The 130301-nt window shown below is 42.3% G+C and overlaps 1 protein-coding gene across 1 annotated transcript; it reads left to right on the plus strand.

Annotated features, from left to right (window-relative positions):
- The first annotated feature begins 20284 nt into the window (after positions 1-20284).
- Positions 20285-121126, plus strand: LOC136642158 (guanine nucleotide-binding protein G(q) subunit alpha). Its single transcript, XM_066618428.1, has 7 exons — positions 20285-20683; positions 59849-60033; positions 100103-100257; positions 107105-107233; positions 109373-109502; positions 112414-112567; positions 114672-121126. The coding sequence occupies exons 1-7, from the start codon at positions 20548-20550 to the stop codon at positions 114860-114862; spliced, it is 1080 nt and encodes a 359-aa protein (XP_066474525.1). The 5' UTR covers positions 20285-20547; the 3' UTR covers positions 114863-121126.
- Positions 121127-130301: the final 9175 nt, after the last annotated feature.

The raw sequence follows: 130301 nt of genomic DNA on the forward strand, positions 1-130301 counted from the left end.
ACTGAGGTGAACTCTGGTCCTAGACAGAACAGACAGTTGGAGCTCATTTGCACTAAATCTTGGTGGATTTTCTCCAGGAAACACAAGTAAATAAAAGTGGGGTTTTAATGTGTCTTGCTACAGCTGTCAATGTTCAAATAAAGAAGCATCTGTTTGGGTTCTGAGTATATGGTAGTGTTGTCTGTCAAAATTTCAGCTAAAAGACTTTGGAGTGTCCCATTTCTAGTCTTCCAACCAAGGCAAGACAACCTGACAACAAAGTTAATGCAAGATCAGACAGCCAACTGCTGAGTAGCAGGGGACCTGTCCAGATCTAGGAAGCAGATAGTAGGTAGCAAAAGCTGTCTTATGTTGGCAGCCTGACTGCCCACCATTCCAGTGTACTAGAGGGGTAATGATTCTCATTCCTTGTCCAGGCTGAGGACCACAGTTGGATCCTCCACTAATTGGGATGTCTTATCTGATTCTGGCTCCTGAAGCTGTCAGATCTTGGCTTAGAGCAGTAGAGAATGTCATAGAGTACTATGGATCTATAACGTTCTATGGTGCTACACCAAAGCAATTCTCTGGTAGAGAGAATTGCTGGTAGAGGAAGGGGGGGGTATTCTTGTCCCTTTGGGAATGTCCCTACCCCTACCAGGAGTCAAGGTCAGTGATTCACAAGCTGTCACACAGAAGACATCCTGTCCCCAGACCAGCCAGGCCTCTGCTGGGAAGCAGTTGCCAGCTAGTTGAACTTCTCAGTTCAGCAGTCTTCTCTAGATTTTTCTGCCTCTCCCTGCTTATTTAAACCTGTTAGCTTGGGCATGGTCAGGGGAAGGGGGGAACATCCGGCAAAGGTTACCGGGCATGTGCCACATTGGTGGCTTTTGGAGTCTGCTTTCATGTGAAGGAGGCTACAGGCCTCAACATTACACCACAGTGCCTCACAGACTACCTACACGAAACAGCATCAGGCAAGCGTGGTCTGCTAACAATCGCACCAGCACTCGCCTGGTTTGGTTTCCCAATACCGGGAGACCCAGGATGGTCTGGGCTCACTGTGCCCCACATCAGTAGCTGTGAAGCTGGGAGCTTTCAGGCCTCACATCTAGCCAGCTCTAACTGGCTGCGTTGCCATAAGATGCCACTCAACCTGACCTGTCCCATCTGTGAAAAAGGGTGGGGAGAGGAGCTGTTGTTTGAAAGCGTTGGACGGGGCCATCAAGATAGATTGCATGATAGATTGTGAATTACTGTTGAAAAGTGGTATATAAATATTCTTAATAATAATAACTACAGAGGTGGGAATGAAAAAGAACTGTTACCCATCCACTGCCCAGTTAGCTCTCCTTACAATTAATGATGCCCAACTGGTAAAGTGAACTGGAAAGTAGATGGGTGAGAGTCCTCCCTTACTGCCATCACTATAACTGCATCAATCTGCTGTCTCGTTATCAAGCACCATGGGGAAGTAGCTGTCATGGGCATGCATTTCCAGAGCCTTAGGGGAACATGCCATTGGGTAGAGGGCTTTTTGCCCCAGAATGCCCCAAAGGCTGGAGCTGCCTCTGACTGGGGGGGACGGGACGATTCAATGGTGCATAGCTGTAAGGTGTAGCTTACAGCTACAGTCCAATCCTAACCTGTGCTGGAATAGGCAGACCAACTGACCTGCACCATATCCAGTACAGGTTAAGAGGTAACTGTCATGCAGCTTGGAGTAAGGGGATATATGTGATGTGGTATGAGCCTACATGGATCTGCACAAGCGATATCTCCAGCAGTGTAATGCCAGTCCGGCCAGGAGGAGGATTTGGATCTGGCCAGTCCCACCCCCCTCCCCCCCGGCCTGGTCTTGCACCAGCTGAGCACACAATCAGGATTGTGCTCCTAGCCAGTGACACTGGCCTTCTGATTGTAGAGTCTCAAAGTCATTGGAATACAGTTTGAAAAACACTGTTCTAAGCAGCTGTAATGTTTTAGGTTAAGGGATATTTATTTGTGGTACAGAGAAATCTAATAAGCACAATGCATAGGTTAATTTCTGCTGAACAAGCATCGTGGTCTGATACATCCCCCATATTATTGCAAAATAATATGCAAACTTAAAAATAAGTAAACTTATTGTAGTTAAGTAAGAAGAAAATTAACTACACAGGCAGTGGAGAGTTTGTTCTCTCATCGCCATCCACCACATTCCATTTCAACTGGTGACTAAAACAATAGTTATTGTGTCAGTTCCAATTACATGGAAAGGGCAAAGCTTTTCAGCTTTCACTATTCTGCTGGCTTTGGAAATACATTTTTCATCCAATAATACCATGTTCTGAACTCCTGTCATTATGCCCATTGAAAAATTCTCATAGAAAATTTGTATTTTCTACTTTTGTGTCTAAAAGTGACTGTGGAAGATAAGAGCTATTCTCCTGTTTTTCCTCAATTCACTTTGTACATTTGTTTTCTTGTAATTCTATTCCACTATATAGTCCCATATCATTTTGTTATTTGTGAACCTGCTCCTAACTGGGCAAAGTTCAAGGTGCCAAAGAGGCACTCTCATATTTAGCAGGGGAGAGCAACTGTCCATATTCACCCACATATAGCATCTTTTGTGGCTCTCTGCTGGTGTTACTTTTGCATCTTTTCAGATTATGAGCCTTTTGGGAATATTTCTTTAATATTTTGCTATGTGAATTGTTTTGTGAACTGCTTTGTTGAAAATCAGTGTATCAGTAGTAACAATAAACCTATTAAGGCCCAAATCCTAACCAGCTTTTCCACACTGACGCAGCTATGCCAATGGGACATGTGCTGCATCCTGCAGTTGGGTGACAGTCCCTGAGGCCTCCTCAAGGTAAGGGAATATTTGTTTCCTTACCTCGGAGCTGCATTGTCCTTACTTTGGTGCTGGAAAGTGAGTTAGGATTGTACCCTAAGTAATCTAAGAGTGTTTATTGGGATACATTCTGTTGGTACAGGAGTATGCAAGCTTCTGAACTGTGCACAGATCTTCGTCCTTTGTTGGTAGCCTTGTATATCTGTAAAGAAAACAACTGGTACAGATGTTGTATGTACCTGTCATTTATCTCATATGTGGCTAATAGCAAGTTCAGATGGGTGATTTAGATCAGGAATGGACAAGGAAAGAAAGGGTTAAACACTGTCTCATATAACATAGTTCTTATCTTGGGCTGCTAGTTATAAAAGAGAAATCTCAATTGTGGATTTCCTGTGTTGCCTCTAGTTTGGCCCTCCAAGTACGTTCTTTGGAAAAGTGAAAGTACAAGAATCATTACAATGATGTATGGAAGTTAGGTAAAGAAAGTTTAGTGGGGAAACATGGGCAGAAACCTACATCTTGGTCTTAATCTTGCCTTTGGGCATAATGCACCTGCAGAGATATCTGCCATGCAGTGCCACAGTCATGCAAGACACAACTTCAGTCTGGCACCACAAGGAAAAAACCCTCCACCTTTCAGTGTCCCTGCTCAGTATTGCTTTTATCTGAGGTGTGTGGGGGTACAGATCATTAGTGTTCTATGGGTTGCAAGTCAATGATGTGGTAGTTAATCGACTTCGAGCATCTGCCATAACTAGCATAGCCCAATGTTGTCATCGCTAAGAATTCATACTGGTTCCTGAGACAATGGGAACTCACCTAACTCCTGCTGCTTTTACCACACTGAAGATAGGATACTGCCTATTCAGTGGCAGACCTACCATTAAATGAACGGGACGAATGCGCCGGGCGTGGAGCCTCATGTGCCTCTAGGGCTATACGCCCCCATCACAGGGCTCAGCTACAAACTTTGTGCATTTTGTGGGGCTTTTGTGTCTCCCAAAGTAGACCATCATACTGTCACCACTTGACAAACCACCCTAAACTAAGGAACTTCTAAGCAGCTTCTGCTGGAATTTAAGGAGCTGCTCTGTATGTGTATGTGTGTTGAGGGGAAGAGTGAAATGACATTGTGTGTACCCAAAAAGGGTTCCCTGGATTTGGTTCTGAAGCTGTTTCATAAATCCATTGTTGTTTGTGCAAGCACTTAACTGCTTATTTGGGTTTTAGTACATGGCATATTCAAACCATGATGCCCTGACTCTGTACACAACCTCTCTTTAATGTTGTATGCGCACAAGAACAAAACCTGATTAAATAAAAAAAAAATACTTATTAAGGCCCATTGAAGCATAGCACCACAAGGATGAAATTTATCTAAATGTTCTTTAGTTAGGGTCTCTGCATTCAGGTGACGCTTACATGCATTAAACAATTTCAAAATTAACTCACCACACCCAGATTTGATTAAATCGCACATAATTCAAGCTAAAATTCATTGATGAGAAGTTACAAGAAGAGCAGTGAAGGAGAATGTATCAGGTCAGTATTAAGCAGATTTAAACTCATAGTCGTGCCTAGCACACACATCGCCTCATAGGACTGCAATCTGAATATATTGCTTTCAAGTTCAAAATTGCTCTTGGGTTAATTGAGGAGTCTCTAATAAAACCTTTATGAAGGTTTTCCTAATCAGCCTCATATTAGATTGTCATCTCAATCCTAAACAAACATACATCCTTGGAAGTAAGTCCCAGTGGAACATAATTCCAAGTGAGTTTGCATATGATCTGAGCCAGCATGAATCTGAGATTTCTGACCAGACCAAATTGAACACTCTGACCTAAGTATTAAAATCCTCAACCTGAATCCTGTAGTGGTGAATGAGTTTTATTTTGACATCAGCATCAGTGCTCTGAGATTAAGAGCCTAGCATGAATTAGTCAGAACTCCACTGAAGTCAATTGGGTTAGCTCAAATTTAAAATAGAAATGAGGTCAGAGAGTAAGGCCTATTATGCCTACGCAATAAAAGCCAGTCATTATTTCTGTGCTTAAAATGCAAAGAACATTGTGGTCTCAGAAATTGAACCCATGGACTTATTTATGTGAACATTTATGGCTGAATACAAGACTCTATTGTGAGTTGTCTCATTTACTACAATCAGATTACTCACTATAATAGGACTTGACTTAATGGAATTAGTCACATTTGCAAGTGTCCATTGGATACAAAATGTATGGAGGATTAAAGTACAAGGGGAGGGGAGAGGCCTGCTAAATAACATTCAAGATTGAAAGATGCCAGCGCACAGGTGGACATTCAAGAAAGTAAAATAAAGAAAAACAAAAATCTTAAGGTTAAGATTTACTGTGGCATAACGTTTTGTGAACTGTAGCCCACTTGATTACAGGCATTAAGAGTTTCTACTTAGTCAATGTGCGTATGGGATGAGGTGGCTGGGGGGGATGGAGAGACAGATATATAAAGTTTTAGAAAAAAGGGGAGTGAGGCTGCAATTGTATATGCATTCACATGGGAGTAAGTCCCATTGAACTCAAATGGGACTTAAATCTAAGCAGATATGTATAGGATTGTGCTTTAAGAGATGATACAGTTGAAGCTTATAAAGATGCATGGGGTGGAGAAAGTGAACAGAGAAACCTTTTTTGAGAGATGCTGGAGAAAGGAGGGGCTGAAGCAAGGGTGAGAGCTTGCACAGAGTACAGCCAGGGCTTTAAAACTTCAGATACTGCCAAGAATGAGGAAGGGCTGTGTACCTGCTTAGGCCTGGCTAGACATGGAGCAGAGTGTGGAACCCTCTCCAGGCCAGCCCAGGGAAGCTGCTTTGGTGCCTGGAGGAGGAGAATAAGAGTGCAGCGGAACTCATCCACATAGGAAATTATTCTTTTAAAGCTCTCTGGGGCAACCCCCTCCCCATTCTTCAGATGGGGAAGATTCCCCGAGGAATCTGCAACCTTCACAAATTCCAACTTCTTCATTACCTCCAACATCTCCTTGGCTCACTCACAAGGATCTGCCAGGCTCATGTACGACACAGAAGCAGTATTCCTAGATTGGTGGTGACTTCTGAGGGCTCTAGGTCTGTCCTGGAGGGCTGACATCCCTAGCAGACAGGTCCCAGATGCACCTGCATGGCCACTGTGAGAAACAGGATTCTGAACCTAATGGACTTTGGTCTGATCCAGCAGGACTCTTCTGATGGTCCTATGGTTACATATGGGGACAGAGGAAAAAACAGAAGCAGTAAAGCCCAAAGGTATTGAAATTCAAGGATATTTCTAATACAGAAACCAAAACAATACAAAATGAGAACAGAAGAATGCAGCTATCCTTCAAATATAATAGTTTTTGATACCTCACACGGGAAGGACTGTACAGGAAAGATGTTTTCACAAGGATGACATGCATCATGGATTCAGCTGTGCAACAACAAAAGGAAACACCAGAGAAAAGCTCTGTTATCCAGAAGATTCTATGGCTCTTTTGAGAAACATTCTAAAGGTTATGAGAAATACGAAAGCAAACCCAAGGGTAAGCTATTCAGAGGCAAGCAGTCAGTTTGTTTCACTGTGGGCTAAACACCAGACAGCCTATTAGCTCTTAGCTACAAAAAAGTGATTCATATCCTATCACTATTAAGGCCAATAAAAGACCCTTACGCCCCAATTCTAAATTCATTTACTCAGAATTTAAATCCCACTGTGCAACTTGCTTCCCACTAAATGGATTAGGACAGCAGCTTTAATCAGAGATTATTTGCTAAAAAGCAACCAGAAAGCTATTTCTTCTCAGTATGATCAACAAAATACTAACAAGCACAAATACACTAATGCTAGCTTGCTATGATTTTATATCTGATTATGGAGAACAACCAACCAAAGGTCATTAAAAAAACACACCAGCACAATGTACAAGCCAGTGATGGACAAGCAAAACTGAAGCAAGCCTGAATGGCAAACTTACATACAGAAGTTCTCTTTCAAGCATATATGGACCTAAATCTACAGCCAATGGTTAAACCAGAACAAGATACTGTATATGCACATGCATCCAGAAAGGAAGAGCCTGGATCCAGTATTCTGCCACTCAGCCGCCAGAAAAGAAAGTCATGCATACTCCCACATAGTCCTAATGTATTGTACCCTTCGTGTTTGATTTTAATTGCAAAATGCTTTGGGAGCCAATTTTGTCTGAAAAGTGGGATATAGATATAATAAAATTATAACTAATAAATGCATAGGCTCTACAAGTCTGCAAAGAAGAAAACAACTGAGAAGTAGAAGCAGAACAAAATACAGGAAGCATTACAACCACAGCAGAAATTATCCTTTAACATTGTTAACGTTGAATTAAAGTGGGAGGGAAAGGAGCGATCGCCCACTTTCCTCTCCATAGGTAGTTCCTTTCATGTTTCCAATAGGAGCAAGAGCTTTTTAGAAAGTATTGGAACATGATATAAAATTGGTGTACTGAGACTGAGGTTACATACAATGCAACCTTTATAAAATATAACTGTCTAAGAGTTCAATAAAAATTGTTAAAGAAAACAAAATTGAAACAGGCCATTTCTATTCTAGGGCTGAGAAAAAAGTTCTCTGGTGGAAACTTTGGGTCCCACCTTTGTAAGGGGTTGGGTGAAAGGGAGATAAAACTGTGCTTCACCCCCCCCCCCATTTAGTAAATTTTTTCCCTGCTGTCACCAGTGTCACCGAGATAGCAGCATTTGCATCCACCACTGAATGGTGTCTGCCATTTTGCTTCCAAGAATGGCAGTTTCAAGAAACACTATGTGAACTGCAAACAATTCAAGCCTCTGCAAGCTTATACACATTACTCAGAAGTACGTTCCACTGCATTCAGTGGCCTTCTTCTCAGGTAAGTGTGTACTATTGCAGGCTAAGTGACACTGCAGAGTTACAAGTAGTGAAAAGAAAAATGGCATTAGGGATATTGTCTATCTTGCAGTTTGATCCAGTGCAAATCAGTGGGTCTTCACAAGCCTAAGGCCCAAAGCCTAACCCACTTTCCAGCATTGGCATAGCTGTGTCAATGGGACATGTGTTGCATCCGGCACTCACTGCCTCCTCAAAGTAAGGAAATGTTTGTTTCCTTACCTAAGAGCTGCATTGCCCTTATGTTGTTGCTGGAAAGTGGGTTAGGATTGCGCCCTAAGTCTGCAAAGATCTGTGGCATGATTAGAGTATAATCAAGCAGGTTTCTTAAAGACACTTCTAAGCCCTTCAAGCACAAGCAAGGAGCTGCTGTTACTGTGCTAGTTTTTCCATTGTCAGCAGTCCACACCAGAGAGAGAGAGAGAGAGAGAGAGAGAGAGCATCTCAGAGCCAAGTGTGCAGTTCAAGTGACTTCCTATCCCTTAATTGTGGGAGACTTCCTGCATTGTCTCCATGCTTTCAGTTTCACATTACAGTGCTGAATTGATAGAGTAACATAGGACTGGAAAACTACTGATTAGGCTTCCTCTTTGAGCTGTAGCACTTTTTTTGAGCATTGCAATAAATTCCGTCACTCCTTGCAGCTTCCATAAGCCACTCATTCTCCATTTGAGGACCCCATTGCCTTGCCTGCTTGTAAGTCTCATTCTCACCATGACTTATCAGTGCAAAACCTCTCCATTCACTGATCTTCCTATCTGCAATTCTAACCCTAGCTGCTAGAAGCAGGGGCTTTCCAGCAGTAGCTCCAAGGTTTGGGGCTACTGTAGATTTGAGAAATTGTTCATCCATAATTGCATTTAGGAAACATTGTAAAACCTTCCTTTTTGTTTTGGTTCTCATCCAAGAACTGGAGTGTTTTTGTTTTGGTGGTGGTGGGGAAATTATTAATTATGATCTGTTTGTTTGGTTTCTTAAGATACCTTTATTGTTGCTTTTATTTTAGTATCTTTGTTTTGTTCTGAATGCTGTAAGTAAGCCACTTGTTTTGGAAAAAGCAGCACATAACTGTTTAAAATAGGTAGACAGAGCCGGAATCAGATCTCTTGCTTGAGCTCTGGCATTTGTAGTTTCTGTCAGCCAACTTATTGCCATTCTTCCACCCCCAACTTGTTGGACAATAAAGAACAAGTTACCAAGATCATTATCACTAAACAGCTTTCCTTCCTACTGTTAGACCCCAGGAGGATGAGCTCAACCAATGTCAGTACTGCTACTGGACACTTCCAAAGTGGGGTTTTCCAGCTCAGACCTGGGAATCTAGAGTGGCTAACATAAATGAATGCTTGTAGAAAAGCATCCTATCTGAAGAATCTGCTATTGGCAGGGTATCAAATTATGTACACAAATATAGTTCAACCAATTCTACAGTATAGTTAAAGTGATATATGCATGATGTATCTGTTCACATATCAAGAGTGAATTTTCATATACTATATATGGAGCATTACATACAATGCAGCTCCCTTGTGGTTTAATCCTGATCTCACAGAAGAGCTGGGGGCAAATATTAAGGTGGAATGTACCTTGAGAGAAAGCTGCCACAAAATTCTAAAGCTATAGATCCTAAGAAAAGGAAAGATTGCACATATTAAGTTTTATTTTGACGAAGTAGTGAATTTCAAATGATAGAATTGATAGATCAAGTCCAATGAAATATTCCAAATGGAAAAATGAAACTGGATTAAAGATGGATGATTAAAAAAAAAAGTTCTGCTGGATAAACCATACATGTGCAGAAAATGAATGGGAAAAATAAAAACTGAGATTACACTTGGCGATCCCTTTGACAATGTGGACATTCTCTCAGTCATACCAAACCTAATACAGTGGCCCATTGATGAAATGATCACTGCATGCATGGTTTCATTAACAGCTCATCTGATGACCCAATTCTGTTTGGATGCCACACCAACATGGATGCCAGTGTGATATCCATATCCTAAGCCTGTCCAGGCAACACCATGCCACTGCAGCTCTCCCAGATGCAGCCCTTCTCAGGAACACTATCAGCATTCATGGAAATTCCAACAAAGCCTGTCACCCATGGAGCAATTTCTTGGCACATGAAACTTGCTGTGAGCTCACTGCTTGCAGGCTAGGAGCCAGGCAAAGTAGATTTGAGCTCAGCTAAAGGACTTGTCCTACCAAGGTGCTCACATTTTGCATGATTGGCCAGAAACATCCATGAGATGGACAAAAAAAAAAGAAAAAAAGAAAAAGAGGGATTTAAAAGTATGAGTACTCAGTCCAGCTCCTCTACAAAATTGCCCTTGAAGCATGCAGCCATAGCAGGATACAGAAAATAGCACCTCATTCAACAAGGGGAAACACAAAAAGATTTGGGCTGTCAACCTATAAACACTTCCTGAGATTAAGCCCCATTGAACAACATGGGGCATCCATTGGATCCTTAAGATAGGATTGTCTCATTGATGACAGCCATCCCACCTAGATGGAAGGGGGGAGAGGAGAGGGAGGGGCAGCTAAGAGCAAAGGCAGAGGTGGGGGAAGGAAAGGTGTCAAAGCCCCCTCCTTGCTTTCTCTGCCTGTGGTGCCATCCTGGGAGTAAGCCCCATTGAACACAATGGGATTTATTTCTAAGTAGGCATATATAGAGTAATATAAACAGTTGGCAACCCTTCCCTCTCTTGAAGTGCTGTTAGCTTCCCCTTCAGATCCTAAGCATGATAGAGCAAAAGATCAATACTGCATTTGCTGCTTTTTCTCCTACTCGACACAAGCAAGAGGGAGAGACAGCTGCTCTTTAAAGTCAAAAGCAAGAAGAAGAGGAGCTGTGACATAGAAGGGCTCTGCCGGCAGCCAGTCCCTTACCTACCAAACTCACAGATATCAAGAACTACATGGGCTTTGCACATGGGCTTTGCAACATTCAAAAATTCACATGGAAGAATGCAAACACATCAATTAAGACGGTGACAAGTGGCAGAGAAATACTTGGATATTCTATGGCACAAAAGCCATGGGGATAAAGAAACCCACATGAGTTTTGCATTACCCACATGAGTAATGGAAAATGCCCATTACTACACAGATTTCTGCTTGTATAGTTTGGGCCTTAGTGTTTGTGAGAGAGAATGGTGCCACCAAAGCATTCATGCAGTTGTCCCCTGTTGGGGGAGAAGCCATAGTGGCTTAGAACAGGGGTGTCCAAAGTTTTTGGCAGGAGGGCCACATCATCTCTCTGACAGTGTGTCGGGGGCCAGGGGAAAAAAGACTTAATTTACATTTAAAATTTGAATAAATTTACATATGTTTACATAAGTGAATATATTAAAGATGAACTTATATGAATGAATGAAGGTCTTGTAATAGCTCGAGGCCTATACAAGGCCTTGCACAAAGCAAGGCTGACCTTTTCTTTGCTGCCGCTACTGCATCACAGACGTGAAAAAGCAAGCAGTGGAGGGAGCCCTCATCCCACAGCTCACGCGAGTGGTCAAACAGTCACCCTCACTCTGAGAGCAGTTGCATTGGGCCAGTGCGGGCTCCAACAAATCTCTGGAGGGCCAGAGTCTCATTGGAGACTGGGGGTTCCCTGAGGGCTGCATTGAGAGGCCTCGAGGGCTGCAAGTGGCCCCAGGACCGGGGTTTGGGCACCCCTGGCTTAGAACATTACCCTTCTCTCTCCTGGGGGGGCCTTGTCGTATACTTCAGGGGTTTGGGGTGCTCAGAGTTCTTGGTTCTCGAACCCTAGAGCCCTCAAGGAACCCTGTTCAGTAGTACTGCCACCACCCTGTATGTGCCAGTGTCTCAGTCCAGGCACACTGAGACCCTCTAGGCTTAATTCTATCCCTTGCAGGCACTGAGCACTTTCTTTAATTAAAGCCTCAGTCCTCAAGTTACTAGTCCTCAATGAGTATTTGGAGCTTGCTGAATGACTAGGCAGGATTCTGAACCTTTGTCCCCAACAGACAATGAAACAACTTGTAAAAGGATTTTTACTTTATTAAATACATAGGGTTACATAAGTTACAAAAGGCAGCAAATGCTAGAGGCATAAAACTTCTAGGCATAAAACATTAAAATAACAAAGCTAACTGACTATCTCTATTATTCCCTAACTCTCACCTGGGTCAGCTTTCTTTTGTAAATCTTTCAGCTCCAGGTTACCTATGAGGCCACATGGCCCTGGTGGACCAGGTTCTCAACCTGCAGGATGTTGCACCCACAACCTTTTCCACCAAAAGACTCAGACACACCCCTTGGGCTTTGCTCTTATACTTCTCGTGCTAACAAGATGGAGGTGATTCTGTACTTATTTAAACTGTCCAATTAGAAGCTCTTGGGGACAGAATCTTCCCGAAGTGGGGCTGGATGCTAGCCCTCTTAGTTCTCCCCTCCCCACTGGAGATCCACCTGCATTCCATCCTTGATGGGCACCTTTCTGTCTGCATAGGTGCTACATTATTACCTTCCATTGAGTTGTTAATTTTGTTGGCTGTTGTTACTCACATCCTTGCAGCTAGGAACTGCAAGCCACTTCTCTGTTACTGGATTAGTTTGGTTCAGGCTCTACATGCTACTAGGCCTAAACTGTACATATTCACGACAGGCCTGCAGTGGAACTCTGCAGAGGACCACTGGTCCACTCCCCTGTGGTAATGTTGCAGTCCTGAAAAACAAAAGGGATTCAGATGAGTGCATGGCCAGCAGTAGCACTTGTTGGTGCTTTCTGGCATTCACCAAAAGAGAGCATACACTCCCTGCTCTTAGCTAAAGCAATGGGTTGTCAGGCAACACAGTTGATAGCAAAGACACGTGTGATAATTCCGAAGGGTTAGAAGGTGGGGGATACAGGTATGAAACAAAGATAGAGCATTGATATGTGGTGGCATGAAATTCCTTCCCCCTTTTGCTTACCTGTGTGGGGTGCATTGTGCTTGCTTTCCCTGTTGGAGCATTGATGTATTGATCCATTTGGGTGTTTGTTGCATTTGTAGGGTGAAGAGACGTGACAATTCACGAAATTACACATGAGCATGTACCAGACAGACCAAGAGTCAAAATGTACTAGTTTATTAAAAGTCCAAAAGAAAAGGATTTAAACAAAATGGGAAAAAGAAAGGTGGGTCATAAAAGTACAGGCTGGCTGATGGAAAATGCCTAAGCTTGGCTGGAGAATACAAAGGAAATTGTTCACCAAATCCATGTAGTAACTAGTAATGGCCAGCAGATGGAGCTGGCATGCTACTCAAAACTCTTAGCCCATACATGCCCATTCCCATCCCAAGGCCTAGGCTGCATTAAACTCATAAGAACATGGATGAGGCCAAGGGCCCATCTAATCCAGCTTCCTGTATCTCACAGTGGCCCACCACATGCCCCAGGGAGCACACAAGACAACAGACACAACCTGCATCCTGGTGCCCTCCCATGCATCTGGCAATCAGAGGCAGCTTGCCTCTAAAACTAAGAGTTTACACATACCTACTATGACTTGTAACCCGTAATGAACTTTTCCTCCAGAAATTTGTCTAATCCCCTCTTAAAGGCATCCAGGCAAGATGCCATCACTACATCCTGTGGCAAGGAGTTCCACAAACTAATTACACACTGGGTAAATAAATATTTTCTTCTGTCTGTCCTAACTCTCCCAACACTCAACTTTCGTGGACATCCACTGGTTCTGGTGTTAAGTGAGAGGGAAAACTGCATCTCTCTATCCACTCTGTCCATCCCCTGCATGATTTTGTATGTTGCAATCATGTCCCCCCCCCCCCAGGCACCTCTTTTCTAGACTGGAGAGCCCCAATGTTGTAGCCTTTCCTCACAGGGAAGGTGCGCCAGCCTAGTAATCATTGTGGTTGCTCTCTTTTGCACTTTTTCCACTATATCCTTTTTGAGATGCAGCAACCAGAACTGGACACAATACTCCGGATATGGCCTTACCATTGATTTGTACAATGGCATTACAATATTAGCTGTCTTATTCTCAGTGCCTTTCCTAATGATCCCAAGCATGGAATTAACCCTCTTCACTGCCGCTGCACATTGGGTCAACACTTTTATCGAGCTGTCCACAAGCACCCCAAGATCTCTCTCCTGATCTGTCTCAGACAGCTCAGAGCCCATTAGCCTACCCTATATGTAAAGTTTTGATTCTTTGCCCCAATGTGCATGACTTTACACTTACTCACGTTGAAATGCATCTGTCATTTTGCTGCCCAGTCTCCCAGTTTGTAGAGATCCTTCTGGAGCTCTTCACAATCTCTTCTGTGATTGTGATCCACAATCTCTTCAGCAAACCTTCAAACTCAGAGGTTTGCGGGCTGGTTGGAGTCACTTAGCTGACAAAGCAACAAAAATTCCCTGATTACAATCTGGTTATGGTCCCTAACTTCAGCTATTTACATTGTTCTAGGAATTTCTAGACCTTGAACTCACACATGAGCAAATAGGTGCTCTTCTCTGAGCTCCCAATGAATGGGTCACTCAGGCAGCTGAGAGAAAACAACCAACACTTCCTGTGGGATGGGAAATATATACCTTTGCTTTGATAATTTTATTTTGTTAACCAATTAGAGGAGCGGAACCCACCTGTTCTCTCCATCCCAGTCCCATGACCTAGATGGACAAGTCTGGATGATCAGTTGCTAACCTGGTTGGGGGGTTGGCATTCCACATAAGAAGAGACAATGACTCCTCAAATAGCACATATTTAGGCAAAAATGGAGCTCCAAGCAAAGCAATAATGAAGTTGCAAGCAAAGTTTTTCAAGTAAAACTGCTTGCAAAAGATGCCCCAGTCACTTTTTGGAACATCCCTGAACCTGAATAGAAGCTTCTGGGGAGTTAAAACTGTTCAAAAAGACAGAAATAGGAAAAAGAGAGAAAACAGGGCATTCATCATAGTACCTCACACAGGTAAGCAACAGAGGGGAGGGAATCCCATTATGCAATGCTCTGACATTGCATAAGTGCCTCATATGATAGTTTAAGCCGCTTTGGCACCTGATGCTGGATCTACAGCAAAAAAGAAAAACAAAAAAACTTTTTTTTAGTGTATTCCTTCCCAAGCAATCCATTATAGTCAAAAACTATATTGGCATAAATGATGAGGTTGTTCCTCAATAACAAGCTATTGCATGATATTGGTGCCCTGAGCACTCCATTCATTCAGAGGGAAAAGTGGGATATAAATAATTTTAATGAATAAATAATAAATAAAAAGCAATCATTGTGTGAAAATACATCCATGCAGGAGCGTAAAGCTATTGGTAATTTTCTATCATTTTGATAACATATTATTTATAGAGCACTATCAACATCCATGGAGCCTAATAGGCAAGAATACAGAAATTCTTGCCTCCAAGGACCTTGCAAATCCAGAACAGGCAATGGGGATAAAGAGAGAGGAAAGAAGTGTGGGCTGTGCAGCTGTACAAACCTATACAAGTCTTAGGGCATAATCCTAACCAGGACAACTCAGAAGTCAGTCCTGTTTTATTCAATGGGGCTTATTCTCAGGAAAGTGTGGTTAGGATTGCAGCCTTAGTTACAGTTGAAAATTAAGACTAAGGGCCCAATCCTACCCAACTTTCCAGCGCCAGTGTAGTCACAATGCAGTCCCAAGGTAAGGAAACAAATGTTCCCTTACCTTGAGGAGGCCTCTGTGATTGCTTCCCCACCACAGGATGCAGCACACACCCCATTGGCACAGCAGCACCAGCACTGGAAAACTGGATAGGATTTGGCCCTAAGATGATAACCCAAAGATCACACAGAAAAGGTAGATCTTGAGGATGAAGGAAAGGGAAAAGTACCATCTCTTACATCTTTAGGGAGTTCTGTGATAGGGGACCACTTTGTATTAACCTCACCCAGAAACCTGCATGTAAACATAAATTCTTTTGTGGACAAAGATAAGCATGTATGTTCGTAGGTTTTCATGGTCAGCAATAATCCAACAACTTAACATATTCAGGTGAAAAGACCATGGTTGTGTAAAATCAGAAACCTTTATTGGCATCACAGACAACAAATAAAACATGCAAACAATAAAAAAACCAATAAAATAACCTAAAAATACCACACATTTTGATTCATACAAGGCTATCCAAGATGAAACCTCAGAATACAGTTTCTCAACAGTTATGGCTTTTATATATTGTAAATATTATGCAGGTGTTTGCGCCTACTAAAATTAGACATAGGTATTTAGCTGATCTAAATATTGTAGTCGCAAATCATCATATAAGCAGCAAGTAAATATCATATGCACAAGTGTCCCAACAGTGTGATTATCACAAGGACATGATCTTCCACTTATCTCCATCCCCGAAAATCTACCCCATAAGAGATTAGATGGAAAAATATTAAATCTTGCTATGGGGAAGGCTCAGCGTTCCTGGGGATTAGTCAAATAGTATACAGATAATTGCTGCTTGAGTGTGTAAAATTAGTGTTGTTAAAAAGTCCAACATTTCATTCTGTAACTTTTTCAGAACTTCATCAGGGAAACAAGCCAACTTTGTTAAAGAGAAAGCCAGAAACAGCTGTTAAAAACAACTACCTCCAGGTGCTTAACTGTAGAGTTCCATTTTATGGACTGCCTTCTTGAAGCAAACTCAACCTAATCACAATATCCGTCGCTGCTGGACATCTCTTCCTTGTCCTTTTTAGGACTGGAAGCCAGGTATTGCGAATATACAGAGTCTCTTCTGTTGATATTTTGGGGGTGTTTAAATATTCCTACTGCTTCTCTGTAAAGTCTTGGGAAACAAATTATTAGAAAGAACTTGTATTGTTTTGAAATTTATTTGATGACCCATTTCTTTTGCATACTGTGCTATTGCTGATTGATCTGGGTGCATTAAATGGCAATGCTTCCTATGTAGACATGATTACATCCACAGGATATCCTATACATGCCAGATGTATCTAACTTTTGGCTGCAGCAGATTAGTGGTTTGGAGACAATCTCACTTCCTCCCATTTCCGATCCACTCCCCCGGCTGCCCTCCCCCCACTCAGAAATGCCCCTGCCTCAATTTCTCCCTCCTGTTGCCTTCTTCCATCCCCTCTGCTGGTCTGCCCAGGCCACCACAAGCCTACTGCCTCTGGGCACGGGACTAGATCAATGAGGCCAGTGCACATTCGTGCACTGGTCTATTCTACTCCTACTTTACTATCCTACTTTAATGGCATGTTTGTGACAGCTGGAAGCTGGCACAAAGAACTTGGGCCAGGTGGGAGCGGGGGTGTTCAGATTGTGCTGTGAAAAGTTATTTACCTTTTATATTCATTGTGATCCAAAAAGGAGCTCAGCCAAAATATTACAGTGAATCGCACATTATATGTCAAAGATCCCTGATTTGACAACCCCTGGTTTATTGCATATGTGAGAAAAGAGCAAAACTAAGCAGTTTTATTTTATCAGGCAGCCCAATCCTAACCTGCGCTGGAACAGGCAGGCCACAGTGGCTTGTGCTGTATCCAGTAAAAGTTAGGAGAGAGCTGGAGGTAACTTTGGGGTAAAAGGATATTGTTTCCCTTGCCCATGTTGAGTCATAGCCATCCCTGTGGGGTTACCCTATAGGGCTACTATTTAGATGGCACAAAGCCAAGCAGCCTATGTAAGGTTGCCAGGGCCAGGAGTGGGTTTTAGGATTTGGCCTGCAGTGCCATGGCAGATCCCACCCCCCTCACAGACCTGATCCACCTTCTATTCCACCGTTCTGCCCAAAACCAAACTCCCCACCCCCCAGATGCATTTCTGCCATCCTCTCCCACCCCATGTGCTGGCTTGCCCTGGCTGATGTATACTTACCCTGCTCAGGTAGCACAGGGACAGGATCTGGCCCTCCCAGTGTGGATCTTGTGCTGACTCCAGAGTTGGTGCAAACATTTACATCACATTTGCAACACTTGGGAGCTGGCACAAAGGGTTGCGCCAGTTCAGAGTGCCTTCTGGATTGCACTCTTAATCCCATTTAGCACATATAGACTGAGGACTAGTGATAGATAAGATACGAGGAAAAGCCAAAACCTAAACAAGAATATTCTATTGAGGTTATGTAGATGGTACAGGAAATATTTCTTGCAATGACAAGGGCTAATAGTTCTACATCTTTGGTTGATGACATGCCCATGTTATGGCTACTAGTCTCACATGATCAAAGGTGCGACTCCTGACAGCCACTATCTAAACCTGTGATTGCCAACTCCCAAATGGCAGGTATTGTTTGTTCTTCAATCCTGCAGTTTTGTGCACTTACTTGAGTTGAAGCACCACTGAACTCATCAGAATTTGCTAGCAAACACACACACTGGACTGGCTTAAACAACATCTGTAGCTCTAGTAACAAGTAGTTTTGATCACCAACCTGTCAACTGGCCCCTGATCTAAAGTTACACCTTTAACAGCAGTTTGCTTGTGGAAATTGGCTAGTGATTGCCATCCCAATCCTGAGCTGTGTGGGGCTGAAGTGGTGCAAAAAATGGCTGCTGCCACATCCTGCATGCTCTGGGCAGCCAGTGGTGGCTCCTCAGGAGAAGGGTACAAAAGTCCCCTTCCCCCAGGTAAAGCTAGTAGCCCCGCAATGGGGTTACTTGCCTCTGTGTAGGGCACTGAGCCCAACACAGAGGCTCTGGATTCAGTGGACTTCTGCTCCACCGGTCCTGCCTCCCTCTCCACTCCCTCCCTCTGGCACGCCTCCTCCTGGCCCTCTCACCACCACCACCCCCCCAGGAAAAACTGCTCCCTGCCTCCTCCATGCCCCTTGCTTAGGTAGTGCATGCAACCACCAAGCGGCAGAGCTCTGGTGGCTGCCTGGCGGAAGGGCCCGCAAACATGCCTTATGGCACTGTTCAGGATTGAGCCCTGTGTTTTATGCATAGCAAGAAGAGACCTTGAAGAGAAACATGAAGAGTGTTGCAGGTCCATTTGGTGCTATAACATATAAGAGTAGGCTAAGCCATTTTTTTCTGACCAATCAGCAACCCTATTTTCACATCATCTTTTAGCAAGGCAGCTGTTCACTTTCTCCCCTGTCTCCTGTGACTTGGGTGCCTACGGCAGAGGGTGTGGAAGGAGAGCAGGAAGGCAGCCCTCCAAAGAGCTGCCTGTGCCAAACCCTCCAAGGCACCTACCTCACCTGGATTCTTGGCAATGCCAATTAACAAATAATAGTCTATATGACCCACGCCAAAGGTTGCAGTGGAGGAAGAGAGCCTGGCCCAGAGCCACTTTGGCTGAATCAAACTCTGCCATCTGTCAAGTGTTGGGAAACACAAAAATAAACTCCTGTTGGTTTTTCCTGGAAAAAGGCAGCTACTTCCAGTATAAAAGTGTGTTATTTGGTTAGTAGGCCCAGCAACAAAGGGAAGTCTCTTACAGCCCAATCCTATGAATGTCTACTCAGAAGTCAGTCCCATTGGAGTCCATGGGGCTTACTCCCAGGAAAGTGCCAAGAGGATTGGGCTGACAATTCCCACTGAGGGACTGGAGTGCTCTGCTTCATACACCCCCATCCCCAGACACAACATTTCTGAGGTAGTTTTTTCTTCCACACACCCTCTGCCTGGGCTTTATTCCTCCTTCCCCCTCAATAGTGCAATGGAATTTTTTTTTAAATAAAAGATTTGCAAAAAATAAAAAAAGGGCAAATAATGGAGCTGAAAGAGGAAGCAGAAAACTGCAGGGAGGAGGAAACCCCAAATAAAAGAGAAACCCCAGAGACAGCGCTTGCCTGCCCTGCAGCACTCAATTAAAAAAATCCTCTCTGGCAGCCATTGGGGGGGGGGGGAATGGCTTGTTCCTGCCTCTGTTTGTTGTTGCTGGTGCGTGGCAGTGTCAAGCCAGAGCAGCGGGTCTGAAGGGTTGATGATGCCTTTTTTTCTGGGATTTCATTTTCTGGGGGAGGGAAGAGAAAGCCAGAGGAAGGGCCGCCATATTCCTGCCTCACCACGCCCGCGCGCAGAGCTAAGCCACTGAAGGCAGGCAGGCAACACACATTGTCTGCATGCACCAGAGTCAGCCTCTCTCTCTCCCCCTCCCGCGGTATCCACCCCCGCTTGTTACAGTAAGGGAAAGGCGGAACCGAGAAAGGAAGAGCTCTCCCTGGCTACAGCCACCGCCTTCGAAGGCAAGCAAAACAAGGCGCTTTCCTCTTCAGCCTCCAAGGCGGGCAGGTTCATTTCCAAGAAGCTTTGCAGAGCCGAGCCAGAGGTGGGGGGGCGAGAGCAGAAGGCTGCCAACCAGCCACCCCCAGTCCGGGGTGGGAGGAGAAAAGGGAGTGGAGAGGATGCGTGCGGGGGGCTGCGCTTAGCTGCTGTTTCCCAAAGGGGGTGGGGAGCCTTTTCGCAGGAGGAAAGGGCGAGGGGGCTGCTGCTGCTGCTGCTTGGATGTTTCCATGTTGTTTGGTGCATGACTGAAGGGAGAAGAGGAGGAGGAGTGGGCAGGCGCGAGTGTCGGCAGGGGGAGGTGGGGGAGGCTGTGAGTGGCAGAGGTGCCTGGGTGTTGGGGGGACGCCTGTGCTGTGCCTGCGTGTGAGCAGCTAGGGCTCTCCCTGGGCTCGCCTCGCCTTGAGCTTTGCGATCCCCGGGAGTGGGGCGGGGGCCGGGAAGGCGGCACCCAGCGAGGAAGGAGCAGCAGCTGCTGCTGCAGGGCTCTCTGCTGCGTTCGTGGCTTCGTGGCTCGGGGTGTGCTTGCTGTGTGTGTGTGTGTGTGTGTGTGTGTGTGTCTTCGGGGTGGGGGTGGGGGTTGTGCTGGAACCACTTGGAAAGAATGACTCTGGAGTCCATCATGGCGTGCTGCCTGAGCGAGGAAGCCAAGGAAGCCCGGCGGATCAACGATGAGATCGAGAGGCAGCTCCGCCGGGACAAGAGGGACTCCCGCCGAGAGCTCAAGCTCCTGCTGCTGGGTAAGTCGACTCTTGGCCGGCGGCACCCTTCGCCCGCTTCCCCCCCTTCCCCTGGGTAGCTGCCAGAGAACGCCCCCTCCCCCGCTGCTGCTGCTGCTGCCGCCGCCGCCGCTTCTTCCCACACAAGAGCGCTCGGGGGAGGGGTGCAGATGTGTGCACGGATCTCCAATAGACGTGTGAAGCCCCATTGGGAAGGGGGTGGCTTTTTTGTGTGTGTCAGGATGGAAAGTCGCGCGTGTGTGGCGTTGGCTAGACCTCGATTGATTGCCTTAGGCTAAGCCCTGTTGACTAGAATGGGACTGACTTCTAAGTAGACATGCATAGGATTGGGCTGTGAGGTCGAAATCCTGTCCACACTTTCCTGGGAGTAAGCCCCATTGGCCAGAATGGGACTTACTTCTGAGTAGACATGCATAGGGTTGGGCAGTGAGGCTGCCATCCTAGCCACACTTTCCTGGGAGTAAGCCTCATTGACTATAATGGGTCTTGGTTCTGAGTGGACATGCATAGGATTGGGCTGTGAGGCCGAAATCCTGTCCACACTTTCCTGGGAGTAAGCCCCATTGACTAGAATGAGACTTACTTCTATGTAGACATGCATAGGGTTGGGGAGTGAGGCTGCCATCTTAGCCACACTTTCCTGGGAGTAATCCCCATTGACTAGGATGGAACTTGGTTCTGAGTGGACATGCATAGGATTGGGCTGTGAGGCTGCAATCCTGCCCACTCTTTCCTGGGAGTAAAGCCCTTTGACTCTAATGGGACTTCTGAGTAGTCATACATAGGGTTGGGCTCTTACACAGTTGTGTACATTGTGACCATACTAGCTTGTTACTGTTGCTGGAGCTGTAGGAAATCGGATCATGTTGGTGGGGAAGGTGTGCACGCTTTGGGGGGGAGGAGGAGACAATTCGAATCCGAGTCCCCTCCCCTTTCCTTCCCCGCTTTCTTCCTTCCTTCCTTCTCTTTCCAAGGGAGTCTTGCAAGCACCATTATGATGTTAGTGAGGATGGAGCGCCGGTGGCTCCCTTGCCTGGAGACAGCGCAGTGCAACATTGTATATGCCTGCGCGAAGAAGGTGGATGGAGCGAGCGAATGGCTCTTTCTGGTTTCTGTGGGCGGCTTCGTGTGGAGTGGACGCCTGCCGAAAATGGAGAGGAAGGGAAGGGGGCGGCTGAAAGAGAGAGAGATGTGGGGGAGAAGAGGAAGAAAGGAATGGAACCGGAGGTGGATGGATAGCAAATCCATTGGGGGGCGGGGATGGGAAGGCGGAGAGGGAGAGAGAAAACCACCAGGCTGCAGCGCAGTGAAGGCACGAGGAGTTGCCCTCGAAGATCGATGGTGACACAATGTAACGTCTGCATTGTTCTGAAGGCGCACACACACACCTCGGGAAGGCTTGAGTGCCCTGTGGGTTGGCTGTCTGTGGCCCTGATTTTCCTGTTAAAGAGAGACACTGGCCATGCTGGGAGCATACCTTGAAAACTAGCAGAAGAGACAAAAATGTGGAGATGTGTATACGCACACACCCTTCCCTGAACATCAGGGAGAATGAGCATGGCAGTCCTTTTTGGACCCTCCTACAAAATGTGCTCTACACAGAGTCCTTAAGGGTTGCCAGAGCAGAATGCCCCAAAGAAGGAAGCAGGCTTTAGATCAGGGGTGTCTCTAATAGGGGCATGGGCTAGGCTCTGTGGTAATGCGAAAATGCAGGCATTTCTATTCCATGGACCTGTCATATTGGAAGATAAGAGCTACTAAATCGGCCCAGTGACGGTGTGGTAAAACAAAGATGGAAAAATTGCATGGCTGCTGCTGTATTTGCTGCTGTTTAGACCCACTCCAAGAACAACCATCCTTATTCTTACAGTGTGCATGATTGAATCAAAGGGAGAGCTTGTGTCTAGGAATAGCAGGGCCTGAAAAGCATGGTGTTATAAAATTGACTAGCATGTGTGAATGGCTTGTTGCACTGAAGCCCTTCTTGGCTTTCTAGGTAGGGCACAACTTGCTTCATGATTAAAAAGGGCCCAGAATTGGAAGGACTATTCACTTGTCATTCAATGGTTGCATAGCAGTGTATTCATTTTTTATAATGTAATTTCTGATGACTGGGTGGGCTGTTGAGAGGATTGGGAGAAATGCATGGAATTGACAAAAAAAGGGGCTTTTGATTTTTGACCTATTTATTGCTTTGAGAGACATGAATTAGAAAATGGCCTTAAGAGTTTCTTTGATTAAAATATTAACTAACCATTTTTCTTTGTTTGTAGAGCCATAATAAAAATGTGCAGAACTTGTGTACATGTTATAAGGTTTGAGAAAGCAGTTAATTTTTTAATACATTGTTGCTATGTATGTTCCCTTTTTCTGCCTTACTGAAAATGCAGTGTGTATAGGTGTAAACTTACAGTAAAGGTGGATGCATAAAAATTAGATTTGGAAACTTGCATAGCATATTGATGTGCTCAACAATAAATGCTATTCCACTTCTTAGATTCAGATATTCACCTATACATATATACTGAATGTCGTTTTTAGAGGCTCAGATCTGCTGTGGACTTCCTTTAAGCAATTACTGAACACCAGGTGACTGGATACAGAACTAATGTTGCTGTATTTATACCATTTTTGGAGAACATTAGGAAATCTTGTTGGTTATAACACTATCCATGTGGTTGTTCTAGTTTGAAATGGTATAGCTTACTTGTGTATAGACCTTAACAAATGCATTGCAAGTCTGTAAGGCTGTAATCCTGTACACACTTACCTGGGAGTAAATTCTATTGAATTCAGTGAGAATTCTTACTTTGAATAGACATACAAAGTCCTACAGTGGTAGTGTTCTGCCAAAATCTTGGAACAGAGATCCCTTTTTTCCCTTCTCTCCCAAGATGTACTGAGCAAATGCAGTGCTCACAACCTACCACACTTCTGCAGAACATCCTTGATTAATTTCAGTTGTGTGTGCTCTGGACATTCTGCACATGCTTTCCTGAAATGAATTAATGAATGTTGCTTAGTTACAGGATTGGATAGATTAAAACTTTTGTCTGGAAATGGGTAGTTACACAAATGTAATTGAGAGTCATTAAGCTTTCTTACACTGAGCTACTCATTAAGTTACTCATTGAGTATCAGGGTCCTGATATTTTCTGTTACAACAGGTACGTAATATGTGGAATTTGGACTTGATATGAAGGGCTTCATTCTATATAAAGTGACTAGCAATTACTTACTAGATTAAGTAATTATCTCTGAGACCAAAGGTCCCAGAGCAATGGTCTGGGAGTGCCTGATTCTGCAGCATTGTTCTTAGCATTCAAGCTAAGAAGTGGGTGTGGACCTCAGCTTCTGGATGGAAGACTGCTGGCATCCACATAAGCTACTCTGAGGGAGAAATGCATATAATAATCTGCATGTTTCTACAAATTTCTACAGTAGGCTTGTAAGTGATAGCCATTTGCTTGGTGACCTCAGTAGTGGAGAGCTGGAAAGGGTACAGAAAAGGTTGTTTAGAAGGTGCTCTGAGAAAAGACAAAAGTGTGTGGAGCTCTTTATGGTAGTTTATAAAAGACAACCCCTAAATGAAAGTATGTGTAATATGGAGAGAGAAGCTTGTCTTTCTGTGCTGGAACTTGAAGTCATTGGGTGGACTAGCAAAGGGTTCTTCACTGATAGCTCAATTCTAACCAACTTTCCAGGACTGGTGGGGCTCTCACTGCATTCTGTGGTGGGGAGGCAGTCACAGAGGCCTCCTCAAGGTAAGGGAATGCTTGTTCCTTTACCTCTGGACTGTATTGCGTTTGCATCAGTGCTGGAAAGTTGGTAGGATTGGGCTGTTAGCCTGTGAAATTCGCTGCTACGAGATGTGGTGGTCACTAGCTTAGTTGATTTTAAAGGAGGTTAAACAAATTCATGGAGGATAGGTTTACCCTGCCATGATGGCTATATCACATGCTAAGAGGTAGTATGCCACTGAATGACAGCAACAGTACAGGGCAGATACCCTCAAGCTGTGCTCGTGGTTCCACCAGAGGTTGACCACGGAAGGGAATAGGGTGGTGGAGTAGATGGCCTTTTGGTTTAATTCAGTAGGGCTGTTCTTGTGTCATTCGTATGTTCCTGTCATGTACTCACAGCTACTGTCGTTAGTAAAACTTGCCTTCAGCTGACCACACAGGGACAATCTACCCCAAATGTTGGTTTTCTTCCTTTTAGGTTTCAAATGAGTGTATGTTCACAGACAGGATAGCAATGTTTGTGGCCTTATTTAACATAATAAAGGTATGTTCTTAGTTTAACACACTATTCTTAACAGAACTTTATTCAGAATGGCTCATGTAGTCTTTAAATTTTGAAAGAGGCCAGTGGGCATATAAAAGCCATCTGTGTAAACTACTTTTTTCTTATGCCATCAACAGAAACAAGTAGGAGCTAAGATGTCTGCAGTTTTAACTAAGGCAAGGTTTAGCTTGGGCAACTTTCTCTACACAACATTCCATCCCATTCTACTTCTCTTCGAATATTCATCAGTTGGGCAGTCTTATATGAATTCTAAATAAAGATGTCAGTGTAACAGCTAGATTTATTTCCTTTAGAATGTGTGAAAGCTGGCATGTTAAATCAGCAATGGGTCAGTTGTACAAAGCTTTTCCCCCTTGCTTTGGTACAATTTCTTATGTAACTTAAGTGTTGCACATCATAATTTTGCCTCTTGTTATCTATAGTTGGAATGAGTAGCTATGTCCTTTTAAGAGGAAAAGAGACAGAGAAATGTGCACAATAATTACGATAAAGGAAATACTGTATCATGGCTATTTTAAATAGTTGCCAATGAGTTTTTGGTAGTCTTAAGTACAAGTTAGAAACAAAAAACACAGTGCACTAGGAACCTTAAATAAAAAGTAGCTGGGAACAACCTATAGAGAGCATCTGCTGCCCAAGTACCATTTTAATGGACTGGGTTATTTGTGATAATTTGCCTGGCTCTAGGCATGTGATGGATGATAGGATATACTTGATTAATACTCCATGTTTCTTTTCATATAAGCAACTTCACTCTGCCTTTGTGCATTGCATTGCCTTATATGCAGATATACTTTATGTACCTTTATGGAATGTTATAGAAGAAGCATTGCTTGGCATTGCTTCCCCCACTTCTTTCTGACTGATGGATAAGATATGGTTTATATGAGTGAACAAAGTAATCAACAACAATATGAATTAACACACTTTTCTTGATGTTAACATCAGTTTCTTAAATCATTAAGAAAATACAGTTGACCTGCTTCTTATGCACAATTGGCTTGTGCAGATTCAAGTATATGAGCTGCCCCTACCACCACATGGGACAAATGCTAAAGAAGAAGAAGAGCTGCCCTCCCCGAGACAGAAAAGCAACTTAAATAGTGCAGGTGATTCTGCCTGCCCTGGAGTGAGCCTGAAATGAGAGAGTGAAACCGCTTTTCCCTCAGTTGTCTGTCATCCTCCTGTGTCTCATACTGTGCTTTTAATTCTTAAAGATACAGCATGTATTTGTTGGATTTAAGGAAGTTTCTAAAATACATGATTTTGGCTTTACATGCTGACCTCAGAATATAACTCTCATGTAAGACACAGGCTAGTTGTACTTCTTTAGTCTCTTCTGCCACCCAAAGGTCCCTTTGACTTAAAATTATGAACACCAGCTGTTCACACATTCTTCTCCCCTCCCCAGACCTTTCCAATATTTTAAGCTAATTTTAAAAGGTGGGGAATCTTCCTGCTGCTTCATGTGACTAGTCTGTACTTATTTAATTTGTCTCCCTTAACATTCATTCTTTTCTCATTAACATCACCATCCTATGGTTCTCCCTGCAGTAGCATGCAGCTGCACCAAAATGGGCTGTGCTATATGGGGCTGATCCGGAAGCTTGGGAGAAGTACAGTAAGGAAACATTTTTTTCCTTACCTCCCCTCTCTGTAAGCCTTCTGATCACCAACTGATACAGGACCAAGGAGACAGTGTTGACTGCCACCAGACGGGATAGCATCTAAAGCAACTTGCCCATACCATACAACACCCCCTCCCACCTTCTCCAGTTTTGTCCCATTCATCTCTCCCTTCTACTCCTTATTCCCCAACTCACCTTTGTTGGCAGGTGCTCTGTCTCCCACCATCAAAGGCTGGGCGACTGCGGCCACTCAGGCAGAGGTCTGAAAGCACATGATTATGTGTGCTTATGGATAGCTATGGATAGCTTTTGGATAGCCTTATGACACCCAGAAAGTGTGTTCTGCTGTTGGAACACTAGTTCAGGCTGTGGCCTGCATCAATAGAATTGGGCTGTAAGACTCAGAGGAGGTGATCAGCAGAACATTGGCTGCCATAAACTGGGTATAGCAATCTGAAGAGAAGTCAAAGCCTACCTAATCCATTGATTTTCATTTTATATAAGGAGCATTCACCCATAAGCTGACTGGAGTGCAACAGCATACAGTAATGGGCAAGAAGAGTGAGGATTCTTCACACCAGGAGCTGTAAGCTTGAAATTGAGGATAGGGAATAGCAGTCTGAATATGAAGCAATTCCAATAAGCTGTCTCCTTCAAACTAAGGGTACAGTATGCCTCCCATTCCCTTGTGTGGTGAAACATATGAATTCTACCTACATCTGGGAGCTTCTAGGTGTACTGGAATTTTTTTTTTCTCTGAAGGGAAAGAGGTGGTGGTCATTTGAATGTGGATGGTATCGTCAGTTTTGGCTTTGGTGTAGCTTTTCTCTAAATCTGTGAACAGCAGTATGAGAAACAAGCATGCCAGACCTCAACAAGTATCTTTGAATTGTATTTGCATAGTATTTGTATTATGGTTTTAAGGTGCTGTTACCTTATTCTGCAACACAAATGTTTAAAGTGTTACCGTGACTTAAAATGAATATTGAATTCCCAGGATGCCAATGATATTCTGTATGCTGCTCAGATCTTTCTCCAGTGCCATCCTGTACTACTGTATGGCCATAAATGTGGATTGGTTGTTGACTATATTAGGCTTGAGTAATCAGAACCAGAGAGAGAAGAAATCTATCTTCTATTCAGACCGACTCTGATTTTTAAAAAACTAGGCACAAAAGCTGCCTTATACTAAGAGGCTATGGTAATGAGCAAACATCACCTAATATTTTCTGCTTGGGTCCTTTCATTGTCATAAGCATTTTATTGTGCTCTTCGGATTTATTATGAGCAAGATTTTTTTAACTTTCTGTAACAAAGATCTTAAAATTATGAGTTGACCTTTAGCAAAATTATAGGATGTCCTCTAATTTATGCAATTTTTCTTAAGGCTGTTTTCCCCCTAGTATTCTTGCTATAAACCTGATGTATAGAAATATCATATGACTAAGTATAAATTATATGAGAGCCAGGATGTTGTAGTGGTAGTGGAAGATCCAGGTTCAAATCTCCGCTTAGCCTTGAAGCTTCCTGGGTGACGCTGGGCCAGTCACTATCTTTCAACCTCACCTACCTCAAGGGATTGTTGTGAGGACAAAAGGAGGAACTATGTGCACCACCCTGAGCTCCTTGGAGGAGGGGTGATATAAAAATAGGAAAAATAAATAAAACTACCTACCTAGCAGGAGATACTTAGATACTGAATTAATGTGCTTCCACCATTTAAGAGTACAGTCCTAAGCGCTCTCTGGGCTGGTGCAAGTCCCTTGGGCCGGCCAGTACTGTCATAAATGTGCCATGATTTGTACCTCCATTGGTGTTGGCTGAACCAGCACAAGATGCGCCTGGCGCACAGAGGCTGCATCCAGCCTCCACGCTTCTCCAGGAAAGTAAGGCTGCACAGGCCAAGGGTGGCAGGCATGGGGGGTGGGGAGGGCAAAACGAAGGCTTGCCAGGCCAGGCTGGGCCAGTGGGTAAACTGGCTTGGTGAGAGGGATGGGACCAGCCTGGCACCTAGGCCAGATCCTGGGCCGGGCCAACCCAGGCTACTTAGATTTGCGTCAGTGATTTCACTGGTACAAGTCCGAGTAGCCCCGTAGGGCTGGACGTGACACGCACAGGGTATGGGGAGTTCATTGCCTTTACTCTGACATGTGTGGCAGTCCGCCCCAGCCCTGGGTACGGGGCAGCCCGATTGGCCTGCCTGTTCGGTCTGTAAAAAAAAAAATAGAAAATGCCTATCAAGTATTGCTTAAGCTTCTGAATTCAGTGCCAGTGTTGTGATGGCCTTATAGTTCTTTTAGCCAATGTTAAGAAAATCCCAGACACTTGGTTAGGCACTTATAGTGCCATTGGAGAGGAATTTGGGTATTTTGTATTTGAGGTGGCTGTCAACTAGGGGTTTTTAAGACTTTTCCAGATCTGCACCTAGAGCTCTTTCCAGCCCCATGTTTTTCATTGTTATAATACAAATCATTGTTTGTTAATTCAGTGAATGTATGCCCTGCCCTCGCATATATGTCAATAATCCAGTTATACTTTTGTGCTGCTGCAGTTGGGTATACGTAGTAAATGAAGCTATAGTTCTTAAACATACTTCATTCTTAAAACACATTCATTAAATTTTTCCCCCTAGGAAGTGCTAATATATAGCTTTTAGTGGGAAACAATAACAAAAAAGCAGACAGAAATATTTGCAGTGAACCCCAAAATATGTCTTGTGTTATATAGCATTGCAAAATGAATGGGTGCCCAGTGGGACTTGTAATCAAAGTAAACTTGAGAGTGTTGTTACTTTGTGATCTCACTTTCTTGTGGAACTTGTAATTAAAGCTGCGGGTGTTGGGTGTGATCTTAAGGTTGCTCTTGGGTCACATATGCCTGTCTTTATAGTGCAGGAAATAAAGTGTTCTTTTTGGGTTGTCTGTCACTACTGTTCTAATATTGATGTGTTTTGATTTGTTCAGAATGTGTTTCCATAGAGTTGTATAAGAGTAGTGCAGTTAACAATGGCATAAATAATGTATTCTTAACATGATCATTCCTTAAGCCTAAGAAAATGTAGCAGGGTGCTACATATGATGTTTTGAGCTAATGGTTAGGTAACTGTTGCAGTGAAGACATACTGTAGTGTAGACAGTGAATGTACTGTCAAAGCTCCTGTAAGCAGGGTAGTTTCCTAAGGGCTCTATTTCTGTAGTTGTTTGTGTGAATGCTGTTCATGAACAAAATTTTGGAAAATTTATAGCTGCTACCTTTAAAAAAACTTTTGGTATGGTAGTGCAAAATCTTGAGGACATGCATTATCCCAGATAGCAGAAGACTTGTTAACGAGAGAACAGAGTCTGCAGAACAGTATGTGATGGATGGTACTGAACATCCTGTTTTGTGGCATGGTTTCTCCACTTTAGGAGTACAACCCCAATGGAGGCAATCAACCCTAAATGTGATAGGGTGTAACTTAGAGAGTTATTTTTGCACATTAGTCCTTTCACTGCCGTATAGCTAGAAGAACAATTCTAATAAAACATTAAAACTTTTGAATGACCTCCGAGCACCATAAGCTTTCAGCTACTTGGGAGGAGTGTGATAATTAATTGCCTTGCACTTTTTTTTTGTAATACTTATCAGTCAAAAAGCTTCTCAGGCCCAAATCCTAACCAACTTTCCAGCACTGGCATAGCTGTGCCAATGGGACATGTGCTGCATCCTGCAGTTGGGCGGCACTCATGGAGGCCTCCTCAAAGTAAGGGAATATTTGTTCCCTTACCTCAGAGCTGCATTGCCCTTATGTTGGTGCTGGAAAGTGGGTTAGGATTGTGCCCTAAGACTCCAGCAGTGCTGGTACTGTTTTTTAAATTAACATATCCCCCATTTTTCCCAAATTCACATTTTAAAGTGACGGACAACTGATAATTTAAAATCCTTTGCTTCTCTTAATATGGGGGGGGGAGGAGGAAATCCCTTAAGGTGGCATTTGTAGGAGATGTTCATTGGTAGTTCAGATTTTTCACAAGGTTTGAGAAGACATGCAGAACATTCAGTCATTGGTTTGGGGAAATGTCAATGATGTCTATAGGGCAGTCTTAGTGTGCTAATGCGAAACAAGTCTTGAGTGGGGCCTACTCTCAAGTGAATGTGTGAAGGGGTGACAATTATAGTGAATTTGAAAAATGAATTTTAAATAACAGGGATTAAATTAATTGAAGCTACACGACCTTCTCACGCAGACCTTAGAGCAGGAGTGTCAAACTCATTTCATATAGTCAGCGAAGTAGCATTCATGATAGGCAGGAAGTGACATCATTAAGGAGATGATGGTCAGAAATAAGCCCTTTTCCTCTAGTAGGAATTCATCAGCTGCAAATGACAGGAGAAAATATGCAAATCTTGATCAGATTTTCAAGGTATGGGAGAATCCAATTTTCTGATCAGGAGATCCCAACTATTATGTGTGCCATCTCTTTAGCAGCATTGCATCTGCCAAGGAATCATTTTGCAGCTCAGCATCTGGGAGGTACTTTGCCAAGTGATGCATCACCAGAAGTGGGGCTGCTGAAACACCAACTCACATGAAAATTGGGCTCTCCCCGCCTATGCCTCCAATGCATCCTCGGTATCACCTGGCAGGACAAAGTTCCAAACAACACTGTCCTGAAACGAGCTGGAATCCCCGGCATGTATATGCTGCTGAAACAGAGATGCCTGTATTGGCTTGGTCATGTTGTGAGAATGGACGATGGCCAGATCCCAAAGAATCTCATCTATGGAGAACTTGTGCAGGGAAAGCGCCCTACAGGTGTAGACCACAGCTGCGATACAAGGACATCTGCAAGAGGGATCTGAAGGCCTTAGGATTGGACCTCAACAGATGGGAAACCTTGACCTCTGAGCATCCCGCTTGGAGGCAGGCTGCGCAGTATGGTCTCTCCCAGTTTGAAGAGATTCTTGGCCAACCGACTGAGGCAAAGAGGCAAAGAAGGAAGGCCCATAGCCACAGAGACCAACCAGGGACAGACTGCACTTGCTCTCAGTGTGGAAGGGATTGTCACTCGCGAACCGGCCTTTTCAGCCACACTAGACGCTGTTCCAGAACCATCCTTCAGAACGTGATACCATAGTCTTTCGAGACTGAAGGTTGCCAACAGTCCCCACCTTAGCAGCATCTCCCCCCTCACCTCTCTTAGTCTGCCCCTTTCCCTGTTGCATTCCTTGCTTTCTGAGGCCTCCTTCTGCTTCTCCTTCCAAGAGCCTGCACAGCTAAAAGGGTGGGGTTGGGACAGGTGCGATTCCAGTGTTTGTGTTGGGGGGGGCTTGATCACTACCAACTCCAGAGCCCATGGGCCCTATGTTTAAGACCTTTGCTTGGGCTTGGAAGTCTTACTTTGAAAGTTTCTGGTTTGCAAGTCATTTCATATTTGATACTCTATCTCAGTTTCTATGGAAAAGACAATTGTTTGAATGTGATTCTTGGCAGGTTTGTAGAAGAGCTTGATTGTGTTCAGGTCTGTGTTACTTTATTGGATATTCTGGACTTTATAAGTGCCTGTGTTTTTGCAGCATGTACAGGTTGAGGCTCGTTCATTCCGTTCCAAGCACTCAGGTGGATGGCAAAAAACGAACTGTAGTAAATTAATTTAAAAAGCAAAGTTTCTTGTGATTTAAAAACAGCCTTGCTGACCTTTTGACTCTAAGATAAGAGTCATTAAGAAGACAATCCATCAACCAGTCCTTCTCCAAGAGCTTAGAAAACTTCACTCAGCCCCTCCCTTCACCAATGCAAACCAATCACCTTTCTTTCACTGCACAGGGGGAAGGGAGGGGTCTGCTGGAGAGAGAAGGATTGATGGATTGTCAGCCAGCTGCCCCCCCTCTCATTAAGGAGGCTATTGTTAAAGGACAGTTTTTTAAACTGATTTTAAAGGGGTGCATTTTTCCCCTTCTCCAGGGATCAGCACATTCCTTCTCATTTGCAGGGGCCATTCGTGTTGAGTCAAATCCGTGTATAAAAAATCCATGAATAAATAGGCTGGACCTGTATATGAATACATGCATGTGTCTGTGCATTCGTTTATAATATACTGCTTGAAGTAGTAAAATGTTTTGAAATTGATTGACAATAGTAAATCATTCTTGTGTGCTAGCGTGAGTGTACCGTTATCCATTTGTACTCTTTGGTTGCAATAAACACCCATTCCTTCTCAGATGGTGATATACTGGTTTTTTAGGGACCTGTTAGCCGCATCACTGGACTTCAGAGATTTCCTGCAAAAAGATTTTTCTGCATGCATGTATAATTCTGTGGAATCTTGGAAACACTGGCCTAGGAATGACCTAGATTGCTTTCTTGGTGTTAGAAAACTGGAAGGAATATGCAAAGCAAAGGGAAGCTTGCATTGTCCTTTCCTAAATGCTTTTATGTTGAGAAAAATGGAAATATATTAATCTGTCTTATTGGGACAAAGTACCTGCAGTGTGAATTCTGGGAGACAGAGGTTAACACAATGTCTTTCCATACATGTTGTGAGGTACAAGAGGTTGTTTGTGCCAAGTATTCTTTTACCATGGTTTCTGACACCAGAGTTCCCCTTTGAGAGACCAGAGAGGTATTGCCCCATTCTGCACCCTGTGATAAGACCCTCCCTAGCAGGGGCTTATATACTGGGGTAGGTGTGCTATGCTTGGCTGCCAGATGTAGCCTATGTCCTATTCTCGATCATGGTGGAGTGGCTGGTGAGAAGTATTGTACTTTATTGATGTTTTTGGGTTTCCCATTGTTCCTTGTGGGGTTCCTCTAATCTACATCAGGTCTGTCTTTGTCTGTGTCTAGCCTGTGTCTAGTGTATGATGGTGTGGCTGTCAGTGGAGGGGTTTCTGGCTGGCAGGGCTGTTGTTGTGCCAGTGTATGTGGTGTTGCACTGGAATCTAATCTATCATAGGATTTGGTGCATTCAGTTCTCATTTAAAGAGAGAAATTTCTAAGCTGTCATGGAGGAGAATTAGGAAAAAAGTGGACAGAGTCTAGTGACACCTCTGATAGTGGAGACAGAAGGGCACAATTTGGGACCTTCTGGCAGGATTAAGGTGCAGGGAGGGGAAGTTGTGTTATGCTGCATACATCCAATTGTGTTGGCTCTGCTTTTATAACCCGCCCATCCTGAACTGTAATGCCCCAATAAACATGTTCCACTGAGACTGTAGACATTTAGTGATTAGCATCATAACCACAGTTAGTTTATTGTAACTTGAAGGGATTACTTATTTAGTTTATTTCAACTGTTTTTAAATGGAGAGGATTGCTGTCTAGCTCTGTTTAGCCATTTGGAAACTGGATATATTGCACTTGGGGGGGGGGGACGGGACACAGAAGTGCAACAGGTAGTCATTCCCCTGGCACAGACATGCTCCGTAGTCATACTGCCTGCTCTCCCTGTGTTCAGGACTTGCTGCACAGTTAAATCCAGAGTTTTTCTTTGTGACCTGGCATGCTAGCAGGAATTTTTATATACGCTTAATGTTAAACTTCAAATTAATATAAGAAATGTATATAAGAAAAATTGCAGGATCCTCTAGAATAGTGGTTCTTAACCTGTGGTCCATGGACTGTCTTCAGAGGGGTCCATGAACCGGGTGGAAAAAAAACCCTTTGTGTATGTGTGTTATGTGTGTTTTTCCGGGGAGGGGTTCCATAACTTTCTTCAGATTCTCAAAGTTACCTGAGATCCAAAAATAGTTAAGAAAAATTGCTGTGGTCTAGAGCAGTGGTTCTTAAACTTTTCAGTCACTGGAGCCCTTTGCACTCCTAAGAAGAGTCTCAAGGAGCCCCAGAGTGCCAGTGGAAACAGGGCAGGGGGTAGGTGGTGGTTACTTATGGTGTGCTTGTGGATCCCCTGAATGGGTCCTGGGGAGCCCCAGGGCTCCTATGGAGCCCCAGCCCCAGGGAATGCTAGTCTAGAAAATGCATTAGAAGTTTACAGATGTTCATTTCAGTGGTGTCTGCTCAGTCTCATACCTTGCAGCATGCCCAAGCTTTTTACCCAGTAGCTTAGCACTGAACACTCTGTTGTAATTTTGTGCTTCATAAAGAGTGTGCGTATTTTACCATAAGAGCAGAGGGGGAAAAAACCCACTGGCTGCAATTTACACATTGGTTGAGAAATATGAGTGCAAGTTAAGGAGAGCTGTTTCCTTCTCTCCCCTCCCTGCTCTGTTCTTTATTCCGGTTGAGGGGCAGGAGAGAGAATGGGCAGCTAAGTTTTCTAGTTCATAATCTCCTAAGTAATTTTCCTGTTTTGAAGAGAGAATGGTGGGATAGAATGCCTAGTGCTATTCCAACCCATTTTTTCTGTGCAAATGGGTGTTGGCCAGGAAGTAAAACCCAAGGTTTCCTTAGTGGTGACTACTGACTTATAATGCCAAAATGAATTTGAACATAAGCTTGAAATGATATCATCATTTCTTGTTTAATGTTTTTTTTAACCTTCTCAGACCCGGGGAGTCGGGAGGGGAGATATACACAATATTACACTCCTTTAACCAAGTACCCTGGTAAAGACTTGAGTGTACAACTTTTTAAACTTTGTTAGTTGGCAATGAGAAGTGCCTTCAGTGGAGTCTCTTCAGCAGCATTGTTACTGATTACTAATGTGATAAGTAGCTGAATGCAGGTTGATAAAGTCAAGATGGATGTTTTCTGGAAGTACTAGGAACTATATAAGAGCATGTTCAAGCACCTGGCATGATTAAGATGAACTAGAATGAAATAATTCAAATTGTAACTCTAATGGATATGTTGGAACAAAAAGTTGATTCTGTTGGCAAAGATCTTCTGAAGGTGTGTGTTGGAGAGATGGAACCTTGCTGTTGAGGTACCTTTGAGAAACTTTAGGAATGCTTTCATTGCAATACATTGTGCATTCTTTGCTAGGAGAAACTACTATTGAACACAATGAGATTTACTGCTGTGTGATGATACATATGATGTGTAGGTAGTGTGTGTGGTGGTACAATCCTGTTGAAGGTTTGTGCAGCAGAGCAAGCATTCAGCCAGTGAACTCTGTTGCAAAATACATGAAAATTATACACTAAAACTATAACAAAAACAATAGAATAAACTTATATGTCTTATACATAATTTTAAAAAAATATTGAAACTTAGGCTGAACAAAGATTTACAGCAGTCACCAGCTTGTGTTAAGCAATACTTGAATCTGAGAGCTCATGTACACAAGTGTTCTGACCCATAGAGACAGCCTGTTCTTAGTGAACAAGTTGTCTGATTTATTTGCCTTCAACAGAAACTGAAATTTTGACTACTATTGCAAACTCCCATGCTGTGTACAAAGCAATGGCCTGCAAAACTTCAACTTCTGTTCATAGCAAATGAATCGGGCAACCTGTTCACTGCAAGAAGGCAGCTGTCTTAGGCACAGAAGAAGAAAGAGATGCTACAAATGGCACAATTGTCAGCACCACCCCTAAGATTAGGGAGGATATAGTTAACATTTTTCAAAATGGTAAAGTCGTGCGGAAGTGTGTGCCAGCAAAGAACTACTCAACCTACCCTGGGCTGCAGCACAACCCAAGGCATTAGGCACGCCTTAGGATGGGGTGCACTATTATATCAGCACCCCATCATTGCCTGCTGTGGCATAGGGAAGCTGTGTTTGGCTTGATAAAGCTGTTGGCAAGATTGGGGTAAAATGACTTGTTTTCTCCTTGGTGAACATGACCAGTTCACCTTGGTCAAATTAGCATTTTTGTTGAAACAATGGTTATTGCAATATTAGGCAGGAGGTGTGGTCTGAAGGCTGAGCTGTCACCTTGCCTGAAAAAACTAAGCAGGATCTGTTGTTTGAATGGGAGACCTTATAGATTAGAACCAGGCATGATTAACTACCATTCTTTGCTGAAACATTTCTTTGATGCTGCATGGAACTGTTTTGATTTAAAACAAAAACATTTCTATCTTGCTTGTCCTCATTGTTTTATATGTCACCTAGAGCAATAACAAAGCCTCTGTGTTTTTATTACCACCATTAGCTATAAAATCAGCAATAAAAACTTCAGCAGCGCACATCCTTTTTGCCAGCAACACAATTTGATCACTTGACAGCTCAGCATCCAAAAGTTAACCTTAGCAAGATCTGCACAGTTTCCTAAATCTTGACAAGGAATCACATTGACCAAACTCATCCAGCAATTTGTTCCAGACCATTAAAGATTTTATGAAGAAGACACTGTTCTTATCTGCTAATCTACTTGCCATGATGTGTATTATAAAGAGAGAGGCAGTCTCTTGGAGATGGAGACCCTAGGTTATGAAGTGCCTTAAATGTCAAACCCAGAATTTGTCCTCAAATCAAATATGAAGCCAATGCAATTGCCATAGTACTGGTTATAGATGGCACTGGGATGGGGGTGAGCAGCTAAAGCAGTTTGCCCCCTGCTACCCCATCTCCTATTATTATGTCATTGTGTTAATGTCATATACTTGGAGCATTTTCCTTTATTCTCAATTAGTATGTATAAAGAGCACCTGTCTAGTTAAAGAACAGTTCCCCATGAACGAACTTCCATTTATTGGTTAATGTGAGACACATGCTTGTTTTTCTTTCAGAAATCAAACATGTGGGACAAATGTACAGTACTTTCATCCACCTTAATGCACTTTGCTCCTTCTGTGCCCCCATAATAGCACATAATAGTGACCCATAGTAGCACATCTCCACACTTTCAAGACATGTGCAGTACATACTCCATATACAGTATATGTGTCTTGTGCTGGGTTCTAAAGAACAGAAGATAAAAAAAAACTAATTGGAAAAATAGGTGAAACATTAGAGTTGCATCTAAAGCTTGAGGTGCTAGACCTCTTTATTTGATAGTAGGACTTCTGAAACATCTTCGTTGACTGTTGATGCTATATAATGTTATTACATGTTGTTCTTTTTTACTATGTAACTGTTTCCTTATGCTACTAGGCATTTAGGGTTATTTTGGGGTGAACTTGGAATGGTTTTAGAATGAGTTAGAATTTTTCCCATTGAAATAAATTTTATAATTGTACTTGTTATCCAGATTTTAACTATAAGGGCTATTTTCAGAAATGGATGAGGTATACAGGTATGCCCCCACATTTGCGGGGGTTCCATTTCAGAACACCCCTCCATGGTTAAGTGAAACTACAGATAGGAGGGAATGCTCCCCCACCCTCTGGAGGGTCTTCTGAGCCCAGCAGAGTTTGCCCATGTCTTTCCACAGCCTCTACCAGGCTCAGAAAAAAAATGTGACTTCCAGTTTTTGGTTGAAAAGTAGAAGTGATGTTTTTATGCCTTAAAAGGCATTAGGAGGGCTGGGAAAACCTGGAGAACCTATTCAGTTCTCTTGAAGGAAACATTTGGTTACTGTTACCATTTGGATACATCTAATTTCCTCAGTTATATACATTGATTTAAAAACCTTTTCACTCTCTAGCTCCACTTTAGATTCAGTGATTTCAATAGTACATGCCTTAGTGGAACTACTGTTATTTCAAAACCACAGGAGATTCATGTTCCTTATTGGCTGTGCCTTGAATTTTGCCTTCGCACACTTCATAGTTGAACTTTAAGAAATTTATGACCTTGTCAAACACTTTTGTGGCAACAGTTCTATTTTCTCTAAAAAGAACAATGATAACATGCATTTTCCCCAAAGATTGTGGTCCTTTAAAATACATTGGTATTTGGGATCCTCAGTTAAGCCCTGCTGCACTCTAATATGCACTAACCAGGGGAGTACATCCCTTTGGACTCAATGTGACTTATTTCTTCAGTAGACATGCCTAGGACTGTGCTGTTGTTAGAAAAGCATTATGAGGTTATCATCAGAGATGCTTTTGCTTTGGACTTCTAATTTTAGTAACTAATTCAATGTTAAGAAAAATCCGTGGATGCTCAAGTCCCTTGAGGTAGCAGTGGGAAAGGGAGAAACAGGCACTTGACAAAGAGCCTGTCCTGGCTTAGGGTATACAGGTATAACCTAATTTTTCACCCGTGGTTTTATCTCAACTTGATGAGAAGTTTAAATTGAAGGAAAAAAGTTGTTTAACAATAGCCTTGTTAATGCAAGAGAGGGCAACCAACTGACAATCCATCAGTCATTTTTTCTCTAGGCACTTAGAACAGCATCACTCCAAGGTATGCAACCCCTGAGCATGTGAAAGAAAGATAATAAACTTTGCATTCTTTCCCAGCAGCTGTGCTCTGGGTGAAGGGTCACTGGCTTGGAGTGAAGCCTTTCTAAGTGCTTGGAGAAAGACTGATTGATGGATTGTCTGCCTAATGACTCTATCTTACACCACAAAGGCAAGCAAGGCTGTTTTTAAATCGCCTAGCAAAGGGACATTGTTTTTTAAATGGATTTGTTTAAATGGATTGTCTTTTAAATGGATTTGCTTTAATGTGATTTTTGCCATTCAAGTAAGTTCTGGGAACAGAACCCTTGCAAATAACAAGACTCAACCTGTATAGAGTTCAGCATTCTCAACTGCACAGGTTGACAGCTTCAGCTTAATCTGGATGTGTTAAGCAGGAGCTGTAGACTGCCTTATCTGCCCTCCTCTTCTAGCTTGTTGGATGGGGACAGATCTGTGATAGCCCGGGGGGGGGGGCAGCTTGTAACCCTGGAAATGAGCATTAGTTTTATTGGCAGGAAAGGAGGGACATGTAACAGTAAGACACTAAGTTGAAAGCTACATTTATTAAAACTGCCTCTTTGGGAAGCATCACTCTAAAAATCTAATATCAATGATTACTTGAGAGTTAACATAGTAATTAGATATGTGTTTTGCTTTTTAGATATGGAGATTTGCTTTTTGGAACTTTCTGAATTTTTAAAAAAATATTTTTGATCTATGGTTTTGCATTTATCAGTTTACCTCTTTCTCCAAGTTTATTTCTACTAGGATGCATGCTTGATTGACAGAAAAATTGCTTTTCTTGTTGCCTGGTAAATGCCTTACTTGCATAGCACTAAGCAGTGGTGTCACTAGGGTTTGCATCACCTGGTGCAGGAAGCCAGCGTGTCACCCCTTATGATGGATCTCTAACCATGTGGTGGGTAGGGCATTGCCCCAGGCAGTGGGCATAGTGATGTACCATTGCTCTTCCCCTACTGGCTTTTTTGGCTATACCTTTTGCTAGAATGGAGATTCTGTAAGCAATTAACTACATAGTGGAAACAGAAGTAATCATAATCTTTACTCAAAACTTGCATCATGATCCCTTTAAGTTTAGTTGTAATCCTGTTTGCTGAATTTGAGTAGCAAGTAAAAGTTTCAAATAAATAATTCTGCATTAGTAATTTGATTCTGGGAGGTAATAGCTGTACATTGTTGGTACATGATAAGGGAGAGCAACTGTGTCTATACAAGCCCTGTTCGTAGGCTGATCTTTCACAGTTCACATTCCTGTCAATGAAGATTGCTCAGGAAAAGTTCCCAGTGGATTATGTTATGCTTTAATCTTGTACGATAGCTTCTTTGTGTAACATACTTCCAGTATAATTGCCACATTATATGGTAATACTGAAGAATAGCTATACTGGCATCAGTCACATCATGCTTTTTTCTTGGAAAACTTCCTAGTATGCTATGGTAGTCCCTCTGAAACTTTAGAGTTTAGACCAGGGGTGCCCAAACCCCGGCCCTGTGGCCCTCGAGCACTTCCAATGCGGTCCTCAGGGAGCCTCCAGTCTCCAGTGAGCCTCTGGCCCTCCGGAGACTTGCTGGAGCCCACACTGGCCCGACGCAATTGCTTTCAGCATGAGGGCAACTGTTTGACCTCTAGCATGAGCTGTGGGATGAGAGCTCCCTCCACTGCTTGCTGTTTCATGTCTGTGATGCAGCAGCGGCAGCAAAGTGCAAGGCTTTTTATAGACCTTGAGCTATTGCAAGACCTTCATTCATGCATATAAGTTCATCTTTAGTATATTCATTTATGTAAACTTATGTAAATTTATGTAAATTTATGTAAATTTATGCAACAACTACCGCGGCATCTCTCTCCTTAGCGTTGTAGGAAAGCTGTTTGCCCGAGTTGTACTAAAGAGGCTCCAGGTACTTGCAGAGAGCGTCTATCCAGAATCGCAGTGTGGATTCCGAGCCAACAGGTCCACCACTGATATGGTATTCTCCCTTAGACAACTGCAGGAGAAATGCAGGGAACAACGACAGCCACTCTTTATAGCCTTCATAGATCTCACAAAGGCTTTCGACCTGGTCAGCAGAGACGGCCTCTTCAAGATTCTCCCCAAGATTGGATGTCCACCCAGGCTCCTCAGCATCATCAGATCCTTCCACAAGGACATGAAGGGCACTGTTGTCTTCGATGGCTCCACATCAGACCCTTTTGACATCCGAAGTGGAGTGAAGCAGGGCTGTGTTCTTGCACCAACCTTGTTTGGGATTTTCTTCGCTGTCCTGCTGAAGCAGGCCTTTGGAACTGCAACAGAAGGCATCTATCTCCGGACCAGATCAGACGGAAAGCTCTTCAACCTCTCCAGACTGAGAGCAAAATCCAAAGTCCAGCTGAAATGTCTGCGTGACTTCCTCTTTGCCGACGATGCAGCTGTCACTACCCACTCTGCCAAAGATCTCCAGCAGCTCATGGATCGTTTTAGCAAGGCCTGCCAAGATTTTGGACTGACAATCAGCCTGAAGAAAACACAGGTCATGGTTCAGGATGTGGACTCACCTCCCTGCATTACAATCTCTGAGCATGAACTGGAGGTTGTCCATGACTTTGTGTACCTTGGCTCAACGATCTCCGACACTCATTCTCTCGATGCCGAGCTAAACAGGCGAATCGGTAAAGCAGCTACCACGTTTTCCAGACTCACAAAGAGAGTCTGGTCCAACAAGAAACTGACGGAACATACCAAGATCCAGGTCTACAGAGCTTGCGTCCTGAGTACACTTCTGTACTGCAGCGAGTCATGGACTCTTCGCCCACAACAGGAGAGGAAACTGAGCGCTTTCCACATGCGCTGCCTCCGACGCATCCTCGGCATCACCTGGCAGGACAAAGTTCCAAACAACACAGTCCTGGAACGTGCTGGAATCCCTAGCATGTATTCACTGCTGAAACAGAGACGCCTGCGTTGGCTTGGTCATGTCGTGAGAATGGATGATGGCCGGATCCCAAAGGATCTCCTCTATGGAGAACTCGTGCAAGGAAAGCGCCCTACAGGTAGACCACAGCTGCGATACAAGGACATCTGCAAGAGGGATCTGAAGGCCTTAGGGATGGACCTCAACAAGTGGGAAACCCTGGCCTCTGAGCGGCCCGCTTGGAGGCAGGCTGTGCAGCATGGCCTTTCCCAGTTTGAAGAGACACTTTGCCAACAGTCTGAGGCTAAGAGGCAAAGAAGGAAGGCCCATAGCCAGGGAGACAGACCAGGGACAGACTGCACTTGCTCCCGGTGTGGAAGGGATTGTCACTCCCGGATTGGCCTTTTCAGCCACACTAGACGCTGTGCCAGAACCACCTTTCAGAGCGCGATACCATAGTCTTTCGAGACTGAAGGTTGCCAATACAATGTAAATTTATTACAATTTTAAATGAAAATGAAATATTTTTTTCCCCCGGCCCCCAACACAGTGTCTGAGAGATGATGTGGCCTTCTTGCCAAAAACTTTGGGCATCCCTTGTTTAGATTAACAAACAGTCCAATCTTGTACTTACCATGTGTCCTTGTTCCTGGTCCTCCACTGGTGTGGATTGTCATAAAGCAGTCAGCGCCAGTCACAAAAAGCGCCCTGTCAATGTGCTAATTCAGTGTGCTGCTGGGTGCGCCAGCAAGAAGGTCTGTTCCTGCCTGCCTGCTCCAACGAATATCCCTTTCCCAGCACATTAGGAAAGGGACTGAGTATAAGACTAATGTTATAAAGCCCCTAGGGCAGTGGTATTCAAACTGGGGCATCACAAACTTAAGGGGCAGGAGCAGCGAGGAGGCAGGGAGAAGGCAGTGATGCAATCCCCAGGATAGCGTTGCTCAGGGGGCTGCAGGGATTGGGATGTACTCACCAATCCTTGCTACAGTCTTCCTGGGATGCGGGGAGCCCTGCGTGAGCGTCTGCAGGGCTCCCCAGCTCGTCAGAAGTGAAAGTGGAGTGATCCTGCTCCACTTCTGGTTTTGAGGAAGTGGAGCGTGATTGCTCTGCTTTCGCTTTCTACAGGGTGCCTCCCTCCCCTCCCCTGCAAGGACTTACTGCGCTTTTCAAACTCCTGGAGAGCTCTAGGGGCTCTCAAATTGTGGGTAACACCCTTAAGGGGGTTGTGAGCATCTTGGAAGCTCTTGGGTCACAAAGATGTGATTAGGTACGTTCAGTCCATGGAAGCTTCAGGTAGGACTAGGTGGAAAACCTTGTCTGAATTCCCAGAAAGCTGCTGTCAGTAAGCATAGGTAATACTGAGCTAGATGGATCAATTTTCTTACTTCAGGAGTTCTCATAATGTGTTGTGACTAGCTGTAATTCGGGGGGGGGGGGGGGTTCATGTAAATTTGATATATTTTCCAGGAGTTGTAATAAACCCCTGCCCTAAACAAATCCATGGTGCAGCCAAATTTAAAGCACACTGTACAGTTTTGGTTACCACATCACAAAAGGTACAGCAATAACTTGCACTTACATCTTGTTAGGAACCAGAGCGTGGATGAAAGTAAAAAAAGGACTGCCAAAGCATAGCCTTATTTAACTGACAAATTTATTTTGACCAACAAAGAAGTAAAAAAAACTAACTATAACACATGATTACGTGTGAAACCTAAATGAACAGAAATAAAACAAAAATAAGCATATGAATATTGGTGAACATTGTGGGATGTCAAAAGAGGAAAGCACGTGGATGCAATTTGAGATGTGGTTATAATTGAAAACAGTTGAAAGATCAAAGCAATGAAAATTAAGTGGATGCAAGTAAATGTAGGCCTGTACAGGTCGTGCCTCGGTATCCATTGGGATCTGTTCCAGGAACCCCCTAGGATTAAAAAAAAAACGCAGAGAAAAAGTCCACGGTCAGGCACCCCTTAAAGTCTCCAAGGTCCATGGAAAGGCCTTAGAAGGCCTCTGGGAGGTCTTAGAAAGTCACTTTCAGTTTTGGGTCAAAACCAGAAGTGACATTTTAAGGGTCTGGGAGGGCTTCCCCAGCCCTCCAGAGTCCCTATAAAGCCTTTTGGTTTTCATGCAAAACCGGAAGTGATCTTCTAAGGCCACTGGATGCCTTAAAAGGCTCTCTAAGGTCTGTAGAGGCTTCTACGGGCTTCAGAAGAGCCTCTGGAGGTTACCAGAGTAATTCTGGTCACCTTTGGAGGCTTTGGATTGGGCTGAGTGTGGTTCAACTTTGGTCCAAGGGACCTGCGTTGAGCTAGCTCTGCGGATACAAAATTCGCAGATAAGTAGGCTCAACCTGTATTTCAAAGCTGAAAAAGATGCAAAAAAAGGATACCAAAAGATGCTGTTCTCCTTCCTTACGAAAAAAGGCTACATCATTGGGGTTTTTAGCTGGGGGGAAGGTGATTAAATGAGGACATGACTGAGACATAAAATTATGCATGGTATGGAAAAGAAATTTTCCTCCTACTCTTACAACACTAGAACCAGTCTCATCCAGTGAAACTCTTGGGCGTGAGATTTATGATGGACAAAAGGAGGTGGTACTTCACTTAGCACATAGTTAGTCTGGAATTCATTACAGCAAGATGTGGTGATGACCATTAGCTTGAATGGTTACTAGGGAATTAGACAAATTCATGGAGTATGACTGTCACTGGGTTACTGGTCATGACAGCTTTATACTGCCTCATGGTTCAGAGGTGATATGCCTCTGAATATTAACTGCAGAGGAGCAATGGTAGGTGAGAACTATACTTTCTCTTCTCTTTTGTGGTTTTCCCTGAAGCAACCAGTAGGCCACTGTGAGAAACAGTACGTTGGACTTGATGGGCTTTGGCCTGATCCAGCAGGGTTTTTCCTATAGAAGGTAGCTACTTGGTGGTCAAGCAGAGCAAGCAGTCTGTAGTCTCTGTCAGTAAACAACCCAAAGTGGTGTAGGAACCAAGCAGTTTCCATCCCAGTCTTATATCTGACATGTGCATGCTGCATTCAAGCTATTGCAACTTCTCCAGCAGCTGAGGCTATTGTATGGCAGTTTGTTCTCTTATTTAGTCTTGCATTATCCCAGCAGAAAATAACACTGCTGTTTATGTTCTAGTTCTTATTTTAACAACATATAAGAACCATATCTCATCCAGACTGGGTAGCCCAAGCCTAGGAAGTACACTGCTGAGAAGCTCACAGATGGAATATGAAGGAAATTGTTTTCCTCCAGCATCTTCATAGTTATGTTCTTCGTAGTTATGTTGCTTCTATACATCAGGGGCTATATTTGGTGTTTATGGTTTCTTGGTTTTTTTTTAATGGTTTCTTTTAATTTTTAAAACATCTGGCATGTTTACTACTTTGCTACTGTGTAAGTCAAATCCAAACATGGTGATGTCAAACTAAGAGGATTGTTTAGCACAGTTCTAGTTGTCAACATTATATCATAGCACAAAGTTATCAAATTTAGTTTTTGATTAATCAAACATGTATTTGTCTCACCTTTCCATTCTGATAGTTCCCAAGCAGATGAAGGAAACCAGCAAGAGTGTGAGTTGGGCTGTCAAATAACACAGGTGTGGAACACTGAGCCTTGGAGAGGGCTGTACCACATCTCTGCTGGCAGATTCGCTCTCCCAGGAGTCTACATAGCTCAGTGGTTGAGCAGATGCTTTGCATGCAGAAGTTCCCAGGTTCAATCTGTGTTATCTTAGCAGCTTTTAGTGAGTGGCCACCTCATGCTTAGCATAGTATTTAAATGACCCAATCCTATGGTCAGTAGTGTGGATTCTTCCTATGAAATTAATATTTTGCCCTGCTGACGGGTGCTATTTTACAGTCCGCCCTTGTCATCAGTGAGTTTGGCATTGCAGATTTATCACAATGTGGGTGCCAGCCCTGCATCAGAAAGGCTTCAAGGACCTCCCAGAAGGGGTGGAAAGTTGTTATGAGGCTTGGGGAGGCTGTGTGTGAAAACCGGAAGTGCCTTTTGGAGACTTTCTGGTTTTTGTGTGTAGCCTTCCCAGGCCTCAGAACATCTCCTGGATGTGACAGGAAGGTGTTTGTGGTTGCATCTGGGAGGTCCTTTGATGGCTTTCTGTGTTTGTGGAAATCTGTATCCATGGGGTGTTTGGAAAAGGATCCCCCATGAATACCAAGGGCCCACTGTAATGATCATGTGATCTGTATCTTGTCTTCCCCGGGCCTCAGAATGCCTTTAAAAGCATAAAACAAGGAAAACCGGAAGTATTGTGTGGTTTTTTTTTGCTGTAAGGGCCATTCTGAAGCCTGCAAAAGCCGAGGGTGGATGCCCTCCAACGGTGACCAGAGCTGTGCTCTGGTAGCCTTTGGAGGGTGTAAAGAGTCAAAACAGCAGATTTCACTATCTGTGGTTTTTGGTATCCATGGGGGGGGGGTCTGAGAACGGATCCCTCGCAGATACTGAGGCCCTCCCTGTATTATTGAAGTTAAACTGAACCTTATCATAGAAGCCATGGTGGCAATTGGTTGTGCAGTTTCAGTGTTGCACAAGTTTTCATCAGACAGTATAGAGTTGAAGTTCCCCAAAGGAGGAAGAATGATATTTTTAATCTGTCAATGATTGTCTAGAGTGGTTTTATACAAGGTCTGGGAACCATACTAAATCTTTGTAAGGTGAGAGGGCACATCATGAAAGGCAAGAACAATATTGACTCTTAAATTCTGCAGGCTGAGTTTGCTGAAGATAGGAAATCAACACAATCAAAAAATGCACTATCTGATTGTGGACAGGGCTAGTAGTGAAATCCTATGCCAATTTCTGGTGGATTATCTAGTGCCTGCTGGAATTTAGCAATATATGCTGGACTGACAGTTCAGTTTTATCCAGGATTGGACTGTTGTGAGCAACCATTTATAGCAGTGGAACAGAGTTTTTGATGGTCATTTTTGAATGCTGCTGAAGAGTTGGCACAGGTTCAAGGAGACCCATTGCAGAGCAGGAGGCTTATGGGGAGGGGTAAGGGGATTTCAATTCTCCTTCCCTTCCAAAGCCTCCCAATCCATGCACTTTATACACTTCATATATCCCTCCACTTTATACAGCATGCTTAATTTTGGTTCAGCAGTACCAGTGGGGGAGGGGTACCTGAAGTATTGTGTCCGGCTCTGGTCACCACATCTCAAAAAGGACATAGTGGAAATGGAAAAGGTGCAAAAGAGAACAGCTAAAATGATAACTGTGCTGGGGCACCTTCCTTATGAGGAAAGACTACGGCATTTGGGACTCTTCAGCCTAGAAAAGAGGCGCATGAGGGGGGACATGATTGAAACTTACAAAATTATGCAGGGAATGGACAGAGTGGATAGAGAGATGCTCTTTAGATTTTCTCACAACACCAGAACCAGGGGACATCCACTAAAATTGAGTGTTGGGAGAGTTAGGACAGACAAAAGAAAATATTTCTTTACTCAGTGTGTGGTTGGTCTGTGGAACTCTTTGCCACAGCATGTAGTGATGGCATCTGTCCTAGATACTTTTAAAAGGGAATTGGACAAGTTTCTGGAGGAAAAATCCATTACGGGTTACAAGCCATGATGTGTATGTGCAACCTCATGATTTTAGAAATGGGCTATGTCAGATGGAAGGGAGAGCACCAGGATGCAGGTCTCTTGTTATCTGTTGTGCTCCCTCGGGCATTTGACAGGCCACTGTGAGATACAGGAAGCTAGACTAGATCAGCAGGACTCTTCTTATTTTCTTAGGTTCGAGTAAAAAATGGTGTTTGATCTAATTCTAATTCAATAAGGCACTACTTATCTTCTCTCACAGGAGCTCATAACAGAGAGTAGATGTGACTCAGCTGTGAAGAAATCACGTGTATGTACTCTGGTTTTGCAAATTGCATGCATTGGTGGTCCAGAGGATTCTGGTTTTAAAAAAGAAAAACACACACAGTAAAAAATGCAAAGTCAGCTTATGCCGCTTATGTTTGATCCTCTATAACAGGGGTATCCAAACTTTGGCAGGAGGGCCTCATCATCTCTCTGACACTGTCAGGGGACTGGGAAAAAATTAATTTACATATAAATTTGAATAAATTTACATAAATGAATATATTAGAGATGGAACTTATATGAATTAATGGTTTTGCAGTAGCTTAAGGCCTATAGAAGGCCTTGTACAAAGCAAGGCCGGCCTTTCCTTCACTGCCACTGCTGCATCACAGACATGAAACAGCAAGCAGTGGAGGGAGCCCTTGTCTCACATCTCATGTGAGAGGTCAAACAGTCACCCTCATGCTGAGAGTAGTCACATTGGGCCAGCATGGGCTCCAGCAAGTCTCTGGAGGGTCAGAGGCTCACTGGAGACTGGAGCCTCCCTGAGGACCAGATTGGGAGTCCCCGAGGGCCACAAGTGGCCCCAGGTTTGATCACTCCTGCTCTATATGTAGAGATAGTTTTTTTTTTTTTTGTGATAATGAAATAAAAATGGATTACGCCACTTTCTGCACTTCTCATTTTTGTAAAAAAGACATACTTGAAATCTGTGGAAAAAATAAAACCATTCTCTAACACCTCTACATGCATGTGGCTGCATCAGCTGACACTGTACCACCTATATTGCCTACCTAGTACAATTTTAAAGTTATTGTAATTTATAATTATAATATATAAAAATGCGGCCTTTGAATAAAAACACAACATCACTTTCTGCACTTCTAACTTTGGAAAACATTGAAATCTGTTGAAAAAATAAAACCGTTTTCACCCACCTCTATCTGTAAGTACTAGAATTCATAGTCTGTTTTTAAACATTATTTCCTTCCATGCTTTCCCAGTTGAACTACTCCAGCTATATTTTTGCTGGAGCCGCTAGCTAACCCATCCCTTGGTTTGCCCTCTAGAGTGGTGTTCTTCAACCTGTGAGTTGCCACCCTAGTGGAAGCATGAAGCCTTATTTGTGGGGTTGCCAGAATCTTTCAAAGCCTGTGCAGGAGAGGACTTGGATCCAATCCAATAATAGTACGACCTTATCAGACAGAGTTCTTGTGTTATCCTGCACAGCATCTTCTCACTGTCTTGCTGCACAGCTCTTAAGGTTGGCCCTGCTACCTGCCTGCTACCTCACAGGGTAGACACAAGAGGTAGGGGTAAATGGGGTGGGTGGCAACAGGGATGGGCCCCATATTGGGTCCCAAGAGGGGGGAATAATTGGCGGTAGGTCCCCAGTCTCATATTGTGTATATGTATGTCATTGTGTGAAAAAGGTTGAAGACCGCTGCTCTTGAGCAGGGTACACATTTGATACAGCTTGTCCCATGAAAAGATAGTTATAACCAGAGCGTCGATTTTTCCACTATCTGTGGTTAAAGAAAAATAAAACTTCCTGAAAATGTGGTTAAATGTGGTGGGAATAAGAAAATAGGTTAAATTTTTTATGACCTGTCTTTTCTTAATACTTGCTTTACACTGAATTCATCTAAAACATATAAACAAGAAGTGTTCCAAGATTCTGTGTGTATGTTTGTCAATTATCTTATTGAACACCTAAAATCTTAACTGTTCTATCTCTAAGCTTTGTCTAGAAAAGTCATACTTGCAGAGAATTTAGTATGTGATAGTTAATTGTTTGGTTAGAAGTCTGGCATTGAAAGTTGTAGTAAGACACAAATGAGCAAGCTACTGTGTTCATTGTGTCCCTCAACTATTCTGTCACTTTTTAAAGGAAAATCCAGTTCTTCATTAGCTACAAAATAGTAGCTCAAAGAACCAATTCACATGATGGTTTTTTTTTTTTATGATAAATGTTTTTAAGGCTGTGTCATCTTGCAGTCTCACTCCTTGGGAGAGCTGCCCTAGGATAGTATCATGCTTATTAAAGTGATAGTTAGTCCTTTCAGTGTGTGTTTGTTTTTTTCCTTAACAGCCTTTCATTGCTGTTCTGCTAAATCCAAGTGATAATTTATGACCTTTAATGTAAATCTTGGTCTAAAAAATTTATCCCATAACTGCAATAGCCCATATGGCATTCATGGAGAGCAAATGGCATGAATTCAAATTTGGTGCATCATGCCCTGGCATTAGATATGCCTAAGGAGAACTGAAATGCTTCCAACCTAAAATTGCTTGTCAGATGAAACCTTTTGTAAAATCGTAGTCTGGGGTTAGCATACATTACATTTTGATTTGTCATTGTGTTTTTCCTGTGTCTTTTTTTTTTGTTAGCATAAAGCTGATGTTGGAAATAGGTAGTTCCGCTGTTGTAAATGATTTTATGGTGGCTGCCTGTGGCTGTTTTGGAGCTGTTACCAGAAATGGTGCATAGCTCCGGCTGAGCAGTGGCAGATATCCCGGATCACCCAGCACCAGTAAATTGGCGCAGGGGTTGGGCGAGGAGGGTGAGGAACAGGGCATGGACTGGAAGGAATAGGGGAGTTTCTGGGCTGGGGAGGGCTGGGTTAATGGGAAGCAGTTCTGGATGTGTGCCAGGATTATATCTCCATTTCTTTGCCAGAACAGGAGGATGGCCCTTAATCTCTTTAATGTTAAGCCAGCTGTAGAACTAGTGTAGGTTTAAGGAAACCTATTGGAGATCTGTGAGCTTACTTTGAGGAGGCTATCATTACTGCCCTCAAGAGCAGGTTGCAGTGAGTACCCCATTTGTGTGGCTGTATTGGCACTGGGGAAGTTAATTTCAATTGGGCTCTAATCAGATATTCTCTCCATACTGCGCTCCCAAAATTATTTTCTTCTTCATAGCTGTTTTCATAGCTGAATTGATATCTAAAAATGATGTGTAACAGATCTTTAAGTTAGCATGTTGCTGGAAAATGAACTTTAAGCCTTAAAAAGCTGAAAGAAAACTGTAATTGACAAATTCTCAGAATTAAAACAAATGATAATGTTACACAATGACTCACAGCAAACATAATGAATGGATGAAAAACCTTTGTACTGATATAAAAGTAGGCTTGGAATTAACCCATTTTTGCCCAGCCCACAGGTGTACACATTTTGTTGCCTATATGCGGCATTGGGCAGAAATAGCTTAAGAGCACTTTGCATACATGTTAGTATTAATGAAATATACTAGCTACTTAAGATATAATTTAAGGATATAAACATTTAACTTGTATTTCCCTAATAACAAAATTAAATGAAGGCTTCAGTGTCATGAATGCATACTTGAAAATAAGTCTCATTGAACATATTGAAATGCATAAGAATTTGTCATGTACTGAGATACAGATCACAATCCAGAGCAGCTTGGGCTTTCTTGCTGTTGGCTGTGGAATGTGTCTTTCGGAGTAGGCAGAAGGAACCCAATAATTTGCATGGCTCTATAGATTGCTGCCATTGGCCTCTGCCCCTGTGAAATAAGTGGAACTTGTGTCTGTTTAAATACACCTGATTGCTGCCACAGATTTCATATGCAGGATCAGATACAATGCCAGTGCCATGTGCTTGAAAAAGCAGATGACATTGGACTGGGTTTCTCTTATAACTCTTTTAAACACTTCATTTGATCTATGTTCCAGTCTGAGTTCAGTTAATGTTTCCCCCACTTGACTGTTAAAGTTACAGTTCTACTGTTTTATTTTGACTAGGAAAGATACAGTAAGGATTGAGACCAGTATACCAATCTGATGTGGAGTTTAAACTGGAATGAGTATACACTAGAGCAGGGGTCTCCAACCTGTTCAGTACAAGGGTCGCCTCATATACCGTATTTTTCACTCCACAAGACGCACCTGACCATAAGACGCACCTAGTTTTTAGAGGAGGAAAACAGGAAAAAATATTCTGAACCAAATAGTGTAATAAAATATTTAATAAACTATAACAGAATAACATTTGAACCATGTAAAGTGAACAGCAGTCAACAGTGGCATTAAGAACCATTATCACTGTCGTTAACAAATGGAGAGACTTAAAGGTTTGAGTACTCTAGTTTTCTGGAAACCCCAAGAACTCATCATCGCTAGAGTCAGAATTTATGAAGCTCACAAAAGCAGGTGCACACAAATAGGGGATCACATTATCTTTCTGCTACAATGATGTTCTGCCAAATTCCAATCCACTGGGCCTCGTGCCCTCTTAAGGCTGATCAGTCCCCCTTGTGCAACCCACCAGTGCAGCAAGCAAAAGTGAGTCCAGTTCTAGTCCACAGATGCCAGGTAAATCAGTCCCATCAATCAGAGTTGCCAAATCAGAGTCCAGAGCTAATAAGCCAAATTACAGTCCAAGGTCAGGTTCCAGGTAGGTCAGTCAAATCCATCAGGGTATCCAAGTCCAGTCACAATCCACAGTCAGAGTCCAAATTCAATAAACCCAGTCAGTCTCCTCTCCTACCTCCAACCTGCACTCCTTCAAAACCCACAAACCCTTTCTGCCTCAGGTACTCCTTATATCCCTGAGGGCCCTATTGCCTTCCAGTGGCTGCAGCTGTGCAGCACACTCTGCTGAATGCCCAGGCCTTACCCTTAAAGGGGCCACTGCTGACACAACATCTACCTCCTCGCCAGTTCTTCTGTGATTCCAATACAAATGAACAAGTGGAAAGTCCAACCACAACTTGAATTCTCAAGACACAACAAACCTCTGGATTTATGGTGATTTACCTGGGGCTTGTGCAATAAGCAAACACTGGCATTCTGACCAAGGAGACAGTTTTTTCTTTGTGATGGGGGGGGGCTTACATTCAGATGCTGGATGAGGTGAGTGAAAGTGCCCCTCCCCTGCTGTGTGAGTGTGTGGGGGGGGGGCAGAGCATCTGTGTGTGTAAGAGAAGGGGACATCCTGTGTGTGTGTGAGAGAGGGGGGAAAGTGTTTGTGTTGCAGAGAAGTTGTGATGCCCCAGGTTTGGGGGGGAGAGAGGATGTGATGCTCCAGGCTTGGGGTGGGGGGGAAAGAGAGGCTGTGATGCTCCAGGCTTGGGGGGGGGGAGAGAGAGGCTTTCCTGGGAGTAAGCCCCCCTGACTCTAATGGGACTTACTTCAGAGTAGGCATGCACAGGATTGGGCAGCGAGACTGCCACCCCACCCAAGCTTTCCTGGGAGTGAGCCCCAGTGACTCTGAGACTTACTTCTGAGTAGAAACGCTGGCTTGGGCTCCCTCCAGCGCTGCCACAGTCCGCGCGGGCGCTGAGGGAACGCAGGAGCCCCCCAGCCAGCTCAGCCTCTGACTGCCCGGGGGAGCAGAGCAGAGCGAGCGGGCAGGGGGCGGGGCCAGGGCCGGGCAGAGTTTTTTTTTTTTTTTGCAGTATTCGCCCCATAAGACGCACACACTTTCCCCCCCACTTTTTGGGGTGGAAAAAGTGCATCTTATGGAGTGAAAAATACGGTATTTTACACATTTTGTGGGCTGAAAAAATATTTTATAAATGAATGAACAAGATTTAAATGAATAAGCTTTACTTGAATCTTTTTTGTAATCAACATATGATTCAGAATGAAAGAGAAATTACAAGGAACAATGTTGTGCTTAAACTGAGAAATTATATATGAATAAAAATGTCAAACATTAGCAAATGTTTAGCAAATGTACTCTGTTGGACCATGGCCTTCAAGCCCAGAAATTTTTTTATTGAACATTCTGGCAATGAAAACCTCAGTATGTACATCAGCAAATTCTCTCTCTCTCTCTGTCTCTCTCTCTCTGTGTGTTGCGTGTTGCGCATGCGCAGAGTTGCTGTGGACCATTTAAAATCTTGGTGCATTGGATGTGGCCCCTAGGCTGTAGTCCAGAGAGCCCTGAACTAGAGACCTTGTGTCTTTAGTAGTCAGTGTGGGGAATAACTGCTTAGATCATTATCTTATGCACCAGTGGTTTTCACACATTTAGCACCAGGACCCACTTTTTAGAATAAGAATCTGTCAGGACCCACCGGAAGTGATGTCATGACCGGAAGTGATGTCATGACCGGAAGTGACATCATCAAGCAGGAAAATTTTTAACAATCCTCTGCTGCAATCCTACCCGTACTTACCCAGGAGTAAGTCCCATTGACTATCATTGTTAAAAGAATATGCATAGTAGCTTGTTAAAAGTACAGGTCTGTAACATTTCCCCAATGCAGTCACATACCATGGTAGCATCAAGTCTAATATATTAAAAATAAAATATTGAATGGGGACCAGCCTGAAATTGGCTCACAACCCACAGTTTGAGAAACACTGTTATACGCACTTGAACATATTTAGAACTGCATTCACAGGCTTTTTATGGTATTTACTCTGGTACTGTAGAGTCTGAATTGACATATAATTTGCTTCTAGAAATGGTAGATTTATAACCATAAAAACACATAGCACTGAAGAACTATAAGAACATACATTCTTATATGTACGTTCGTATGTTCTTGTAAACGTAAGAACGAACGAAACATCCTATTAGATCAGGCCAAGGGCTCATCTTGTCCAACATCTTCTTTTGCACAGTGACTCAACAATTGCCTCTGGGGAATCCACTAACAGGAGAGAGGCATTCTTTGCTCCCATCATTCTTCCCTTGCAGCTAGTGTAAAGAGGCATACTGCCACTGAACCTTCAGTATTTTCAGCAGCTTTGCAATGCCTCCAAGGGAGAAGGAACAGGACAGCAGCGACATTGCAAAACTGCTGCCGCCACCACCACTACCTCTTCTTCCAGAACCTGAAAGTAGCATTATGACTTTAGTAATGCCCTGATGAAGATAGTCTTATATAGCAGAGGTCCTTAAACTTGCAGCTGTCAGGGCCACACCAGTCAAGTCTTGCTCTTCTGATGGGCTGGAGTTAGTTGGTTATAGAAAATACGTATGTTCTCAAAAGAATTTAATAATTTTTGCAATATTTGCAAATATTAAGTGCTGTATGTGTTGCCACCCTCCTTTCCAGGTTTAAAGTAAGCACTGAACACTTCTGAAAGTCTAACATAGCCATTTTCATCCACTGTGCCATGCTCCACTGGTGTGCTGCGACTGACCTGCAGGTGTGCTGCAGAAGTTTGGGGGAACAGTGACATATTAGTAGAGCCAATGGGAATTTGAGCCCCCCACCAGCAGCATGGTGTGCCTTGTCAATTGTCAAAAAACTGATAGTGTGCCTTGACAATTATAGTGCCTTGTTTCTGTATCACAAGATGAAAAAGTTTGAAAATGGCTAGTCTAACAGCTCAATCCTAACCAGCTTTACATTTCCAGTGCAGCCCAGAAGTCATGGAACAAATGCTCCTTTAGCGTGAGGAGGTCTTCATGACCGCGCTCCCCCCAATGTTAGGTTGCAGTTGTGTGCTCCGTTGGCACTGCTGCATTGTCTGAAAAGTTAGTTAGGATTGGGCTGTTAGTTTTCAGAGTGGACCTGTGTGTTTGGGATGACAGTGGGTAAAGAAGTAAATGGCTGGTTCTTTTGACTTCATTTGTGTAAATGCTAGTTCCAGCAACAGCAGCAAGCCTTAGGATTGGTCATAGGGGTTTTTCTCCTTGCTCTTGTCCACTTTCTCTTTCCTTATCCTCTGTGTTCTTCCTTTCTCTTTTTTCTTTCACTGTTGCCTCTCCTTGTCTTCCACTCTCTTCCTCACCCTTCCCCTTCTCTCCTGGGACCTCCCCCCCCCGTACCTATTTTTGATTTTTATTATGTAGAGAAATAGCCAAGGGAACACATTTGAAATAGGCTTCTTTTTGGCTATAACTCTTGTCTGGTCATCTTTGCTCATAAACAGAGACACTGTTCAGAAGAGACTGACCTCACTGTACAAATACATTATATCAAAAACTTTCTTTAGGAATGTCTGTGGCCTATATTAAAAACAATGAAATGCAGATACCCTCTTCTGTTTTATTTTGCTAATTCCAAGGAACTTATATACAACATTCCTATTATATCTTAGTTCATACTGAGTACTTTTCTCCTCATAAACATGTGGAGTGTCAAGAATGATGGATATTTACTCCATGGATATAAATATGGATATTTACTGAGGATATTTACTCCTCAGATAGTTGTCACTGTGTTGCTGGTGGAAAATATCTTGAGTGACCTTTTGTGTGTACTAGATTTAGGGCATAATTCAGAAATCCAAATTTACTCTGTTTCGTTTTTCCTGAAAAACTGTCCCTTTTTTCCAGTCTCACTGCATGACAAGCCACTTTTGAAACTCAGAAGAATTTCAGAGTCACATAGGGGATAGGAGTGAGTGTTGAAGTCAAAAAAGCCTCTTCTCTGACAAACGGGCTCATGGGTATCATTTTTTTTCAACCCATTATGAAAGGGGAGAGGGTCTCGGGCTTACCCATGCTGCGTTCTCCCTTCTTTGTTCTTCACAGTTAAAAAAAAAAAAATTCCCCCCCCCTTTTTTTTTGGCCAAGAAACCATGGAAGGCAATTGGAGTGGAGGTTAGGAGGTTAGCATATTTCTGGATCCTTGCATTTTTGTCAGCCTCCTAAAACGTCAGTTGTTCATAATGAACTGTGAGACAGGTAGTGTTGCTGGAACGAATAAACTTTCCTGCAAAATATTGAGTTTTTAATGTGTTGAACTCAGTGCACCTGAAAACAGAAACCGAGTTTTCAAACTTATAAAAATGTTATTTCACTTATAAAGTGAGTAAAAGTCTCTGTGGAGAGCAAAATTGAAGATGTGTACTTGCATGACATGGTTAAGTAATGCTGATTGCAAGAAACATCTTTTTGCTAAAACCTTCAACTGCTTTGTGACATTCTCTTAGCTCCATGGGAAAGAATTCTTTTGCCATATTCCCTTTCCACTGATCACACACAATCATCTTAGGCTATATGTAGTTGAATTCATTTGCTGGGGAGGTGTAACTATTTTCTAGTTCTGAACCTTTTTAGGCACTGAAATACTATCTTTGTTTAGTCTATCCTAATGAAATTCATTTCTCAGTAAATGATCATATTCCTTTCCAACATTGTGTCAATTACTATATAGATTCCCAATAATGGAAAATGTTGAGAAGAAATACCATGGAAATAAAGACCATAGGAAGTCCGTTATGTACTTTTCCAGTAGCATTGCTTTATTACTTCATCAAGCTAGCTAAATAAAGATGCTTCCCATCTTAAAAATTGGTCGCTGATAGTGGGGAACCTGAGTTTCCCACCAGAATCTCTGTCTATAACTACTACCACCTCCCAGTTACTTGTACTCTTAAGTACTGGATAGGTGGTTCTTTAGAGTCTGGAATGATCAAGTCACTGAAACATACATCAGACCATAGTCTTAAACAATAAGCATTGATTGCTTTTAAGAAACAGGATAATACTATTGGTAAGAAAAGGGAGATCAGTTCAATTTTTCTTTTTCTTTTTTTAAACAAGCCCTCTAACAGATAAAGATCCATATCCATGCAGGAAGGATGTACAGAAGGGATAATCTCATTAAAGTTGCAGAAATACGTATTGCTTGTCTTTCTTTCTAGCATGGGAAGAGGCAGAGACTATCAGAAGTATAGCCTCCTTAAGAGAGCTGGAGTGATTTTCATAGATGTTCAGCAGGTAATGGTGACTGATAATAAAAGCAATGAAAGAAAAAGTTATCTAGCTAGAGCTTGGGTAAGATAAAGCCCATCAAATATTGAGCAGGCAGGCAGGGTGAAACATAGGCTGATGAGTAGCAGGGCGATTAGCATGAAAAGGTTAGATTCTATGATCAAAATATTTAGATCCTTCAACCAATTTGAAGGAAAGAAAGAAGTTTCTTAAACTAGTTATCTCTGTGGCTACTGGGAAGTTCACATCACCCCTGAAGGGATTTGCCAGGAGTGTTTTGTCACCAGAACCTTTTTTTCAGTAACAGTGTCATGGGTAATGGTAAAAAATGAGTTTCCCTCCAATACCTTGTTTGAAAAATGTGGGAAGGGCAGTTTGGGTTGACCTTCCCCTCCCAAAGGCTATCAGAAATGAAGGGAGGGGTCAAGCAGCCCTAAATAATATATAAGGGCCAGCTCCAAGTCATTCCGTATGTTCCTGTCTTAACCTATTTCTGCCCAGACCACAAGTGTGATTCCTGTTGCGTTTAAGCAATGTCGGGCAGAAATGGCTTATGTTCAGGCAGAGCACCAGGTTACTAGAGGGTGAGTGATTGAGAATCTGCAAGAGAAGTGTCTGCATTCCCTGGGAGGCTATGGACTGATGACAATGGAAGAGTTGCCAGATGGGTCTGTGTTTTGGGGTCCTTGGTCAGGAATGTACAACACTACTTCAAATGGTTATCTCAAAGGGATGGAGGTGGCAATGGTGTGATTATTTTTTTTAAATTTGTGTACTGTTTTATTGCCCTAGGTCTTCAAAGCAGGTAGCAGTGCCCTCTGAAATATCATTAACCCAATATTTTTATTGCACAGTTTCATGTATAAATTATTTTCTGCCCTTATTCCAAAGAGTTTGGACTGTGTATGTGAATGTTTGAATTTAGACATGAAAACCAAGGTAAAATACAATCGTAATAGATTGCACTGTTTCTGAAGTGGTAAAGCTCACTGTTTCCTCCACTTATATGCTGCCTTGAGTTTCATGGTGGAAGAAAGATATTGGGCAATGAAATAATACATCCTAAGCTGGAGTAGGATTTAAGTGAACAACAAATAACAGCTCTAAGGCTAAACTGTCTTCTCTGTCTAATGCCCCAAATGAAGAGCGTATAACTGTAAATGCTCATTTTCTCTGTCTAAGACAGTTCACTCTTACTGCATGTAAGCTTACCTAGAGTGGAGGCACAGGGCATTGTTAAGTTCTTTCCTTGGCAACTTTCTAAGCGCTCTGTGTCTCTCTCTGTTCACTCCAGGTCTCACCCATATAAGGGCAGAGCTTGGAGGACAATAACAAACTGTTTAATGGAACTACAGACTGACTTGAGGAGCAGGAAGTGCAACTGTCTTATACTTTTTGATTCCTTGTACGTTATACTCTCTCTAGCTGTGAGATGCAAACTGTCCCTGTGTGTTTTGTGGAGTGAGACTTTATAAATGGAGTGAGACTGTATGCATATCTTTATTTTTTTTAATAGTTCAGGGAATCTCAGGTTAGCAAAAGTTTTTGAAGCATACATTTGTTTATTTACTACATTTATATCCTGCTTTTTCCCCCTGGGGACACCCAAAGCTGCTTACAACATAAAACTACATTTAAAGCAATAGGCTATATATAAACATTAAAATAATCAAAAAACAGTGGTTCCCAAACCTTTTAGCACTGGGACCCACTGTTTAAAATGACACTGTATTGGGATCCATCTAGCTTTATGAGACTAAAAATAAAGCTTCATTTTACCAGCCACTCAAACCTGTTTTTAATCTTTTTTTTTACCATGGTTGGTAGGGGGGAAGACGGATTGCCTTCTGATGCATTTGTTGAACTCTGTGTTGATTGAATTGGGACCATTCTTGTGGCCTGGCCTTCCCCTTTGCAGTAGATGGGGCACATTCACCTACTTGCAAGTAAACACGCACTTGTGGCTAAGTTTCACTGCTCATATGGCTCAATGGCTATTTTCCTTGTCAGCTATCAGCTTGCCAGTTTCGTGACCCACCAAAAATTGGGTCGTGACCTACAGTTTGGGAACCACTGATCTAAAATTTAAGAACCTTAAAATCATAATAAAACACAAAACCAACAGTATTAAGAAAGGGCAAACCCATGAAATCTAAAACAGAATGGAAGTCAACTAACAGATAAAAAACATGACTCAGAAAGCTAATCTAAACAGAAATGTCTTTAGGCCTCACCTGAAATCTGAAATATTTTGTCTTTTGAAAAATGGCCCATATTTTAAAATTGTTTTTTTTTTTTGGTCTGAACTATATTTGAGTTACAGAAATAGGTTTTCTGTGGGTTCTGGATTTCAGTATTAGGTTGTATTGCTGTGAGATAGCATGACTGGTTGCTTGATTAGAAATGAGCATGAATATTGAGTGCTGAAGGTTATGCGTCTTCAGGTGGTGGTGATGGGAGAGGGACTGAGCAATGACTACAGTGATGATACGTTTGAACTCGTACTTAAACCCAGGACAATTGAAGGAGAAAATAACTTCTGTTCTAATAAATCTATGCAAATGCTACATTTTCTTTAAGTATGGTAGTCTAATGATGTGTCCTTATTTGAATGTTTTGCAGGTACAGGTGAAAGCGGCAAAAGCACATTTATCAAACAGATGAGAATTATCCATGGCTCAGGATACTCTGAAGAAGACAAAAGGGGATTCACAAAGCTGGTGTATCAAAACATATTCACAGCAGCACAGGCTATGATCAGAGCCATGGATACACTCAGAATTCCATACAGCTACGAACATAATAAGGTACTTTTTAAAAAAATACACAGCAGAATGGTTTTCAGCTAGTGTTTTGGGAATTATATCGTGTGACTTTCAGTTAATGGATCTGCTTCACACCTGGAGGGGCAAAAGGCATAACTTTTTGTGGGGAGGGGTCACAGTTAAACACTGTATGCAGCTATTATATTCTTCCATCAGGTTGTACAAGGTGGCAAAAAGGTGCCTATAGCAAAAAGTCAGTGTAAGTGGGGAAGAATGCTGCAGATACGTTTACCAGTCTGGTTGACCTGATTCTGTCTAGCTTAGTTCTCTCTAGGTATATGGAAAAACCTACAACTAGAAACTATCAATGTGTAAAGGCTCATAAAATTGACTGCTCCAGTTAAGCAGTGCTCCACAGTATGTTAGGGAGAAGAGTTCTAGCCTAACTTTCAGATTTTCAATATAAAAGGAATCTGTTTTTCTTTAGGCTCTTGTGGACTGCTGTGATGTAGTATAATGTTAATAGTTGTCTGAAGTCATTTCTAGAGAAAATAATGATTTTTTAAAAAATTTCTCCTTCTCCAAAGCATCTTCTGCAAGAGATAAAAACAATTCCTTAAAAGTCTATTTAACATGCCTTTGCCTTTGGAAAAAAGGGTTCAAGACGTGTTGCCTGTGTATCCTTGCCCCAGTTGGATATTATGACACCTCATGAACGAGATATTTAAAAATTGCAGAGCCCTGCTTGGAGAGAGAGGGGAGGGGGAGAGACGGAAACTGTGGAATAAAGTTGGCATGTGCTGGAAGTTCTGGCCTTGTGCCAGATGTAAGCTATCATTGATGATTTACTGCTGATGTTAAGTCAAATGCAGAAATTGTTTGGAGTAGATTTGTAGGTGAAAAACTTTGATTTGGTTGCAGTTTATCTGGTTCAACATTATTTTGGTTTATTCTTGGCAAAATGTTGCCAACTCTAGGCCCTTTCTGATTTTGTAAGGTTCAGTATATTAATGGGAAGGAGGAGTTAGTAATTCAGTAAACTACTATATGTGTGCAATATAAATGTCCCCATTTATGCTATGGAGGATGTTCATTGGGTAGTTGCTGTGTTGGTCATTTGTTCCGAGCACAATATTTATGTGCTCTTTTCCTCCCCCTCCTTTTCTTGTTTTCTGGACATTTAAACCTTTCTAGAGCTTATATGCTCATAACATTGAAACAGTAGGAAATTGCCTTGTACAAAGTTAGCCAAATGCAAGGTTTCTCATACAGATCACAGGAATCAGATGGTTAATATGTTTAACTCACTTTGTCACAACACTTGGCTTATGTTGAGATCTTGGGAATTTCATTCTAAAGCAAAATGAAATGAGAGGAGAAAGTCCAGTGTGAGTTCAGGCAGCTCTCGATTTATGCAGGGATTATGTTCTTGGAAAATGGTGCATATATCAAAAATGTGTAAATAAAAACTGACTTTCCCACAGAGAGCAATGGGATAGGTCTGGGTTAGGGGAGTTTGCTTGCTGCTGTCCCTGTCAAAATCACGCTTAAGGCAGTTTGCTTTGGCTTGAAGTTTGAAAATCATTTACAAGGAAACAAATAACAGTATTGCATCTACCACTATTAGTAAGAACAATTTGAGTATGATAAAGGTGCATTCAGGTTAGTGACCATGGATTAGGGTTTTTAAATCTTGGGCTTGTATGCTGCATTCACTCCCCATCTCAGCGGCTCTGGAGAGAAAGATACACTCATCTGCTGCACAATTAGAACATTTGCATTGGAACCGCCCCATTTTTGCCTTTGGAACCAATGAGAAGCCAGTTTCCCTGCTGATAGACCTGCCCAGCTGTGAGAATGAAGCTTTAAGTGGGAAGTAGCTGAGAGTGAGTGCTAAAGGGCTGCTTCCAAGCTGAACAAGAAATGCTTTGCAGATGTGTACAGACATAGCTCACTAATATGGCAGGCTACGTTCCAGACCACCACTGTAAAGCGAATCACAGACTTTTTTTTCCTATTGCAAATGCTGAGGAATATGGTGTCTGCATGACTTGGGGCGCCTTCCTGGCTTATAGTATTCCTGGCGGTATATCTGTATGTGGAGTGCTGCATTGGGGCCAGAGCAGTCTTCCTAGAGAAATGACCCTTAGCAAGAAAACAGAAGGTGAGACAGTGATCGGTCTGGCAGGTGGAGTCAGGTGGCAAAGGGGGACTTGCTCATATAGAAATTCCAAAGAAATTTATGAGAGGGGACCTCAGGAATAAAAGGTGGTGGGTGCAGTAGATGTAGTTGGCTTGCAGAGTTCTTAAGAAGCATTGAACGTGGGATGAACCAAGCTATTTCAAAAATGTCCAGTATGAATTTGTAAATTGTGCTTTTAAAAAGTGGCAGAAGTACAATTAAGAGCTGGACATTGAAAGCTACTGTACTGTATTTGGTTTTTTCCTGACTCCCATTTATTTTGTAGTCAAATGGTTAATGGTTAAATTCAGATGTATTATAATCATACAGCTTTTAAAAATATAGGGTCCAATCCTAAATCCTATTCTCCCGCTGGTGCAGCTGAACCTAAAAGGAGTGTGCTGTATCCAGTGCAGGAGGGGGGCAGATTGGGAGGCTTCAGAAGGGGAAGATTTACATCCCCTTACCCCTCTGTAAGCCTCTCGCTTTATAATGATTGTCCTTGTGCTAGCTCTTTAGCAGGCACAAGTCCAAGAAGAGAAAGGGGCGTAGAGGCAGCAAGATGAGGGAATAGGGTCCAGTGTGTGTCATCACTGCCGTATCCACCTCTTCCCTGCCCCTGCTGCTGCCTTGCCTGCTCTGGTGGCCGTGATGGGTATGGTGACAAACGAGGAGCGCTGTCACCTCTTGCAGCAGCACTCCCCAAATAACTCGCTCTTTGTTCTATCAGCAGCCATTCTGTGACAGCAGAATTCTGTTCTGCAGTTGTATTTTGGGTGGCTTGTGTCACTATTACATATTACATGCATTAGTGCTTAGGTGCCTCTTCGATGACTTCAGCTTGTTTTCTCCTAAAGAACATTTGATGATTTGGCACATGAGTCTTCAGGTAGTTTGGTGAGGGCTCCCGCTGTACAAGTTGTTAGATGAATTTGTAATGCCATACGTCGAATATTAAATCTGTTAGGGTACATGCCCCAAACCATCTGTGGGTATTATGTGGACTTAAGCTATGCTGTGGTATTTGGATTTATGTTGAAATCATTGACTTCAGTGGATTTTGGGTCAATGGACTTGCTAACATTTGCCGTGTGAAAGTTGCTTTTAAATTGTGTGACGTATTTGTGTACAACAGTTCCGTATGAACAGAAAATTTCTGTGTTATGGTAGATGTATTTTGGCTGTTTCTGGTGTCATGGAGAAAATTTCAGTTTCTGTACAGTGAGTTCCACAATATACATGCTGTATATTGTGTACATGCTGAGGATACTATAGGGAACAAATTCAAAATGACTTTCCATGTGGCGACAATCATGGCACCTTCCTTAAATTAGCTTGAATCAAAATACAGTACTCTAATCTGAAGATTTGCTTGAATGTATAAATGAAGATAACATAAGTGCCTTTCATACATAATTGGATCACTGATCAATTTACTCAGCAGGTACCAATAAACTCAGTTGGCTCCTAGTCAATGTTTCCTCTAACTTTTTTCTGTATTGTGTGAATCTCTACAGTGGCTGAACAGGCAGCAATGATGGCATCCTCATTGCTGATCCCTGGAGCATGGAGAGGGAGAGTGACAGACTGGTGGGGGGATCAGGGCCTAGGAGAGGGGGGTTAAGGGGATAATTTGTACCCAGGCCCAGGGTCAGAAAGAGGGCCCAGGAGCCAAAGAAGGGGGCCCAGAAAGTTCCTGGGACTTGACATTTTCCTATCTCACCTGAACTTGCTGCCAGCGCATAATACTAGGGCACAACCACTTTCATGCAGTGTTAACTGCTGCTGCAAGCCATGCACACTAGGCTCAGGAAAGCATCCATGACCCTCCTTAACACATTGTCAAATCTAGGAGGAAACTGGCCTGCTACAGTAGCTCTTTGACTTGTGGATCCCATAACCATGAAGGAGTGTATAGAAGCTCAGGGACCCGGCTGCAGGGCTACGGCTGCTGCAGAAGTTCATTTTGATCCATTCTAGTGTGAGCCTAAATATGATAATGCTATTTTTCTGCAATGGATTTTCTATATTCCAAAGATTTTAGAGAGACTTAGGAGTGTGTTTGGTTTTCAATATTTATCTAACTGCCAATGCCACATGGTCGGGTAGACCTGGGCTCTGCATCAAGAAGCCTAGTAGATCTGAGCTCCAAAGACTATTGTGGCTGTTAGCACCCTCCTGCCTTCCTGTGCCTTTGGGAAGGGGCCCAGAAGAAACTTTGTACCCCTCACAAAATTCCTCTCATAGGCCTTGGGCGGGGGGGGGGGGGGAGCTCAAATGTCATCACCTATGCAATCTAGCTTGGCCAAGCCTGAACTCAGTTACCACTGGCCCTGACTCATTTGACTGTCCCTCATTTGACTGAGCGGCAAACTTGTTCAGCTGCACAAGACTTCCATTACAGCTGTGTGGCTGTGCTGCCACGCAGCTTATAGTGAAGATTGCTTCTAGTCTGTGGCAAGGGGGAGGGACTTTCTGGGAAGTGAAAAATTGTTCTTATTGCTGTTGGATGGTAATTGCAAAATCCAGGACTCAGTTTTTTGGGGGAAAGGGAGGTGTCTGTGCTTTCTCGTAAAAGCCTAACCACAGGGAAAGGGAAGCAACCTCGCTTTTTCTTCACATTCAACTTGGAGAGGGAAGGGAGGAAGGATGTCTCTCTCAGCAGGGTTGAGTATTTTTGCTTCACTTTGTGTGTGTGCACCCATGCAAACTGTTGTATGCATGGCTGTCATGTATGCCTCAGTACAAACTCTCTCTTTCTGTCTCTTGTCTGTGCTTTTGCTAGCACTGGACAGCAGATTGCAAGAAGGTTGCTATCAGGGTGTATATTTCTATACACTGGACAGCAGACTGCAAGAAGGTTGCTATATCAGGGTGTATATTTCTTGAAGGTTGCTATCAAGTATATTTCATGTTTAGTGCTTTTCCTCTCCTTTTCACCCTGATGCTTTGAGTTAGACCTGATCTTCTCCACTTCTTTCAAAGTGTATGCAGCAGAGGGAAAAACAAAAGCAAATCAAGCAATTACAATACTTACATAGAAATCCAGATTTAGGCTGCCGTCCTTTACACACTTTGCTTTGAGTAAGCCTCATTGTATGCAGTGAGACTTAACTTCTGATTAGGCATAAATATGATTGCACTGTTTAACTAAGTAGCAAGATGTTTTTCCTGTCAGTGGGATCATGTGAACTTCTCTGTGTTACTGTATGAGCTCTGTGTAGTAAAGTTTCCCATTCTGGAAAGGGAGAAAAACACCCAGTTTATTTTTTTTTAAACCAACTCCTTCTGTGTTGTCCCTTTCCAAGAAAGGGACAAAATAATTTTCAAAGAACTGAATTACTTTGAAGGGCTGGACTGGCAGAAAAACTTGGAGCGGATTTCTTTTGCAGTGGGAAAGCTTGTGCTTTTCAGCCTTTTCAGTCCAAGTGATGAAAGATTCTTATTGGACTGTGCTGTGGCACAAAGGAAACCTGTTGAGCTCAGTCTTGACCAGATTGAACTCTGTAGGCAGATACTGTAAAAAATGAAGAAACTGCTTATGGCAAGAGAGTTGTGGGGAGCAGGAAATCAGTAATTTAACTATGAAGAGCTATTGGATGAGAGTTGAAAAAGAATCAGGACTAACTGATATTGTACAAGCCTTAGGCATGTGGAGGAGCATTGCCATCTGTTCTCTAAGCCCTTCTCCATAAGCTCTGTGGGTAGAAGCAGGCTGCACTCACTTAGTGGAACTCTTCATGTGCTCAGAGTAATGTTTCCTATATTCCCACTGGATTGAAACATGAATCACAAAGTGCCAGTGTTCTGGAACCCTTGGGAATTGCATGTTTAGCACCACCCATCGAGAGGCATCAGTTCACATAAATGCTACTTGAATGCAAACTTTGCCAGCTCACAAATTTGAAGATGGCCCATTCACCCCCCCCCAAATACATCATAATAGAAATCCCTGATTCCCCCCCCTTTTTTTACTGTTTTAATCCCCCAGAATGTTTCTGTGATAGCCTCCTAAAAGCTTCTGAGTTATCCTGCTATATAATAACCATGGTGTAGTAACCTGCTATAATAACCATGGGCACTTTAAGTTCAGCTCCATTGCAGGGAGGGCGCATAGCATAGCAAACAGGCTCTGGCATATCTGGAGGGTTGGGGGGGGCAGATGCCCTGGGCAGCATCCTCTGGGGATGGTGGGACCCTTCCCCCACTGCCATTTTTCTCATTTTTGTGCTCAAAAAGGGACCATTTTCAAGGCCTTAGGAGAACTTTTAGAGGCGGGGGAAGACTGCCCACAGCTCCCTGCCCCTCAGAAGGACTTCTAAGGCCTTCAAAATTCCCCAAAAGGCACTTCCTGTTTTCCAAGCAATTTTTTGTTTGGGGCGGTGGTGGCGTTTTATGGTTGTATGCCCCCAGGTAGCATCGGGACCAGGTCCGCAATTGCAGACAGGCAATTTTTTGGATTATGAAAGTCTGTCTGGGCATCTCTGCCCACCTGACCAGGCCGAGGGGCAGGTAGAGGTGTCCAAGTGGCTGTAAATCATCCTGTCAGATAAACCCATGTCATACCAACAGACTTTTCAAAGGTCAAAACAAGGATGTACAACTATTTTAGTAAGGGGAGCACCCACCCACTCTGTGGCATTCTAAGTGTGATCACAATCTAGAACCTCAAGGATGTGTAAGCCAATCTTAGATGATAAATCATCTCGTTTTAGAATAGGCTGCCTTAGAATGCTGGATGCAACAGAGTGGCAACAGGATGCAGGTATTTTGTCTGTGCTCCCTGAGGCATCTGGTGGGTCACTGTGAGATGCAGGAAGATAGAGTAGGTGGGCCTTTGGTCTGATCCAGTGGGGCTGTTCTTATGTACAGGAACAGGGTTAAACTTGTCAGAGGAATGTATTTTGTCACCTATAGTTTAATCTACTTGCTGGTACCCCACCTTTTTGATACACCTGTACATCTTGTGATATGTACCTTTTGATTTCATTGCAAATTTTCTCCTGTGATTTTTTTTTTGTTGTTTCTTCAACTCTTTAATAAACTTCTTACTTTATTTTATCTGCCTGGTCCAAATTCATTCAGGAGGGGTAGGTTGCCTCGCTTCCTGGACTGTTACGTTCTCCTCCTGTTTTCTAAGGGAACTTCTGGGGGTGGGGGTTTAGCAGCTGTTTAATACTCTGGGAGACAGGGTCTCACAATGCAGCCTCTTTCCGGTTGAACTTTCTAGCCTTGGGTGGTACCAGTCCATTCCCACTCTGATCAGAGAGAAGAGTGAAACAAGAAGCAAGGGAGAAAGGACTGTCAGTAACCAATGGACACTACACTTGTTCTGCCCCTTTCCACCCACAGATGCAATCACCTGAGAATGTGTGAGCCAGGCCTTAGCTGATAAATAAATTCTGCTACTTGTGACTGTAGAACAGCTGCCATGAAACAAGATGATGATAATCAGTATGATCGCATGGATTGAAAGCACAACCTGAATTTATAGGGAAATGTGCAGTTTCTAAAGCTGTTTTGGGATGTATGAAAATGTAAATGACACTAAAGCTGTCTGAAGGCTGCAGTCTATCAGTATTGGATAAATAGTAACAAGGTCATCTTTCAAAATAGTTTCTGTTTTGCATCTGCTTCTAAATCTTCTGAATACAAACTCATTACCTGTGCAGCCTGGAAAACACAGGAAAAGCACTTCCTAACCACTTGAATCTCATATCAGGAAATCCTTTCCATGTAGAGTTTTGTTTTTGTTTTAAGCCTCAACAACAGTGTACTTTAGTAAACCTCTCCCCTCCCCCCAAAATTGGCTTTAAGTGCCTGCAGTTCCATTTAAGATTCTGCCTGGGTATTGATAGTAGCTTGAATATTGATTGAATATTGTGAATATATCTACAAATGTGTGAATTGGTCCAAGGTAGTATTTAAGTTTGAATTGCCATCATAAAAGCAGTTTGCTAAATTAACATGAGTTATCTCCCTTGCTCATCCCAGTAACTTATAATGAAAGCCCTAAATGTTTTTTTTATTAAGATTTTTTTTAATGTATTCCCTTTGGGGTGCTTAAAGTCATTTCATTAAAACACTAACACTCAGATACATTATAGGTAGAAGTGTTTGCTTCTGGTGAGTAAGATAGGCTTACAGCCTTGCTGATACAGTGGGCTTACTTCTGAATAAAATAAATAACACAATTTTCAAATACCTCTGATAGATTTTAAAGCCCATCTTCTTCAGCATTCCATTCCTGAATCATCACTCTTTACCAAAGAGACACACCATCCACTGCTGCTGTTCATGGCCAATTTGTGGGGACGGGCAAAGAAATAACTGTCACCCCAGAACCAGTTGCTAAGGTGGTCAGGAACCTTACGTTAAATGAAGAAGGTCAACATTCTTAATCCGTATGAATGAATCCGGTGCATATGAGGGCAAGAAAAAAGTGGAGAATGTTAATTAAACATTTTTGGAGGTGAGAGGGAAAAGAGATTTAAGGTATATGTGTAATTTTGGTGGACATGCCTCTCTGCTTGACATGCTTTAATTATGTCTTAATTATCTCCTTATAAGACTAAGGAAAAGCCTGGATTGTTGATCTTTTAAATAGAAAGGAAAAATTGGATTAGGCGCTTAGAGAGCTAAGCCCTTTTATTGCTTAAATCAGTTTGTGGATTATTTACCTTGTCCTGTCCGGGACCAGTGACTGACAAGGAGGAAACAAGTGGCTAATTCTGCTTTCTCTCCTAAGGCCACAACCCCTTGTGATGGCAGGATCATATATGTGTTCCTTTGCAATTTCAGGATAAATTCCTATCCTAGTTTTGTATTGCATGGGGCTGGCAGGCAGTTGCATCCTTATGGCCAAATTTTTATTATTCTGTTTTGTGAGCTGTGCATGCACGTGGAGATGAAGATGAAGCTAGAGTGTGATAAATGCAGTTGCCAGGTAGTTGTTGGTAATGGATACTCTTCCTGTACCCAAGTTAGTGGTTCAACCTGAAGTGTGAGACAGGTCCTCTTCTCTAACATCTTTGCCATCAAAGGGATTTGTGTGCACATTTCCCAGAACTCTGCCCCTTTCAGCATATGCAGAGAATTTGGGAGAGATCAGTATCTTTATGCTAGGTGGGAAGTGTTAAAGTGCCTTTGTAAAGCGAATTAATAAGCAAAGAGCCTGGAGAGGGAAAGGCTGGGAGTCTCCTTTTCTCATATTGTGCTTTCTGGATTTTCAGAAATACCATGCCATCTTCATGCCAGACTGGGGCATCTTCATGAGCTGCAGTAATCTCTCCTGCTGTTTTTGACTGTCCCTGATCGGTGGCATGAAGTGAGGGGATGACCCTTCCCTCATCTGAGTCTTGGGTTCTCATGCTAATAAACTTGAGTAACTGGTCAAATATTCAATAAAGCCAGGAAGGCCGCTGTAAATTTCATGTGGTGTTTTGTTAGCAAGGACAAGAGTGAGGCCTCCTTATTCCTTAGCTCTAAAGCAGGGGTGTCCAAAGTTTTTGGCAGGAGGGCCACATCAGCTCTCTGACACTGTGCTGGGGGCCAGGGAAAAAAAGAATGAATTTACATTTAAAATTTGAATAAATTTACATAAGTTTACATAAATGAATATATTAAAGATGAACTTATATTAATGAATGAAGGTCTTTCGAAGCTATAAAAGGCCTTGCACAAAGCAAGGCTGTCCTTTTGTTTGCTGCGGCTACTGCATCACAGACGTGAAAAAGCAAGCAGTGGAGGAAGCCCTCATCCCACAGCTCACGTGAGATGTCAAACAGTTGCCCTCACGCTGAGATCAGTTGCGTTGGGCCAGAGCGGGCTCCAACAGATCTCCAGAGGGCCAGAGGCTCATTGGAGACTGGGGACTCCCTGAGGGCCGCATTGAGAGGCCTCTAGGGCTGCAAGTGGCCCCAGGGCTGGGGTTTGGGCACCCCTGCTCTAAAGCAATTGAGTGCAGAGCAGACCTATCAGTATAGCAAAATGTATCCTGCAGACATCTTGAAATAGGAACAGGCATATTAGTAGCATCACTTAGAGACCATCTATCACTCCTCTTTCCTTTCTCCAGGAACCACGAAGCACCCACCACAGTGTGATTTGGCTATTTGCTCTGTAAAACTCCTATGAGTATTTAGACGGGTCAAGAAATGCCTTAACTTTAAAGAAAAACAAGATTCATTTTTCTGTTTGATTTTTTTAATAACCATGTCGTAGCATTTTCTGTTTATTGTATCTTTGTTATCCTACTAAAGTTAATTTTACTAAAGTAGTAAAGTTACTAATTTACTACTAAAGCCCGTTTGGAGGCAGGCTGTACAGCATGGCCTTTCCCAGTTTGAAGAGACACTTGGCCAACAGTCTGAGGCAAAGAGGCAAAGAAGGAAGGCCCATAGCCAGGGAGACAGACCAGGGACAGACTGCACTTGCTCCTGTTGTGGAAGGGATTGTCACTCCCGGATTGGCCTTTTCAGCCACACTAGACACTGTTCCAGAACCACCATTCAGAGCGCGATACCATAGTCTTTTGAAACTGAAGGTTGCCAACAACGAAAGTTAATTTTAAAAATGTGTCCGTTATTTGACAGGCAATTCACCTGATCATCTTTGGCAGTCAAATGTCTAACCAACCCTACTGAATCTTCTGGAATTCTTGGGCTGCTTGGGGTCATGCACTCACCTCACATTGTGCTTTAAAATAACTTGGAAGCAGCTAGATTATTGTTGTTTTGTTGGTCTCCCAGCCTAGTGTGGTGTGAAACTTTGACATCTTCCTCCCCTTTTCTCTCTTCTATGCCTCTCTTCCAGTGAAATTGCTAGTAAAATTTTCTGACTTCCTGAAAAAAATCCCTTGATCCTTCTACCACCTTCCTTCCCCAGTTTCATTCTATGCAACTTTTCTTTTGAACTACTTATCTTTTGAAAATTAGCAATCTATGTTTTTTGTTCTTTCGTTGTTTTCAACAAACTTCATATTCCAGGCTCTACAGTTGTGACAATCATGCATGTCTAATTTGGCCTAGGCTTTGTAAAAATTTAGAATTCTTATAATGTCACTGTGTTGTGTTTTTGAGGTGTATTGTCCGTTTATTTACTGCACTATGTTGCTAATTTAACTTAGGTTTTATTGGATAAATACTGTAGCAAAAATTTTATGCCAGACTCCTTCAAGGATCATGAACAGGAGCCTGTGGAATGCTAAATAAACCTTTTAACAGCTTTTTATACCTGGAGACATCATTTTGTTATCTCTCAGATGACAATCCTGGGCAGCTCATAGCTGTGCAGAAGGAGCTTTTGTTCTTAACCTGTCCTATGCAGTTAATTTAATAGATCTTCTGACCAAGCTCTTTTAAAGTTCTTGGTACAGATGTCTGAAGGCAAACTAATAAACCACCTATTGGCAAATTAAAGTAGCTGGGTAGATCTTGGGGGAGGGGAAGAAATAATCAATTACAGTGATGCCTCGCAAGACAAAATTAATTCGTTCCGCGAGTTGTTTCGTATTGCGAAAATTTCGTCTTGTGAAGCGCGATTTAAAACAAACCAAAACAAAAAAAATGCAAAAAAATTTGTCTTGCAAAGCACGGCCATAGAAAAATTCATCTTGCAAGTCACCAAAAAAATCACAAAACACTTTCGTCTTGTGAGTTTTTCGTTGTGCGAGGCATTCGTCTTGTGAGGCATCACTGTACTTGTAATAGCAGTAGATGTCTTCAGTGCTATATATGCATAGCTCTGTGTCCTTCACTTGATGTATGTATGTGTGGCACCTGAAGCATGTGACCTAAAGTGTGTCTCATTCCATCCAAATTCTATCCAAAGTGGATTTATTCTTCAGAGAAGCTTACACAATGATTTCCATATGAATCTAATGAATTTGCATAGATTATATACAAATATTTTCAATTGGATTGTGATTGGGAGACTGTTTTGCATATATGAACACACATTAATTTGAACACACATTAATACAGACTCATATTGAGGAAAACTTTAAAAAGCATTTTGAATGGGCTTGGGCTGCATTTCAGAAATGCTCTTTGATTAGCAGATAAGAAACTGCAGGAAAGGAATGGCACCTTACTTTCTGAGAACTGGGAAAGTCAGTATTTTTTTTTAATCTGTTTTTCTAGAAATCCAAGTAAACCTAGGAGATGATATGTGTATTCAGTGATTAAAATTCTGTGTCCTATCTCAGGAAAAAGCTGTGTGCAAATAAATTATGAAATAAAAGGAAATTGTATTCCTAGGGACTATTTGCTGTTCTGATTGCCCTAGGATATATGAAATTAATGTGGAAGAAATCAAGATGGCAATATGATTAAGGGGAACTTTCAACAGCAGTCTTGAATAAACTATCTGGTCAACAAGTTGATTTACTGTGTGTCATGCAGGGGAAAGTGATGCCCTGGGATGATCCCTTGCAAAGGATTCCCAACTACTGTAGAATCCTGTTTGTAGGATAGCTTCCAGAAAAATTGCACTGATTGGCATAGTGTAAGTGTGTGCACTCACAAAAGCATGTGGTCCAAATGTTGCATTGATATTTGACTCTCCCCCCCCCCCACAAAAAAACCCCTCTGATAGTTAGCAAAGATGTGCACAAAATGCTTGCTAATGGAGAAGAAGAAGAAAGAAGAAATTACACAAGAAATTAAGGAGCTAACAACATCCTTGACCTGCTTGTGTGGCAAACATTTCTGGTGCATGGCTATCCTGGCTATCATTGGAGGGCCCCAGGATGCAGGTCTCTTGTTATCTGGTGTGCTCCCTGGGGCATTTGGTGGGCTGCTGTGAGATACAGGAAGCTGGACTAGATGGGCTTTTCTCCTGATCCAGTGGGGCTGTTCTTATGTTCTTATCCTGTCATAACTTCTGCAGTATGGTATAATTAGCCAGATGTAACATTGTCAGCTACATCTTGGAGTGGTTAGCACATTTGTCCTGGGACTTTTTGAATGAATAATTTTAATGATTTTTGTTTAAAATAAACAGTTTGCTGTATTTGAGTTTCTCTTCCTTTCCAGAACTAATATATAAAGGATATGCACAGTCTAGTTTGTCTCTAGTCTGTCTTCAGCCAATTTTAGTCACTCATCCTCCCCTTTTTTTGCAGTCTTCCTGTAGAGTTTCCTGTGTTCGTGCACACTGATGATGCTGTGTGATTCAGCAATGTGGCTTGCCCATTTGACAAACAGATATGGTTAAAACAACAGTATTCATGTGGGTTCTTTACCAAGTCAATTTCAGAGAGTTGTGAACTATATAAAGTAAATTATCTAGTATTTACAGGGACTATGGGTGCAATCCTAACCAACTTTCCAGCACTGGCATAGCTGTGTCAGTGGGGCAATGCACTGCATCCTGCAGTTGGGGACAGTCACGGGGGCCTCCTCAAGGTAAGGCAATGTTTGTTCCCTTACCTCGGAGCTGCATTGCCCTTATTCCAGTGCTAGAAAGTGAGTTAGGATTGCGCCCTATATTGTTTTAATCTACAGCAGGGGTCTCCAAAGTTTTTGGCAGGAGGGCCACATCATCTCTCTGACACTGTGTTGGGGGCCGAGGAAAAAAAGAACTAATTTAAATTTAAAATTTGAATAAATTTACCTATGTTTACATAAATGAATATGTTAAAGATGAACTTATATGAATGGATTGAGGTCTTGAAATAGCTCAAGGCCTATAAAGGCCTTGCACAATGCAAGGCTGGCCTTTCCTTTGCTGCCGCTACTGCATCACAGACCTGAAACAGCAAGCAGTGGAGGAAGCCCTCATCCCACAGCTCACGTGAGAGGTCAAACAGTCGCCCTCACACTGAGAGCAGTTGCATTGGGCCAGTGAGGGCTTCAACAAATCTCCAGAGGGCCAGAGGCTCATTGGAGACTGGGGGCTCCCTGGGTGCCGCATTGAGAGGCCTTGAGGGCCTCATGAGGGTTTGGGCACCCTTGATCTACAGTATATTTTTGTACTGTCTAGCACCTGATTTAGTAATAGACTACAGAAGGAATCCTCCTCAAGCAGTTATGTAACCAGCTGTTTCACAAAATGCATTGTTTGCTTTTGTATGCCTATCTTAAAATGCCTTGTATTATTATTCTACATTGAGTGAAGAGTTTGTTCTTCGTTATCCAAGTAAAAGCTCTGTGCTGAATGCTCTGTGCCTGTCTGATTAGCATATACTTATAGTTCTTAATACAGGTACATGAATTTGGAAGATGATAGTCCATGTCTGGTGACCAGTTTACCAGGTGAACTGTTCAGGCGGCTAAGGTGTGCTCCTACCAGCCATAAATTAACTGCTCTAAAGAATATTTTGGTTCCATAAAGCCATGCGAATTGGAAGCAGATCAGTATCGTGATTCAAATGCTTTTGCTTCTTAATTCATTGTCAGGTTAACGGATGTGATTTAATCAAACATCCAGCAAAGTGCAATGAAGCAAATTAGATTTAGGATGAGTCTACTTGTTGACAAAATAAGTGATACCCAGTTATGATATTCTACTTGTCTCTTTTTCAGGGTGACCAGATACAATGGACACTGTGCCTATACCTTTAACCATTGTATAGAAGAGGGAATTTTGGCAGATGGAAGGGTTTCAAAAGCTTTACCTGTCAAAATTCTAAAATTTCAGTGTGTCTTTTTGCAGGGGAAGGGTTAAATCTACAAGTTGTCACCTGCCAATGCTGTAGCGCCCCCCCCCGTGAGCATTATGACGATAACTCAGAGTTGGCAGTCTGACATAACATCTAGTTCTGTCTCAAGCCTACTGCTTTAATTTGATAAATGTTACAGATTAACTGTATAAATGGGTTGTATTTAGCAATGTTTTTCTAATATTGGGTCAACTTATCAAATCTGCTCTTTCAATGAAATCCTGTTTTCCTTAGCAGGAAATTTTTTTGAAAGTTTGCCTCTTGGACCTCTTTGCTTTAGTGGCTATTAAGTCTTTCAAAATCTGATAGACCTCTCTCTCTCATCTTTTTGCCTGTTCTATCCCAAATCATTGATCTGGTGCAACTTTGCGTTTGCTTGAAGATGCAATAGGATTACCTGAATAAATATTATGTGGGCCAGAGGAAAAATGGGAGTGAAAATCAATCTTAACAATTCAACTGCAGGCTAGGAGGTTTTGAAATTTGTAGAGCTCTGATGGTGGCAAGGGAAAGCAAGGTGCATTCATACGTGCTTGCAGGCCCTCATTTTGTTTGACTTACAGCCACAGAGCACCTATTTCGAAAGGCAGACGCACAGATGGAGACTTCACTTGGATCATTATTCAGAGGACTTGGTCTCAGAATGATGAGAGAGAGTAATATCCATTTCTTACAGATGTATGGGTCTTATGCAGGGTTGGTCAGGTCAAATACTGAGTGAGGGTCCATTCCTGTCAGAAGGCCACCTCCTCATACCCTTAGTAGGGATGACAGTGATAATGTCCAATGTATCATGCAGGTGTAGGGGCCCCATGGCCTCTAGCAGCCTGCTTCTGCCACAAGCACAATACCAGAAAACTTTGTACCTCCTAACCTTGTACAATTTTGTACATATTAGCATTAAATACACAAGCTTTTACACACAACAAACTGAAACAGTTCACATATAAGAAGCATGTTTTTGAGCAAGAAGCCTGAATAATGCTTTTTCTGACCATTATCTTCTAATTTGCTACATCCTCCAGTTGAAAGTTCTCCACTCTTCTTATCTGTTTAACTAGTTTTATGAAATAATCATGATTTATGTTGTCCTTTGCCAGATATACCCTTGAGCCAGTGCATGAGCTAAGGAAACATTTTTGTTTCTTCAATCTTTTGGCTTCTGCAAGAACAGCTAGAGTAATCTTTCTTGTAGACATTCGATCTTGTTTGCTTGACAGAAACTTTCATCCTCTGCATCCTGTAAGTTTTTTTTGTGTGTTATTTTTTTTTTGGGGGGGGGGAACAGTCTTATGCTAGCTTTTAGATTAGAATGGGTAGATGAGTTAGGAGATTGTGAGAGTCTGTTATTAACAACGTAACATGTGTATGTGGCAAAGGGATATGTATGTATGGAGGTCTACACTTTACAGGCGAGGAACCAAATTGGAAATAACTTGGAGCTCATTCTTATGGGTTCTTAGCACTGGCAGTTCCACCAGTGCTGACTGCCTTAATAGCAGTTGTAAAACGGCTTCTAGCAGTATGCAAAGTGGCACGCTGCTGGATCCCCAGCTGGAAGACCATAGCCTTCCCACACCCGTTGGAGGATTGCTCTGGACCCACCGAGGCAGGTAGGATAGGGTGGAGGGAAGGTGGAATAGAATGGGTGAAGAGCAGTCAGGGTCTTTCCTTGCCTCACCTCACATAGGTGAGGAAATGGAGGTTCTCATTGCAGCACACAATTCAGCTAAATTTTACCATTGTTAGCCCCATTGGTTTTTATTAGGAGTAGTTTTAAGTATGAATTTTGGGACTTTGTCCAAGTACGTAATATTTAGTACAGTTCTGTAATTGGAGGGAGGGTGCTTTGTTACAATTTAACAAGAATTGCAGTGAACTGGACTTGGCAAATGGGAATGGAAATATAAAATTTTATCTTATTTGGGAAAAATCAAAGGAGCACATTTTGAAACTTGCTCAGGCCCTCTTCTGCATTTCAGGCCTTATTTCATAGTTTAGAATTCAAGTTTAGAAATCCTCTGGATGTGGCTCATCAATCCAGACATTCATCATTAGTACAGTATTTGAATACTAGAATACTCTTAGAATACAAGACTATTTGGTGGTCTAGTGTAGTCACACCAAGATTCTGCTTGTACACCAAGAGGCAAAGTCCTCTTGGTTATCTCATGCTGTACCTCTAAGATGCAGTGTAAAGTCACGGACACTTCTCTTGTCTTTTGTAAGTTTCAAACTTAGAACTGAAATGGGGGAATCTCTTCTGACACATCTCTTCATATTGTAGCTTGGAACCAGGGTGGGGATTGTCCCTGCAGTTGCTTTGCACTTCAGGAGTCTCAGAGCCAAATTCTATCCTTCCCCCCCTCCCCCAATGCAGTCATGCCAAAAAGAGCATGCTGTATCCATGGGGGGGGGGGGTGGAGGGCAGGGTTGCTTGGAGGTGAAAGGAGGATTAACTATTAACTTCCCCCTCGCCAGTATGTCTCTTTGGATGTGCACCCGCTCTTTCTCTGGTGCAAGTCTGAGTTGAATAAAGGGGCAGGGAGACTTGAAAAAAGAAGGGCTGATATGTTCCATTGCCACCAGAACCACCTGCTTTTCCTCCCCCCCCCCCATCTAGTTTCACCACTGGAGTCCAATCTCTCCATAGGAATAGCTGCTTCATTCAAGGGAATAGTATCCTGAATCATGCTTGTATCATAAGGTTTAATCTCACTTGTTAATCTTTTTAGGGTATTATACCAGTGAGAGTGCTGCTTTGGTTGAAATAACAAAATATTTTACTGCAGAGGAAGCATCAGAGCTTTGTTCTGCACCCATAAATTCCTTCCTTTCTGTGTACGTTGAATAGTTGCAAACCATTCATTTGCCAGCTCCAAATCTTTGATGCCTACTCCATTTAATAAGCTCTCTGCTTAAGGTTAATTTGTTCCTGTAAACACAAATCTCAAAAGGGTTTTAGCAGCAACTTTTTGGAGAGATGATTATTTTGAGTCAGACACATATTGTACATCTTATGTTGGAGATGAGGGGCCTTCCTTAGTTGATGTTACCAACCACTATTTATGCAACATAAAATTGTTTCTGGATAAAATAAATTCCATTTCAGTTAGATTTTATGTGGGGATTTTTGGCACATCTAATGTTAACACCTCAAAATAATTTTGAAGCCTTTAAAAGCAATATTGTAGCTACACCAGTATTTCAGAATATTCCAATGATTTTCCAAACTTCAGAAATGATGTATAGCTTTAAAAACAAATCTGAGATGTCCCAATAGGCCATATTTGTGCCAATTTGTATCCCTTGCTGGATAGAGAACTGTTTGTGAAATGGGTGCTGTGTACGAAGTCTGTCCTGTGGTTCTGTTCCTCTGGATTTAGCTTCCCACCCTTCTCTCCTTTTTCACCCAATAGCTGATTGCGGCAATGGCTGATATTCTGACAATGCTATTTGCATGCAGCTGGATCAGGACACCTCTCTCTCTCTGAAATCCAGCCCCCTATACTTCCCATACCCTTGTGCTTTTTTAATATAATGTCCTTTGGAATCTAGATTTGCTCTCTGGCTTTATAAGAAAACAAAAGCAATATTGCAAATTGAAAACTGGCTTGGCGCAACGTAGTTGAACACAAAACAAACACAAATCCTTCTAACTTCTCTGTTTTAATGTAATGCAAGCGGTTAATGAAGGATATTTATTGCAGCATTGGACTGAATGCAGCCTTGAAGGGAATTGAAATGATTAAAAGGTACATTGAATTTATCAAAAATAGTGTGTGTGTGTGTGTGTGTGTGTTTACATATATATGAAGGTCAGCCAGAATTGTAAGACGAACATGCACCTTATCTAACCCCCTATTGATGCATTTGAAGAATGTCTTTCCTTCCAAGTTTTTTATGCTGTCAGCCTTTTGTAACTTGCCTTAAATGCATTCATTCTTCAAGCCCTTCAAATTTTGGTGTGTTTGTACTAGGGCAGGTTCTGCAGAAATGGCACAGTCAGCTTCACTCAAAGGAATTAAGTAGATCAGCAGTCAATTAAAGCATGTATTTTCTCATTATCCCACAATCTAGTTCAGGCTGCACTGTTAGTTTTTTCCTCCAAAATTTCTTGTTTTCAGCCTACTAGGCAGTGGACAATGATTTTGTATAGGTACCCAGATCTGAGCTGAGGCTTGCCTCCTTTCTTCCTCATACCTTTCTTCCTCATTCCTTTCTTCCTCTTTTCTTCCCTTTTTTCTAGACAATCAGTGTAAACATCTGTATAGTATCAACTCTAAAGTTTGTTAGAGCTGTCAGTGGCCTTGGTTATCAGTACCATTAACAGTTGGACTGCAGTTACAGGGTTGAAATTTTCTTTTGTCTCCTTAAAGTGTGTCTGATCTTCAGAGTGCTCTAGTGGCTTGAGTCCCATTTGGTGGAAAGGGAGTGGTTTCTAGTAAGTGTGCTAAGGGGTGGCTGTATGCAATCTGATATTTCAATAAGCAGATAGAAAATAGTTTCCTTTAAAAATTCTCAACTCCCCCCTTCTTTAGATTATTTTCAAGAGAACTTCGATGACCACTGCATGCTCAACAGAGAATTACTGTAGATGCTCGCCTATAAGGTGAAATTTTGGCCAGCAAATCAAGCATAGATCATCCCCTCGCCTTATCTGTAAGGTCACTCAGGGATTAGGACTGTCCAGGCACATTGCAGCAGCAGAGATAATGACAGAGCAATTTGTCTCCATGGTCATGGGCTCCAGGGTAAGCTACAGTCAAAGTTAACCTTTTCACTGCTCCTGAGACTTTCATTTAAATCAAGCAAGCCTCTTTCTCATTGGCAGGATGACACCTGAGCCTTCTGCACCCTCCTTCCATTTCGCAAATGTTTTGCAGACGTCAGGTTTTATAAACACCAGGATGTAATCCTCATTTCCATTTGAGACAAAATCCAAGGCTACAATTCAATGCAGCACAAGAATAAAACCCATGGAAAGCAATGAGTCTACTACTGAGTAAATCGAGTTGCAGCTATGTGTAGCAGTGCTTGCTCATGCTCATTCCTTGTTACTTGTCTCTCTGCTGTGAGTTGAATTGCACGCTCTCAGTTATGTGTTATAAGTTGTATGTTATCTGTTGAACCTCTGGCATAACACACCTTAAAGAAGGATTTGATTAATGGTTTTACTGGTATGTTGTTTACAGTGCACTTACTCTGATAGTGTTTACAAAAAGGTTGTGAAGACCAGAATTTAAAAAGTTAATGAATAAAAACATCTTATGATCTTTGACTATATTTTTTAATACATTAGACTGAGCAGTTCTTAGGTAACAATTCCTGGTATGTTATTTTTCAGGATCTAGTCTCGGGTAAAACCAGACAAAATTATAGTCAGGCACCCCCTAAGTTTAACCATCCCCCAACTTATCTGAGGATCATAGAAAAGTCCATGATTTTTGGTTAAAACTTACCCTCGACTTATCTGTGAGATTGACTTATATTCGAGTATCTGCAGTACCTTTGAAAGCAGAATACCTTGGCTTAGGCTGCAATCTTATGTGCACTTACTTGGGAGCTAGACCCACTGAACACAGTGGAAGGTACTTCTGAGTAGGTATATATACTGCACTGTTAGTGGGAGAATACCTGCTTATGCATTTAGAAGATTCTCAGTGAAATTCCTAGCCACGATAGTCATGGAATCCTGAGTCATTTCATATATGATGGCAACCACATGAAACTTGGTAAGCTACCAAGGAAAATGCTTTCCTTTGGTTGGATTCCACTTGTTGGTTATAGTGTATCCTCATGTAGCATGCCACCTGGGCTAGAAAAAAGCTCTAAAAGTCAAGGTTTTCTAGGCATTTGTCTGGTGAAGCAGTAGATGGCAGTTTGTGGTCTTATGTAAAATTTTGTATACCAGAATAAGCCAAAGATAGACCATGGCCACCAGTGACTGATTTTTTGGTGAATCACTTCCCACTTCCTGATTACAGAGATTCTTGCAAAAGGCTGGGCTAGGTGACCTTGATCTGATCCAACAAAAGTGTTCAACAAGAGTGTGTCCTTAGATTCTAAGTTGGTACTCTTCTTTTGTAAATTCAAAACTCATATGTAAAACACAGGATTCTAGTCTGTCAAAAATTAAAAGTAGATCATGAGTAACAGAGGTCAGCCCACTCCTGTTTGTTACCTCCTTGCCCCAGGTAAAGCCCCAGCAGCCTCTCTAGGGCAACTTGAAACCACACCAGTTCTATAGCTGGCACAAATCTGGGCTGCCCCATTTCAGGCTTGGAAGGGAGGATAGAATATGGTGGAGGTCTCCTCTGCCGTTCCCACCATTCCTGGGTCTGATCTGCCCTCCATTCCACCTTCCCCCCCAGTCCTACACCCCTCCTCACTCCCTTTCCACCCTCCACTTGCCCTCCCACCATCCTGCAGAGTATCTACCTGCTCTGGCAGGCACTGGCCTCTGACTGCTCATGCTCATCCCACTGACAAAGGGTGGCATAGGATTGGGCTGTCAGTGTAATATAAACAGTTAGCACAGTTATCTTAAAGTAATTAAGCGGTGACTTCTCCCATGAAAAATGGTTGGGCTGAAAATTATTACAATTTTAAAATAAATGAATGGTCCTTTTCTTTGAAATTTTGTGTTCTCTAAGTTTCAGAATCACTCCCCTTCTTTCAAGAAGAAAAAATAAGCTCCCAGAAATAAACAGCTTTAAAAATAGATTTTTAAAAAAATTTCTTCAAATTTTCAAAGAAACAACATGGGCAGGACAGCTGCCTTATTTTAAAATAAATAATAATTTGTCTATTTGACTGTTTTTTTTACTTAAAAAGTTAAAATTGCCACGTTCACCTTAAAAGCAGAAGAGTCAGCAGTGCTTTCCTCTTGTGCAGGGGTGCCCAAACCCTGGCTCTGGGGCTACTTGCAGCCCTTGAGGACTCCCAGTCCGGCCCTCAGGGAGCCCTCAGTCTCCAATGAGCCTCTGGCCCTCCAGAGCCTTGCTGGAGCCTGCGCTGGCCTGATAAAACTGCTCTCAGCATGACAGCCAACCTCTCGTGAGCTGTGGGATGAGGGCTCCCTCCACTGCTTGCTGTTTCACATTTGTGATGCTGCAGCAGCAGCAAAGGAAAGGCTGGTCTTGCTTTGTGCAAGACCTTTTATAGGCCTTGAGTTATTGCAAGACCTTCCTTCATTCATATAAATTCCATCTCTAATATATTCATTTATGTAAATTTATTCAAATTTTATATGTAAGTTAATTCTTTTTTTCCCAGCCCCCACCACAGTGTCAGAGAGAAGATGTGGCCCTCCTGCCAAAAGGTTTGGACACCCCTGCTATTGTGGAACCAATTTATCTAGAGCAGTGTTTCTCAAAGTTTGTCCTTTGCCATACCACTTCATAGTCCACCTATTCGAAGTACGTCCGGAAGTAACGGACAATGACATCATTGCCAGTTACTTCTGGGTTGGAAGGCCAGATTCTACATGACAGACACCAGAAAGAGACTCCGGGTAGATGGGAGGGCTTTTTTGAGTGTAGAAAAGCATGCTTTGGCGATCCGCCCGCCAAGCCTCCTAGCGCAGTTTGTTGTGTTCCTGGTCTTGCTGCTGGGTAGGAGGGGTTCCGCAAGTACCACCACCTCAAGTATCACTGGTGGTACCCATACCACTGGTTGAGAAACACTGATCTAGAGGCTAACATGAGAGGCATTGTTAGGAAGGGTAGTGCTGGAGATAAAGAAAAAGCTTCTCATGTCTGTATCTGTAACTTCATCATGTAGTTGGTCCCAACTAGCAAGTTAAACTGGACCTAATGCACTCTCATACTCTTCAATGTCAGCTGAGAACATCATCTTCTGCAAGAGTACATCCTTCTATTGAATTCTAGCCTAATTCCAGTCGACCTCCTCAGAAAACGCTTAAAATGTTTATAAGACCAATTGCTTCCACTTACAGTTTGAAGTGTTTGGTGATAACTGTAGCAGCATGAGAAATATCTATAACATGGTGTGTGTAGCATGAGGGGAAAAAAGTATAAATTCTGCACCAAGGAAATGATCCGTGCAGATTTATATAAAATACAGGCGGACCCCTGTATCTGTGGATCCAGTATCTGTTGATTTAGTTATCTGTGGATTGGGGGGGGGGCAGTGCTTTCTGCGCCTATTACGGTAATTTAAATCCTTATCAGTTCTTCCTTATACAGATGCTGCATACATTTATGCTTATAGTGATGTGCAGGCAGGCTGCCAGTAGTCTGATGCTCGAAAAGACTAGATGGATGTTAACAGGAAGCAGGAAGTTAAATGCTTTTTATATGAGTCTTTTCAAGCATTCAGGCTGCCCGCCTGATAGTGCATCACTATCAGCTTGAATGCATGTAGCACCTGTATAAGGAAGACATTCGTGCCTGGTAAAGATCTAAACTACATTAATGGGCACACGGACAGAGAGCTCCGAGACTTGGTTTCCTGTGTTCACAGCTTTCATATCTGCGGGGTGGGGGGGGGGGAGGCAAGGGCTGGAACAGATTTCCTGCAGATATGGGGGCATGTTACATAAATGGGCAGCCTGCTGGTGCTAGTTGTAGAGAAGGACATGCAGCAGTCTTGAAGTCCTTTTCTGTGGTGATAAGGAAGCTTGCTCAGTCCACACTGACTTCTGAAATTTCACCACATATCCGCAGCCTTGAGGGCTAAAAACTTGATGTATTAAAATCAGGTATGTATTGATGTATGAAAATTCTTAGGATACAGAATTCTAATTTTTAGGTTGAATACATGTTGTCATTGACATATTTGCCATTCTCACATTGGAATAGTGAGGCTTAAGTCTAATATTTTCTTCTAACCTTCCTGATGTTACAATGATGTGTTGCTTTGATAATTTTCAAGACGTTTCTGTAGTGGAGGGGGGAGGAATGTAACCTAGGAAGTAACCCTGTGAAAAAAATGTATACATGAAATACATTCTGAAGGCCACCTTTATTCAGGCTACTTTTAAGAAAGAAATAGCAAAAAAGGAAAAAAAAAAGTATAGAGAGTTCCAGTGACCCTCATATCTACTGGATATGTTCATTGTAACTTAAACTTCACTTGTCAACGGGCTGTAAGATGGAGTTTGGTGGGGGATGGAGGAGAAAGTTGCTGAGACAAAGATATTACTACTTTTGGCTTCCTGTGGAACATTTATTGGCTGAACATTCCTTGTTAGAGAACTGAAAGTGCTTAACTGTCCAATTTACATTTCCCAGAAGGGGAGGAATTGTGGCCGCATCAACTTTGAACAAAGCTTCAGTTAAGAGAATTGTTCTTTCAAAGAGGTTTCCTTCTGTTTTCTCCTCTTTGGGGCTATGAGCCCACACTTACTGGTTCTGTGGTGAATTTCTAAAGGTGAGGTGCTCGGGCATAAGCCCGACTCAGAACTGTGCTGGACTCCCAACTCCCTAATGTCAGAAGTGTGTGAAAATTTTGGAAAATTGAGGCTGAAAATGAGTGTCGTTATTTGCCTAGAGCAGGGTGTCCAAAGTTTTTGGCAGGAGGGCCACATCATCTTTCTGACACTATGTTGGGGGCTGGTGAAAAAAAGAATTAATTTATATTTAAAATTTGAATACATTTACATAAATGAATATATTAAAGATGAACTTTTATGAATGAATGAAGGTGTTGCAATAGCTCAAGGCCTATAAAAGGCCTGACACAAAGCAAGGCTAGCCTTTCCTTCGCTGATACTGTTGCATCACAGACGTGAAACACCAAGCAGTGGAGGGAGCCCTAATCCCACAGCTCACGCAAGAGGTCAAACAGTCACCCTCATGCTGAAAGCAGTTGAGGCCAGTGCGGGCTCCAACAAATCGTCAGAGAGCCAGAGGTTCATTGGGGACTGGGGGCTCCCTGAGGGCTGTATTGAGAGTCCTCGAGGGCCGCAAGTGGCCCCAGGGCAGGGGTTTCAGCACCCCTGGCCTAGAGGGTTTGTGACAGACAAGCTTTCAGCTTGGATAACTGACATCTTTTAAACTGAGAACATAGCTTTCCATTTGACATCACAGAATGTTCCCCCCCTCCGTGTTCCATACTGAGTAAGCCTTGTTAAGCATACTGTGTACAGTTGTGTTTCTTTAAACACCATATTTCAGGACAGATGTTTGCAGGTTGCATAGAGTACAGAGGTGAGCAGCCAAGATAATTAAAAGAATGATGTTCAATCATATAAGGAAAGGCTGAGAGAGGAGGACATGATTGCCTTCAAATAACAGACGGAAGGAAGCACAGGAGAGCAGTCTTTATCAGTTGTTTAGCTTGATCTGTTGCTTGGAGAAGTTTTATAATCTAGCTCATTGTGTGCATTTAGCTTATCAGTAGTGCAGGAGGTTTGGCTACCTTATTCTTTTTCAGGTGACATGTGAGCAGTCTTTGACTCTGTGATAGCTTGCAGTGAAATCTTCCAACTTTACTGGTGGCACTGGAAATTTCTGCCTACTCCAGACCAGCATTGTTGTCTGAACTGAAAACAGTTTTATTGTCAATGGCACGCCATCTTCAGCAGACTTTTAAAAAAGCTATTCTAGTTTTACTGTCCCTGCATAGGAGGTTTGCGGATACACAAGGCTATTTGCAATGAGGCGTTCTGCCCATTCTCTTTCCACTACTTCTCAGTCTTTCCTGGGCTGAGGCACTGAAAGAGCCTTGTGGTTTCTTTTCTGTAAGCCTTCTATCTGTCCTTTTGGACTGTGAAGGAGGTGAAGACTGAGGTATTCTGAGTTCTGTGAAGCTTCCTTTGCCTCACCTCTCCTCAGTAAGTCTGGCAAGTAACTGGAAAGCAGAAATACTCTTCCAAGTTCTTGGATCCCACTTCTTTCTTGGACTGGGGGAGGGGAATAAGAGGCTGCTACCAAAACCGTACATCTCCAATTTTACTTCTCTCTCCCCTGCAATTGAGGACAGGAAATCTAAGGTTCTATTCACAAGCAGAGACTTCTGTGAAGTATTTGTGCAAATAATAATTCACTGATACAAGAGGCGGTGATGGCCACTATCTTAAATGGCCTTAAAAAGAGATTAGATACATTATTGAAAGATAGGTCTGTCAATGGCTATTCACCTTGATGTATAAATGGAACCTCCATGTTGAAAAGCAGCTTCCTCTGAATATCAGTTGTTGGGGGGGAAAAAACACTTGAAGTTCTGTTGCTTTTGAGCCCTGCTTGTAGACTTTCTGGAGGCATGTGGCTAGCTGCTTTTGGAAACAGGATTCTAAAGTATATGAACTCTTGGTCTGATACAGCAGGGCTGCTCTGTCTTTTAAAACTGTTTCATACAACTGTAGGATGTACTCAGACTATAAGTACAATAAGGTTAAATAGTACTAGGGAAAGTAAAATGTTGCAAATCATTGCATTTCATTTCTCATTTGATGTGCTGTGATTGTGAGCACATTTCATGTGCTGCAAAGACTTCTGGAGCGAGTCCAGGCCTGATTCCTGATTCAAATATTTGAATCAATTATTTATGGAAAACACATTTTCTCATAACAGAAACGTATATTGAAGCTCATGGCAATTATTTCAGCTACATGCACTTACAGGGCACCTAAGACCTCACAGTGCCTGAGGTAGCATGCCTCTGCACTACCCCGATCTCCCCCAAATGCTGCCTTTGAGATATGCAGACTCCCATGGATGGGGTTGGGTGGGTGAATGGGCAAACAATGGGCAGACTTCTGGAGTGAGTCCAGGTAAAGTACAATTGTTAATCGTTTGATATGCCAATAAAGGTTTCAGAAAGAAAGAAGACTTCTGGAGCGAGTCCAGGCCGGGAAGGGAGGATAGGATCTTGGTGTGCACAACTGCTGCTGAAATCCTCCTGCTCCTGAATTGCTCCATGCCAAAACTGCTCCTCATCCCTGATCCTCTCCAGTCTGCTTCCACTGCCAACATACTAGTGAAAGCAGAGGCTCTGACTGCCCCTGTCACCTGTGCACAGCCTCTAGCCACTTGTCCTGTGGTATGCCAGTACACCACAGTGGTGTACTGCCAGTACAGTGGTGCCAGTACAGTGGTGCGGATTTCTCGTTGTTGGCCCCAGTGTTATAGTGGCGGATCACAAGGATTGAGTCATAACTTTGACCTTTAGCCCGGATTCTGACCTTATTATTTCAGAGTATCATAGCCTGGCTAAAGGATAGTAATTTCAATTTCTTTGTATATCTCAAGATCTTTGACTCATTGAAACATTTCTATTAATAAAGCAGTCTTGCATAAGTGGTAACCTAATTGTGTTGTGAAATTAATCACTAAAGATAATTGCAGGAAGCATTGCACTTGGAAGAGACCAGCTTTCACATAAATTCATTGGTGTAATATACCAGATTATTCCATGGTTTCAATATTAATATTTAAATAGTTGAAGGTTTTCAACATTTGTGACTAAGTAGCATCCTTTCGCACACTGTCAGAGTGAACTTGTTTCTCGGCTTTGTGGTTGATGACTTGAAAAGCATTTTGAATCCCAAACGAAAACCCTTGTCTATGACTGTAAAAAATGTATTGACCTTCATATCGCATAAAAGGAAAATGTTTAAGATGCATGTATCTTTGTTTAGTTAAATGTATAAGAACGAGATGCTGTTGTTGACTTGAAACTTACGGAGGACTTTTCTGGAATTTGCTTCTGGGGCAGTAATCACCCCTATTCAGGTTACAATCTCTGCAGAGATTTTTTAAATGACCCTAACGACTTCTGAGCAACCCTGAGGATGTACTACACAGCACAACAACAACTAAATTGTTCTGGTGTTTTGGAAGTTAGACCTACTCCTGGATATATATGGGGCACCAATTCAAAAAATTACATCAGTTTTGCCTATCAGCTCTAGTTTTGAAGATACGACATACCCACCTTAGAAGCAGATGTGCAGATGACCAGTTGAATCAGCATATAAGGTGGCTAGGTCCTATCTCCAAAATGAGAGCTGACAGGACAAAACTGATGCCATTTTTGGAATCGGCACACCAAATATATCCAAGAATAGTGCTAGCTTTTAAAGCACCAAAATGTGTGTCGGGCTATATTACTATCATAGTAAATTTTCATGACAGGAGGTGTTCATGGTAATGTATAGATGGCAGCATATCCCTTCATGAAAGATTTGGGCTAGTAACGTGAGGATAGTTACCAAAATTTTAAAGATACCAGGAGGAGACATGGTCTGATTGGTTTGTACTGTTTTATCTTTGACTTCAGGGCTAGTGATTGCTTCTTTGCAGAGCGTATTAATTGGTTTAGTAATATTAATGTAAAAGTGAGTATAGGAGTGTTCCTTTGGTTTATAATCAAGAAGATGTAAGAAGAAAACCACCAAGTAAATTGAGCATTGCTGCTCTTTTTCATGCTTTAAATCTCTAGGAAAAAAAGATTTTAGCATTAAACAGTTTCCTCCATGCCAAACAAGTTCAAGTAGTGTTTCTAATAATTGCACTTGTAAATGAAGAAATAACACAGCCGCCAGCTTAGTCACCACTCTAGTGAGCTCTAGTCTTTATTTAGAATATATTTCAGTATATTTACTATTCTTGTCATATTTAGAAATGATTCACTTATGGCTTTGGTCACTAATCCGATATTGTCAAATCATTTTCTAGAAGTATGTTTTGGTTCTGACTCTTGCAAAACCAAATAATGTCCTAATATTTCTACTGCTATTTTCTAGTTGAAAGAGAGGCTGCTATATCTTGAAGCAACTGTCTTTTTAGAGCATCTTTAAATATTTGCAGATTGACAGCCTGATCTGTGCTTATGACAGCCTGACCCCTGCTAATTGGGTAAGAGGCACTTTTTCAAGTGGGTGCTCCTTTTTTAGCAGGGGGAGAGTAACTGGCCCACCTCACCCCAGCACTGTCTGTTCTAGTGGCTGTCTGCTGGTATTCATTTGCAGCTTTTTAGATTGTGAGCCCTTTTGGGGACAGGGAGCCATTTAGTTATTTGATTTTTCTCTGTAAACCACTTTGTGAACATTTAGTTGAAGAGCGGTATATAAATACTGTTAATAATAATGTTAATATTTACTTGGATGTTTATCTCAATGGGGCTATCTCCCGAAAATGTATAAGATTGGGCTGCTGAACTGCAGTTGTCTGCCTATTACTTAGGATTATGTTCTATTGGACATAATGGCACAATTCTGAGAAAGCATGGGTAGCATTTGGCTGGAAGAGTGTATATATGAGGTGACCACTCATTCTGTACACACAGTGGAAGATGCGCATGTAGTTGCTTCAAACATAGTATATACTGTATTCACAAACCAGACATGTGGAAGTGGCTCTGGGGCAGCATTCATAGGCAATGCCGATTGTAGCATCCATCATTGGTATTTGAATGGTTTTGCAAACATGCAGCCCAACCGTCTACAAAACTTGATTCTTCCATGATCTAATGTTCATATAAAAAAGCAATTCACTGAGAGGTCCTTACTTTTGTATTGAGGAAGGTAAAAATGTTTTTCCACCAAAGGCAAGAGCAGGAACCTCATCATGCCCTTGGTATTTTTGTTTTCTTTCTTGTTGGCTCTTGATACAATTAATATCATTAATGGTATATATATTAAATATTAAAATCTGTGATATAACTTTTGACCGGGCAGGTATAACTTCCATTGGAAAAATTGAGCCTCACACTGCTAACTTGGAGACTTTGGATAATCAATAGAACCAGCGTATACTGCAACTCCTTAATTGTTAGGGAAACAAAACAGTGGGGCCCAAGAGTGCATTATATGGATTCATATTGCTTGATAAAGTTCTGTTGGAACTGGTGAGACTTGAGTGCTGAGCAGCCCAATCCTGGCAGCTCACACCTGTATCCAGCGCAGGTTAGGAGTCAGCTGGAGGTTTATTTCCCCTTACCTCATGTAAAATCCCAGCTGACCCTATGGTACTTCTTAGATCTGCATCAACTATTTAGCTGGCACAAATTCGGGAAACTCAATCAACTCGGGAAAATCTTGAGTTTCAAGTGGGTGCTCCTTTTTTTAGCAGGGGGAGAGTAACTGGCCCATCTCACCCAGCAGTGTCTGTTCTAGTAGCTGTCTGCTGGTATTCATTTGCATCTTTTTAGATTGTGAGCCCTTTTGGGACAGGGAGCCATTTAGTTATTTGATTTTTCTCTGTAAACCGCTTTGTGAACTTTTAGTTGGAAAGCAGTATATAAATACTGCTAATAATAATAATAATAATAATATCATCATCAGGAGGGGGGTTAGGATATAACAGAGGAGACCTCTACTGGTCCTGCCCCCTTCTGGGCCTGATCCGCTCCTGTTCCTCCCTACCCTCAGCTAGAAATGCTGAAGCCCTGTCACTTTCCCCACACCCATACTCTGGTTGGCGCTAGCCTACCTGCTCTTGGATGCAGTGCTGGTGGGCTGGTGCAAGCCTTTGAGTCAGTGCTGCCAGCTCATGGAGTACAGGTATGCTCCAGTATTCACTGGGGTTCTGTGCTGGACTCCCCAGTGGATACCTGAAACTGTGAATACTGGGAGCGCCATTAAAAAGATAAGGCAAATACTCCCATGTCTTTTAAAGAGATGTCTCTGGTATCCGTGGATAACTGAAGCCGTGGATACCAAATCTGTGGATACTGGAGCATGCCTGTAGTCACAGATATGCTTTACAGAACACTTGCAACTTTCTGACCCAGCCCAGGGATTGGCTGTGCTGGCTCATGGGCAGGTTTGGATTGTGCTTGTCATCTGATTGCTGGCTTTCAAATATTATTTTTAAAATTCAGCAGAAGGGAAAGATTGTACCAGCATATAATGACCTAATCCATTTTTCAACATAGATATTAGGATAGGTATAATTGACTCGAATCATTTTGCCCAATGTTGGCGAATCTGGCTAAGTCACACGTTAATAGCCATCATTTATGCTGTAAATGGTCTATGTGGATACTTATGTAAACCTCCCAAACGAGAAGCCTGGAACTAGGAGGAAAGAAGCTTTTTTTTGGTCTGGTAGGAGTTGACACTTTGTATTAGCTGGCTTGCTGTGCTGTCAGTCATAGAGCAGTCCTTCTGCAATTGCTACTTAACACAGTTTCCACTGGATTTCATTTGCCTTGGCCTGAATAAACTAAGATATGTTTCCAGAGATCAGACAGCTTATATCTCTTTTGGACAGCCCTGCTTTTTAGGACTGTCTTTTTCAAGATTTGGTTGCATAGTGCTTTTCTGTGTTGGGGACTTTCAATCCTTTAGCATTTATGAAGAGGAAGCTACTAGGTGGGTTATGTACCTGAAGCTCACTCTGTACTGTGGACATGGCCTATGACCATGGGTTGCAAATGAACAGTGAACTGCCTTGATCTTTTGGATTTAACCTTCACTATTCTGTGGTGTTTCTTCCTCCTTTGGAGTCTTGTGCCTATGACCTTGCTTTTATTTCTTCCCCCCGTTTTATCTCTTCCCCCCTTTTTTGTCTAGAACAGTGGTTCCCAAACTTCTGAGCATCGGGACCCACTTTAAAGAAAGTTTCATTTTACCAGATGCTTAAGCATCTGTGGCTATAATATAAAGCAGCAGTGCTCCCCCTCCCCCCGGCAAGTAGCAGGTTGTTTATCCCATGATGCAAATAGCCTTATCTGCCTTTCAATTTCGCAACCTACCAAAAATTGGATTGTGACCCACTGTTGGGCTACAGACCCACAGTTTGGGAATTTCTGGTCTAAAACAATGCTTCTCAGCATTTATCCTCTGCTGTTCCACTTCACATGGTCCACCTATTCAATGTACTATCAGAAGTAGCTGGTGATGACATCATTGCCAGTTACTTCTGGGTTGGGAGACCAGATGCAATACAAACACCAGTAAGAGGCTCAGGGTGGACGTATATAAAAGCACATAAAGCATGCTTTGGAATCTCCTACCACTGTTTGTTGTGTTGAGTTCCTGGTCTCGCTGCTGGGTGCCAGGTGTTCAGGGGTCCCACAAGTATCACCAGACACCCCCTCAGGTACCACTCATGGTACCTGTACCACTGGTTGTGAAACACTGATCTAGAATATTGTTTCTAGTTGTGTTCATACAATAATGATGGGGGAGGGGGAGAGAGAGAGAATGTGTGTATACTGCCTATAATTTTAAGCAGTAATTAAATTCACACTTCAGCTGACTAAGCTAATAGCTTCATTGAGAGGGGTGTGAGGATAATTAGCAAGCACTTATAGTTTTAAGTGAGCTGAGCTTTAAAGACAAGGTGTGTTAACATATAATCATGCTAGATTAATATGGTATACTTAACAGTACATCATATATTTGTACCAATTATATTTCACTATACATTTGTGCAGTACGGGGGGGGGGGCGTATTCCCGGATCCTGTATCTGCAGATTCAGTTATCCAGGGATTGCATGCACATCCTCATTGGAGGTGAGGGGAGCAGAGCACCCCTCACTTCCAGAAGGGCCTCTGAGCTTAGCAGAAAAACGGCTTCCCTGGACCTCCCAATACCTTGTTAGGCATTAAAAATGTCACTTCCGGTTTCATGGAGAAACCAGAAGTTGCTTTTTTTGCCTACTGAGCTCTGAAGCCCCTCCAGAGGTGAGGGGAGAAGAGCTCTTCTTGCTCTTGAATGGGGGGGTGCAACCCCTTGGGCTGTGGGAACGGGCGTTTACCCATATCTGTGTTTTCAGCTGAATGGAACCCCTGTAGATAAGGTGGTACACCTGTACTGTAAACCTAAAATGACTAAAGGCCCAATCCTAAGGGTGCACTATGCTGGCACAACTTATGTTCCACCAGCAGAGTGTGCTTTTTGTCTGTTGCAAATGCATCTTATGGAGAGTGCAGCCTGGCCACCATCAGAAGCAGCAAGCAGCCAGGTCTGTATGGTCACAGACTAGGGATTCCTACTTCCTCAGGTGAGGCCACCACGCATGAGGTTGGACGATGTGGGGATGTGTGGAATAGGAGTGGAGTGGAGGGCGGATTGGGCCCGGGAAGGGGGCAGGTTCAGCAGCAGCAGCACCTGCCGAGTTCTTACCCCTTCCTGGGCATGTCACCTTCACATGTCAACACGGACTTGTACTAGCGATTTTGCCGGCGCAGATCTGAGTTTTCCTGCTGAGCCTGCAGGTCAAAGAAATAAATGTTCCCTTATCTCGAGGAGGCCTTTCAAAGCCAAAATTCCCCTGTGGGATTCAACAGACACTGCATTGGCACTACTGCATCGCCATACAGTTGTGGTGAATTGGGCTGCCTGACATAATCTAAAGTCTAATCACTCTGTTTCATTGGAAGTGTGCAGGCAAAATTCAATTCCTTGTAGTACCTTTGTTAACTTTCTAGTTGTTTCTTTGTTAGCTATAGTTTATCTACCTGTGTCATTTGTACACATTAAGCTGTGAAGAATAGCTTCAGTTTTGTTTGTTCTGTGAAAGACGTCATGGCTCTCATGTGTTGCACATGTTCAAAGTAAATAGTTAAGCAACTAAAAGAGATAACTGCGTTACAAACAGTACTGGAGCCATGTTGGCTGAGGAACAGGCTACTAGGCCTGTTCAAATGCTTGCTGCAAGTAAGCATGGAGCCAGAAGAGAGTGACAGGATGTGAAGGGTTCAAGGCTGTGCATTTCAGTGTATAGTCTGTTCATTTCAGTTATGTTCATTTTTTTTATACTGTCCTTCCTCCAAAGAACTCAAGGTGGTGTACATGGTTCCTTCCCTCCTTTTGACTTCACAACAACCTTGTGAGATAGGTGAGGCTGAGAGATAATGACTAGTCCATAGTCACCCAGGAAGCTTCATTACAGTCCAAGGCATAATGTTGTATTTAAGGAATTTTTTTTAAAAGAGAGAGAGAGAGTAGCCTCCTTCACTTCAAACAAATGCATTTTGTATGAGTTGCAGATTTCACACTATTGACCATTAGATTAAAATAAATCAGACTGTATACTTTTCAAGCAATAGTACATTGTTTGTCTGACTGGCACTACATTTGTTATTATTTGTAGTAGTGTGTACTCATTGTAGTTGTTCTCATGATGGTAATTGGTGTCCTAACAATTGGATTGTACTATGAAAATTGCAGTCCCTATTAACATTAGCAAAAGGTGCTATGCATTTACATAAACACAAAAACAGTGAATATTGTGTAACTCCACTTTTGCTTGTTTCACTGGAATAGCAAGTGGGCCGGGTTCAGTTTAGGGATAAATGTGGCATTAGCCTCTAGTTTCAAATATGTTTGGGTTTTTCCTCACCCATTCTCCGGTCATATTCACTTTAGACCAGTGTTCTTCAACTTGGGGTCATGACCCCATTGAGGTTGTGCAACCCCGTTGAGGGGTTGCAGCAGCTTATAGCAATGAAAATGGTTGAATACCATTGAACTAGAGCACCATCAGGTAATGGGGGAGGCATCTGATGTACCCCTTTGGTTACCTGGAGATTGTGCCCCAGTCCTGCTCAGGTTCTTGGCAGTTGTGCTAAAATAGCTTTTAATAGTGACAGGCTTCATGGTAAATTTTTCTGTTCTCTCTATTAAGAATATTTGGTTACAATGAACAGTGATGGGAGGGCATAACAGGAAGAGTAGATGGTGTCAGGGGCAGGCAGATAAGTTCCTGGGAGGGGGGCAGGATCAACAGTGGGACCCCAATCTTTATATTTTATTTTATTTTATTTATTACAGCATGAAAAGCGTTGAAGACCACTGCTTTAGACAAAACACTGATAAAACATAAGTTTTACTTTGGAATAATAACCTAAAGCAGTGTTTCTCAAACTGTGGGTCAGGACCCACTAGGTGGGTCACAAGCCAATTTCAGGTGGATCCCCATTCATTTCAATATTTTATTTTTAATACATTAGACTTGATACTACCCTGGTAACTGACTGCATTTGGTGAAATGTCATAGATCTGTACATTTAACAGGCTACTATGAAGATGCTTTTAACAATGATAGTAAATGGAACTTACTCCAGGGTATGTGTGGGTAGGATTGCAGCCTATGATTGTTAAAAATTTTCCTGCTTAATGATGTCATTTCTGGTCATGACATCACTTCTGGTGGGTCCTGACAGATTCTCATTCTTAAAAGTGGGTTCTGGTGCTAAAGGAGTGAGAACCACTGACCTAAAGAAATAAATCAAATTCATGTAAGCAATTATAAAAATATTTTACTTTACTAAAATTGTAATTATTTATTTAAATTATACATGTAAAAGTATTTTCCTTCCCCTGATGGGAAAAGCATAAGTGTGGTAAGAATTATACCCCCTGAAGATATTGTATTCACTGCTCAGTAATGGCCCAATCCTAATCAAGACTAGGCTGGTGCAACAGGAGAAGTTTAAACAGTGGAATGATATTCTGCTGTTGTAAAATGATTGTCAGTGGCATATGCTGTGTGCTTCTGGCAGCTATTTTGCAAGAGCTGCTACAAGAGGCAGTGGTTCCACAGTCTCGCTGTCAGAGCCTACTGCTCCTATTGGCGCTGGTAAGCCAATGCTGAGGGCAGTCAGTGGGTGGAGCAGCGGTAGGGAGGGGGAGAGCATTGATGCTGGGAAGGCAGCAGTATCAGCAACAGTGGAACCCCTGAATCCTATTGCCCTTCCCAGCTTCAGTCTGCCTTCCTGGATCCATTTGGACTTCTGTCAGCAAAGGCACTGGCACAGGTCCAAGTGCCAGGAGATTCCCCTCAGGCGAGGGAACAACTGTTTCTTAATCCAAAGGACCCCCCCCCTCCCCAGGATGCAGTGTGTGCTTCAACGGCGCAGCTGTATCAGCTGAGAGGATTTACTTAGTATTGGGCTGTCTGTATCTCTATTAAATTCTATGGGAAATCGGCACCCCCCCCCAAATTCCTCACAGAAAAGCTGTTTCAAAATGTAATGCCCCTTGTGCTTGCCAAACGTTGGGGCAGAACAGACACTTCTTTCACAGAGCTGATTCTTCCAAGACCTTGATAGATGAATATAGATTACAGGTGGAGCCTGTTTATCTGCAGAATTTCCATCTGTGGATCTAGCTCAATGTGGGTCCCCTGGACCTGTGTGGAGTCAGACTTGGCCCCACCTGAGCCATCTGGAGGCTCTTCTGAATTATTTGGAGACTTGTGCCTGAAAACTGGAAGTGCCATTCTAGGACCTCTGGAGACCATTTTGAGACCTGTGGAGGCTGCACATGGCTCTGGAGGCATGGACCTCATGGCTGCGCATGCGCATAGAGGCATGCTCCAGACTCTGGGCTGTTCTGGGGCCAGAGCAAGGCTCTGGTCATGTTCGGAGCTTAGGGTACCCCGAAATCCACATGATTTGATATCATGTTGAATTTGGTATCCATGAGGCTTCCAGGATCAGAACCCTGGCCATCTGTATATGAGTCTTCGTGTAATTGTGGCCCTCTCCTTGGTCATTCCGTTTTCTCTCCAACTGTTGTTTTCCCAGCATTATTCTTCTCCCTTAGGATCAGCCCTTCCCATCAGGTAGAACTCATCAAGCAGATTTACATCTCATTTCACTGCGCAGCATTATAGTTTTCATCATACCCTACTTTGTGGGCAAAGTGTTGGTTTTATCAGGTCAGGAAGGAATTCACAAGGGAGAAAGAAGGGGAAATGAGACAAGGGAGCGTGTAGCACAGCTAATTTCTCCGTCTCCATCTGAAGACATTTCATGCTATTAATACAATCGGATTAAACTTCTATGCAGCTTGAATGATTGTCATGGGCCAATTGCATGAAGCTAGTTTTCTGCAAGCATGGCTATAACTGCCTGGTGGTGGTCTGCAATTTGGGGGTAAATGTGTTTGTTTCTATGAACATATGGTATAATTAGGCTTTCTAGGTAACTGCTGAGCCTCCCCCCAGCACACAATTCCAACATAAGCTTTAACATCTTGTAGTCCTGCCATTTTTTATTCCTGATACAGGCCCCATGTTTTTAATGATAGTACAGCACTTAGAAATTCAGCACAGGCAGCTTTTCTATAACTGAACCCTCAAGTGCTAGGGAAATTCACGCCTGTTGAATATCTGTCATGAAGCCTTTAGGAAAACGAGTACGTCTGTTAGAAGAAAGCAACAAGCTTTTAAAGAGGTGGGTTTCTAAGATCCCAATCCTATGCAGGTCTGCTCAGAAGTAAGTCCCATTATAGTCAATTGGACTTACTCCCAGGAAAGTGTGGATAGGATTGCAGCCTAAACCTGTTTGATGGACCAGGCCAAACTGGCAGGCTTGCACCTGAGTTTAAGCCCCCTGTTGATGGATCAGGTAATGTTGGTTCTGATATGACACAATATTAAGCTTATCCAGGACCTGGCTGAATTAAGATATTTGAGTGAACAATTCTGTCTGTAATTTCCCAGCCTATGAAGCAAATCACGACTTCCAGCTACAGTACAGGTTGTCTCTCAGCTGAAGAGTGTTCAAGAGGGTTACAGCCCAATCCTACCAAAATCCCAGTGCAGTGATGCAGTTGCACCACCATGGTCCCCCCCCCCCCGCATCCCGTGGGGGAGTTCTGGCATGTTGAGACCTCCTCAGGTTAAGAGGTCTACACAGACCTGCGCTAGCTATATCTCTGGTGCAAATCCACTACCAATGAAGGCAGATTGGACCTGGGAAGGAGGTTAGGTTTTGGTGGGTGCTGCTGCTCCTGAACCTGCCCATTTCCTGGATCTGAGCCACTTTCCTCTCTGCTCCCATTGGCTCCCTCCACCTCATTCCACCCCCTCTGCAGTCCCCTCTGCAGGATGGGTGTCCCACATGGATCACCACATGCACCTGGTTGCTGGCAGTGTCAGTCAGGCTGTACAAATGGTGTTGCAATTGTGACAGCTGTGAAGTGCATTGCACTGCCGGAATGTGCCATTCGGATTAGGCTGTAAAATTATTATCCTATTTCAAGAGCATGAACTACCCCAAATGTTACTGTTAACAACTTAATTGATCTGAAAGGTTAGTATCACAGCAAATTCAAAACTGAGATCAAGGTTGCAAATTCCTTTGGAAAGCCAGGTTTTGGATAGAGGGTGAATTATTGTTATTATTATTTTAATATTTTTTTCTCAGACTGTTGTGGTGTTTTCTGGGGGAAACTGGGGAAACAAAATTATTCATAAAGAAACCTAACTTTGTAAGTCAAAAATATTTTGCAGTGATAATTTGCCTCAACTTGAGCCTGTTTCTGTTGCCTTGGTAACGCAAACCGGAACTGAAAATTGAATTTTGAGCTTGTGATTGTTTAGCTGTGTGAAATAACTAAGCAAACAGAAGGGGAATTTCCAGGTTATAAAACTCAGTTTCAGTTTGTTGGTTGAGTTAAACTAATTATGTTTTCCAGACACTTCCCTGTCCTTTTGGTGCTTGGTCAGATTTCAGCTCCTCCTTAGAACATTTGTAGCCTCATTCAGACAAACTTTGCCAGGATAAGAGCATGCTTGAGCTGTCTGTTGCCTAGCCTGCTAAGCCCTGCTGCCCAAGTATACAGCATTTGTCTGCATTGTCTAAAGCTGTACCCAGGGAGGCTCTTGGACATGCAGTGTTTGTCTGAACAGGGCAAGTGTGTATACTGAATCATCATTGTCTTCATGAGCAAATGAAGATCACTTACTCCATTTTATGATTATCTTGAGACTTCATGTTTAATGATGCAGAGTATAATGTTTGCTTCTTAATATAACTTGTACATGGGTATGTGTGCCAGAGTGAATTTCTTGTAAGTAGGAACCAAACCTTTCCCATGGCTAATCGCGTATCTCTTAAAGAGGCAGTAGCAAGGATACATGTGCATTCCTCATGTGTATCTTCATATATTATCACATATCCAGCAAGAGTTGATATAGTGTAGAGGCTAAGGGTCTGAACTGCTGATCAAGATAAATCTCACTTCAGCCGTGAATTCTCACTAAATGGCCTTGGGCCAACTACTCCATCTTGGCCTCAACCCTCCAGTTGCAATGTAGGATAATGCAGTAAGCCCACATCTTATTCAGAATAAATTTGCATGAATTCTAGTATATGTACTTGCCCCCTCCCCAACAAAAAGACAGTTACTTTGCTTAGGATATCAATTACAGAGCATTAAATGGTTGCAAGTGAAATAAATACTGTAAATAGCTGCATTTGGGCAAGTGGGAGCTAATTGGAGAGAGACAGGAGAAAAAGTAATGGAATTAGTCTGGGCTGAACTGGGTTTCCTTCCCAGTCACCCAGGAGAAGAAGGTGATTTAGCAGAAAGCTTTGAAAGTTTTGATGAAGGATTTTAGATGGGGGGGGGAACTATTATGAAGATTTAAAGAAGATGGGAGAGAGAGAAGGTGGTAGTGGGGAGAAGGTTACCTTTGAAGTACTTTTTACCTTTACCAAGATCTTTTGTCAACTTAGGTTTCTTGTAGTTCTCATATCTTCTAGTTTTAGTAAAACTAACTACCCAATCCTATGGCAATTATACACTAGTGGGACTAGTTTCCTGCTGATGTAAAAGACTCTGCAAAAGTGCAAAGATCATGCTGCAGCCAGAAGGCACCCCAGCAGCAGGTCCTAGACAGCATCAGGGCAGGTAGGCTGGCATGGGAGGCAGTTCATGGGCAGGAAGGGGTTGGAGGGGAGGGGGAGGAACAGGGACGTGTCAGGGCAGGAAGGGGTAACTCCGGTTGCAGTGGCTTTTGCCGGATCCTATCCCCCATTTTTGCACCCAGCATGCCTCCTGGCTATCTTCAGACATGTGCCTGCAAAATGGTTGGCACAGGTCCAAGGGAGACCCATAGACAATCTGCTGGCCTACCAGGAGGTAAGTAAAAAAATACCCTCTGCAGGTTATCTGATCACCATCACCACCATAGCATTCAGTGCCTCCTCTATTGGCGCTGTTGCATACTGTAACTTTAGAGAGTATAGGATTGGGCTGTCAGTAAACTCTGAGTTTGTGGATATAAGCATGTTCAAAAACAGTTCAGTTTGTGAATAAGCCTTCCTGTTACAGCTTCATCCTAATTGCTGTGTCTTTCATTGTTTTTTCCGTAATATTTTCTTTTCTTTTTCCTAAGCTGTAGGAAAAGTATGTGGTTTTTATATAGACAGGCACACATTTTAGAAGGAATGTTTACTGCAAGTCTGAGAAAGGATACTTCCAGATGCTCCCAGGCAGACATTCACTATCCATTTAAACTGAAGCTCTATCTCTCTAACTTAATGTACCTCCTATATGATACCTGTAGCAAACCTAAATGTAATCTTTGATTTTTTTTATTATGATAGGCCAATGCACAACTAGTTCGAGAAGTTGATATAGAGAAAGTATCTTCATTTGAGAACCCCTATGTAGATGCAATAAAGAGTTTATGGAATGACCCTGGAATCCAAGAATGCTATGATAGACGACGGGAATATCAGCTGTCAGACTCCACTAAATAGTAAGTACAAATATGAACATCTTTTGGACAGTAATGTTGATTTTAGGCAGATGGCTTTTGCAGCCATTTACCCACTACTTTCTAAAATACTGGATATCTTTTTCTTTCTGGTTTCCTTCCTTTCTAAATTAAAATAAATATCTGAAGGGTAGTTTTTAGAATACCCTGTTGACAGTGCACTTAATTATAAAGAAGTATATGTATACACATACTAATTTAATATTTGTAAATTGCAAAACATGATTAAAACTAGAGAAGGCCTGGCTTTTGTATTAGGCAGCATTGGTCTGTATGTCTTTTGCAAAAATCTATTGCAATGTAAAATACATTAAGATATAATGTAAGGGTTAATGATATAAGTTAATGTAAGGGTAACAGATATAAGTTAAAGGGTTAATATTACTTCTAGCGTTAGCAGTATTACTAATTCCCCAGTGGGGAATGTTCCTGGAGTTTCCAGCAAAAATCAGGTATCAGCAGGTCTACATACTGTTCCATTCAGGAGGCCTGCATACTAAAGATGGGCATCCCTATCCTGACCTCTGATTGTTGAAAACAGGGCTCAAGTCAAAGTGTCTGCAGAACGTCTTTGAAGGAGTCTGTGGGTAAGCAGAAGTTCCTTCTCTTCCTCTCCTCCAAGGACCCCTGAGCTTCAAAATCCCAACATTGGCCCCTCTACAGGGTCCTGTTACTTCAGGAAATTGAAGATTTATTTTATATTAAACATAAAACCCATCCTGAAGTATCCTTAAAACAATGCACAGCATTACTGCAATATAAACTTTTAAAATTCATTGAAACAAGCAACAGAATATTTGAGATTGAATTTTACTTCATGTAAAAAGCTCTGCAGAGGTCTAGGAAATATATCCAAGATTTCTTGGCACCTGGAGACCAGGTCTTACATGAAGTATTCATAGTGGCAGTCCCTCTTTGATTATGAAAATGGGTCTTGATATGAATAACTACATTTTAGACCCACTCTTAGAAAGAATGAATATACTAAAAATTTGCACTTTCCAAATTCTCTGAGGAGCCTTGATCAATGACTTTGTTCACACTACAGGCTTAATTCTTGAAAGGTTTTCTGTGTTTCCTTGGATTTCAAAAGCAACAAGAACTAAGTAAACAGCTCTTGTACAGGCCTGCATCCTACTTTAACTTTCTTTCCTACAAATGCGAGATGTGTGTCTCTCTCTCTAAATTAGAACTGAAATGAACCTAGTATGCTTGTGAAAGGTTTATGCTGACAGCTTCCTGTGCTGTGCAAAATGTGCTTGATGGTGTTTGTGAAATTGTGAGGCTGATTTTGTGTCTGGTGTAATTTTGCAAACTTTTAAACTGCAAAGTGGCTCATCTGTTTGGCAACAGGAACCTCTGCAGAGAAAAGTGAAAACAAGCCCAGCTCCTTATACGATCTCTGACATGTGCATATACATCATGTTTTGAATCCTGATCAAAATATCTGGATTATGATTGTATAAGCGTTTAATTGTGTAGGATATACAAATTCTGTTTAAAATCTATTTTGCCATAATGCAAGTTTTACAGCAGGTATAGTATGTAATTAAATTGTACTAATTATAATGAATCTTAGGAATAAACTTGGTCACTAGCCCCGTTAGTAGATTAATACCTGTGTTAATTGATTCATGTTTTGCCAGAAACTGGCATTAATTGATTCTAGATGAGTGGTAAGAGGAAACAGATCTTTTAGTGATACACTCCATTGCCACAAGGAATTTTTCACTTACAGAGAAATTCTTTTGCTACAGTACATATAAAATTTGATAGGGTAGCATCTGTTTCACTTCCAGCAAGCACTTCTCTGTCTGAACTAGGAAATTGTGGAAGCTACTCGAAATTCTAATTTATGCAATTTCTTGGCCTTACCTTTAAAAGCTCAAGGCAGTGTTGTCTCAGCAAGATTTGCTAAATATACATATCCATTATTTTTCTCAGTCTTTGCTTAGAATTATAAGACTGCAGTGCAAAAGCTATGTATCAAAATGATTTCATCTTTGATGTGAAAGAAACTGCAAACATAGAACCTTCAGTGTAGCAAATGAGAAGAAATGATGAACTGAAGAATGTCCACCCACATTCTAATTAGATTTTCTAGGCAGTGTGTTGTAGTCAAACTGCGTGCCTATTTTAGTCTACAATTATATAACTTCAGCTTGCATCACTGTTGTGACAAATGTGGTCAAAGCTGTATAATTTTATGAAGACATCTGAACTACTGATTATTGATTATCAAGACTATCTTGGTAAGCTACAAATGTTAGTGACTTTTCCTGTTTTAAAGTTGGATCCAATTAGATTTGCTGTCTTTTCCGATATGAAAGAGTACCAGTGGATGCATCCTTAGCATGTGTTGTGAGTTTACAGTACATTAGGTGTTACTTTTACTAAGAGAATGTCAACATGGTAACTGTATGAGCAAGTCTTGCTTGTGCATGTCATTCCCCTTACCATGTGTAAAATATGATGTTTGAGCGAAACTACATAATGCCTTCATCTGTTATATGGAGTCTCCTTGTCACTACAGTTGTATCATTTGAATGAAGACTCAAAGAATGGGTCTTGGGTTTGGGGAATACCACAAACGAATTAACATATCATGGTCTTGTTCAAATATTTTGTTACATTAAAGGCACAGTAAGGGAGCTGGGAGGCCATGCATGAGATTCATAATCATTTGGACTGTTAACAACATTCAGTAAAAGTAATGGCAGGAGGTCTGGTCTAGAGGGTAGAGCCTCCGTCTGCCTGAAGATAACATCCACAAGGTCGCCAGTTCGAGGCCACCGGCACCGTTCGACCTTGAAGCAGCTGACAAGCTGAAGCAGAGCTATTCCATCTGCTCTGAGCGTGGGAGGATGGAGGCCAGAATGTGAAGCCAGATCGGAATGAAACACCTGAATGTAGTGGTTCTTGAAAGAAAGAACCTTCTTTCAATTGTAAAAATCCCTATTTAATAAGGGATTTAAAGAAGCCTGCCTATGTAAACCGCCTTGAATAAAGTCTTGAATAAAGACCAAGAAAGGCGGTATATAAATACCTGTTGTTGTTGTTGTTGTTGTTGTTAATAATAATAATAATAATAATAATAATAATAATAATAATAATGCCTGGCCAAACCCTTTATCCCTCACATAAAGTCTACTATTATCTTCTTTCAACAAGAGATGAAGACACTGCATAGTGTGTGCGCACACACATGTGTTTAAAGAACTTCTGGCATTGTTAGCAGAATCTTATACTTTGCACTGGTGCAGCAACCGATGCGTGCTGTCGCAAACATTCTGTAAAGCACATTGCGACAGTGCAGAAGATAGGGGGTGGCAGTGGGAAGGCATGTGCTGTTCTGCCAGTGCCAGTATAGAAAGGAATGTGCACTGGAGCAGGTAAGAGCTACTACAAGCAGCATTTATCAATACAGGCAAATGCTTCTGCATGTTGGGACTGACCTGACCTGGGGAGATAAGGTCAACCGATATGTTGTCACAGACTCTATGTTGCATGAACACTGTCCATTCACTTACTAATTCATTGGTGTTTTTTACATTATTTTTCTTACTACTTATAAGTTTTTAACTTTTGTTGTAAACTGTCCTGAATCTTGTACAAAGAGCAGAACATTTTTTTTTTTAAATAATGTTCTAAAAGAACCCTAGGTTTCTTTGGAACACAATTTGAAAACTACTAGGCTAGGTAATGTCTTGGCCATTTTTTTGTATATCTGGGGCACTGATTCCAAAAAAGGCACCACTTTTGCCCTATCATGACTAGTTTCTGAGATCAAGCACTGCCTCATTCGTGAATGATTTAAGCAACTTCATCATGAGGAAGCCTATGCTGTGGCTTTTTCATAAGGAAGCTGCTTAAACCATTCACTAGTGAAGTTATACCGTATCTCTGAAACTAGACACGATAGGGCAAAAATGGTGCCTTTTTTTTGAATCGGTGCCCCAAATTCATATAAAACCAACATAAATTTTGAAAAAGTTTTCTGACCCTCAAATTCACAGCCCTGTATTGTTTAAATCAGATACCATGGTTGGCAACCTTCAGTCTCGAAAGACTATGGTATAGGCCTACAGCACCCGGTATTCCCAGGCGGTCTCCCATCCAAGTACTAACCAGGCCTGACCCTGCTTAGCTTCCAAGATCAGACAAGATCAGTCATGTGCAGCATAGATACCATACACTCTATAAAAATTGTAATATGATTTTAACAATTAACAATAACTCACAATTAACTATTTTGTGAGTGCCAAAAACCTCTGCTAACTGGGTAAAAGGCACTTTTTCAAGTGGGTGCTCCTCCTTTATTAATCAGGGGGAGAATAACTTGCCCTCCTCACCCCAGCAGTGTCTTTTCTAGTGGCTGTCTGCTGCTGTTCTTTTGCATCTTTTTATATTGTGAGCCCTTTTGGCACAGGGAGCCATTAGTTATTTGATTTTCTCTGTAAACTGCTTTGTGAACTTTTTGTTGAAAAGCGGTATATCAATACTGATAATAATAATAGTAAATAATATTTGACTTTAAAGGAAACTTCACTCAGGGTTTGAACCTTTAAATTCCAGACATGAAATGTGTGTTGACCAGTGTGGTTCAGAGCACTCTTTGTTTTTGTGCAATTTATAACAGCAGTAATGCTCTCTAATGTTTTTTCCTGGAAATTTGCATTAGGTTTCATACTAAGCTCAAAGATTTCAGGTACTTTTGAAAGACATGCAATATGTGTGATTACTCAGGCAACCCTCCCTCCAATAGATTTTAGAATTGCAGCACTATTTCAGTCATTTGTTCATTATATAATATTTTATAGATCTAATCTGTCTCATATTATGTATGTTCAATGAAACATTTAATGAAGCAATTATTTGTAGTTTTGAATTGCACTTCCTGTATTTTTAGTGCAAGCCACATTTTTTAAAAAGTTCATTATAGCTGCATTTTGTTCTGTAAAAATGATTTGGAGTGGCTGCTGAGGCAATTCTATGGAGTTGCCATAGTGATAGGCCTGAGGTGCATTACCAAGGTAATATGTGTGAAACAAGCTGTTGGCCTTAGTGTGCTTACTGCTTTCTGACGCAGCTACAGAATTCTAGCGTAGCTTAGATTTACAGGGTAACTTGGAAGATAGTATGACATGGTGATAGTTTCAAAAGATGCTTAGGCCGGTCAAAGTTCTGTCTAAAACCTCAGTCACCTGTGAAAGGGGGCAAGCTTTTTGGGCTTCCTAGGATCGTTCGTTGTGATAAAGGCTCCTGGCTGGAGTCTACTGTGTCTGGGTTTTAGTACTCTGAGTGTAGGTATCATCATAGACCAGAGTGGGCAAACTTCAGCCCAGGGGTCCTTTGTGGCCCTTGAGGTCTCCCAATCTGGCTCGCTGGGAACCCCCAGTCTCCAGTGAGCCTCTGGCCTGTTGGAGACTGTTGCAGTCCCTGCTGGCCCATGACTGCTGGTTCCAACCCCCAGACAGGTAAGGGGATATATTTCCCATTATCCCATGTTGTGTGGAAGCCACCCCATGGGGCTACTTGGAGCTAAATTAGTGATGTGGATCCAGGCAGCCTGGTATATTGCTGATCTGGCTGGGGGGGGGGGGGAAGGATACGACCTAAGTCACCCAGGCCAGTCCCACCCCCCTGCTGGGTCAGGCCTGCCCTTCCCATGCCCCAAAACGTCCTGCCCTGTTACCACCCTCTCAAACCCCCCCCCCCAAGCTGTTTGCCCTTAGCCAGCACAAACTTATTGGCCCAGGGCCTGGATCAGTTGCGGAGAGGCCAGCATGTGTCCTTGCTATGGCCTTCCTGACTCCAGAGTAGTTGCAAACGCACTTTGTGGCACGTTTGCAACAGTCTCAGGCTGGCGCAAGGGGCATGTTGGTTAGGATTGTGCTCTAATTCAACTGTCAAACATTGCTGTGATACCTGAACGAGACTTTCTTTTAATCTCTTTCTACTTGTAAACTGTGATTTGTCTGCATTTTATTTTAAACAAAACTGATTATAGTGTTGCCAACATTCAGTCCTGCATTTTTTGAGCAACTCTTTGTGCTAAATATCCCCAGATTTTAAATGGGTATTATTTCCCAATGCGACTCGCACACCTATTAAAACATAGCAGATTAGGCCTCTGGGTAAAAGAGGAAATTAGTCCTTGGATATCACTTGGCAGATAGTCTTGTTACAAATAAAATGCAGTCAGGCCTCAGGCCTAATTCTCATTGTTGTATGACATGCCTGTTTCATATGGAAGATATTTTGTTAAAATGCACCCTCACATGGTGAGAGTTGGTATTTACCATGACATGTTAACTTCCAGTTTTCAATTATCTTCTCTCAGAATTTGAACATTCAGACAGGCATGACTGGTTAAAAAAATGAGAAAGTCAAGTTACACAGATTCTGTGTCAAAATTCCAGACTCTTCAGCTGTTTGTAAGAAATATTGTAATCTAATCTCTTTATAGTTTGTTATTTTTTCCATATCTACTTCATTCTTTAACTCAGCCATTTTCAACCACTGTGCCATAGCACACTGGCGTGCTGCGAATGGTCTGCAGGTGTGCTGCGGGAGTTTGGGGTAGGGTCATTTATTATAATGACCATTGGGGGATGTGAGCCATTGGGGGATGTGAGCCTCCCACCAACAGCATGGTGTGCCTTGTCAATTGTCATACAACTGATGGTGTGCATTGACAATTTGAGTACCTTGTCAGTGTGCCGTGAGACGAAAACAGTTGAAAATCACTGCTAACTTAACGTTGCTCCTTCCTTCAGTGGGACTATAGTATCACTATCTATTCCTGTTGTTTCTTTCCTCCATATAGTTATCTTAATGACTTGGACCGTATAGCATGCTCTGGCTACCTCCCCACCCAACAAGATGTGCTTAGAGTTCGAGTTCCAACAACAGGAATAATTGAATATCCATTTGACTTACAAAGCGTCATTTTCAGGTAGAGAAAATGTTTTTATTTTTCATTTCCTTAATGTGTTACTTCTAGATTCTTTTATCAGCACTGTAAAATACATTGCTGACCAGGTGTTAATAAGAGAAAAAACTCATTTCAAAGGGCTTAAAAAACACCACCACATGGTATTACAAGTGGGAGCAAATTCAAGCAAACTGTTCTTGCCTCCTTTGATCCTTATCTTGGAACAGTATTAACTGACCCATTGTTAATATAATTGAATAATGGAGGTCAGAGAATGCTTTGAGGTTGCCTTAAACCTAAATATGAACTTTAGGGAGTGCTTTTATTTGTGCATGTATGTTATAAAAATATAACTTCGTAGTCGCACATAGCAGATAACATCCCAACTAGTGCTTCTAGAAGTACCTCTTCCACATTAATGGAGGAGGTCCCTGCCCTTGTCACTGCTTTTCATTTATTTTAAAGTGTATCTCAGTGTTTGAAGATATACCAGATAGGTTGACAGTAATGTAGGCATTTTGCACTGAGGACATTTTGAAAATTAATGTTCAGGATCCTTAAAATTCGTAAAGTTGCTGCTCCCGAATTACTTTGGAGCAATTTCATTGAAGTTCTTTTGAACAATATGAGGTAGTTATTTGATTACTATAGAAAGTCTGCCTCATTAATCTGACCCTAACCTTCCTAGTACAATTGTAAAGCAGAACAGCTGAACTGCCTGCCATTTACACTGGTTTCCCCAGTTGTTAATGTCCAAGTTGCAGATTGCTGCATTAGTGCTTTTTTGCAGGCACAGTATGTCCTTTAGTGGTGCATTAGCACAGACATGGTAGTGTTGGGCTGACAAGAACATAAGAACATAAGAACAGCCCCACTGGATCAGGCCATAGGCCCATCTAGTCCAGCTTCCTGTATCTCACAGCGGCCCACCAAATGCCCCAGGGAGCACACCAGATAACAAGAGACCTCATCCTGGTGCTCTCCCCTACATCTGGCATTCTGACTTAACCCATTCCTAAAATCAGGAGGTTGCGCATACACATCATGGCTTGTACCCCATAATGGATTTTTCCTCCAGAAACTCATCCAATCCCCTTTTAAAGGCGTCTAGGCTAGACGCCAGCACCACATCCTGTGGCAAGGAATTCCACAGACCGACCACGCGCTGAGTAAAGAAGCTGACTGAGTAAAGAGCTGACTGTCTTGAGCTATGTACATTTTAGCTTCCATACAGACCTCCTGAACTGAACCAATAGGTATGTAGGGAGCTTAGTGTACACGGGGATATGCAATGCGAGGGCAGCAGGTGATGCAGAAGTGATCCGTTGCTGTCCATGGAAAGACACCACAGTTGCCCTGCCTCCTTACTCCCAAGGAGGCTCTCCTTATTCCCAAAGAAGCTCTCCTTACTCCTGCTTTCTTGGGTGTAGGGTGAGCCTCCTCAGGTGGGGAGGGGTGGGGAAGTGGGTGGGGTGGCTGCAGTGTTTTTCCATGGATTAAGATGGGGCAGTTCTGCCTCACCTGCCACCCCTCACACCTCCCTGGTGTACACATGAATGGCGTGTATACAGGTCTAGCCTATTTATACATGGATTTTTTAAACACGGATTTGACTCAACACGAATGGCCCCTGCAAATAATGTGCTGATCTCTGGAGAAGGGGAAAAATGCATCCCTTTAAAATCAGTTTTAAAAACTGAACAGTCCTTTAACAACAGCCTCCTTAACGAGAGAGGGGGGGGCAGCAGGCTAACAATCCATCAATCCTTCTCTCTCCTTCGGACCCCTCCCTTCCCCCAGCACAAGAAAGAAAGGTGATCATTTTGCATTGGTGAAGGGAGGGGCTGAGTGCTGATGGATTGTCTTCTTAATAACTCTTATCTTAGAGTCAAAAGGTCAGCAAGGCTCTTTTTCAATCACTGGAACAAAGAAACTTTGTTTTTTAAATTGATTTGCTATAGTACTTTTTTTTATCCACATGAGTGCTTGGAATGGAACCCAGGCGAATAATTAGTTTCAACCTGTAGTTGCTTTTACTCCTTGCTATTCAGGCAACAATTTAAGTGATTTCTATAGCAAGAATTTATATAAATATAAAATACGTAAGTTTGTATGTTATCATACTTAGTTTGATCTCTATGGATTTTGCTAATATTGCAGAATGGTGGATGTGGGTGGTCAGCGATCAGAGCGAAGAAAATGGATACACTGCTTTGAAAATGTCACTTCTATAATGTTTCTAGTAGCCCTTAGTGAATATGATCAAGTACTTGTGGAGTCAGATAATGAGGTAAGAAATAATAAGAAATGTACTTGAAGTAATTTAAGAAAATGTTTGCTGTCATGTCCTGAGTGAGATTTCCCCATGATGTTTAAGGCTGCACTGTTGTTTGAGAAGAATCTTTTCCGTGGTGGCATTGCTGCTGAAAAAGCTGGCTGGCTCAAACAAGCTTGTAGGGTTCTCCTTTTGTGGGCTTTTGGGGACTGGTTGCCCTTTTGGCTTCTGCTGTTGGATGTTGCTATTTTGTTCTGTTTGTGTCTGGTTCATGTTTTTGCCCATGATGGAAAAGATAGGTGTTTTTACTAGTTGCATTTCCCTCAGGTAAAGGATGGGTGCAAATCCACAACATAGTTGGTTTGTATTATTTAAGGCTGCCAACCCTGTACCAGTACAAAGCAGAGTTGAGAATTTTAGAATCTCTGTATATCTGAGTGTAGCTATAAAATAGAGCCAGTTCCTCATAAGTATGTGCTGAGGAATGCCTATAGCTCAGAAGACATATACTTTATCCATGAAATCCTAGATTCAATTTCACTGTCCCCAATGGTGATAAATTTTCCTAGTTTTTATTCTGTTTTATGCTTTTCATTTTTATTCTGTTTTATGCATTTCATTTTGTGAAAATGTTTTAAACGCAAAAATAACAGTTAATTTTTTTCTCAACTTAAATAATCGTATTTACTGTATAGAATTGCATTGCAAGAGTGTATGACCTTAATAATAATTAACAGCAACCACAACAATAAAAATAACAACTAAAAACTGGGCCAAAGTATCTGAATAGGTTCCTGATCCACTTTTTAAAGCTAAAGGATGACCAAAATTAGAGCACCAAAGTTGAAAAAATACCAACAAAATGGAAACCAATTTTAATGATTCAGGGCCCTGGTAATATTACCTCATTTGAGACTACACACAACTTACAGTATTGTACTCGTCTAGGGATTTTATTTTACCTTTTTATGGTAATGTGTGGTTGATTGCTTGGGTTAATAGAAGACCTACTTTAGTCAGGAATGTTGACTCTTAAGTTATTTTTGCAACTCTTTGCTTGACATCATTCACAAAAAGAAAGCATATCCAATGTCCAACAATCATACTTTCAGAGAGTAATATGCTGACATTTTCTTTGGAAAAAGGATCACAAGATTATGGAAATTGACATATCTTGTTTCTGTGACAGGCTTTGAGATATGAGGAAGGCTGCAGCATTCGGGGAGGCTTGGCAAAATCATTCTGAACCTTTTGTAAAAAACTCTGAAAGCAGACAGTTTGTCCGCAGCACTTGCTGCTGTGTGGCTGTGATCTAAATTCAAGTTGTTGTTGTTCATGTTAAATTGCATGGCTCCTCAAGTTTGTTCTAGAAAGAAAAATTAGTTGGATGAGCCGATTAACCAAACACATGTGCTTGGAGGCTGAAGGAATAGTTATGGACGTTTACAGCTAAAGTGCTAGATCTGCATGGAAAACGTTAGTGAAAATAAGTAAATGGCCCAATCCTATCTACCCCTCCCCCACTGATGCAGCTGCACCACCACAGCATGCACTGCATCCTGCGGTGAAGGGAGGAGGTCCTGAAGGTTTTTTCCAGGTAACTGAACATTTGTTCCCTTGTCCAGGGGTAAAGCCTCTGATGCTCTGTTCATACCTGCACCAAAGATTTTGCTGGTGCACGTCCAAGTGATTCTGGGAAAGCAGGTCAAGACCAGGAAGGGGATTAGGATATTTGTGATGCTGCCGCCGCCACCTATACTGCCCACCCCCAATCCTGGTCTCCCCCTCTCCACGCTGTTCTTCCTTCTCCCACCCCTTGCACCAATTTACCGGTGCTGGGGCTTCTTTGCAGGTTACTTGCACATGGCTATGGCTGTGCATGCGGTGATGCAGCTGTGCGGAACAGCAGGCCACCTTTTGAGACCTCTATAAAACATGCTGGGCTGCCAGAATGTGAATTCTGACAGCACAGAAGACCCATTGGATTGGGCCCTGAGTCTTTGTTTCACTTGTTGCATTTAACCAGTAGAAATTTGTAAGTGAAATGTATATAGTTTCTGTTATACATGTTGTTCATTTCTGGCCTCTATAAGAAGGAAAGAACCAAGGCATGTTTTTCCCTTACTCCCAATCTACCTCTCTTGCAGTTTCGAGTTTAGCACTACCCATAGTTTGCTGTGACACCTTAACTGGAAGAGCTATGCTTAGTGCTTGCCCTGCAAACCAGAATGGTAAACAATGGTTTTCATTGGATATCTAACTTTGATTTTGAAGGGTAGGTGCTAAAGCCTAGTTTGTAGATGCAGACATTGCTGTAAATCAGGGGTGCTCAATAGGTGGATCGTGATCTACTAGTAGATCATGAGGCAAAATGAGTAGATCATGGAGCCCTGTCTCTACAAACTGTTAATATGTCAGTTTCGTCTAGTGACTAGACGAAACTGACATATTTAGCTGACACTAAACTGACACTGAAACTGACACTTTAGCTGCTCTTCAGGCATGCAGCAACAAAACTGACAAAACTGACTAGACTCCAGCAGGGGCTCCATACATTAAAGGGGGTGTCTGTCAGACGCTTCCTTCCCCCCTGGTAGATCTCCGGGCCTTGCTGGGTTTCAAAGTAGCTCTCAAGCCAAAAACGTGTGAGCACCCCTGCTGTAAATCATGGTTAGCCCTAACAGAAAACTGAAAGGGAATTGTAGCACAAGAGGGAGCAAGAAAGAGTGTGTGAGCCTCTGGCCTGTTTCTTGTCCTTGAACTATGTTTTAGAAGATCATCTTAATTGACCCTAAGAGTGTTTAAATGTTTATATGAAGGTGACCCAAGACAAATAATTTAATACACTACCATGGAACACTTATACTTCTGTAGCTTGCATATGTGTTTTATGTTCTCTCATTTTGTTGATTTTTCTTCTCCCCAGAATCGAATGGAGGAAAGCAAAGCACTATTTAGGACAATTATCACATATCCCTGGTTCCAGAACTCTTCGGTCATTCTGTTCTTAAATAAAAAAGATCTTCTAGAGGAGAAAATAATGTACTCCCATCTAGTTGACTATTTCCCAGAGTATGATGGTAAGACCTTATATTGAAGATCTTATAACAGCAACACTGCAGAACTGATATCAAGGTCACGCCTGGGAGGTCCTTGAGGCCCTTCTGATGGGGGTCGGCACCCGTGTTGGGTCAAATCCGTGGGTGCATCCTCAGATAAGGATGACTGATTAAGTACCATTCAAAGGAACAGAGGAAGCTATGTAGCAATTTTGAAAGTGCTGAATGTGTGTTCACAGACACAGGGAATGAGAGTATAGGAGGAGCCTATTTATTTGCAGAATTTCTATCCATGAATCAGGCTCAACGTGGGTTCCTAGGACCTGCCTGCGCAGCCAGATGTGGCCCCACCTAAGCCCTCTGGAGAACCATTAGCCTCAGAAAGGCCTCTGGAGGTCCTATAAAGACACTTCGGGTTTTCAGGCTGGCACCTCCAGAGAAATGGCCTCTGAGGCTTTTGGGGGGCTTTTTTGAGGCCCATGGAGGCCGCACACAGCCTCCATGGGTCTCTGAAAGCCCTCCAGAGGTCCTCAAAGGGCACTTCCAATTTTCACCCAAAAACCAAAAGTGCCCTTCTAGGACCTCCGGAGGGCATTCTGAGGCCTGTGGTGGCTGCACATTGCCTCCATAGGCTTCAGAACAGCTCCAGACACAATGAGGAAGGGTCCGGTCGTGTTCAGAGCTGGGTGGACCCCAAATTTTGCTTTACTTTGTTTCACGTGAAATTCAGTATTTGCGTGGGTTCCAGGAACGAAACCCTCGTGAATAATGAGAGTCCATTGTATAAGAAGTTGATTCTTTTGAACTTCTTTGCTATTGCCCCAATCTAATGTGATTCAAAAGAATAGACTGTATCAAATCTAATTATTACAAAAGCAAAAGCGTGCTAAAAGGGTTCTCGGCAATCCGCACTCAGGCTTTGCTCTGCACCCACTTCACTGGAAACACTATCTTTCATTACTGACTGTTTTAAAATATATATACCTTGCTTTTCTTCAACTGGAAGTGGCTTTCAAATTCAAAATGTAAAAACTACTAATACAATTTGCATGCTGCTTCTGTAGGGGGCAGGAGTGCTTTACTTTCAAACTTTACCTGCTCCCTTCATTGACCTCTAGGGATCACCTCTTCCCAGCCTCTATTCCAGAGCTGCACATCATCTTCCGCTAGGGTTAGTAGAACGAAGTTTGGGTAGACAGAAGATTTACTCTGTCTCACTGGAGTAAAAGTGGCAGAATGTCATTTAAAAGCAAGTGAAGCCACTTGATCATTCATCTTCTAGTTCCCCCCACTTGCTCCCTTTACTTGTTTAAAATGCAGCTGAAGATTTAGCTTTTGTCTTTCCATCCAAAGCCAATAACTAGAAATTCTTGTGTGTGAATACTTTCTGAAAATTTCAAAAAATATTTTTGAAAAGACCTGGCATACTACTGACCCAATCCTTTTAGGGCATTATGCCACCGGAGCAAGCATTCTGGCAGGATAAGACTCCTTATGGCTGATGCAAAATGTGACAAGCAAGCCATTCAGCATGGCCTGGCCATTGCTGCAAGCGATGAGCAGTGTGGTCTGCACCCCAGAGGACACCTGCTGTAGCTGATAAGTTAGTGCGGGAGGTGTGAGTGGTGAAACCAGGAGGGGATAGGGAATGGGACAAGAGCAAACAGTGGCCAGGAAGGGGGACGACAGCAATATCAGTGGCAGCAGTGCCCCTGGTATCCTATCCGCCTTCTTAGCCGCAGTTCCCCTGACTCAGGACCCTACAGACTTGCACCAGCTAAATCATTGGTGCATGTCTGAGTAGACCCAGCAGGCTGGCGTGGGCTTACCTTGGGACAAGGGAACAAATGTTCCCTTACCCGGAGGAAACATTTAAGGCTCGAAACCCTCCCGTGGCATATGGTATATGCCCTATTGGCATAAGTGCATTGCTGCATGAGGAGTTACATAGGATTGGGCTGTCTGACAAGTACAGGATCATAGCTTCACTAGATGTGTAAAACATTTACTTTTGTATCTAAAGACTGTTTCAAGACTTTCTCATGCAGGGATAATTTCCCTTTAAAGAGAGCAGATATATGTTTAGTTTTAGCAAAACTGAACCTTGTTTTTTCTGGTATAACAGGACCTCAACGGGACGCACAGGCAGCACGAGAATTCATTTTGAAGATGTTTGTTGACCTGAATCCAGAAAGTGAAAAAATTATCTACTCCCACTTCACTTGTGCCACAGACACGGAGAATATCCGCTTTGTCTTTGCTGCTGTCAAGGACACGATCCTACAGTTAAACCTGAAGGAGTACAACTTGGTCTAACTGTGCCTCTTAAGTCTACTTTCCCCCACCCCCTTCAGGCAATTGAAGATATTCAAGAGGAACTGTATTATCTGTGAAAACAATTTGCATAATACTAATTTATTGCTGGCCTGGACTCCGTGAATGTTCACAGAGTTTATAGTAAATAGTATGATTTTATTTAAACTTTAAAGAGGAAAAACAAAAGATGCTGAACTACAATCGCAGCATATTTCCTCGGGTTTTTTAGTCAAAGCCTTGTGTGACTCAATGTGTTAAAATTCTCAGCTGTGGGCTCATGAAGGATAGGGGCTTGGAATAATTTTTTAATTTAATTTTTTTTAAATTTTGCTACTGACACAAAATAAAATTTGTGTCTGCTTTTCCTCCCCTTGTTTCTTTTTCTTTCCGTTTCTTTTAATTTCTTAGGTGCAGTGACCCCCCCTCCCCCACACACAGATATATTCCATAGTAAAATTGTTTCCTCTATGGTGATGTGGTTAGGAAAATGCTGACACTAGAATTTAAGCCATCAATTGGTCTTTTTTGGCGGGAGGGGGGTAAAAACTTTGAAGGATCAAATGTATTGATACTCTAATCTTTACTCCATTTTTTCATTCTTAGCAGAGATGTCAAATATATCTGCTTCTTGGTACTATCTTTACACTGAAGGTTCAGAGTGTTGTTCAGTGTGAACATTAATTGTAGCAGTGTTATGGATTTTACCATTAAATCAATCATGGAAAATCAGCAAACTTTGCAGAACAGAATAGTGAAATGAGTAAGACACAAATTGGTTACTGAAATAGAATAGCTTGCTTTTTTTTTTTAATTGCCTTGTGCCATTACTATGTTTTTTTTGGGTGTTGTACTTTTTTCTAATCACAGATGCCAAAAAAAAAAAAAAGAAAGAAATGTCATGGACACTACAGTAAAACTCTCTCTTGCTCTTTCTTAAAAATCAGATCTAGATTCCTCACACAGCTTCAAACTTATTTTTACTGCCTGCTAAGTTTTTTGTTGCCAAATTTGGCGGCTGCTCTTTCTTTTAAAAATAAAAGTGCTAACTTTGAAATGTAAGATATGGATTAATAATGCCAAGTTAACCAATTGGGAATCTGTCTGATTCAGACAACTGCCAAATGTTTAAGCAGCTAGATTTCAGTTTCTCTGTTCCCTTTCTGTACTACAAAGCATTCCATTCTCAATGCCAAAAAAGGAAAAAAAAAAGAAAAAAAAAAACCACAGCAATGTGTGAGTGAAACTGTTATTTGGTGCTACATACACTTGTCTATGAATTCAAAGTCGGTTTTACTCTTATGTCTAAGCGTGTGGCATAGCCTTGCACAGTGTTCTTTCTTAAGCACCTTTAATTGAAAAATATGAAAATGGATATAAAATGTCCTTGGTTTAGTTGCTTATTGAATAGATTTGGGAATTTTTAAATGGGAGCCTTTTGGGGGTTTTCTATATATAAATAAACCATGTTGAAAGGCTAAGTGTACCCATTTTTACTGAGAAAAACAAAACCATTGCCCATGTGAGTATCTCTATTTTGCATTTTGGGTTGGAAAAATACTTTTTAAGGTTTTTTTAACTTAAATGTGAAATTGGGTTCAGATGTGAAATTGGATTAATTTTCTAAATTGTCACATTGTAGCACTTAAATAGAAACTGTTGCTCTACAGTAGCGTTTATGGGGGGGCAGTGAGAATGGCATATTAGTTGAAGTACCAAAGTTTAACTGTGAGTGCAATCTACTGAGCATTAGTTTCAGTGGCACTGGCTTAGGACTCATATTAAAATGAGTCTTGGTGATAGTACAGCAGTGCTTGGTGGATAGTTCTCAATAAATACTAAAGAGATGTCGTTCACCTTAACCCTTTCTATTAAAATTAATGAGAGGCTGGGTTTTTTTTGATCCCTCATCATGAAACATCTTGTAATTTAAAAATGGTTGTAGGCATAGTGCAATTATGAATGCTATAATCATTGTACATACATCTATATAAATATATATATATATATATATAAAATATATATATATGGCAGCATCCATATTGGCTTTGTAATCATTAATCTTTTGGCAGATTGAATGTGCTGTATTGATATGTATCTATGTAATTGTGATGTATGTCTTATAGATAATTCAAATTTTAAATAATGTTATTTTATTTACTTTTTTAAGAGAGAAGAATGTAAATTTTTTGTCAGTTTATTTCTGACTAGGGTTTTTTATTTTTATTTACAAAAAGAATTATATAGTCTGGAGTGGTACTAGCATCATGCTGTGTAAAATCATTTGCACAACCAGAGCAGAGGTGAACTGAATCCCCCTCCACTTCAATACACATGCAAAGTCACTGACTGTTCAGTACAAGTTTCCATTTAGAACAGTTTTGTTGGAAGCATTTATGCTGAATGCTGCTGGCTTTTGACAAATGAAAAGGAGGCTAGTTCTGCAACTTCACAAAGGATGAATTTTTTTTCACCACCAGGTGATGCCCTACAGTCATCTTGTAGTCGAGATCTATGTGGTATCCAAGCTTGTGAATGGATTTGACACACACTGTGACTGACAAACTTACTATCTCTTTAGCCTCGTCTTTTGTATGTGGTGGTGATACACTTTAACATATGTTAAACTCACTCACAAGAAGTGCCCATGTAGATCTCCAAGCAAAACATTGTGACAGTTTAAAACACACGCACACACATTGGAAAGATTGTTCTGGATCGATTCTTGTGCCTCCACACACAAGCTGATTTTCCTACATTGACTTGCCTCAGTATAGGTGAAGACATGTATACCAGTAATATACTGTCATGTGTGGTGAGCAGTTGTGCTGCCTATATCTTTGTGTGTTCATATGAATTGCCCTGTAAAGGACGGTTTTAGCAGCAGTCTTACAAACATTTTCAAACAAATGCACTATAAGGAACTTTTCCACTTCCTTAAATATATCATATCCCCAAATTTAGTTGATCAGATCTAATTGAAGGCCTAATCCTGTCCAACTTTCCAGTGCTGATGCAGCCATACCAACAAGGTGGCATGGCGATATGCCAATTGATACTTCCTCAAGGTGAGAGAGCATTTGTTTCCTTACCTCACTGTTGCATTGCGACTACGTCGGTACTGGAAAGTTGCATAAGATTGGGCCCTGAGTTGCATTTCAAAGGTTGCACCTAGGTTATATTTTTAAAATTGTAATTGATACGGGTCTAACAAAGTTGAAATTGGTAAGTCTAAAATGTGAAAAGGACACTAAAATAGGGGGCAGTGTAGAAAGAAAGTGATGCTAAAGTCTTTTTTTTTTTTTAACGTAATAGCATTATGCTCTTGCTGTATCACAACAGGTACTGTTTATGAAATTGCTGTTCATTTCAGTTGAGCTTAAGTATGGCCCCTGTACTAATAATCATTCATATAACTTCTAATTTCCAGTTCTTGCTACATTCTTTAAATTCAGTATGGTAGGTTGCTATTATGGGAACTGAGTCTCCAAATATGGGGTATTGGATGGCACAAAGAGGCCAGTTTGTGGAACTTTCCTAAGCAAGTTCGTTTACACAAGATGAACAAGTAGCTGAACGTATGGCTAGCTGAGCTTGTTGGTCTCATCTGAAACCACTTTGAGTGCATGTCTGTGGTTGTTGTGGGATTTGAAGCCAGGGGCTCTCAGATCGCATCTCTTCATGTGGCATCCTACACACTAGTGGTGGTGAAAATATGTTATGCTTGGTTGCTTGTGCTTGGTCACAAATTTCTCTTCCCACTGTAAACTCAGGGGTGCATGATAGTATCCCTTCTGTTAAACAGGGAATAAGTTGACCACCCCAATTTACGTGGATTCTTTGTTTTTTATATGAAATAACAGAAAGGGAATTAGAGTCTAAGCATGATGGGGCAGCATATTTTGTTTATGACAGGTCTTTGAGGGGAGGTTGAAAGGGTGTATGATGTTATGATGCATTTATCAAGGAATTAAAGGTTTTTTATGCCTCCTCTCTCTCTTACATAACTGTTCTAGATTGTACCACTAGCATATTGTAGGCAAGTTGCATCTTTGGCAAAAGTTTAGATCCTTGAAATATGTTTGTATTTGAAAGTGGGAGACATTGATGTGCCAAGGCAAACTTCGTTTGAATCATGAGTACAGCATTGCCATATGCTGGTTCATAGCCTCTTTTTTGTGGCATTTATTGCTCACATGCATTTTTCTTTGATAAACTGGTTGCTTTCTGCTATGCCTTACAGATTTTGAGCCCAGACTTCTGTGCCTCTTAACACTGAGCTGAGAGCAAAAGAAAACAAAAATACTTGTATTTTTGGCAAAAACAATGTAATTTCACTGAATGTCATAAATGGAGAAGGAGGGCCAAAGAGTGCTTCTTGGGATTTTGTGTCCTTTCTGTTCATTATGAATCCATTCACTGGGACATTCTCCTCACACCTCTCTAAACTTAGTGGGAGGTGTGCAGGAGTAGCATCCATGCAGCTCAATAGGGCTTGTGCAGGAAAACCTGTTAGGATTGTGCCCTAGTGCATTAAACTGTTAGTACGTGGGATGTCTGTTGCCATTTTCACAAGATGACTGGCGCTGTCCTGACATGTGAAAGATAAATGCATATATACGGTCATTTTCTTTTTTTATTATTCAGAACTATTTTGATCGTCATACCACCGCATAAGTGTGTGTGCCTGTGTGTGTGTGTTTCCCATCCCCAAGTTTTAAATGTGGGATAGACATTTTATGCTGGATTTCAGTCAGAATTGACTGCATGATTTGCAAAAAATGTACATGGTGGGGTAAAAGGGCTGCATTTTAAGAGATTGCTAGGCTTTCCCAGTATTTGGTTGTAAGATGCAAATGACTTTCCCATTGACCATTCCCATTTGTTTTGCATTTCACAAAAGGCTGAAATGATAGAAAATCAAAAATGTTAACACACATGAAAACAATAATAAAATGTACCCAAATAAATTATAATGATGTGCTGCTCTTCTTGAATCTCTGCAAAAGATGATCTTTTCATACCAACTACAACAGAACTTTCACATTAACTAATGGTGTGTGCATGGTGTGTTAACATGGCCTACCAAAGACCTACCTCTAGCCAATAACTAAAATGTATAGACAGTTTGTGTCTTTGGAACCTCATTATATTGTCTCTATCAGATTATGAACTATATGACCATATGGCTAACGGCTGTATTTTGGACATTCAGGTATCTGCTTTTGCAAATAATCCTTCCAACACACACACATACATTTTACAGCTTGGAATGCATTAAATGTACAGTATATCCTCTGCTCTATGCATACATAGCCTTATGAAGAAATTACTTCATACATTGTTTTTTCCAAAGCAAGTTGTATCCTGATCCAGAGCTTTATGAGTCCACTGATACGTTCCTGGAGCTTTTCAGTGAGTGGGCCTCCTATTACTTCACTGGAGCAGAATGGGAAAGGATTTCAGACTTGTTGTCTCCCTTGAAGTAATCAAGAAGTCAGTCTGTGCAAGGGAACTCACGAACACACAAGCTTTTCCATGTTGAAAGGAATTGTCTGTCCCAAATTTTTCTTCTGTACCCTATTACAGAATTCGTTCCTCTAACAGTTGTTCTAGATAGATGATTCAGAACTATTCACAAGAATAGTTCCATTAATTTTAGTGTGCCTGTTTTCCTGCAAATGATTACTCTTAACGGTATTTTTTAAAAGAGTTTTGAATATAGTTGAAAATTCCTAGACAAAACTCATGGTTCAGACACACCTGTTCTCCACAAGAATCTAAAAGATTAAAAATGTTAGCCAGCAGAAGAAAGCTATGGGCCCTATCCTATCCCACTTTCCAGCATTGATGCAGCCTTGCCAGCAGTGCATATGCTGCATCCTGCAGGAGGGCAGGGCAATCACAGAGGTCTCTTCAAGGTAAAGGAATGTTTGTTCCCTCACCTTGGGACTGTATCAATGCTGAAAAGTTGGATAGAATTGGGCCCTATGATGCAATTTGTATGTGGTTTATTTATAATACCACCTTGAAAGTTGGCCTTATAGGACCTCTGTATTCAGCAAGTGAGACTCATACTTTTAACATAGCAGTGTGTTATAAATTTGCAATTGTTCTTAATGTCCTTCAACTGTATGTATTGTCTGTGGTTTGGGGATTGAAAGTAGTTATTGACAAGAACTAATATTGTATACATTCTGCCCCAAATGAGTTTTATGTTAAAATTATAGCTTTTTTTGGCCACACTTTTGTACTCCAGTATCTTTGTTCCTCTACATATGAATAGTTTTTAAGTACCTTTTTCTAGCTGTTCTTCTTAAAAGCTTTTTTAACTAAGAGAAATATTGGAATACTTTTATTCCAGTGATTATAGTTCAGTGCTTTAGACTAATTGGATATATGCTTATCTGTAAAGAGTAACATTATCTGAATATATTTGTAACAGTTCGAAGGTTCTAATCTTTTTTTCTTTTTGCATTGGAGGAAATCTACACAATTAATAAAGATGGATTGGTTTACACTTTAAAAAAAACAAGGGGATATCAGTACATACTTAATGTGCTGTTATGGAGAATTAAAACTTTAGAATTAGAATGTTTTAATGGGCCTAGCTTTACTTCAAAAGTAACAGTAGGTTAATTTATTCTTTTGTTTTATGCTCAATGATAGATCTGTTAGATAGCAAATGCCTTTTATTCTTGAAATAGTGCAATTATCCATTGCAAGTGTTGACAACTAGCTCACTAATGTAGTGCTGAGCTAGTAGAGCTCCTGGAAACTAAAGGAGAATGTGTGCTTTTAAGGCATCTAAAGAGTCCAGTGTTGTTGTTGTTGTTGTTGTTAACAGTATTTATATACTGCTTTTCACAAAGCAGTTTACAGAAAAAATCAAACCATGTTCATACCTAAACCATGTTCATAAAAATAGTGAAAAAGGTAGAGTCCAGTACCTACAACTAGGAGACATTCAGTAAAATGCAAGTTAGTGGTCAGAAGTGTATTTTAGTACCTCTTTCTTGGTGCCTGAGTCTAGCCAAGCTACCATAGATACTCTCCTATAGTACATAAATTTTTTTGCCAAGTAATCAAGCTCCAATTATCACTTCGCCTGATCTCTGGGTCAATCAGAGGGCAGAGCTTTTCAACTCTGAAAAGTTTGTTTCTTGGGTCATTAGAAGCAATGCAGAGATTAGTTTCTATAGTTAACTTCGCTGGGAAATTCCAGCCAAAGTTAACCTTTTATTCTCCTCTGTTCCATTTTGCAAATGCAGTTGCAGCCTGGTTCAGCAGAGATTTTTTTTTTTTCTTCAACACCAGGATGGGATCCTCCTTTCCTACTTCTGAGTAAAAAGGGTTGCAAATATATGCAGCTGCATAACTCTGCTGTGAACTGAATTGCATACTCTCAGTTATGAGTTGTATGTTGTATGTAGAGCTTCTGGCTTAACACACCAGACACCTTAAAGGTAGATCTGATTCATGGATCTCCTGCAGTGGTTCCCAACCTTTTTCACTTGCAAATCCCTTGGCAGCCCATTTCCATAAATTGTACCCTTCATATTAGCAAAATGTTTGTAATTAATACAAGCCCTCAACTCCTCTATATGAAACTCCTACTTCATGTATTTATCACAGTGTTTTCTCTTTTATCTATTTGAAGAACAGAAGACTCTGCCTTTGCACTGTTTTGCACCAGAAGTGTGCTGAGAAATTCTGGGTGATTGATGACTTTCCATATTATGTTTCACTTTTTTACTGTGCTTGTTTTCAATCACTGGTTCATACATGAATTGATGACCAAAAATTAGCTATTGATGGAGCTTTCACAGACAGCTAGCTACCTTCCTTCCTGTCTTGGTGGCCCTGCAAAGCATTCTGGAGCACGACCTGCCTTTTTCTGCCATTATGCCATTCTTTTTCAAGTACCCCTAAAGGTCCTGTTGAGTGCCCCTGGGAGTACATGAATCCCAGGTTGGGAACCACTGTTCTACTGGTATGTTGTTTACAGTGCACAGATAGTGTTTACAAAAAGGTGGTGAAGACCAGAATATAAAAAGAATAAAAATGTATCTTATCTTTTACTATGTTTTTAATAAATTAGAGACTGTACAGTTCTTAGGTAACAATTAGTGGTAAGTTATTTTCCAGGGCCTCAGTTAAAGTCAGTCAAAACTATAGTCAGACACCCTCGTAAGTTTAACCCCCGATTTATCTGAGGGTCATAGAAAATTCCATGATTTTGGCTCAAACCTGCCCTCATCTACGAGATCGACTTATAGGCGAGCGTCTGCGGTGGTTGCATTCTTCCTCGGTGAGTGTTCTGTGCAGAATGTAGTTTATCCTGTTGATTGCATTTTTAATTGGAATCTTTAAATTGCAAAATAGGAAGAGAAAATCCAGTTGATGACTGGAGCATATCTCACCTTAACATGTTTCAACAAGCACAGTGTTTTGTATCTCTAGACCAGGGGTCGGCAACCTGCGTTTCTAGAGCAGCAAGCGGCTCTTTCAGCTGTCTGCTGCGGCTCCTCTGGGTGAAAGTGGCAAAGGGGGTGACAGGAGGCACCTGTGTTGGGAGGGAGGGCTGCTTCCCTCCACCCCCTGAGCTCACTGCCCTCCTCTCCCTTCACCCCCACCTGCTCCGCATTGGTTTCCCTTTTCAATTTTGCAGCTCTGCAGGCTTAAGGTCCCTGTTTTTCCCTTCCCCAACTCTCCAGCAGGCTCAGCCAATCAGCATCCAGCAGGCTCCTGGCTTTTTCTGTTGGAATGGTTCAGGGCCCTTCACTGGCAGACAGACCAGCCAATCCTGAGCCGCCTTCCTCCTCAGCCATTGCAAGCCCTTGCAGCCGGACTTTCCCTGAGCAGGTCCCCACTCAGTGCAAGGAGAGGCTTTTCCTCCACAGCAGAGGAGACATCCTGTGTGTCTACTCAGTAGTAAGCCCCATTACAGTGGATGAAGCTTGCTCCCAGGAAAGGGTGCCTGGGATTGCAGCTGTGGAGCCTGCTCCTATGCATGTCTACTCAGTTGTAAGCTCCATTACATTGGATGAAGCTTACTCCCAGGAAAGGGTGCCTGGGATGGCAGCCTTGGCACCTGCTCCTACGTGTGTCTACTCAGTTGTAAGCCCCATTACAGAGGATGAAGCTTACTCCCAGGAAAGGGCGCCTGGGATAGCAGCCTTGAAGCCTGCTCAAGGCCAAGTGCAAGGACGGGTGAGTGGGAGCCCGTCTGTTCCAGAGTAAGCCCTGATGTAGTCCCTGGGCTACTCCCAGGAAGGTGTGGAGGGCTGTATCCTCAGCCTCCTCCTGTGCAGGTCTACTCACAAGTAAGCCCCGCTGTAGTCAGTGGGGCTTCCTCCCAGGAAGGTGTGGAGGGCTGCAGCATCAGCCCCCTCCTATGCAGGTCTACTCACAAGTAGTCAGTTAGGCTTCCTCCCAGAAAAGTGTGGTGAGGACTGCAGCCTGAGAGCTCAAACCAACTTGTCTGCTCAGAAGTCCCATTGTAGTCAATGGGGCTTACTCCTAGGATAGTGTGGAGAAGGTTGCAGCCTGAGTGAGGGCAGGCAGGCAGGGCAGAAGCTGGCCTGTGGCTCCCCCCCACCTCTGGCTTCTTCTCTTCCCCACCTCTGGAGTCTGTGTCCTTTTTTCCTTCCAGCAGGGTGCCTCTGGAAGGTGGGGGGAGTTCTTTAGTATCCATGTAAGATAAGCAGATGTCATAAATGCCATATGTATTGGAATCCTGGAAGATCTGGTGAGGAGGTAGATGTGGTGTCAGCAGTGGCCCCTTTAAGGGTAAGGCCTGGGCATCCAGCAGAGTGTGCTGCACAGCTGCAGCCACTTGAAGGCAATAGGGCCCTCAGGGATATAAGGAGCACCTGGAAGGGGGTGTGGGTTGTAGAAGGAGTGCAGGTTGGAGGTAGGAGAGGAGACTGACTGGGCTTATTGACTTTTACTTGGATACTCTGACTTAGTTTGGAATCTGACCTTGGACTGAGACTTGGCTTATTGACTTTGGACTCTGTCCTGGATGCTCTGACTGACTTTGTGACTAATGGACTGCTGGAGACACTGGAGTTTAGTGTGTGGCTGCTGTGCCCAAGACCTGCTGAGGACCCAGGGTCTGCTGTAGTGGTGGGAGGCTGCTGGCAAGAGAGAGGATCTCTGCAGGTTGAACAGGCGAGCTACCCTGGAGGTGGGGTCCAGCAGGACTGCAGGGCAGAACCAGGGTCATTTGTTGGGGGAAAGAAGGGGAGCTAATTTGCTTAAAGTGGGTATAATTCTCCAGGCAGAGAATGGCCTTGGAATCAGGCAAAACACCATAGAGGACCAGGCATCTGAAAACACAGGACAAGAATGTATGACAAAACTAACTAAAAGCTACAAGAGGGGGATACATTATAAAAATGGGACCTATAAGAGCATAAAGGTGAAAAAAAAACTATATATGCAGTATTATCTTCATTTTAGACGTCAAAAGGGTTTTGTGGCTCCTGAGGTTTTTTTTCCTCCGGAAAATGGGTCCAAATGGCTCTTCGAGTGTTTAGGTTGCCGACCCCTGCTCTAGACGGTTAGTCATGATACTGTTAATATCAAAGGGACAAGTTAGCTATGACTAATATTAAATTCCATGTGATTACTAAATGCTACAACCAGGTATGCAAACTGATGTTGTTTCTGTTTCTGGTAATGGGGTGTTTATCATCAAGTGAATTTTTAACTGACATTCTTTTGAGATTGATGCTACATACTTAAAGTGGTTGAACAACCTTGAGGAATCCTAGGACCTGCAATTCTGGGAGCATGAGAAACTCACAGCATTCATGCCACGTTACCCAGGATTACTTGTGAAGGCCATGACCATTAATCAGCTGTAACGTAGCTAGAAATGAAATACAATAGAAGTACTTATTGTAGTATGCCTCAAGAAGCTTTAGAAACATAGAACAGTTTGAGCAGCAAAGTAAATTTCTCAAGGAAATGCCTGCTGGCTAAACCTGCTGGCTATTTAGAGCAGAGCTTTAAATTTTTTAGTTTTTGTTAGTACCACTTTTACAAGTATCAGCACTGCCACCAAAGATGGCAGCAGTGCACAGCAGTTTTGGATTTGTTTATCTTTTTTCCCTAAACTATGTTCATTTGAGGGACCGGGCACCTGCACACTTGCATCTTGCCCCACTGGTGCATCATTGCCCAGCCAATGACCTGTGCTGGTGGTAGCTTTTATTTTTCAGGTGGTAGATCAGAATTGGGACCACGAGGAAAGTGGAGATTTTAAAAATTTCCACCCACATGGTGTTCCTGATAAAAACTACCCACACACACACAAAAAGCCTGCTATTTATATTGGGAGGTAAGTGTCAGTTGTTGCCATTGTCAGAGTGAACAGCTTTTTATGTCAAGACCATGTTGTGAATACATAGGGTTAAATCCCCTTTTCTACACAGTGGGTCAGCTCAGATCTCTGTGGCTGCTATCTAAAATAACAGCCACAAAACACTCTTATAAGGTCATCTTTAATGAAGATTTGTCAACCCCTCAGGATTGCCAACCTGTCCTGGAGTCTCAAGGAATCTATATCAATCTCCAGGTGGCCACTGAAAGCAGCCCTGGAGAATTTCAGCAGGATCTCTGTTAACTTCAATATTGCTTCATGTTGGAAAATAAATCTCCAGAAGTAGCTTCAACCAGAGTTGGCAAGACTAGTTTAAGGTAAGATAGTTTAACCCTTTGTTCCTTCATTTTGGTAGGGAATAAGGAGTTAAGGGGATTTGCCAAAGATTTCATTTTAAAAAGTGGGTTTTGATGAGGGATTTGAAGAAAGGCAGCACTGCACACACGTAGTTTGGGAAAGAGATCTAGGCATAAAGGAAAACAGGACAGAAAGCATGGATTCCATTACGCAAGCAGGAGACATTCAGCCTGGTGGAGGTGGTGGAACTCGAGGAACAAAGGACATGGGCTGGGACGTACTGGGATATATTCAGGATGAAGAGAGAAGGAAGGGCAAAACCATGCAGTGTTTTGAAAGCAAGGATGACTTGGACTGGATCCAGTTTCCACACCTTTCTTTAAAAACAAAACACTACCCCTGCCACACTTCAAATGAAAACATTAAGAAATGCACTTTTTATTCAAGCAGGCTAAACAAAAATTCTATGCACTTTCGTGGTAGGGCAGCAGTCTTCAAACTCTCATGGAGAGTTTGTACTGCTGTAAGTTCTTGCGGGGATGGGGGGAGCCAGCGATGCAGTCCCCAGGATTGTGTCACTAACGGGGCTGCAGGGACTGGGATGCACTCACCAGCCCTGCAGCAGCTGTCCTGGGGTGCGGGGAGCCCTGCGAGAGCATCTGCAGGGCTCCCCAGCCTTCCAAAAGTGAAAGTGGGGCAATTGCGCTCCACTTCTGCAAAACCATAAGTGGAGCGCGATCACTCCACTTTCATTTCGGATGAGCTAGGGAATCCTGCAGACGCTTGCACAGCGCCCCCCACACCCCAGGACAGCTTCTGCAGGGACTGGTGAGTGCATCCCAGTCCCTGCAGCCCCATTTGTGACGTGATCCTATGGATTGTGTTGCTGCCTCTGCCCCTTAAGGGGGCAGAAGCCAGGGCCTTCAGGCTGGGTGTTGCAATGCCCCAGTTTGAAAACCACTGTGATAGGGATATTGTGAGAAAGTGATCAGAAGAGCCCAAAACATGAAACTCCTTTCTTGCTCAATCACTGGCATCACTAGGATTCGCGTCACCCGGTGCAGGAGGCCTGCGTGTCACCCCATGTAGTTGGTGGGGCAATGCCTCGGGTGGGTGTGGTGATGTACCGTTGCCCTGCCCCCACGGGTTTTTTGGCTGTACCTTTTCTAAGAACACGGATATTTCAATGTGGATTGTTTCATTGCATTCTGCATGAAATTACGCATTGATTGATATATAACATGATGGTGTTATTCCTCCAAATTCTGATTTTAGTGATTTTGAAAACTTGTAAAGTCTCTAACACACACACACACACACACACACACTCTGCGTCAACTTACTAACACCTTATTGCAGCAGTTCTCAAATTTTTAGCACTGGGACCCACTTTTTAGAATGACAATCTGTCCAGGACCCATTGGAAGTGATGTCATGGCCAGAAGTGACATCATCAAGCAATTAAATAATTATAGATAATTAAGGGGGAGTCAGTCCTGTTCCACTAAGTGAATCTACTCTGAAGTAAATCCCATAGTGGTCAATGGGGCTTACTCTCAGGAAAGTTTGGGTAAGATTGCAGCCTATGAGCCCAATCCTATGCATGTCTACTCTGAAGTAAGTTCCATAGTGGCCAATGGAGCTTACTCTGTAGTCTGCCTGCAATAACAACCCCCAAAAAGAATCAGGCTCCCCAGTGCCCAGTTTAAAGTTCCTCTATTTCAGGCATATCAAGATAAAGACCCACCTGGCTTTGCAAGTGCAAAACAGAAAACTTTCCCCTTACCATTCAAGCCTCTTTTTTGTTCTTTTTTTTGGGGGGGGGGGAGGCTGCCTTATGTTGCACTCCAGCTCTATCGGATCAGGACCCTTCTGGTGTCCTCACATTCCCCTTTTCCTGGCCTGAGCACCAGCCAAGGCACGTCTGCCTACTCGTGAGTAAACGCGACTGTGAGGCTGCTTTGCTTTCCATACTGCTCCATAGACTGGGAGGGAGGCAGCTGGGTGTTTTTCTCTGGTGTTTTTGGGGGCTGCACTGATTGGATGAAGACCATTCTGATGTCCTTGGAGCCTTTCAGCCTGCCTCTACTAAGGCAAGTCTAGCTACTCACGAGTAAATGCGGCCACGTGGCTTTGTTTCTGGCTCAGACTCACAGCTGGGAGGGGGGAGCTTCTCAGGTGTTTTTGGGGAGCTGCATTCATTGGATTGGGACCATTCTGGTGTTGTTGGATTCCTCTAAGCCTGCCCTTTCCGATGGACTATGGCAAGTATGCCTACTTGCGAGTAAATGCACGATACGGCTCTTTCACTTTCCATAGGGCTCCATGCATTTTTTCCTTCCGGCTTTTTGGCCATAACTTTTGAACGAAAGGAGCTATTTCAATTCTGTTTTTCTGCACTGCACTCCACTGGCCATTCCACATCCAGCGGTGTATGGCATGACATGGTAGCTCCTAACCCCACGATGTTAGGGCATCCTCGCCCCAGGGCACGTCACCCCCCCAGCGCATCACCTGCTGTGGTCTGCACCCCCTAGTGAGGCCAGTGTGCTCAGTCACTTGCAAGCTGGATTGGGGTTAACAGCCTTGATCTGTGCAAATGAGAGCAAGTAATCAGGGCTGTTCTTGCCCCAGTCTTGCCAGCTGCTCCCACCACCTGGGGCCTTCTTGCTGAGAACTTACCAAAGCTTTGCTGCTGTGCACTCCTGCTCTCTCCAGTGATGCTGGCACATTTTGATGCAACCAAACCACCCCCTACGTCTTTATTTTGACACCCAGGCTAGATTATTTTGGGTGGTGGGCTGGATCCAGCTGGGCCCTATCCTCTCTTTTTCAAGTTTCTGTGCACCTTCTCCTCAGACATGAACCAGCTGCTGCAGATTCAAGGTAGGTCATCAAAGGTAGTGCAAATTTGGAAGATTCAGAAATGGGAATAGTACTTTTGACATTCCAGTTTCATTCAAATTTCACTTCTTTTGATTCATGAGCTTGTGAAATATAATTACTTTGGTTGTAGGTTTGTTAACTACTTTAAGAGGAAATAACTTCTTAAAAATGAAAATCCTGCTTGTGTGATTTATAATTTTGGCATGTCAGGGTTGGTGCCAGACCCCGGGGTACATCCCACATGTGTGTGTTCTTTCTACCCTGTCTCTTCCCTTCTCAACTTGCTTGCTTCCCCTTCTTCCCTCCATACCCACCAAACACTTCAAAAATTCAGTGTCCCCATTGGCTTGCAGGGATTAGGAGATTTTTTGCACAGGTGTTTCCTTTTTCTCTTTAGCTTTGTCAGCCAGTGGGAGGCATCCAGAGGTGGGCTTCTGAGCCATGGGCCCCCAGCACATGCCCCAGTTGATGCTGCCCCAGAAACTGGTCTCTAGTTCATAAGCTATGTCTATATAGCATGAAATATACAAGTGTTTCTCAGTTCAGTTCAGTAAGACCTTTATTGGCATAAAATACAGAGAAAAACAAAACAAGACACAAATATACAATGACATCACAACATAATCATCAGTCCTTTTCTCATACACTGCCCACAGACCCAGAATTCTGCCTGGCTATAACCCCGGATAAAAAGGAAGCGACCTTATGCAGGGACTCAGGTTCAGATGTGGAAAGGAGAAACTGGAGCATGATTGAATCCTCCCAGCCCTGCATCCTAGCTAACAATGGGCCTAGCTATTTCATGCGTGAAGCATCATGTAGCGGGCAGTAGAAAAAGGTATGTGTTAGTGTCTCGATACAATCCCT

Source organism: Tiliqua scincoides, chromosome 2, assembly GCF_035046505.1.
Source record: "Tiliqua scincoides isolate rTilSci1 chromosome 2, rTilSci1.hap2, whole genome shotgun sequence".
Lineage (NCBI taxonomy): Eukaryota > Metazoa > Chordata > Lepidosauria > Squamata > Scincidae > Tiliqua > Tiliqua scincoides.

Excerpts from the sequence above, each read along its gene's own strand:
- LOC136642158 (XM_066618428.1), top strand. The coding sequence starts at position 20,548 with ATGACTCTGGAGTCCATCATGGCGTGCTGCCTGAGCGAGGAAGCCAAG. Across the intron at positions 60,034-100,102 it reads ACAGCTACGAACATAATAAG|GCCAATGCACAACTAGTTCG; the intron begins GTACTTTTTAAA and ends TTATTATGATAG. Across the intron at positions 112,568-114,671 it reads CTATTTCCCAGAGTATGATG|GACCTCAACGGGACGCACAG; the intron begins GTAAGACCTTAT and ends CTGGTATAACAG.